Consider the following 144,179-nt stretch of genomic DNA (forward strand, 5'->3'; position numbering starts at 1 on the left):
CTACCTACGTTCCCTCCCATAATGGTACATTGGAGCATCACAAAAAGAAAACACAAAATTGTAATAAAAGAAGAAGAAGAAGAAGAAATTATTTTAACACCCACGAGGCTAAAGATAGCCTATGTGACAAATTGCTTCTCCATTTGATTCTTGTATTCAACCCTTTTCTTGTGAAGCCTCACAATAAGCGATCCTAGCTTCTCGACAAACCCCTCACTGAATAAACTATGCCAAGAGCTAGCTACCAGAATATCTGTATAACTTTCCCTATTGTCTTTGAAGGCCTCACATTCTAAAATGAAATGTTTTTTTGTTTCCACTTTTTGGGAAAAGCAAAAAATACATACTCTTTCTTCCCACACTTCTTTTGGCCTTTTCCAATGCCCTGTTTCACAATGTAGTTGATGAGAATTAGTTCTTAACCGAGCAATACAACTTTTGGCTCCCCACAAAATATTGGCCCTTATATATGCTTTTTGTTGATGATTATGAGCGGGATTAAATTCTTCAATATAATATTTTTTCTTTCTCCCTAGCTCCTTATCCCAAGTATGCTTGTGGAACTTATCCATATCAAAAACCTTTATCTCTTTTTATGTTTGTGGGATACATGTTCAAACAAATACCCCATTTACTAAACCATTTGTTATTTTGCCACATCTAAGTCTTCTTTCTTTTGCACAATATGTCATTAAAGACAACCCTAGGCCATCTGCCCTCTTCCATTTGCTCATTTTTTTTAAATACCTTATGACTCGAACCATAGCAGTTGCTTCAATAGGAACAAACCCTGTTTCACTTAGCAAGATTGCATATGGAACTGCACTTTTACTTTTGAATTTGTTTGGAATCAAACGTTTTTGAATTTTTTCAATTTGTTTCCACTGCATATTGGATGTATTACTAGTCCATAGTTCACAACTGTAGAGGATCACTGAAATCACTAGAAGCCCAAAAAGAGTTTGAGTGGTTTTCCAGTCCCATAACTCCGCCTCTCTACACCTATTTTGAAGAGCATAAAATGTTTTCCAACCTCCCAAAGTTCTTTTCTTTCTACGATTGTCCCAACTTAAATTTCTGTTAAAATCAATTATGAGATATTTGTAATCTGCAACTTCTTTCTAGTGTTGCTTTACTTGCTAATCTTCCACCAATACCACATCAAAATTTTTAATGCAATGAAAAATGACACTTTTGTCCGCCGTAATGATTATTTTATTGAATATTGTTCATTTAATCCATTACAAGCTTAATTAGGAAATAATAGAAAGATGTTATGGGTTTCATTCACTTTGATATGAAAATGATAATGACGTGCATCTAGATCCACTTGATATGGGGAAACCAATCAGACCACGGGAGACTTTGTGTAAGGACTTGTTGTCCTTAGGCACGTCCGCCCGAAGTGCGACCGCGTCAAACGATGAGCAACCAGTTGGAACGATGAACGAACGAAGGAAGTGCGACTGCAGTCATATGTTGTGCGAGCTCTTTTGGAGTGTGCGTTGTATTATGCGCACATATGGAAGGCGAGCGATGTATATACTCATGATGGCGTGTGTTAGCATATGTGGAGGCCGACCTATGGTTGATAAGGGGGCCGACTTGAAATGAAGGCGTGGAGAGGTCGGTTGGGCAAGCCACAACCTCTCCCTACAACGCATATAAGTGGGAAGAGCATGGAGCTCATTTGACATCAACTCACTCGCTCAAAACATCTTCGCTAAAGAGGTAGTGCGCAAGTCTAAGGGAAGGCGCAGATTCTAGTATGTGCCCATTCTTGGGCAGGTGTGCACGAAGGTGACTCGCTTTATCTCGGTTGTGGGTGAAGGTGCGGGCAGGAGCACCCGGTGGTTGGGTGAGGGCATGCACGGGTGTGTGGCGCCCGATTTGTGCGACGACTTGGCGCGGGTGTCTTGGCAACTTGGGTGAGCGCCCGCATGGCGTGCAAGTGTGCACGGTGACTTGGTGAAGTGTTGAGATTGTGGACGGAGGTGTGTCTCGGGCAGAGGCGCCCGTGTGTGGCGACTTGGAGGCGCGCCCAAGTTGGGCAAACAACACGATCGTGCGACAAGGTGAACGAAGCGTTGGTGAGTCGTGTGGCGACCGTGCAGAGGTGCTGACGAGCTAGGCAACCGAGCCTTGCCTTGGATTGTAAATTTGGCTGAGTATGAAACTTAGGGTTTCCAAATATACTTGTAAAGCTTTGTAAACTGTTGTATAATATATTATCAGGCAGACTCATTGTTCAGGGAGTTGCCCCTCCCTTTATACTGTGTAATTGTGTTCTTCATTTATAATTGTTGTTGATAATGAATGTGTATGGGTGTTCATTGGTATAAAGGCACATTAATAATACTTGGTTGAGAAACACAAACTAAGTAGGAATAAGTGGTTAGGCGTAGTCCACGAACATAAGTATTGGTGAAAAGAAAGTGTTTGGTGGTGCCGCACCTCGCTAAGAGCGGTTGAAAGACTACCGCCGGCTTGGGGGTGTGACAGTTGGTATCAGAGCTAGTCTGAAGACTTGGAGGAGTCTTGCAGGAAGCTGGGTGAAGCAGGTGTGTAAACACTTGACAGTTGGTGTTTGAGCAGGGTTGCTCGTGACAGGTACTTGCAGGTGAAGGAAGTTGATTTCACATACAAGGGGAACAAGAGCTGGTTCATGTTTGCAAGGACCCTGGAGAAGACTGAAAGGCAAGGATGGTGGATGAATCTATGGCAGGTGAATCTAGCCATGATGCAAGTGAAGTCTTTCGGTACAAAGTGTTGGAACAGATGGGTCGATGGAGTTCTAACTAGGTTTCGATGAACGTTGAGAACATGAGGATTCGGGAAAGCTGTTCGGAACTAAGGAGGGAACTTGAAGAACTCAAAAGCCAATGCGGAAGTACGACGGATGTTGAACTCAAGGAACTTGATGAGGAGATCCAACGAAGTGGTCTTGGTCTTCAAGAGCTCTTGGATGAAAGGGCCCGGTTAAGGAAGAAAAGAGCCATGGTGGAAGCCAAAATCAAGCAAGTTGAGGAAGAGATAAAGAAGAAGCTTCTTGGTAAGAAGATCGTTGTAATTGAGCCGGAAGAGCTCAACTATATTGACAGGCTGTGAACTCACTACCAAGACAATCCAGAGGATGTTCGGAAGCTTAGTTCTATGGAAGTAGTCAATGGACACTTGGTTGGTGCACTTGAACAGAATGTGATGGAGGACAAGCTTGAAGGGGATCAAGCTAGACCAGGGTCGAGTTGCTTAGAAGAGCCAAGCAAGGAGGTGAAGTACCTTAGGAGGAATGTCAAGTTGGAACACAAGCCAATTGACACTTTTGAGGCCGAGTTTTTGAAGAAGGTTGCTGATGTGAGACACAAGATAAAGCCGACAGAAGGTAGTGATGCCTTGAAGTTGAGTTTTGTGCAGGTGACTGTGAAAGGCAAGAAATTTGCAGCTTTGGTGGATACAGGAGCTACTCATAGGTTCTTAAGCAGGAAAGCAGCAAAGTCTTTTGGAAAGAAAGCAAAAATGGAGAGGGAATGGAGTGCTTTCAAGGCAGTCAAGTCTACCATGAAAGCTGTTATTGGTGTAATGGAAAACACTCAGGTGAGAGTGGGATCGTGGTTTAGAAAGTTGGACTTGAGGATCGTGGACATGGATGATCATTCTATGGTGCTAGGGCAAGATTTCATGAGACTTGCACAAGCCATACCAATGGTGGACCGGGACATTCTCTTGATCACAGCTGAAGGAAGAACCATGATGGTTCCGATGAATAGAAGGAGTTGCTTGGGGTATCGACCGAGGATGAATTCTATGATTTTGTATCCCAAAGATCCGAATGTGAAGCATGAGGATGTGGAACAAAGAGGACTAGGGAGTATGACCCAAACAACGAAGGAAGGGAAGCTGATTGACTTCGTTGCAAGAGTGAGGAAGAATGAAGTAAGTGAGAGGGCAATCTCACGAACCTTGAAGCACTTGACAGAGACATCTTCTACTGATGATCTTCACAATGGAGTTGCGAATGAAGGGAGTCCGAGTACTACTTTAGAGGCAGTGATTGATGAGGATTATGGAGGTAGAGATCCGGCTGGTATAGTGGACTTTTGCAGGTATGCTATGGGCATATATGACTTTCAGTTGACAAAGGACAAGCTAGGTGAGCTTGGGTGTACATGTGAAGAGATTGAGGCTGTGCACAGATACTTGAGGACACAACATCAATCTGATACATGGGTGGATGAGAGTCAGGGAGGAAACTTCCTGGCCCTCCTTTCTCTATAGACAACCTTGGAGAAGGGTTGGTGTAGGGACCTTGTTTGGGAGGGGCTACACCAACTTAACAAGGGGCCTTGGGAGGAGGCTTCTTTATGACAGATTGTAGACTTGGATGCAGATGGCCAGATGTTGGGATGGAGTCTACATGGGTTGGACATCATGGACAACTAGAGTCATGGACATCAGGTTGGAGACATGGAGCATGACAGTTATGTAGGGACATTATGCAGGAGCATGTGTAGAGGTGTCATTCATGGACATTCTATGGGGAATGCCGAAGCAAAGGATGTTGTGCAGATGCTGTTGTGACATGGAGACATATGAGCTGGTGGAGAGGTTGTACACTCTTGTGCAACAAGGCCATGGCTTGAACATGTTGCAGATGGGATGGAGATTCCATGGACCTGAGCATGGGAATTGGACAGATTCTTGATGAGTCCGAGATGTAGCAGAAGTCAGGGAAAGACTGATGGGGGCATAAGGATGTGCATTCTTATGATTTGGGCGTATGGTTGGACTGATCACCCGACTAGTTCGAGTCATGAGGGGTACCAATGTGCAGAGATGTGTTCGTATCAGGTGGAGTATCTTGACAGGCAGACTACAGGATGAGGACGAGACATGATGGAGACAGTGGTTCTACATATGTTGCAGGGATGTTTGCAGTATTTGGAGGAGTTAATATCATGGATAAGACTGTTCGGATATGGAAACCTTGATGTTGGTGGATGGCTACCAGGATGACATGTTGTCGAGGACGACAACGACTTCAGGTGGAGGAGGATGTAAGGACCTGCTGTCCTTAGGCACGTCCGCCCGAAGTGCGACCGCGTCAAACGATGAGCGACCGGTTGGAACGATGAACGAACGAAGGAAGTGCGACTGCGGTTATGTGTTGTGCGAGCTCTTTTGGAGTGTGCGTTGTATTATGCGCACATATGGAAGGCGAGCGATGTATATACACATGATGGCGTGTGTTAGCATATGTGGAGGCCGACCTACGGTTGATGAGGGGGCCGACTTGAAATGAAGGCGTGGAGAGGTCGGCTGGGCAAGCCACAACCTCTCCCTACAACGCATATAAGTGGGAAGAGCGTGGAGCTCATTTGACATCAACTCACTCGCTCAAAACATCTTCGCTAAAGAGGTAGTGCGCAGTTTTAGTGCGCAAGTCTAAGGGAAGGCGCAGATTCTAGTATGCGCCCATTCTTGGGCAGGTGTGCACGGAGGTGACTCGCTTTATCTCGGTTGTGGGTGAAGGTGCGGGCAGGAGCGCCCGGTGGTTGGGTGAGGGCGTGCACGGGTGTGTGGTGCCCGATTTGTGCGATGACTTGGCACGGGTGTCTTGGCGACTCGGGGAGCGCCCGCCCGGCGTGTAAGTGTGCATGGTGACTTGGTGAAGTGTTGAGATTGTGGACGGAGGTGTGTCTCGGGCAGAGGCGCCCGTGTGTGGCGACTTGGAGGCGCGCCCAAGTTGGGCAAATAACACGATCGTGCGACAAGGTGAACGAAGCGTTGGTGAATCGTGCGGCGACTGTGCAGAGGTGCCGACGAGCTAGGCAACCGAGCCTTGCCTTGGATTGTAAATTTGGCTAAGTATGAAACTTGGGGTTTCCAAATATACTTGTAAAGCTTTGTAAACTGTTGTATAATATATTATCGGGCAGACTCATTGTTCAGGGAGTTTCCCCTCCCTTTATACTGTGCAATTGTGTTCTTCATTTATAATCGCTGTTGATAATGCATGTGTATGGGTGTTCATTGGTATAAAGGCACATTAATAATACTTGGTTGAGAAACACAAATTAAGTAGGAGTAAGTGGTTAGGCGTAGTCCACAAACACAAGTATTGATGAAAAGAAAGTGTTCGGTGATGCCGCACCTCGCTAAGAGTGATTGAAAGACTACCGCCGGCTTCGGGGCGTGACACTGTGGGTGGAGAGGATGTGTATATGTACGCACATTTTCACGGCTTAAACATGAGCGTTACGTTACGCCACACGTTACGCCACGGAGGAAATCCTCTTTTAAGAAGAAAAAAAATCGGTGGATTTACAGCCAAATATTCTGCGTTTGGATGACTTAAAACTGAGCGTTGGGTTTGGTTTCTTAAATCCTCGTCCCAAATTTGTGCGCTCGTTTATTCTTTCTATCGGCCAGCGCAAACAAAGGAAACCATGTCGAACAGGTACATTTTTGATACCAATCTATTATATTTTTGATGCTTGGAATCATTCATAGCAGGCAGGCGCAACTTTGTATAATAGACATAGCACCCGGAAGTTTTACTTTTAGGATGCCCCTGTCAGTTTGGATTGCATGCTGTCCAACGTTCCTAATTTTCTAATCCTGTAAAACATACCGCATTTATGTACCTCATGGTGCAAACCCTTGTGATCCTATGTCAGGAATGCACTCTTGGACCATAATTGACTTCCTTTTCTAAAACATCACTGGCTGAATGTCCCCGGGAATTGCTGTACTTAAACTTAACCAGCGCATCAAAGGAGTTAATTTTCAGTAGAGATATGCAATAGTTCTGGATCGGATGGGGTTTTAATTCGTTTGGTGTTTTGGGATGTGGTTAGCGTTAGGGTTTTAGGATTGGTTAACAGCGGGGTTTGTTTAGGAGGATCAACCCAGGGTAAACCATCCTCAATTTTGGACTCCTTGCTGCAAATGAGCAGAATAATGTATTAGAGTTATATGTTCTAGATGAGGGACGTTTACGGATGACCTTTTCTACTGGATTCTGAATTTAGGAATTTATTCCAATCAGCTTTATTTGATAGGCTGTCATGCCTGTGCATGTTTCTTATCCTAATGTGTTATCCTTGACTTTATTTTTCTTATAACATCAATTCTTCATGACATTTTGCAAGTTGCAGCTGGTCAACTGATTAGATTTGCCTCTTTAATTAATAGAAAATTGGAATTGTGCCATTTAAGGAATCTTCTGGTACACTTATGGACCTCTATCCATCCCGAGTGTTGTCATATATTGTCACCCATTCTTGATTTCTCAAACGATGAGAGCTTCATCGAATCATCACTAATCTGTGTTGTCCAAAAGTTTGCACTCTCAGGAAATTTATAACTAATGGCTGCTATGTTCAAAACAGGGCAATCTGAATGCAGTCAACGATAACTGTCTTTGCCACCTATAGAAGTGGAATTTCTGAATTGTTTGAATCGTACTCTGAAATAACCAGTGAAACATTTCTGAAATGGCATCTACTTACGCAAAATGTATTTTTTCGCTAATCAAATATTTCCTTAACTATTAATATAAATATTGAATGTACTTTTGGCATGCTATACACAACAAGATGGCTGCAAACACAGTAAGACGGAAATTGTTTTGGTTGCAAACCAAAAACCTAGACTAATTTTGGCCCCTTGGACATAGAATAGTAGCATGAGAAGCAAACAGCATAGCATAACGACGAGCATAAACATGCATGAGAAGCACGCAACATAACACAGTGGTGAGCATAAACGCTTATGAGAAGCTCACAGTTTAACATAACAGCGAGCATGAGAAGCTCATAGCATAACATAGCAATGAGCATAAATGAACGGCCCATGACCCAGAAGAAAAATAAGGCCAATATTATCAAACAACAGTTGGGAGAAGCCCAACTTTAGGGAGCAGAGTCGCAGACCATCATGGTCCTTTGGAGTTGGTCCCCAACTTGGAAGCAGGTTCAGGATCAACCACTATTTATCCCCATCTGTTGTGTGAGGGGACATGTCCTTGGCACTACAGGGCTCAATCTTGTCCTGGAGACATATCCAGGTCCTGGAGATGCATCACATGTCTCAGATGCAGAAGGTGCGGAAGGTGCCTCCTATGGACATCCCCTTGAAACAATCTTGCTTTTTACAATCTAATGCTATGCCTAATAGTCTCATTTTTAAAGTCTAATCTTCGTCCTCCATCCACATATCAGATTTAAGGTTTGATTTGCATTTTCCATGTCCTGTGATCTATAACATAGATCTATCCAGAAAGTCATTTTAGGACTTTGACCTACATATTTATTCAATATAGCTGATATGGACGTTTCTTGTATATATTTTTGTCCGGTACCAGTACAAAGGTTGGGTTTATGTTTTCTATTGCACAACTTGCTGCAGAAATCCAATAGATGTCAGGTACCAAAATATAGATTGTACACCTAGCTTTCCTTAAAATTTCAATTTGTCTAGTGCCAATATATAGATTATACACCTACTATCTTTCCTCAACATTTGTACACCCATCACTGTGTACCCTTCCCCTGTGTTTTGACAGATCATATAAATTACAGTGTTGTTCAATGGTATAAAGTTTGGTTTTACAGATCACAGTGCTTTATATTTCTAGGTTTCTACTGTATTAGATAGATTTTTATTTCTGTCTCTGAAATGTTTTAGTTTCTTTATATATTTGATACATATACATACATATATATGTGCACCTCCTTGTATCCTAACCCATCCTGATTTAAAAGATGGCATCCCTGTACCTGCACCTTGCGTGCCCACGAATTCCAACTGCTGAGATTCCTAGCCATCATTGTGCGGCTCATGGTATTTTAATTTTTGACATCAGAAATGTTGAGCACACGCATGTGGAACTTGTCACTTTTCTCAGTGGGCAGAGGGGGGCAGCTATGTGGATGCTTCGTCCTCTGTTTGACTGCATGGCCGATGTGTTTTATGACTTGGCCTTCTCTCAGTTCTCCAACTGTTGAGGATTGGACTGACTGTACTAGAGAAGCACCGAGAGGTACCATGCTCATGATACATGGGGGTACCTCTCTAAAAATTGAGGAGTTGCCTCAAGTGGACCTGCTGCCACATCCACTTCTACCTTTTGCATACGAAAAAATCTGCATGTACGAAACTTATGAATCAGTGAGTTGTCACAATCATACAAAATGTAGCTTCTGGCAGAATGAACATTACTAAATAAAGTATCATACCCTTTCTTCCAAATAAAAGAGTATTTTTGTCTCTAGCAATTGCGAAGAAGCTTGGAGCTCAACAACCCAAGGGTGTTTATTCCCTAGTAGTGTTGCTTTCCAGGGGCATGGGAAAACACAAACCAAAGAAGGTATCAACCTAATCCCAAGTAGACATGTTAGAGTAAAAGGTTTCAATAATGTAATCAAGTCACATTGTATAAGCAACTAGCCATTAGGGTCAAGTTTAACAGGTGTCATTAGTAGGTTCTATTAATAGAAAGTAGTTTGGTTATCCAACTACCTATAAATTCTATAAAAGACAGTCAGTGTCAATGTATTCAATCAATTCATGATAATAAATGATATGTTTTATGTGAGTCCATATCCCTGGTTTTTGTGTGCTTAGAAAAATGACATGGTAATAGAGCAATACAGACCCTTGTGCTTGAAGCTTGTGGTTGTTTTTTTGAAAGTTGATGAGGTGATGATGGGGAACATGGGATGCTCAACCTTGATAAATCTTGAAGTTGAATTGTAACAAGTCACCTAGGAATAAGTCAAAGCCGCCATATGCATTTTAAAGCCTCCATATACATAAGGGAAGCCATGCTACCAGGGAAGAGGACTTTATAAGAAATTGTTTTCAAGAAAGAGAACACTGACTCCAGAGATAGATGTTAAACCTAACTCGAATTATAAAGTATCTGAATTGCCACAACAAAAGGAGTTGAGTCACCACAAGAAAAGGAACTGCTACAGCCTGTATCAATTCAAAGCTCCTTCAGAGTCGTGACCAGTTCATAACTTCATATCAACTCATCATTTAGATATAGCTGCCACCAATATCAATTTGCTATTCTTGAATTTGAATGTACCGTCATTTTAAGTGGTTGTCATCACTGTGCTCCTGTTGTGCAAGCACTACCAAGATTGTTCAAGCAGCTGTATTTTGCAAAGAAGAGTCATATTGTTGTATCAGAAGATTAGAAGCCATGGTCTTAGAAGAGGAATTGGTTCTGAGGAACATCTTGTATAGGATGTAGAGGAAGAGTGGAAAACAAAAGAAAGGTGTAGCAGAAGAATTTGACCAATTTCGAAGGTATTCATTTTAGTTTGTTTTCAAGGCTTTAAATTAAAATATTGCTAAGAAGTTTGCAAAAGACATATTTTCAAAGAAGGCAAATACTTCAAAATGACAGGAGACACATAGCAGAAGTATTTTCATAGCTGAATTAGCTAGGCGCTTTGGGGAGAGATATGTAATTTTTCCGAAGAAGTGGGGCAAAAATGTTATTAATTTTTCAGAATAATTATTATGTCAACAGCATATTGTCATAAGATATTTTGTTTCAGTAGTTTCAGTTTTTTTTTGAAATGGAAATCTCTCAAGACAATGAAAAATACTGAGAAACAATGTCACCAAGCAAAGAAGCTCAAGGATAATGGTGACAAAAACTGATTCTGAAATTATTATTCTGAGTGGTTGAATCTCTAAGACAAAAGGGATTCAGTGCAGATGTAGCTTGATATGGATTATACAATAATTTGAAGATATGGAATTCAAGAATTTGGGAACTATAGGATTCAAGAACTTAGGAATTCAGCAGGGTAGGAACTTGGGAATTATAACTTACAAAGGTCATGAGACAGCATGATGGAGTATGTGCCTGATTGTGAAATCGTGGACAGGTGAAGTTACTTTAGAAGAATTTTTCTTCTATGTTTTCTGTAATCAATCAATATTTTAGTAGTTAGTATTGTAGTATTGGTGCCTTAAGGGGGGGTGGGGGAGTATAAGGCTTCAATAATGTCATAAAGTCAGATTGTATAAGTGGCTAGTCATTAGGATTAATTTTAATTGGTGTTGCTACTAACAGAAGGTAGTTAGGATATCCAACCACTTATGAACTTGTAATGTTCCCTATTAATTAATTTCCCAAGGGAGGACGAAGTATCCTATCTAACCTCGTAGGCTATAGTCAATGATAAAAGGGGAAAACCCATTATCCAATGTTTTGGGGCAACATTGGGTAAATTGGGGTAATTGCGCAACACTGGTTGAGGATGCCAAAATTGGGGTTAAGTGGAGGGAAACTTGTAACCCTCACATTAAAATAAGAAGAGAGAGGAGAAACCATTTTCTCATAATTGATTAGTTGAATAATTCTGTATTGTGAGTTGAGGCTTTAAGGGTTTTAAGGCCCCCTTTTCCTTGATTGGTTTCAGTGGTGATGATCCCACTCTAGTCAATCTGTTGGGTGTGGAGCCTGATTATCTTCTGTATTCAAAGGTATCGCCGCATTGGACCCCAGTTCGAAATTTGCCGCCCTTAAAATATTCGCTGCAGTGGGGTCCAGGGGGGGCAGCTGCGACCTTTTGGGAGCCCCCCCCTGGCTGGGGGTTTCGGGGGTAGCGTCCCCAAAGCTAAGAATAGATGTAAAATTGCCTTGTAAAAGTATAGTACTTTCTAGTCAATCTAGGCCATTCATTAGGCGGATATCTGACGGTAGAAGTTATGTTTAATTTAGGGTTTTTTGCCCTAGAAGACAACCCCTCATTATATATGAGGGAATTGTGTTGCGTCTATGTATATCTGTATTCTGAGTAAGGAAAAGAGAGGAGATTGAGAGCGAAGAGGGAGTTACAACGGATATGCTGTAGGTCGTATCTCTTCAGTTTGCTGGATAATATAATAAAATAAGGACTGGTTGTTTCTTCGTGGATGTAGCCCAAACTGGGTGAACCACGTATATCTGTGTCTCTCTTGTTTTATGCGTTTTCTCTGTTTATATTTTTGCAATATTTTATGTGTTCCATTGCTCTAGAATATATAATTTTTTAACAACTGGTATCAGAGCTGAAGGTCTATTTGGCTGATAAACTCGCAGGAGAGAAGGGTCCCTGGTTCGAGTGGGAGCAATGGCGGAAGATGGTAGGTTTAGGGTCGAAAAATTCAACGGTCAAAACTACCAGCGATGGAAGATGCAGATGGAAGATTATCTGTATCAGAGAGCTCTGTATCTACCATTAAGCGGAAAGACAAAGAAGCCGACGAGTATGACAGACACAAAATGGAATATTCTCGACAGAAAGGCACTTGGAACAATACGGCTGTGCCTAGCGGCGTCGGTAGCATTTAATATTTCAAAGGAAACGACAACAGAGGGTTTAATGTCGACATTGGCCAAACTATATGAAAAACCCTTGGCCTCAAATAAGGTATTTCTTATGAAGCGTTTATTTAATATGAAGATGTCAGAGGGTGGATCTGTTGTTGATCATTTAAATGATTTTAATACAGTTACAAGTCAGTTAAGTTCTGTAGGGGTAACTTTTGATGATGAAGTTAGGGCTCTGTTATTTTTGTGCTCATTGCCAGAAAGTTGGAATGGTTTAATTATGGCCTAACTCTGTCTCTGGATCTAGTACTTTGAAGTTTGATGATATTGTCAGTGCAATCCTTAGCGAGGAAATGCGACGGAAAAGCGCTGGTGAGACATCAGGTAATGCTTTGACTGCAAAGACTAGGGGAAAAAATGGAAAGAGGAAAGAGCTCAGGATTTCACAGTAAGTCAAGAAAAGGCAGATCCAAGTCCAGATCGGGGATAGTGTGCTGGAAATGCGGGAAGAAAGGACACCTGAAGAAAGACTGTAAGTCTCGAAAGGGAAAAGAAGGAGACACGCAGCAAGAAACTAATTATGAAGCGAAGGTAACAAGTGATGTGTTGCAAGATGCTTTGATTCTTTCATTAGAAAATATTATTGATGCTTGGGTGGTAGATTCAGGGGCCTCATTCCATGCCACACCTGATAGGAAACATTTTCATGATTATGTTCAAGGAGATTTTGGACAAGTTCGATTGGGTGATGATAAACCCTGTAAAATCATTGGAATGGGTACAATTTTTATAAAACAGCAAAATGGAAATCAGTGGCTATTGAAGGAGGTAAGGCATGTTCCAGATCTGAAGAAAAATCTGATTTCAACAGGGCAGTTGGGAGGTGAAGGTTGCGTAATTACTTTCACAGATAAAACCTGGAAGGTCACTAAAGGATCCCTGGTAATAGCGAAAGGAGGAAAGGTTGGTACATTGTATTTATGCAATGGTATTTCTAATTTTGTTAATGCTTTAACCTCTACAGGAGAAGATACAACATTGTGGCATCATAGGCTCGGGCACATGAGTGAGAAGGGGATGCAGATTCTTCACTCAAGAAATTTGTTGCCAGGTTTGAAGCATGTTGATTTAAAATTCTGTGAGAATTGTGTTTATGGAAAATAAAAGAGAGTCAGATTCCTTAGAGTTGGGAAAGAAAAGAAGAGCAAAAAATTAGAGCTTGTGCATACAGATGTATGGGGACCTGCTCAGGTATCATCTCTTGGTGGCTCTCGTTATTATGTTACTTTTATTGATGATGCAACCAGAAAAACCTGGATTTATTGTATTCGAAATAAATCTGATGTATTTGATACTTTCAAGAAATGGAAAGCTTTGGTTGAAAATGAGACAGAGAAAAGGTTGAAGTGTCTCATATCAGATAATGGAGGTGAATATTGCGGCAAAGAGTTTGATAGGTACTGTTTAGAGAATGGAATTCGCAGAGAGAAGATAGTTCCAGGAACACCACAAGAAAATGGTGTGTCAAAAAGGATGAACATGACAATCATGGAGCGTGCAAGGTGCATAAGATTGCATGCAAGATTGCCTTTACAATTTTGGGCAGATGCTGTAGATACTGCTGTTTATCTAATAAACGGAGGGCCTTCAAGTTCCTTGGATGGTGGTATTCTAGAGGAGGCATGGACAGGTAAAAAGGTAAACTACTCATTTTTAAAGACTTTTGGTTGTAAAGCCTTTGTCCACATTAATGAAGAAAATAGAATAAAGCTTGAGGCAAAATCAAAGAAATGTACCTTTATTGGATATGGTGTTAATGATTTTGGTTATCGTTTATATGATTATGAAAATCAAAAAATCATTAGGAGCAGAGATGTAATATTCAATGAAAAGGTCTTGTATAAAAATTAGTTGCAGGAAAAGAAACAGGAAAAAGAAAACAAAGAATACACAGTGCTTGACGATGTCACAAGAAAAGTGACGGTGCCTGAAAATCATAATGATCAACAGCTAGAACAACAACCACAACAACAACAAGCACTTCAAACACCTGAAAGTGGTGTTAGAAGATCTACCAGGATAAGTAGACCCCCTGAACGATACTCTTCTTCATTATATTATGTATTGTTGACTGATTCTGGTGAACTAGAATGTTATGAAGAAGCAGTGCAGGTAGAAACCATGAAGAAGTGGGAGCAAGCCATGAAAGAAGAGATGGACTCCCTAGCACATAACCAGACTTGGGACTTAGTCAGGTTGCATGTAGGTAAAACAACATTGCAGAATAAATGGGTTTACAAGCTGAAGGAAGAAGATGGAGGTAGGAAAAGGTATAAAGCTAGACTTGTGGTGAAAGGGTTTGCACAGAAAAAGGGTATAGACTTTGATGAAATATTTTCTCTTGTTGTTAAAATGACTTCAATCAAAACTATTTTAAGTCTAGTAGCAGTTGAAGATTTGCATCTTGAGCAGTTAGATGTAAAGACAACCTTTCTCCATGGAGATTTGGAGGAAGAGATATATATGCAACAACCACAAGGATATGAGGTAGAAGGGAAGAAGAAACTAGTGTGCAGGCTGAAGAAGAGCTTGTATGGCTTAAAACAGGCTCCAAGGCAGTGGTATCTAAAATTTGACAGGTTTATGTCTGAACAAGGTTATACTAGATGTCACTTTGATCATTGTGTTTATCTCAAAAGGCAAAATGATGGCAGCTATATTATATTGTTATTGTATGTAGATGACATGCTTATTGCAGGTTCTAATATGCAGGAAATAAATGTGCTCAAAAGAAAATTGGCAAACTCATTTGCAATGAAGGATTTGGGTGCTGCAAACAAATCCTTGGTATGAGAGTAACTAGAGACAGGAAGAATCGCAAATTAACATTGTCTCAAAGTGAGTACATAGAAAAGGTGTTGAAAAGGTTTAATATGCAGAATGCAAAACTAGTTAGAATACTTTTTGCTAGCCATTTCAAACTTAGTAAGGAGATGTGCTCAAAGACCCAAGAAGACATGGATTATATGTCTAAAGTTCCATATGCGTCAGCAGTTGTAAGCTTAATGTTAAGTTATGGTATGTTCTATGCTTATAACAGTTTACTTCTTTTTCTTATTATATTCCACCGATTAGCAATCACATGTACATAAAGTAAAGTGCAGATAGAACATTAAACGATCGACAGAAAACAAGCCAAGACAAGAGACACAAGATGTGGCGGCTAGCCAGGGACAAACCCCACAATGTGTGGGGAAACCCTTTGATCAATCTTCTTTTATCTTCAATAATTCAGCAGAGAGAAATAGTACATTAAATCTGATTCATATCAGCAGTAGCAAACCCTAGATCAGTAGCATTAGCATTAGCGGCTTCATTATCAAACTAGGGCAGACCATATCTCACAAACCGACCGTCGGATTTACTTCATTCCACCACCAAAAGTTTCGGCTTCCAGAGGAGGTTCAAATGAACCTACAATGCAGTTCAGATGAGGAGATCTTCTAGGCCACGCAAGTCAATCTTTACTTCTGTAGTTGCAGCTTCAGTTTCAGCAGTTTCCGGCTTCAAACTAGGGCAGTCGATATCTTGCAAACCGTTCGTCGGATTGACTTCATTCCACCACCAAAAGTTGCGGCTTTCAAAGGAGGTTCAGATGAACCTACAACGCAGTTCAGATGAGGAGATCTTCTAGGCCACGCAAGTCAATCTTTACTTCTGCAGTTGCAGCTTCAGTTTCAGCAGTTTCCGGCTTCAAACTAGGGCAGTCGATATCTTGCAAACCGTTCGTCGGATTGACTTCATTCCACCACCAAAAGTTGCGGCTTTCAAAGGAGGTTCAGATGAACCTATAGTGCAGTTCCAAAGAGGAGATCTTCTAGGCCACGCAAGTCAATCTTTACTTCTGCAGTTGCAGCTTCAAATTCAACAGCTTCCGGCTTCACATGCGTGAGAGAGAGAGACCCATTTCAGCGCAGTAGAGAAGAGACTCATATCTGCGCAGTAGAGAGAGAGATGTGATGAAATGAGTGAGTCTAAATGAGGAAAAGTCCTCTTATATTTATACACAACGTTGGTGGGTGAATAGATGCGACTGTTGGGCTTCTGAGCCTACATGAGTTGTAGGTCGGCTTGATATTAATTCCATAATCAAAATAAATTCATATCTCCATGAATACTTATCGGAATTGGATGATCTTTATATCAATCCTACACCTCGACGAGAGGAATCTAATAAAAATATTATTAGCCATGAATAAGATGACCCACATGAAGTTTTGCCCTGGTTGCCAATTTTAACACTTAATGTATGCAATGGTCTGCACAAGGCCTGATATTGCACATGCAATGGGAGTTGTAAGCAGGTACATGAACAATCCAGGAAAAGAGCATTGGATGGCGGTGAAGTGGATTCTCAGGTATTTGAGAGGTACCACAAATCAAGCATTATGCTTTGGTGGTTCAAACATTGTTCTACAGGGATATGTTGATGCAGATATGGCGGGTGATAGAGATAATAGGAGGAGCACAACAGGGTACGTGTTTACTGTAGGTGGAACAACTGTCAGTTGGGTTTCAAAACTACAAAGTGTTGTAGCACTCTCAACAACAGAAGCAGAGTATGTTGCTGCTATAGAGGCTAGTAAAGAAATGATTTGGTTACAAAGGTTTCTTGATGAATTAGGTAAGAAGCAGGAGTTGGGCAGGTTATATAGTGACAACCAGAGTACCATACATCTTGCAAAGAACTCTGCATTTCATTCCAAGACTAAGCATATATAGCTTAAGTACCATTTCATACGGTTAGCATTGGAAGATGGACAGTTGAAGCTGGAAAAGATACACACTAGCTAGAATCTTGCAGATATGTTAACAAAATTTGTAACCAGGGAGAAACTGAGAATCTGCTCAGTTTCAATTGGTCTTCAAGTATGATGAAGAAGATGAGAAACAACCAGGTCCAAGTGGAGTCATTGTCTAGCAAATGAAGCAGCGGTGGAGTTGCTATAATCAGTCTCCAAGTGGGAGATTGTTGGCTGTGGAGCTTGATTATCTTCTGTATTCAACGGTATCGCCGCATTGGACCCCAGTTCGTTGCCCCCCGTAAAATATTCGTTGCAGGGGGGGTCCAGGGGGGGTGGTTCCGACCTTTTGGGAGCCTCCCCTTGGCTGGGGGTTTCGGGGGCAGTGCCCCCGAAGCTAAGAATAGATGTTAAATTGCCTTGTAAAAGTATAGTAATTTGTAGTCAATCTAGGCCGTTCATTAGGCGGAGATCTGAGGGTAGAAGTTATGTTTAATTTAGGGTTTTTTCCCCTAGAAGGCAACCCCTCACTATATATGAGGGAATTGTATTGCGTCTATGTATATCTGTATTCTGAGTGAGGAAAAGGGAGGAGATTGAGAGCGAAGAGGGAGTTACAACAGATCTTTTGTAGGTTGTATCTCTTCAGTTTGTTGGATAATATAATAAAATAAGAACTGGCTGTTTCTCCGTGGACATGGCCCAAACTGGGTGAACCACGTATATCTGTGTCTCTCTTGTTTTATGCGTTTTCTGTGTTTATATTTCTGCAATATTTTATGTGTTCCGTTGCTCTGTAATATATAATTTTCTAACACAATCTCTTCTCTTTTTCTCATTTGAGGTATCCTTGATCTGGTTTTGTCAAACAAAGGAGAAATTCTGTGTATGATCTAGCTTGTGGAGTCAAGTAGTAATATCTTTCTTCTGATCTGGAAACTCTGTGGCATTACTTGGGTAGTGAAGGTGTTGAAATTTGGGTTGCTCGGAAGGTATTTTCGAGTGGAGAAAACCCACAAAAAGGGAGCTTGTGGGAAAGATACCCAGGGTTTGGGGTTTTGATCTAAAGGAGTGGGCTTAGAACCAAGAAAATGAATTTAATTTCATTATGAGTCATGTAGGCTCAGGTTGGCCAGCAAGGCCAAGGGACACGACCCTTGGGGTTTCTCACTCCTTGGACAGGTATATATAGAAGCCAATGGAAAGTCTAAATCATAAGTGGAGAAGGACATTCATCTTGTGGAGTAGAGGAGGCTAAATAGACCTAGCCGCAAGACAACCCTAAAGGAGCCGCAACAAACTAAGGAGGGTCGAGTTTTCTTTATGTTTAGGTTAGCTAAAGGAGCCATTGCCAAAGGGAGAAGAAGGTCGAGTCTGGAGGGTATCAAAGTCTATGGAGAGGATGTTTGAAGATTTGGAACATGCTGCATGTCTATCGAGTAGGGTTGCAGGCCGCAGACAGGTCGTAGGGTTGCAAGCAGCCTTAACCCTTGGAGCAAGGCAGCAAAGCCAAACAGAGGAGGTCAAGGGTCCATTCAATGAGGGCCGAGGGTCTATTTTGTGTTTTATAGAGCAACCAAAGGCAAGGAGGCTGGCTGAATTTGTTTAAGGGTTGTTGTAGCAACACCTTGTGTAAAGGGAGTAAAAGCCGCATGCCTAGGAGCTGCTCAGAGGGCTTAAGGAGGCTAGTTAAGGCCAATTGTAGCTTAGATAAGTAAGAAACAGGCATAGCCGAGGTTTGCTAGGCCTAGAAAAGGAGGGCAGAGGGACTGTAAGGCAAGGCCGAGATCAGAAGAAGGTCTAAACAAAGGTTCGTTATGGTGGCTGAGGGATGAACAACAAGAAGAGCAGTCGAACAATGGTCTAAAGGAGCAGATCGTGTACTGTAGCAACAAAGGAAGAGGGCTACAACAAGGACACCAAGGGTATTGGAGTTAACATTTGGTTGCAAAACTTAGTTGGTCAACTGTAGTGTACCGTGGGCTAAAAGCAGCAAGCCCAGGTGAGTTTAGTATCCAGTTGGTTGTATTTTTGTAGGTAAAGGACAATTGGTTTTGTTGTATGTTGGGCAAATGAGGACCTAAAGGAATTGGCCTCAGCCCTAGTATCTGTTAAAAGATAAACTTGTTTGTAAAGGGCCATGATCCCTGGCGATGTTCCTCCATTGAAATACCCTGAGATTCAAACTCACGGTTCTCATCAACTAAACACTGGAACCCTTGTGTTCCCTGATCGTGTTGCTTGTCTGATCCATTTGAACCATCTCTCAACTCAAGAGCAGGTTGATTTAGATGATGAATATGATGAAGATTTTATCCCTCCTGAAAAAACCAAGGATTCTAATGTGTAGAGTGCATCAGATTTTTTTGAGCAAAAATTTCCTAGTGTAGAGAAGAATGATGAGTTTCTTGGGGAAGACATCTTATCATCCAAAAAGTGTTCTCCAAAGTCATCTTTTGATTCTATTCATGGGTAATGCTCACAAGTTCCTGACATGGATAGAACAAACGATCTCGATTTATCAGTGGAACATCCAATTGTTGCAACACATAAATATCATCCACCAAGAGAGAATATTGTTCCCAACAAAGAGAAGCAAAGCCCTTCTGATGCTGAGGATGGAAAGTTTGTCAAATTCTAGGCATTTGGATTGCTTATCGACTCATAGATTTCTTCTTGGAGTAAGAGGATGAACTCTGCGTATTTTGGGCATATACTTTCTGGCTCGGTGGCCATTTCTTCAATTTCCTTAGAAAAACAAGATCATTCATCAAATTCTTCAAAGATTGCTCAAGTTAACTCACTTGCAACATTTGGACAAACAAACAACAAAAAGGCAAGAGATAGAGAAATAAATGGAGAAATCACAACTAAAAGAGACAACAACATGGGAATTTCATCAAAGAGACATATAAGGTATCACAGAGATAACAAGCAGGAAAGGATACATCGTTACTCTCATTCACGACCTCGACATGTAAATCGAGTATCCTTTCCTTTAGTGCCGATGAATAACCATGATCATCATCATTCTTGAACTTGCTCCTCTAAGCTTGATCAAATTCAATACTCACAATCACCGTCAGGATCAAAAGATTGTGGGAGTTGACGCAGGGATTTAATGTCTACTAAAGGGAGGCCCTTCAATGATCTTGTAGTTGATGAGATGGGAAAAAATGGACTGAAGAAAAATTACAGTGAAATCTATGTTAAAAAACCCATAAAGAGCAAGATATCTATGGTTGGAGTTCCAGTGGTAAGAGCTCATTAGAAACAAACATTAGCAGTCCTAGTCAGTAGATTGGTGGCTTGTGCATTTCAACTCAACACAGTGGATCCTCTGCTTTAGAGCATAGTCAATTGTTCCAATGAGAAGGTCAGGATTATAGTCTTTTATATCCCAGAGACTCTTAAATGACTGAAACATTCTTCTTCTCGGAGTTAATAAATGCTGAGAGAGATTATGATTATGACACTACAAGATCCTTCGAGCAAAAACCTATCAAGTCAATCTCTGGACAATTCTCATGAGTAGCATTTCATTGTTCAAATTGTTTCCTCAACAGAAGATGATGATCAAAACTAAAAAGGGGGGACCTTGCCCTTGGGCAAAGCAACCGTAAGGATTTGAAGTTAGAGTGATTCGAAGTATCAATGACAATGCTAATCTTTCTGAAAATATTTATATTGGTCTCTATAAGGTTGAAGGTTCAGGGTTGGATAAAGGAAAGTTAGTATATGGTGCATTCAAGTATAAGTTAAAGAGATTAATGGGCCAACTTGTGCTAGCATTTGATATATTGAGATCTGCTGTCAAATGGAAGCCCCACCCATCTCTCAAGCAAGGTCTCATTAATCTGGATAATTCTTCAAATGGGGAGAGCTTACCTGCCTACGTTGTGAATAATGTTGGATAGAGACGAAGGTTAAAAGAAATTGATAAGAAAATATGCTAGATACAAAATAAAATTGAGGATTATGTGTTTATAGGAGGGAAAATAGTTGCTACGTAATACGAAAGAGGCATTTGGCCACATTAATAAAATTCAAGAATGTAGTAAATTTTCGGATCAAGGATTGGATTCCTGAAGAAGTAGTTCTTTCAAGTAGAAAGGAGTGTGTAGGCCATTAAGCAAGAATTTGGTACCTTGAACTTTGGTTTAAGGCAATTGCAGGATCAATGGAATGATGCATATTCTATTCGGCAAGAAGCATTAAAGGCTCCAAAATGGCAGGAGTACGAGCGGAACATTGAGTTCCATTAGACTAGAAGTAATATGTAGTCAGTTAGGCAGTATGCACTTTCAGATGTTAGGGAGGCCCATTTACGTGTTGCCTTACGACAAAAGTTGAAATCCCAGAAAGAGTTACTAGGATCAGGGGCAGATGATTGCTATCTATTCAATATATTAAATAGTGCCAATTGTAAATTTGAATATGGAGACATCAAGGATGAGCAAGAGGGGCCTATTGACAGGAAAGTTGAAACAACAAAAGCTTCATGGTTGGGTGGAAAGAAAAGGGCCACAACTTGAAGGAGAGATTCATCCAAGCATTGGATACTATTGGAATGAAAAAGGTGATGCTACCAAAGATAAGATAGTCTTTGACTGTCAGGGATTCTTTATATTGTCATTGCTGATTTTTAGGTAGTCATGGGAGGTATTCCCCAACTTCATATGTCGGCCCATGAAAAAATTTAAAAGGAGGGAAAATTCAATTTAAATTTGAATTTAAATTACTCAAGTTGGCCCCAAAAGTTCAAGAAAGCCCAAAAAAAGGACGTGCCACTTGGGCACCTGAAAATCACTGTAAATAGACACTTAAACTTCTCATTTGGTCACTCACTCATCACTCATACATTATCTCTCTTTTGGATGTCTGAGGAAGAGGCCAAATATTTATTAGGAGTTGAATTTTTGAGCAGCCAATTTTGGACCAACGTTGACTGAGTATTTCTAGGTAGAGTTTGACCAAGTTTCTGGGCAAAGTTTGATTAAGTTTCTGGGTACTTTGACCAAGTTTCTGGACAATTGAATTTTATGTGGATCTGCGCTCTGATACCATGCTGAAGTTTGACTGAGTTTTTGGGCAGTTCAAGGAGTGGCCGAGTCTAGTCAGAAGGGCAAGAAGAAGGATCTAAGCAAGATCAAGTGCTTCCATTGCTATGAGTTTAGACACTATGCCACTAGGTGTCCTAATTGGAAGGATCCAATAAGGATCATGTAGCTGCATCAACGTCGATAGATGCATTTTCTTCCCAGTTCAAGAAAGATTTCTCATTGATTTCTTTCATGGAAAGTTGAGTGGACAACAATGTATGGTATATGGATTCAGGAGCTTCCTTCCACATGACTGGGAACAAGAAGAATTTCAGCGACCTAATGGGGAAGGACATGTAGTTTCAGCTTGAGCTAGGAGATGATGGCATGTATGCAGTGAGTGGAGTTGGCAATGTTAGTTTTCAGAGGGAGTTAGTTTATTCTCTCCATCTCAAAGGTGTCCTCTGTGTTCCAGGATTAAAGCAAAATCTTGTTTTGGTAGCTACCCTTGAGGACAAGGGTTATGATGTCATCTTCAACATAGGTAAGGCTTACCTCCAACACTTAACTTCTGGATGTAAGAAGCATTTAGATGTGAGGGTGAAGAATCTCTACAAGTTGCAGGTAGAGATAGGCACAACCTTGAGTAGCAAGGCATAAGTTCTCAGAAGGGAAAAGTGATAGTTGAGTGAGAGCAGGACAAAGCTCTCAAGATGGAGCCTCAACCAGTGTCTCAGTTTGAGTCTAGGGTAGTTGGTAGTTGGGTCGACCAGTAGGATGATGAGGACCATAGCCTAGGGAAAGTGGAGGCAACCACTCAGTCAATGACTCCCAGTATAGGGAGAGTTCGAGCCAGGTGGGAAAAATATTTGTTTAAGGCAGATTAGAAGAGAGTTGGATTTTATAGTATCACCTTCAGCCAGAGTAAGCGGCCATAGAGGTACACAGGGTACATGGCACTTATGATTGAAGTGATGGATTCACAGAGCATGGTTGGAAAGAACAGGTCTTCAAATCAAATTCCGCAGAAGAAAGCAGGGAAGTCCTCTAGTTCAGAGGGAGCAGCTGTAGCAACGGAGAACATGGTAGTATTGGAGACAAATCTAGGTGGACGAGGTTCTTCCAGAAGCACCTTCCTTGCTAAGAGGGAGTGTTGAAAAGTGTAGCAAAGAAGGTCTTCTTCTTGACTTGTGCCTTAGTCAAGAAAGACCACAAATAGTCTTCCTCTAACATGCAAGAATTCCTAGGAAATAGGACGAGTCATGGAGTAGTTAACTCATGTGTAAGAGTTGGAGGCTTAGTTTTGTTTGTCTCCAAGTGCGAGTTTATGTTTGGAAAAAGACGAGTTAGTGAGCTTCAATTTCTAATTGAGGCAGGACGAGTTAGAAGAGTCAGTTTGACTCAGTTAACAAATCAATCACAAGTTTGAGTTCTAAAATTAACTTGCCAGATTTAGCTTGATTGAAAAGCTTATAAGGAGGACGAAGGCACCTTTGTAATTCATTCTTGTATGCATAGGTTGTGTGTGTGAGAGCATCTTGCAGTGAGAACGTACTCTTGGAGTATTCAATACGCAGAGCTTTGAGAGGGAGACTTCCTTGCAGACCAGCACTAGGATTTACGAGGAATTCCTAAATAATAGGAGCCACTATTGCACTAGGAAATAGGAGAATTCTAGCGCTAGGAAAGAGGGGTTGGATTGAGCAAGGAACTAGGTGCTAGGTTGAGAGGATTGCAGGGAGTTTCAAGCTTACTCCAAGCAGTGAGAACAAGTGTGTTCTTGAGTGAAACAATTTTTCCTTGTAAGAGATTCATATACTCAAACTCTTTCAACAAAATCTACAACAAGTAGAGGGTTTTCCTAGTTGGGTTCCATAGAAAAAATTATTGTCTCTTGTGTACTTGTGTCTTTATCTCTGTGTTTAATTCCGCTGCTTCTATTGTTGAGGAATTCTGTATCTTGGTGATAAGTCAACTATTTCAGTTTTCATAAATCATCTAAGTAGTTGTAGAATTCTAAGGAACTTCAACATGGCTTTGAGGAATCAACTTCGCGATATTTAGATGTCTAGATTAGATATTTTGGCTTCTTACTTCATGAGGATCTTTCATTTGAGAGATTAGCTCAAGGCCATTGGAGAAAATATTGATGAATTAGAACTTGTGACTATGACCCTTAATGGGTTTCCAGATTCATGGGATTCATTTGTATCAAGCATTTGTGGCAGATCAAAAATTCCAAAGTTTGATCAACTATGGGCTTCTTGTACCCAAGAGGAGTCTAGGCTAGTATCAAAGGGGAAGATTCAGAGACCTCAAGATGGTGAGTCCTAAGCATTTGCAACTCATACGAAGAATGGTAAAGGAAGAAGAAATTTTGGAAAATTTCATAAAAGAAATACAGGTAGAAGACCAACTCCCGTTCAGGATCAGAAGAAGAAGGATATGTCAAAGATTCAGTGTTTCAGTTGTCACAAGTTTGGTCACTATAAAAACAAGTTTCCTAAAGGGAAGAATGATAGGAAAATGAAGGGAAAGTAGCATGCTTTAATAGTAGACATTGATGATGATGAGCATCCAAATCAGAAGAGATCCAGGAACGAAAGTATAGATGATACAAATTACTTTTTCTTTTCTTCCCTTACAAGCACTATTGCAGATCATAGTGACATTTGGTTAGTGGACAGTGGTGCCTCCAGACATATGACAAGTAATTGTGATAGTCTCACAGAATTAGGAGAGAGGAAGTCAACACCGAAAGTGGAACTTGGTGACAATACCAAGTATGCATTCAAAGGTGTTGGGTCAACATTTTTCCAGTTGGAGTCAGGAAGAAATATTCATATAAATGATGTGTTGTATGTACCAAGTTTGAAAAAGAACCTGATCTCTACTTCATCCTTGGAAGACAAAGGGTATAGAGTTGCATTTGTTGATGGACAAGTCCTTGTATGGAATAAGGGCTCAAGCATGGAGTCTGCAAAGGTGATTGATGTTCGAGAGGGAGGCTTGTACATGTGAAAAATTCACTATTGAAATCCTATTGCAGCAATTGAAGTTATTTCTTCTAATTGCTAATTAAATTAGCAGTTTATTGCTATGGAAACAACGAAATAAACACACTGCAATCTTCACAAAAATATCGCGGAAAATAATAGCTCTGAAAACCGAGAAATATGCTAGCAAACACATAAAAATTGACAATTATTTTTGGACAAACGTCCCTGAAAAAGGCCATCTTGGGAATACCGGTGCAGCAGCTAAGGGTTTTTATTATTAAGCCGCGGTGAAATAATCTGAGTTAGATGTCAAAAACTAGCAATCCTGTAGAGAAAATATTGGCAAAAATTATCTGAGGGAAATTACCCTCACTCCGAGCAATCCTGTCACTTGACTGCCCCTAAAAATCAAGTCGTCCCCCTTGCCCTGCGCAACTTTTGCATGACCCCTGCGCAATCTGCTATATGCTCAGCTCGGAACAACTGCAAATCAAGTCGTCATGCCTGCTGTTAACTGGGAAACTGTCTCTCCGACCTCTGGAACTAAAAACCAGTTTCACATCAACAGAATTGAATCGCCTTTTGAGGCCTTTGCGCTGCCTCCTGGAGAAAATCTCAGCCTCTCTGTAAAGTACTCTCCGGATCTGGAAAATCTTCCTCCAGCTTCACTCTCTTTGCCCCTCTCTGTTTTTGCTCCCCTTCTCTTGCTCGAACTCTTCCGACAATTGTTGTTGCTCTTTGGAAAATCGCACTACCCAAGGAAATTGATCTCAAGTGTGTGTCCTCCATCTACCCATCAACTTCTTCTTATAATCTTCTGTTGGACCTCAAATGGCCAAGGTTAAAAATTTAATCAAGGGCTAATATTATTTCCCAATCGCTCCATGTGAGTTTCTAGATGATTCACACCTTTTTCAATTAATATTGATTAATTAACCACTTCTCCTAAGTTTAGACTTAGGAAATATTAAAAAATAGGATAATAATTTAATTGAGACACTTTTAGGTGGAATTTCCAAAAACGATTTTTGGGTTATGGAGAACTCTTGTGTTTTTGCCTCTCCACAAAGTTTCGAGACTAGAACACTTTCGATGCTACAAAAAATAACACTCCCTCTTAGCGAGGAAGGTGTTTTAGTGCTGCACTATAGCTACAACTCCTTGTCTCTGCATCACCCTTTGTACATTGCTGATGTCTGGCCACTGTGACTGACTGCCACTACCCACCAACCACTGTGCAACTTTGATGCTGCTGACATTGCTTTACTGCTGCCAACTCTGCATCTGCACTGCAACTCCCTCTCATATGTTGTTACTGCAACTACTGCAACTAAGAAGCATCCTAAATACTGAATCAACTGTATCTCATGCTGCATCTGTCTCCTGATTGCTACTAGGCACTGCACTATCGACTGAAGAATCTGCGTTGCTGCTGACTCTGCTATTGAGCCTCTTGCTTTGCTGTCAGCACTGCATTGCGCTCCTCAGTAACTAACTGCGACTAGTTTGCAACTGTCACTCGAGTAATCTGACTACATCACTGACACTGATCCATCCCGCTACTGAATACTATGGGGACCCTTGTAGCAAGGTAATGGTCCATGAGGATGACACCTCAAGGTTCTTACCCAAATCTGCGCAACTTTGGGACTATAGCTCCATATCGCCCCACCTCACTCCTAAAGGTATAGCTGCAAACATAGCGAAGTCTTCCTCTAGCCTGGAGGACAACTTGTCTATCTCTGTGGATGCTGTCGCTTGGTCTTGCTTCTCCTGCTTGTCCTTCTTCCTCCGAGGACACTGAGTACTGTAGTGGCCAAACTCACCACGCCTGAAGCATTTGACCTTAGATGCTAGGGCCACATTCTTCTTCTTCTTCTCCCCCTGTCCCTGACTGGGACCCTCTGATGATGGGGCCACATTCTCCTCTTCCTTCTCACCCTTCATGCCTTTGTTGCGACTTTCGCTGATGGTGCTCTTTAACAGAGCTTACTTCAACTTCTCCTACTGTAGGTTGGACCACATCTTGCCCCATCTAGGCAATGTGTCTCTGCCCAAGATACTTTGGACAAACACTTGCCAATCCTCTGAGACACTGTTAAGTGCCAAACATACAATCTCTGATGGTTGAGGTGCCTCCCCAATGTTTGCAAGCTGATATCGGACCTCCTGAATCCTAGTGAGGAAGGAATCATGCCTTCTCCCTTCATCATCCTGATGCTTCTCAGCTTCTCCTACAGGAATATCTTCTACTGCTCGGAAGTGTTTTGGTATAGCTGGACGAGAGTATCCCACGTTTCCTTGGTTGTTCCTTTGTCTGCCACATGTGAGACTATATGGTCCCGAATTCCATCTAGGATCAACCGCTTCACCTTCGCCATCCCCTTCATGTACTCTATCAATTGATTTGCATCCTGGGGTACTGCTACCACATTATTCACATAGGCTTTCAGGCCATGTTTGTGCAGTAGGAAGGACATCCTAGCCTTACAGATGACAAAGTTGGAGTCTTCCTCCAACCTATCCTGGTCTCTAAGCCCAACTGTGGCCATCTCTAAATATGTTCGAAAATCTCCTTCCTCTGCTTGGATATTGAATATGCTATTCACACTCCCTGTAGGAGTGAGAAAAACTGCTCACAACTTCTGCCAATTTGCAACTGGAAAATCGGATCTCTAAAACTCAAAACCCCTTGAGAGAAATTTCCCTCTGTGTGTGCTCTTTCTCTTCCACCCGACGTTGATTTCGTTGTTGAAAACCCTTCTGCGCCCAAACAAGGAATCTGCCCAGCAAAAATACTAGACTGTGTCTCCCTCTGCCTGTTGGAATCACTCAAACTAGCAAATTGAATTTTTCTTCCCACTTGCACTGAAAGATCAAACTTGCTCAAGCAACTCACACTGCCTAGCTTAGGCTCTGTGCAACCTCTAGAAATTTGTCTTGCCGCTCCCTCTGAACAATGAATTTTCTGCTTTCGTTTCTAAGATTTCCCACCTGATCAAAATCGCTCTGATACATCATACAATGTGAAAATTTCACTACCGAAATCTTATTGCAGCAACTGAAATTATTTCTTCTAACTGTTAATTAAATTAGCAGTTTATTGCTGTGGCAACAACAAAATAAACACACTGCAATCTTCACAAAAATACTGCGGAAAATAATAGCACTGGAAATTGAGAATTATGCTAGCACACACATACAAATTGACACAATTATTTTTGGACAAATGTTCTTGGAAAAACCCAACTTGGGAAAACTGGTGCAGCAGCTAAGGGATTTTATTATTAAGTAGCAGTGGAATTATTTGAGTACAATCTAGATGCTGAAAATTGGCAATCTTGCAGAGAAAATACTAACAAAAATTATCTGATGGAAATTACCCTCACTCCGAGCAATCCCGACACTTGACTGCCCCTAAAAAGCAAGACGTCTACCTTGCCCTGCGCAACTTCTGCATCACCCCTGTGTAGTCTGCTACACCCTCAATCCAGAACAACTGCAAATCAAGCTGTCTTGCCTGCTGCTGATTGGGAAACTCTCTCTGGCACTTTGGAAATGCTTTCCGACCTTTGGAATTGAAAACTAGCACCACCTCAGCAAAATCAAATTGCCTTTTGAGGCTTCTGTGCTATCTCTGCACAGCTTCCTGGAGAAAATCTCAGCATCTCTGCAAAGTACTCACCGGATTTGGAAAATCTTCCTTCGACTTCACTGTCCCTACCCCTCTTTGTTTCTGCTTCCCTTCTCTGGCTCAAACTCTTCTGGCAATTGCTACTTCTCTCTAGAAAATCAAATTGCCCAAGGCATTCGATCTCAAGTATGTGTTCTCCATCTACCCATCGACTTCTTATAATCTTCTATTGGACCTCCAACGACCAAGATTAAAACTTAATCAAGGGCTGAGATTATTTCCCAGTCGATCTGTGTGAGTTTATAAATGATTCACACCTTTCTCAAGTAATACTGATTAATTAACCACTTTTCATAAGTTTAGACTTAAGAAATATTTAAAAATAGACTAATAATCTAATTGAGACACTTCTAAGTGGAATTTCCAGAAACAATTTCTAGGTTATGGAGAACTCTTGTGTTTTAGCCTCTCCACAAAGTTTCGTGAGTAGAACACATCCAATGCTACAAAAACTAACAGTACAAACTCTTGGGACAATCAACTGAAGCACTGGTACATGATAACACCAATCTATGTTAGTTATGGCACTGAAGATTTGCTCACATACACTACAAGGCTTTGCCAACATTGAGGAAGATGGTTACAAGTCTTCCAGAGCTCTAGGTAGAGCATGAAGGAGTTTGCAAGGGTTGTGCACTTGGCAAGAATGTCAAGGGATATTTTTTGAGCAGTGACAATAGGTCCAAGGGGATCTTGGATCTAATACATTCAGATGTATACAGATCGATGACAGTATCATCCTTGGGTGGTTTCTTATACTACGTGACATTCATTGATGATTTCTCCTGGAAAACATGGATCTACTTCATGAAGACCAAGGATGAGGTCTTCAATAGGTTCCAAGAGTTCAAGGCTCAAGTAGAGAACTTGATAGGGAAGAAGATCAAGGTTCTGAGGTTAGATAATGGAGGAGAGTATACTTCCAACAACTTCATTGTCTTCTGCAAGGAAGCAAGGATTAAAAGGGAGTTGATAGTCGCTTACAACCCTTAGTAGAATGGGGTTGTTGAAAGGAAGAACAAGTCCATTGTGGAGGCTACTAAGGCAATGATTCATGATTAGGATTTACCCAAATTCTTATGGGGAGAGGCATCCAAATGACAGTTTATGTTCAGAACAAAAGTCCTCACTGGATTTTGGGGAATAAGACTCCTGAAGAGGCTTTCATAGGTGAGAAACTAGAGGTCGAGCATTTGAGGATCTTTGGTTGTCTAGTCTACATTCATGTACCCAAGGAAAAGAGGACGAAGTTGGAGCCTTCTGGGAAGAAGGGAACATTTGTTGGATACAATGAGACATCAAAGGCTTACAAGATCTATGTTCCAAGACAACGATAGGTTGAGATCAATCGGGATGTTACCTTTGATGAGGATGTAGCCTACTGGAGATCCAAAGGATCTCACATGGATATTGATGATGAGGAGCAGGAGGCTCCCAAGGATGTGGGTTCAGGTCCTTCTGTACCTGTGGAACATCCTTTAGATCATCAGGAAGAGCTAGAAGGGCCCATTGAGCTAGTGGACCCACTTAGGGTCATTGTTCCAGAATCCAAGAAGAGGTCGGCATGGATTCGAAGTATTTTGCAGGATGTAGAGGGGCATGCAACTCCCCATGGCACTTTCAGGGAAAGCAAACGTCCTAAGAACTACTCAGGATATGTAGCACTGATGAGTCACATCATTGATTCTGAGCCATCCAACTATGAGGAGGCAGTAGGTCAGCAAGTTTGGAAGGATGCCATGATGGAAGAATATCAATCCATCATGAAGAATGATGTGTGGGAAATTGTGCCGAGACTTGAGGGGAAGTCAATGGTGACTTCCAAGTGGATCTACAATATCAAGCATGCGGTAGATGGCAACATAAAGAAGTACAAAGCAAGATTCGTGGCAAGAGGGTTCTCTGAGAAAGAGGGAGACAATTATGAAGAGACATTTGCTCCAGTAGCCAGGTACACTTCCATTAGAACTATTATTTCTATTGCTTCTATTATGGGTTGGAGGTTACATTAGATGGTTGTAAAGACCACTTTCCTCAATGGAGTAATTGGCGAAGAAGTGTACATAAAACAACCTTAGGGCTTTAGGTATATGAGAGGGAGTCTCTTGTTTGCAGACTGAAGAAGGCTTTGTATGAACTCAAGCAAGCATCTTGAGCTTGGTATTCTCAGATTGATGGATATCTAATGAGTCTTGGCTTCATCGAGAGTGAAGTTGATCCAAATTTTTACTACAAGGTTGTTAAAGGTGAACCTGTGATCTTGTTGTTATATGTTGATGACTTGTTTTTGATAGGAGCAAAAAATCTCATTGATTAGTGTAAAAGGGAGTTGACCTCTGAGTTCGAGATGAAGGATCTAGGCTTGATGCATTACTACTTGGGATTAGAAGTGTGGCAGAAGCCGGGTGAGATCTTCCTTGGTCAAGGGAAGTATATTATTATGATCCTTCAGAGATTTGGGATGATGGACTGCAAGTCCATGGCTACTCCCATGGTGACCAATCTAAAGAAGTTGAGAGACTCTGACTCAAATTTGGTGGATCCCTCTATGTATCGACGGTTGATCATATGTTTGATGTATTTGGTTAATACTAGACCTAATATTTGTTTTGTATTGAGCACTCAGTGTCAGTTCATGGTGGAACCTAGGCATGTATATTGGATTGCAACAAAGCTTGTGTTGAGATATTTGTGTGGTACAGTGAATTATGGATTGAGATGTCTCAAATGGTGAATTACAATTGCAGGGATAAACAGATTTCGATTGGGCAAGAAGTGCCAGAGACAAGAAGAACACATCAGGATGTTGTTTCAATATGGGTTTTTCTATGATATCCTAGACAAGTAAGAAGTAGGCATCTGTCACACTTAGCACTGCAGAGGCTAAGTATATTGCAACTAGTTTGGCGAGTTGTGAAGCAGTATGGCTTTGGAAGCTGCTCGCAGGATTGTTTGATCAGGTGCTGGAGACGACCGTGATATATTGTGACAATCAAAGCTGTGTGAAGCTTTCGAAAAATCAAGTTTTCCATGACAGGTCGAAGCACATTGATATCAAGTACCACTGCATCTGAGACATGGTACAAAAGGGAGCAATGAGGATCCATACATTTCTAAAGATGAGTACGTTGCTGGAATTCTCACAAAGCCTTTGTCCTGGATTGAGTTTGTATACTTCAAGGACAAGCTTGGAGTGGTTGAGGATGCCTCCCTCGTTGAGAGGGAGTGTTGATGTTGTAGCATTGGGACAAATATTCTCCCTATGTCAAGGGTATTGACCGGGTGCCATGTAATGTGGCTAGGGAGAATGACACAGATAACATCAGGGCTTGGAGTTCTCCCTCGGTCAAAAGGTTTTGACCATATTGCCAAGGGTTACTTGACTAGTGGGTAGAGTGAGTGCCCCAAAGCATTGGACAAGTATTTTTACCATTTAAGTGCCATGTGATGACATGGGGGGAATTGTAAATTGGCCCAAGGTTTCACCATTTGTCAAGGAGATTTGACTTGGTTCCAATTTACTACTTGGTTAATTGGTGACTCAGGACTAGTTTTGCTTTACCCCGGTCAGGGGGTACTTGACCATATTGTGAAAGGGTATTTGGCTAGTGGGTGACTAGATCCTTTGCATGATGCTTTCCACATAGTTCTATAATAGAACATGAAGTGGATGGATACATTAACAAGGCTCATTCAATCTTTTCTTGGGATGGAGAAAGTTTTCAGCAAAGTATACATCTTAGGAAGTCAAGATGAATACCTCCTTAGCTAAGAGGGAGTGCTGATTTTTAGGTAGCTGTGGGAGGTATTCCCTAACTACATAAGTCAACCTATGAAAGAAATTTAAAAGGAGGGAAAATTAAATTTAAATTTGAGCCTAAGTTGCTTGAGTCGACCCTAAAAGTTCAGGGCGGCCCAACAAAAGGACGTGCCACTTGGGCACCCTAAAATCACTATAAATAGATACTTAAACTTCTCCTTTGGTCACTCACTCATCACTCATACATTCTCTCTCTTTCACACGTGGGAAGCAGTTTGAGGAAGATGCCAAAGATTTCTGAGGAGTCGAGTTTTGACCAACCTTGACCAATGTTGACCAAGCATTTCTAGGTAGAGTTCGACTGAGTTTCTAGGCAGAGTTTGATTGAGTTTTTGGGTAGTTGCAGTAGGCCAAATTTTGGCTTGTGTGACTTAGGTTGACCTAATTTCTGGGTAGTTGCAAAAGGCCAAATTTCGGCCTATTTGACCAGGTTTGACCATTGCTGATTCTTTGGTCTGGGTTGACCAAGTTTGACTTGAAAATATTAGATTGTACTTCGTTGAATTGAACAATTTCTCCTAGAAAAGATTGCTGGGTTTTCTCTCTAGTTTGGGTTTCCTAGGGAAAAATTTTGGTGTCTACTGTGCATGGCTTTTCTACTGTGATCTTTACTGTTTCTATCACATTTACAGTTGAATTTTTTAAAGTGTAATTGCTTAATGATAGTCTGGAATGTGCTAAAGTAATATCATATATCATTGGAAGTAATTATCAGTTGTAGAAAATTTGCTTGTCTAATTAGCACTAGAAAATCAACAGTTAAAAGTGTAGAAATAAAGTATGCTTGTATAGAGATCCAGAGGGAATGTATTGTAGGAAACTTAAATAAGGATGTATTGATAAGCACAGGGAAAGATATGGTCTTCATCTAATTCGATTATATGATTATGGAGGTTTTAACATCATCCCAAACTTTAGTGTTGGTCATTTGATTATTTCAAGGCATTCATGGGTAGTTTTTGATATTCGATGGTGGCAAAATTGGAGAAGAGCTAGGGACTGTTGTATCATTTGTTTCAAACGGAGGCAAGTGGTTTGAAAGTGACCAGAAGGAAGGATACGAGACAATTGAGAGGCCTTCATTCTTGAAAGAAAGGGGACAAATTTTGCAGCGCTAGTACTTGCAATTGCTTGAGGACAAGCAATGTCGAGAAGGGGGGACTGTAATGTTCCCTATTTATTAATTGCCCAAGGAAGGACGAAGTATCCTATCCAACCCTGTAAGCTATACTCAAAGATAAAAGGGGAAATCCCTTTATCCAATGTTTTGGGGCAACATTGGGTAAATTGGGGTAATTGGTAGCTCTATGCCTTACATTTCACTTTACATTTTATATTTTATATTACATTTTGCATTTTGCATTTTACATTACATTACATTATGTTAGCTATCAGGAGGATGCACAACATTAGGTGTGGCAGGATGCCATGGTGGAGTATAGCTGCATCATGACAAATGATGTAGGGGAGGTAGTGCTGAGACCTGTGGATAAATCAGTTGTGGGCTCTCAATGGATCTATAAGATCAAGTACATTGCAGATGACAACATAGAGAAGTACAAGGCTATGTTCGTGGCAAAGGGGTACGCGTAGAAGGAAGACATAGATTAGAGGAGACCTTCGCCCTAGTTGCTCGGTATACTTCCTTCCGGTCAGTTATATCTCTAGCAGTACTTATGTGATGGCAAATTCACCAGATGGACGTCAAGACAACATTCTTAAACGAGGTTATAGAAGAGGAGGTATACATCGAATAACTAGAGGGATTTGAAACACATGAGAGGGGTAAACTCGTGTTCACATTGAAGAGAGCACTATACGAGCTTGAACAGGTTCCCAGGGCGTGGTATGGTTGGATTGACAACTACTTGAAACAGATGGGATCTATTAAGAGTGATGCAGATTCAAACCTTTACTATCTGATGGTAGAGGGTGAGCCACTCATCCTAGTGTTGTATGTGGATGACCTCTTTCTAATAGGGTCATCAAGGTTCACAAAGGACTGACTGCAAAAGGAACTTGGCAATAGAGTTTTACATGAAGGATCTGGGACTAATGCATTATTTCCTTGGCCTAGAGGTATGGCAAAGGGATGGGGTTATCTTCCTTGGTCAAGGGAGATACACTACAAATATCTTGGAGAGGTTCAAGATGCAGGATTGTAGGTGTTAGGCCCCTATACTACTAGTGTAACCCCTTATTGTTATTAATATAACCCACTTATTATATTGATGTACCCATGTAGTGCCCATATTGTTACTATTGTGCCCCATAGAAGCCCACTATTGTTATTATTGTGGCTTTATATTATTATTGTTAGGTCGGCTGGATTATATTGTGACTCCTTAGACTCCTATATATAGAAAGGAGGTTTTGTCATTTGAATCATCCAAGAATTGTTCATTTATGTAATGTAAAGGAGGTTGCCCCCTCGAAGAGGCTGAATTCTAAGGCGTTGATCTATCTTTTCTATCTTTTCTTGAGCTGGTTTCATAACATTAGGTATCAGAGCTTTGGATTCTAGGGTTTCGTTGCTCCAAACAGGTCATCGTGGCATTTTCGCTATAACTTTTTTTCTGTGACGTTTCAGAAGTCGCAAAAAAAACCCATTTGAGAAGAAATATCACTGAACCTTGGGTCCGAATTTCAGAGCTTTTCGCGCGATATTTGCGGAGATATGATCTGAGGAAGTTGGTCTTTTTGCAGACTCTTGAATTACATTCAAAACAGGTGACCTGGGGAAAATCGTCATAACTTTCTCTTTGGGGATCAGATTGAAATTTCGTAAAAAGGTATAGAAAGAGGACGGACTTTAGTTTCTTGTATGCATTTTTCAGATCCAAAGGTCGAAACAGTGACTCGTGGCACGTCGTACAATTTCGCTCTACTGAACTAGTCTATAATCAAGTCACTGTGGGAGATTTCGCATAACTCTTCTTTGGAGAATCCAAATTGGGTTAGACTTGTGGCATTGGAAAGAGGACACAGAGGGCTACTGCATGCCACAATTTTAGAACTTAAAGATCTGAAAGTACAGAGTTACAGTGATTTCAAGATCGAGCTCCTAAAATCAAGAAAAAGCGAGATGAGGAAGTTTGATGGCAAGGATCCAGTAAATTGGATACTACAGATGGAGAAATATTTCGATCTACATGAGGTGCAACTATTACAAAAGGTATGTATTGCATCTTCATATTTAGAACCAGATCAATTTTTATGGTATGAGGGGCTTTGTTCTCGTAAAAAACTTGTTACGTGGTCAATTTTCACGGAGGAAATGATAGCACATTATGAGGATACAAAGAGCAACACCTTCTTTAGAGCAACACCACAACAATTGGAAAGAGTAAAAGTGCTTTGTGACATAGTGGAAAGAAAAATTATGGAAACCAGGAAACATACCCCTCACAACTATAAAGATGGAAGTGTTGTTTCTCCTAGCCTTCCACAACCTACAAGGGTTACACCACAACAATTGGAAGAAAAAAGAGAAAAAGGGCTTTGTTACAATTGTGATAGCAAATGCATTAAAGGTCATAAGTGTGCTGAGAAGAAATTATTTTACATAGAATATGAAGAGGAGGAAGAAAAGGATCAAGAAACATCAAAAGAAGAAGATATGCGCCAGGATCGCATCCCAGAGAAAGAAGAAATGAATCAGACGATATCTTGTAAAGCATTGGCAAGAATTACCACTTCTCAAACTCTCAAGATAGAAGGACATATCAAGAAGAAAAAGGTGCAAGAAGTGAAAGATCACATCGAGAAAGAAGAAATGAATTCAACCATATCTTGTAATTCATTGGTCGAAATTACCACTCCTCAAACTATCAAGATAGAAGGACATATCAAGAAGAAAAATGTTCAAGAAGTGAAAGATCACATTGAGCATCAAGAAATGAATCCGACCATATCTTGTAAAGGATTGGAAGAAATTACCACTCCTCGAACTCTAGAGATAGAAGGACATATCAAGAAGAAAAATGTTCTAGCAGCGAAAGATCACATCGAGCATCAACAACAAGTTCTCCAACTTTTAAAGGATAACGCCACTTCGGTGCAAAATCAAAGGAAACAACAGGTAGATCAACATTGTAGTGAAAAATGTTTTGATGTAGGTGATTGGGTATTTTTACTGCTACATCTCAAGCAAGCTATTTATGAGAAGGAAATGTTGGCAATACTACATGCACTTAAAAAATGGCGACCTTATCGAATGGGAAGACTCTTCAAAGATGAGGATGTGGAAGCATTGTTTTATGCTATTTCTATTATCCAACCGGATTGGATAAATGAAGCAAGGGATGAATGGAAGAAGGATGAAGAAGTATGGCCACTTATTCAAAAGTTGCAAAAGATCCCAATTCAAACAATATTGCCAGAAATTGAAGAGGAAGGAAAAATCATATTGGAACCTGGAGCAGTCACAGAAACAAGAACTGGAAAGCTACAAAATCGATCAATTTCAGAGTATCTCATCAAGTGGAAGAACTTACCCGCTGAAGATTCCACATGGGAGGACAAGAATTTTATACAGAAGCATCAAGAACTACTCAAGCGTTGAGGACAACGCTTTTTGAAGGAGAGGGGCATGTTAGGCCCCTATACTACTAGTGTAACCCCTTATTGTTATTAGTATAACCCACTTATTATATTGATGTACCCATGTAGTGCCCATATTGTTACTATTGTGCCTCATAGAAGCTCACTATTGTTATTATTGTGGCTTTATATTATTATTGTTAGGTCGGCTGGATTATATTGTGACTCCTTAGACTCCTATATATAGAAAGGAGGTTTTGTCATTTGAATCATCCAAGAATTGTTCATTTATGTAATGTAAAGGAGGTTGCCCCCTCGAAGAGGCTGAATTCTAAGGCGTTGATCTATCTTTTCTATCTTTTCTTGAGCTGGTTTCATAACAGTAGGCCTATGTCCACGCCTATGATTACTAACTGGAGGAAGATGCATCAAAGGACGAAGACGTGGACCCATCCTTGTATAGACAACTCATCGATTCCCTCATGTATCTGATCAACACTAGGCTAGACATCTGCTTTGTGGTCAACACTCCCAGTCAGTTTATGGTGGGACCTAAGAGAGTGCACTAGATAATAGCAAGGCATATATTGAGGTATTTGTGCAGTACAGTCGAGTATGGGTTGAGGTATACTCAAGGTGATGGTGTCAAGTTATGTGGTTATACAAATGCAGATTGGGCAAACAGTTCAATGGATTGGAAAAGCACATCACCATGCTGCTTTAGCGTTTCAAGGGTTATGTATTGGTGCAACATGAAGCAAAAGTTTGTGGCACTGAGCTCTGCAGAGGCATAGTACATTAGCTGGCATGGCCACATGCGAATTTATTTGGTTTCAGATGCTGCTGTGAGTTTATTTAGTAAGAGCATGAAGGTGACCAATATCTATTGTGATAATCAAAGTTGCTTTAGGGTGTTTGAGAATCCATTGTTTCATGATAGGTCAAAACATATAGACATACTATAACACTTCATCAAAGATTGTGTGCAGTGTGGAGCAGTCCAACTACATCATGTTCCCATAGAGCAAAAGGTTGCAAATATACTCACAAAGGCTCTAGGGAGAGCCAACTTTGTCTATTTCAGAGAACAGATGGGTATAGTGGAGAACACCTTCCTTGCTAAGAGGGAGTGTTAGTTTTTTTATGGATATGGTAGCATAAGATTGGTGTTCTAGTCTCTAAGGTGTTAGAGACGCCTAGAACATAAGGAATCCAAAACCCAGAAAAGGTTTCGAGAGAAAACACTTAGAAACCTCTCAATTAAATTAATTTATTAATAATTAAAAGGTTCCCAAGTCTAATTTAGGAAAATTGATTAATTAATGGGTATTAATTGAGGAAATCGATTTTGCTCTAGAGACTTCTAGAAAAGTGATTTGACGGAGTCTAAGATGATCTGAGCCATTGATCATGATTAGATCTTGGTCGTTGATGCTCCAGTGAGAGATTATAAGAGCAAGTCGAAGGGGCTTGGAGAAGACACATCGAATAACAAGCGAGCAAGGCAGTTTGAATTTCTCAATTCGCAATATTCAATGAGGGCAGATTTCAAGTCGGGGAAGAGCATTGGAGAGACGGAGAAGCAAAGATTTGGAGATCCGGAGGATATTTTCCTCAGTTTTCCAGTGTCCATGGGGCAGGAAAAGAGGAGGCTGAATTGTCTGTAGAAGAGGCTGATTTGTGCAGTGCGAGTTAGCAGAGACCCAGGTGCAAGTTGCCAAAAGAGGTTCGATTCAATTGCCAGAGGGTGGATTAGTGTTTGGAAGGCAGAACAAATTCATTCTAGAGGTAGAGAGAGGCTAAACGTCCTAGTTGGAGGCATATTCAGGACTGTGTGAAATTATTCTGAGAAACAATGCACATTTCTAAAGGAAGTGTGAGTTTTAGATAGGGATGTGAGTTTCCCAGAGAGAGGCTAGATCAGTTGCTTAGGAGACAAGGGTGTCTCTAACATATTTCTAGAGGTTTGCTAGTTGGGCAACCAGTTGTAATTATTCTCTCAAATTGCTGCATAATAATTAAAACCCTCATCTGCTGCACCGGTTTTCCCTTTTAAGTTTTTTCTGGGGACAATTGTCCAAAAATAACAGTGTCATTTTTATTTTGTGTGTGCATCTATTTCTCAATTCCTGTTTTATTTTTGCAACATTTTTCTATCGGTGAAGAATTGGAGTGTGAATTATTCACTATTTTATGTTAATAATTTAATAGAAGACAAATAAATTGCAAAGTTAGGAGAATAATATCCATTTAATGCAATTCAAATATTTTTTACAATAGACACAGAGATGGGGGGGGGGAGAGAGAAGAAGAAAGAGACTCCTAGAGACAAATACAAATATTATATAGTATCATATAATATTGAACATTATTAACCATAGTGGAAGAGTTAGTAAAGCTTTTACAAAAGGTAAAAGAAGATGGATTAAGAAAGCCATGAATATTTTGGTTTTTCATTGAAATAGATGCATTGATTTCAGTGTAGATGTTGATTCCTAATTCTATTTGATTCACTGCATTGGATGCATTGATTTCGTTGTAGTTGTTGGTTTCTAATCTTATATGATTGCTTGCACTAGATGCATTGATTTCGATGTAGATGTTGCTTTCTAATCCTATTTGATTGTTTGCACTAGATGCACTAATTTCAATGTAGACGTTGATTTCTAATCCTATTTGATTGCTTTCACTAGATGTGTTGTTTTCAGTGTAGATGTTGATTTCTGATTTGATGTAACTAGATGTATGATGTACATTAATTTCAAAGTAATTAGATTGATAGCGTGCATTGATTTTAATGTAAGCACAAAAGATTATTGATGATGTGCATTGATTTCTGTGTTATAGTAATTCAACCATAAATAAAATACTTGAATTTTCATCTTAAATAAAATGTTCACTTACTTGAAATGTTTGCTTCTTGAAACTGTAAACTATTTGTAATTGACTACATTCTTATTATTCCATTTTCCATCATTCAACATTGTTAGTTGCTTTGCATTCAAATTAAGCAATATAAAACAACTTCCATTGAAACATACTTGGGGTTAAACACTCCATAAGTCACAATGATTCACTGTGGAGAAATCTACTATTAATATTGGAGAGCAAAAGAGACAAGGTATTACATTTACTACAATAGCTTGAGTTAAAGATTTGAATGGTCTATGTTTTCGACGGTCCTTTTCATATGGTCAATATGAAAAGATGGAAAAACTAATAGGTGTGACAATAAGGACAATGAAAGAAAATGGTTTGAGATTGATCAAGGCTATTTGTAATTGACTACATTCTTATTATTCACATTTTCTATTATTCAACATTGTTACATTGTCACTTTGCATTCAAAATTTTTATTTCATCATTTTTCATCATTCAAGTTATTAACAGTCTCTATCATCTCAACAACCTGAGGTAATTGAGCAAATTTAAAATTAAAATGACCAGATTAATCTTAGACAAATTTAAGATGTTTAAGATGATTAAAATAATTAGATGTTCAACAAACTTTGTGACTGCGCACGACTGAAACCAGCTTAGACCTATGCTAACCCCAGGTTTATCAAGTGTCGAGAGGGATCAAATCTCTTGAATTGCAAACCTTTCCTCAAGTTTTGCACTAAAATTAGAGGTTTTCTCCTCGAGAGATTTGATTTCTCTCCACGCTTGGTAAATTTGGGGTTAAAATGGATCTAGTCTGGGACTTAACACCTTCCATGCCACATCACATGATCCAGACTTAAACAGGAACGCAACAAATTACAGAGATAACCATAAACACAGATATGCAGCAGAAATAATATTTCATTTCATTAATGTAAAACACTAAAATATGCTTACAAACAGTAATGGAAATAAACCAGGGAGGGCGATGGTAGCTTATCTCTGAGAAGAGATGTGGTGGCTACCTGCCTCTGAACTGTGTTACAATGAGGCTTGAAGGCCTATTTATTGTTGAGGAACAATGGAAAACCCTTAACATTCCAAAACCTAACCCTAGAAGATGAAACACCAAACTGTGGTCCCCGTTTGGGTAAATTGGTACATCAAGTTCCCGGGGTCATAACTTTGGCATACGATCTCCGTTTGACGCGTACAATAGCTCGTTAGAAAGATCTATCCGAGCACTACCACTTTGGGTAGGGCAACATAGGTCCATGGACCCATGTTGTCCCCAAATTTCCCAAAAAAACGTTGTTTAGGGCCTCAAAACGGCTCCGGAAGTTCAGGACCCGAAAGACTGCTAAAAATAGTAAGTTGTGCTACAATTAAGGAACTGAAAATGCTGAGAGAAACAATGGTGGGGGTGCAGGTGGACTTGGCAGGTGGCCACCAATATCCACCTGGATCATTCCTCCCCCCTTAGGAAGCAATGGTCCCCATTGCGTTGAGTTCCTCCATGAGATGAGGAAACTTTTGCTGAACTTGGTCCCTGGTGAGCCACTTGCCCTCGTGAAGGAGTTGGCCTGCTTTGACAACTCGATATAGTTGGATATTCTGTTGGCGAGTGTTCTTCATCTGTGTGTCCATGATCTGATTAGTTGCAGCTTGTTCCATGCAATCACAAGCCCCATATCTCACCCATAGTATTCAAAACCGGCCCAGCTAACCGGTTACCGGTCTAACCGGCCGGTTAGCATGCCCACCAGTTGGAATTGGTAAAAAAACTGGGGTTAGACACCCTCTGTGGCCAAAAAAGAGACCTAACCGGTCCTAACCGGCCGGTTTAGGACGGAACTGGCCGGTTTGTATCAAACCGGCCGGTTACTGGTCAAGCCCACCGTGAGCCCAGTCAGCGCTTTTTTCAATGTCTTTTAGGGGTTTTGGAGGGAAAGTAAGGGTCCTTTCCCTCCAAAAACACCCTCTCCAAGCCTTTAAGAGGCCCTTCTCCCTCTCATTTGTCTCACACATCTCATTTGGAGTGTTTGTGAATTTGCTTGGGAGCTTGGAGAGTGTTGAGTTTTTGCTGGAGTAGTGGAACAACAGAGTTTAAGCTAAGTAGTAGTCATCATGCCTCCAAAAGCCAGAGATACTGCATGGGCTCATTGTGATATGATTGATGGCAAAATGATATGCAAATATTGCCAAAAATCCATTGAAGGAGGGGGTATTAACAGGTTCAAGCAACACTTGGCTGGGATAGGAGGCCATGTAAAGCCATGTGGAGCACCAAATGAAATAATAGGGCATATTAGGGCAGAATACCTTCAGAAGTTTGAGACTCAAGTCACTGAACCAATAGAGAAGTTTGTGACTGCAAAGTTTGGGAGTCGAGACTCAACCAACTGAGTTTGACCATGATGACTCATGAGAAGTTTCAAGTGATAATGTTGATCACTATTATCATATATGTAGACTTGAGTCTTGTAGTAGGCCACTGGCCCCATAGTTTGTAGGCTTTGTTTTTGCACTCTAGAGGCCATTTAGAGCCTCATTGCTTATGTATTTTGTCGATGATATGTATTGCACTCGGTGCCATTTTGATATATTCACCTTTACATGGTATATAAATGAGAAATCTTTGCATATTTTGTCTCTATTGGCTTGGAATCATGGTTTTAAATCTTAAAAGTAGTTTTTCATTAAAAATTAATTATTTAATGTATTTTTATAAAACCGGTTCGTTTAGACCAAACCAGTCCCGGTTAGACCGGTTCCGGTCGGTAAACTGGTTCATTAGGTGGACTGGTCTGGTCACTAGTTCCGGTTTTAAAAACATTGATCTCACCTCCATTCTTCGGGTACAACTTGTCATCGATTCTTGGGGATCTGGCACTCAAATGTTCACATACCTTGAGTAGGGACCGAAAACTAAAAGAAAAGGAAAAGGCATATCATAGCCACAATAAAACAAAAAAAGAAAAACCAAAATGCAAAAGATGGCTGGGACTTAAGATGAACACGTGGACAAAAGTCTAACGTGAGCTCTACCTACCTCATATGCCCATCACCCAGTTCCTGAGCACATGATGCTCCATTTCGTAAAAATCAAACCCTTGCATGTCCCAACCTCGATGAGTGATAAACTGACTCATCTTCAAAGGGTAATAAAACTGCTACATACAAAGTAAGATCTAACCTTTGACCTATAAGCGATAATGCAAGGAATATTCAAGAAGTAAAAGATGCACAAGAGGGGTGGAAAAATCAATGTTAAGCTGGTAACTCATGCATCCACGAATGCTCCCTCCTCACATCTATACACTCAGTATATGGCCACCCCCATCAACTGGTCCCTTTGACCATAGCACTTGACCATGGAGTCTTCTCCCTTCCATTACCACATTATTGTTAACTAACACCTATCAATTGAAGGGTGGACAAGGGAATTGTTACTTCCCCTTAGGGGATGGAAGCACCTAATAGGGTTGACCATTAACCACTCCTACCAAGGGAGAAAACACCTTTGCAAGATCTTGGTCTTGATTTTAGAAGGGGATCTTTGTTTGAACTTTGAAGTATTACATTTTCCTTAACATTCAAGTTTTGTTCACTTGGATGCATTCTTGGTCTTAGCCTTGATGAATGGTTGCTTTCATTATAATCCATGTTGTTCTTGTAAGGTGGTTCAACAACCCAGGCTTTGGGCACCCACTCCAGAGTACCCAAGCCTTCCAGAGAAGTACATTGGCCTAAACAGGTGTAGCATCGAGAGATCATAGCCCCTTGACGTCACTAGTAGATGACGCATGTCCCAAAGTACCTCCAAGATGCAGGACATTAGTCAACTTTGACTAGGTTTTTGAGGATTCTTTAGGATGACACCACTGGACCTAGTATGCCCCCAGGTTGGTCTTGACACAACCTGATGGGAAGGAGCTCATTCAAAGCTCAGATGAGGATGATCTGACACTGAGAGACTAAGCAGTGCTTGTTGCACCAGAGGAACCCCTAATGTTGGAGAGAAGTAGGCCTCATTTAACAGATGGAGACCCATGAAAACCACTTGATGGCACCCTAGCTGGATCTTGGGACCCCATTGGAGATATTGAGATGGATTTGGGGCCAATCCTCAAATCTTGGATGGTCCAGGCATTTAGACATTCTTTGACACCTCACCACTCTTGGACTGCATTTGGAGCATTTATGATAGATGATGTTATCATTTTAGAGGCTACAACTGACATGTGTGGAAAAATTAGGCATAATTTGTTGTTAGCTAATGGGTTGGCTTGTAACCCAAGGTCAATTAGCATTCAAACTTGTCTTAGGGGTTTTGTAAACTAAAATTAGCTGCCCCAATTCTCATATAAATAGAGGATAGGCTCATCTCATTTGATCATCATCACCTAACTATTTTTGGCCATCTTAGAGAATTCAACCTATCTAAATTGTGACTTGTATCTTGTGGAGATGTAATCAATGATGGCTTTTTGCTAATGGAGCTATTCTTTGGATTTTTTGGAGCAATAAAAGACTTGTTCATGCATTTTATTTTGTAAGTGTACCTTACATTTGATAAATCTTTGTATGTTGTGATTGTTGTATGAAATGGTTGATTATCTAGGGTTTCTATGTGCAAATTATTGTTGAAATTATTCTATGGACTCTTGATGATAGTATTGCATACATTACCCACTTAAAAATGTGAATGACAATTCCATGGGCAAACCTTTCAATTAGCTCTCCCCATTGACTTTGCTCCCTCATAAAAGTGATAGCTAGGGTTTGAAACCTAGGATTTCATATTCCTTTGCCCTGTGTAGATTATGCCCTAGAAAACCCTAATTTGCCCCAGGCTTCAACTTGGGGCTTATTGAAGGATTCTTATTCCATAAATTGAAAATATACTTTTGTTGGAGGCCTTTTCTAGACCTTGTGATCCTAGGCAAGCCTATTTACCTTGCTAATTCTCGAGCTCTAGGTCATGCTTTGCCCTTATTAAGCCTTTTGGAGGATGCAAATTATCTGGTTGTGTTAGTTGAGCCCTATCCTCAAGCAGAGAAATTCTCCTTAAGCCTATCTTGTCACCTTATCCCTTGTCCTTGATAGATCCTTTAGGTGACCTAATATAGGGAATTCTCCCTGGTGGTGAAAGTCCACAAAAGAGCAGGAGGTGGTCGCTGTGGTGGCAATGGGCCACACCTCATATTGTTGTCCCTTGGTCTAGCTCTCATCTTGTGAGCTTCCCTCACAAGACCTGTTAGATTTTGAGGCAACAAGACCTAGCAAGGGTAAGGGAAAGAGTAACGAGTTAGTCTCACAGTTAGGAAAGAAAGTCTTAAGTAAGATCAAGTTCTTCATTTGTCATAAACACGATCATTATGCATCACATTGTCCATATAAGAAGGGTAGAGGGAAATAGCCACAGAAGTAGGGAGCAACCTCTGTAGAAACTTAGAGATGGGTTTGCTACTAAGTTTGACAAGGATTTCTTGATTACATCTTGTCTTTCTACTAATATGGTTCCTAGGAAATGTGTGGCATGTGGACAATGGGGCATCTTGTCATATGAAATCAACACAACAATTATTTTTTGTTTAATGAGGCAAGATTCAGGAGTATAGGTTGAGCTTGGTGATGATGCAAAGTAGTACCTTGATTGGTTTGCTACTAAGTTTGACAAGGATTTCTTGATTACATCTTGTCTCTCTACCAATATGATTCCTAGGAAATGCATGGTATGTGGACAATGGGGCATCTTGTCATATGACATCAATGCAACAAGTATTTTTTGTTTAACGAAGTAGGATTTGGGAGTGCAAGTTGAGCTTGGTGATGATTCAAAGTAGTACTTAGTAACAGGAGTTGGTACTATTTCCTTTTAGCTCAAGTTAGGTAACTCTTTAGATTTTGATGATGTCTTGTTTGTTATGGGTCTCATAAAGAATTTGCTTTCAGTTTTGGTTATGGAGGATAAGGCCTTCATAGTTGAGTTCATGAAGTAGCAAGTCCTCATTAGGCCAAAGGAATCCAAATCAGATAGAACACAAGCAATATGGGTTAGAGAAGGTAATCTTTAGAGGTTGTAGTTTGAACTTGTTTGAGCCCTAATTCATAATAGTGACAACTTATGCGAGTTGTGGCACAAGAGGTTAAGGCAACTGCATCACAAGGCATTGCCTATTCTGAGGGAGATAGTCATAGGTCTTTCAGAGCTTGGTATTGAGTAACATGGAGTGTGCAGAGGGTGCACGCTTGGCAAGCATGCTAAGGTTGCTTTCCCAAGTGGAAAGCATATATATATATATATATATATATATATATATATATATATATATATATATATATATAATGAGATTCTAGACCTAGTGCATTCAAATGTTTGTAGATTCATGTCAATAGCATCAATTTTAGGAGGCGTGTATCATGCTTCTTCATCGATGATTTCTGTCACAAATTTTGGATCTACTTCCTAAAGACCAAAGATGAGGTCTTTAGTAGGTTTCATGAGTTCAAACTTTTAGTTGAAATCAGACAAGGAAGGAGATCGAAGTCTTGAGATCGGACAACGAGGGTTGAATATAACTTCAACAAGTTTGAGTGTTTTTGCAAGGAGACATGAATCAAGGAGGAGCTAACTATTTTGTACAACCGACAATAGAATGAGGTTGTAGGGCAGAAAAATTGACCCATCATAGGGGCTGTTATGGCCATGATTCGAGGTCAGGACTTGTTGACATTTCTTTGGGTGGAGGCCTGCAACTCAACAATGTACATCTAGAACTACTGTTCTCACAATATCTTGGAGGACGAGATACTAGAGAAGTAATTCACTGGTGTAAAGCGATAAGTGAGTCATTTCTACATCTTTGGTTGTCCAATTTAAATCCATGTATTTATAGAAAAGAAGACCAAGTTGGAATCCTCTAGTAGGAAGGATTTATTTGTAGGTTGCAATGAGAATTCAAAGGCTTACAAGGTCTATATTCTAGAGCAGAGGAAGATAGTAGTGAGAAGATGTAAAGTTTGAGAAAGACTTTGCATCCTTAAATACCCATAAGCTTATTCTAGTGATAGAGGATGAACAATAGGAAGCTTTGAAGGTTGAGCTAGGGTCACCAATGACTAGAGTAGTACAACATCTTTTAGGTGAAGAGGAGGAGACAATGGCCCCTTCCATTTTTGTTAGGTGACCTTAGTGGTTCACTCAGACATGGAGGGATGCTTTGGAGTATGTTGAGGCTCCTAGGAGCACATTTAGGGAGAGTAGATCTTCGAAGATGTTTCTAGACTACATGGCATTGATGAACAACATCATAGATTCCGAGCCTTTTAACTTTTAGTAGGCAAGATACTATTAGGTATGGCAGGATGCCACGGTGGAAGAGTACTCGTCTGTCATGAGGAATGATGTTTGGGACTTAGTGCCAAGATTGAAGGGGAAGTTAGCAGTGAGTTCCAAATGGCTCTACAAGATTAAGTATCCAGTAGATGGTGGCATGCGAAGTTCAAAGAGAGGTTCGTGGTGTGAGGGTTCTTCTAGAGAGAGGGAGTAGACTATGAGGAGACATTTTCTCTAGTTGCAAGGCACACTTCCATTAACACAGTTATGTCATTAGTTTCATTTCTGGGATGGAGGACACATTAGATGGATGTGAAGATGACTTTTGTTAATGGTATAATTTAGTAAGAAGTGTACATAGAGTAGCCTCACGACTTTGAGATAAATAGGAAGGAGTCCCATATTTGTAGGCTTAAGAAATCCTTGTATGGACTTAAGCAGGGACTAAGAGCATGGCATTCAAGATAGATGGGCATCTGTATAGTATGGGCTTCACCAAAAGCGAAGTAGATTCTAACTACTATTATATATTTGTTGGGATTGATATATTCATTTTGGTGCTGTATGTAGATGACTTGTTTCTTATAGGTGCGTAGAAGCTCATTGTAGAGTACAAAGTAGACATGGTAATTGAGTTTGAGATGGACATTAGCATGGTGCATTACTTCTTGGGTTTGGAGGCTAGGTAGAAACTAGGGGGAGATTTTCCTAGGGTAGCGTAAGTATGCAGTGGAGAATCTCGAAGAGGTTTTAGAGGGAGGACTGCAAACCTATGGTCACACCCATGATCACTAATTTTAAAAAGGTGACATCTTCAAATTCAGAATTGGTGGATCCCACGCTGTATAGGTAGCTGATAGGTTCCTTGATGTATTTGGTTAACACTAGACCAATAATATGTTTTGTTATGAAAAAATTGATTTAGTTCATGGTGGAGTTGACACATGAGCATTAGATAGCAACAAAACATGTGCTCAAACACTTGAGGGGCACAACGGAGTATGATATGAGATATCTTGGAAATGGTGAAGCAAATGTACAAAAGTATTCAAACTTAGATTGTATAGGAAGAGCACCTTAGGGCGTTGCTTTAGTTTAGTATTGGTGATGATGTCCTAGTTCAACAAGAAGCAGATTTACATGGCACTTAGCTCAATAGAAGTAGAATACATGGCAACCAATACTTTTAGTTGTGAGGCCATTTGGCTTCGAAATTTGCTTGCAAGATTGTTTGATTAGGAGTTTGACTCCATAATCAATTACTCTGAGAATCAAACTCATATCAAATTCTTTGAGAATCTAGTGTTTCATGATAGGTCCAAGCACATATTAGATATTACTTCACGTGAGACAAGATTTAGACGGGAGTAGTGAAGCTCCAATATATTCTTAGAGATCTATAGGTAACTAATATTCTAACCAGGCCCTTGGAAAAAGGAAAATTTGAGGCATTTAGAGATAGACTTGGATTGGTTCCGAATTCCTTTCTCACTAAGACGGAGCGTTGAGAAATGTAGCTCAAGTAGGAACTTGCATAGGCTTTCATGTGAACGTGCAGAAAGTAGTTCGGGCAATTTCTTTAGTGACCACCTTTGAAAGGTGATCACTAAGTCCTATGTTGTAGTTTCACTTGAAAATAAATGAAAAAGTGGAAGTCTTATGTTTTGAAGACAACTAGTCTTAGGAAACTAAATGAAATGTTCTAGAAGTTCTAGAACATTAGTGACTTAGATTAGGACTTAATCTTAGCAATACATCTCATGATTGAGATAAGTGGTAGCTAGGATTGAGGAGGTTAGTTACTATGATTGAGGAGATAAGTTATCTTCTCAAAGCATAAATATGACAAGATAGGAGAGGTAGATTACTCACATGAGAAGAGAGCAAGAGAGCTAGGAGAGGGCAAAGTGCATTTAAGGAGAAGAAGAGGAACAAATTGCCAAAGGGACCAGTAAATACAACATGCAGTATAATTTGTATTGTTATTGTTGCAGTCCTTTCTTCATGTACAAGGTTTACACCCTCAGATCTAGCTATATATTTCCGTTTGAGGTGATTTCACTATACAAATGTTGGTTCAAAGCAAGTTGCAAAGGTCATTGTTGTTGTAAAATCTAGTAGGACTTGGAGAGGGACACCCTACAAGGCTAATACTACAGTAGGTGACAACAATGGGGTAGTGGCCCACTGTCACCACAACCAAAACCCCTGCTCTTCAGGAATTTTCACCAATGGTAGTCGTCTCGGTATGTGAGAAGGTCACCTAATGAATATTCTAAGGTTAGGGTACAAGGTGACACAATGAAGCTTTCTACAAGAAAGGCACAATTTAGGCTCAAGGCTCCAATAGGAGGCAATTTGCTTTCTTGATAGAGGCCTATTAGATAAAGCACAAGACATAGGGCTTGATTGGTAGGTTGAGTGTTGGTGTGGCCAAAGGTCAAGGAAAGCAGGAAGAGTTTCCAATAATGTATATTAGCGAGATCAAGGTACATGAAACCCCCCAAAATACCCCTAAGTTGAAGCAAGACTAGACTAGGGTTTACCTAAGGGAAAACAACTAGGGCAAAGAATTTATTGACAAGATTGAAGTGGATGCCCACCAAAAGGATAGATTTTGTGGAAAATGCAGTCGTCTTGATGTTTAGGCTCTCTAATCCCACTAATGTACCTTGCCTAGGGATTCACACGAAGCCCTAATTACCAAGTTTGGCCTTGTAGGGGCTGAATTTAGAGATGAGGAATTTATTGATAAAAGTAAGATTGATCACCAATAAAATAAGGCTAGTGCCTTGTCCCTTGGGAGTATGGAGTCTACGATGCAATAGCCAAATAGTTGCTAGGGAGGCTGAATTCTTGATGCCCTAGCAACAAAAATTCAAGCATTTACCTATGCAAAGGATAATGGAATTTTCATGGGAGAGCTAGTTAAAGTTCACCACTAGGACATTCATTCACATGTTATGTATGAGTAATGCATGCAATAGATCATCTAGATAGCATTCAATAAATTAGGGCACAATAGCAAGACCTAGATTCAACATTATTCCATACATTAGACATATAAGAAAATAGATATTCAACAATAAGTGTACTTACAAGATAACATGCAAAGAGAATCCATCCATTGATCCAAAGAATAGCTCCAAAGACAAATAAATTAACTCCAAATATCAAAGTGCATTCATAGATCCAAGTCCTCCACAAGAAAGAAGAAGCCTGAATTTACTAGAGGGCCGAAAATCCCAAGTTGTGATGATGATTTACAAGAATGAATGTCTCCTCTACTTATATGAGGAGTTCAACTTCTAATTTTAGCCTAATGCCCCTCAAAATCATAAAATAATGTGCTCACTGCTAATAACAAGCTAGGTCACAAGCTGACCTACTAGCCAATGATAAAACATAACTCTTGTCCACACGTGTGAGCCGTAAGAGAGAGAATGATGATGTCATGCATGCGTGAGCCCTTCTAGGGATAGCGTTGAGGCTTCTAGGTGCCAAGATGTGAGTGGAAGCCTTTTAAAATCACCTCGTAAGTGTTGGCCCTTAGGTCTTTGTCAATGCTCCTTTGTGGGACTCAATTTTCATCTTGGGGCACAAAAGTGGTCTCACAGGTCTCTATGTGGTCAAAATGTGTCTTTGCTCCAACTGTAGGGGATTTCAAGGTGGTGCTAGCCCTCCCATGTCTCAAGGTGTGAGACCATCCTCCTCTAGGCCCTGAATCAACTGCCCTCCCTTTAAGAGTGTTAAGCTGGATGGGGGCATGTTGGGTCTAGGTGCATCATCCCATAAAGTCATGAATGTAGGGAAAAGTGTTAGAATGTTGTGGGTGCTGGAGGTGCCCATGGATATATATGATGCTCTGCTACTGCTTGGAGTCTCGTGGCTCTCAACTCTCCACCTGCAGGTGTCAATATGCTCCTCTAGAAGACTTGATCCCTAGTTATGTTGCCCAAGCTGTGGCTGTGGAACCACCTGGCAATTACACACAATATCCAGTGCTAGCAACTACGTCATCATGTAATTTTAATCATTTTTGAATCTAAGTGAACCAAGCTTGAAAGTAATGGGCAATTTGACACTTCAAATATGGCCTCCCTTCCAAAATCAAGGCTTTGAACTCATAATGGCATTATCTCCCTACGTAAGAGTGGCTAATAAACCACCCTATTAGGTGTTTTCAACACCCAAGGGGACTTGATATATCCTTGGTCCACCCTTCAATTGATAGGTGTCATGTGAATAATGATATAACGAAGGGGAGAAGACTTCATGGCCAAGTGCTATGGTCTAAGGGACTAGCTATGATGGGCTCCTCATCTTGAGTGTATAGATGTGGGGAGGGGTGTATAGATGTGGGGAGTAAGCAATCATGGATACATGAGTTACCAAGCCAGCCTTTTGTTTTTCCACCCCTCTTGTGCATCTTTAACTTTTTCTTTGTATTACTGCTTGTAGCTCAAAGGGTTAAAGCTTGCTTTGTATGATGTACAAAAGTTATTACCCCCTTAATGGTGAGGCAACTCATTGCCCACCAAAGGTTGGGACATGCAAGGGTTCCTTCTCATAATATGAAGAGCAACATGTGCTCAAGAACTAGGTGATGGCCATAATGAGTGAGGTAAAGCTCATGCTAGGCTTTTGCCCATGAGCCCATGTACTAATGTGTATCTCCCGGCCATCTCTTGCATTTTGATCTTCTTTTGTATTTACTTCAGGCCATCATATGCTTTTTCTTGTTCTTTTAGCTACATCAACCTCCCAAGGCTAGGTTCCGGGCCTTACCTAGGAATGACCATGTATGGTGCCAATTCCTAGAGAACCAATGGTCAGTTGAACCCGAAGGAGGGAGGTGGAAAATACGGCTTGTAATGTAAGATGGAAAGTGGTAAGTATGGAAAAAGGAGAGAAACATAAGCACCTGATTGAAAAATGAATAATTTTATCAGAAGCCCACCTTCCAACATGTGCTCTTGCCAAATGGGTGAGGAAACATATGATTGATGCAGGTGGCAGGGATACTAGTGGTTGTCAGGGGCTGCTGGCTGGTTGGCTGGAAGAGGCGATGGAAGAAAAATTTCTCCTATGGGGTCACCCACTTTCGGTGGGTAATAGTCACCTTATAAGCATTGACAAAGAAATGAAAGGCTGATTATAAAGGATAAATCCCTGTGTATGTGTTTTATTTTGCCCGCTGTTCATCTTTTAGATGTTGTGTGATTGATGCAATGTTCAGAAGTTTAGTTTTCTGCTGTTAAATAAATTTTTCTTTGAGTTGTTTAATGAGAGAACATTATGACAACAGTAACCCAGATTGAAAAATGGATGTGCCATGCCTTCCTTTCATTCAACATAACTTGTCAAGAAAGCAATGGCTTGTGGCCAAATTACATTCAAGGCAGTATTCAACAAAACACCATTAACTCTAGCTTCCTGTAAACATAAATGTCAAGATATTTGAACAACAGTTCTAATGTTTTGAATTTGGATCATCTGTTTTTACAGGAAACTGTTAATCCCCAGAATCTGGGAATGAAGTCCATTTCTTCTTCATTCTCATTCTTCCCATCTTGGCTAAGATAACAGTATGGATTTGACGTATGTGGACTTTTCATAGCAACAAACTACCATTGGTCTAGGGTAAGAACCTTAGGCTTCTTCTGGGAATTTTCTGGCGTTTCAAGTTTCAATTACCTAATAGTTTAACAAAGGAGCAAGGGAGGATGCCCTACAAGCCACCCTCAATGAGATGGTGGAGGCTTGGGAAGGGTGCATTGCCACCCTCCTAGCAGCACATGCTGGTGGTTTATTCTAATGTTGCGTACATCTCGATAACATCCTAATTTTATCTCGAAATCACGATTTTTTGCCTTAGCTGATGTTTTCCAATTTTTACAGACATTTTGATGGTATCTTAATTTTGCCGATGTTTGCCGATTTTTACCGATATTTTACCGATTTTTATGATTTTTTGGTTTTTCGAACCCTTGCTGATTTGATCCCGATGTCGATGTTCGCAATATTGGTTTATTCATGCTCACCCCACCTGCTGTGGCCACTTTGGGGCCCTTGGGCCTGCACTTTCAAAGCAACAATTGGATTTGCTACTCTGGTTGTTCTTGTGAACTACCTGAATCCTACCACCTTCAGTGTTGTTAGTGGTTTGAGGACTTCTTTTGGTCTAGGACTACGAGACATAATCTGAGCGACATAAGCTTTTTCAGAAGAGGCAAACCAGGAAGAATCTTTCTGTTGGGCCTCTGGTATTAATGCTGTGTTATCCATGAGGTTCCCAGACATCCTTAACCTAGTCCTTAATAAAGGTCAGGCAGTACCCTATCAACGATATAATCAAACAGTGTTTTTCCCCATATGAAATGTAAACATTTTCATACTCAGTAACAGTAATGTCTACGGTGGAAGTCTGGGATATCCTCAGGGATATCAGAGTTACCTTCTGCCGAAACTAGGGGACGAACATTCAAGGTGCTTTGGGTGGCATGATCATGCTCGTCACGGTCAGGAACTGGGATTTTGTTGTCATCTCCAATAGTCAATGGATTGACAGATCTGAGCTCGGGCGCAGGGGATGCCATTTAACATTTAAGGCACTTGCAGGCCTTATAGAAAAAGCTGGTGGGCCAGTCAAGGTCAGTGCTGGTCACTGAATAGTGCGGGTCAAGCAGTAATGGTAACAGGGGCAGCAGTAAATGGTTCTCTGAGCTGTAATTTAGAACCAAGGCAGCTAGCTTATTTTCTAAATGGGAATGCTTTTCTAAGCAGCGATGATTATAAATGACTATAGACTATAAATGACTATAGACTGCTTGTAGATGGCCCTTATTAGGAATGCTTTTCAAGCAACAGTGCTGGTAAATGATTCTTATGATGTCTCAGAATGCTTCTTGTGACACAAGGCTAGGCAAATTTTAAATAAACTTTTGCTGTTTGACACTATTTTCTATTTTTGACAGGGTTCTATGTAAATACTTTATGCACGGAGCATGCTTGAAGGGCGAGGCTTGTGAATTCTCACATGACTGGAAGGATCAGGAAAACAATGTAAGTCCAGACATTTTTTGATGTACAGAAATGACATGTCTCAATTTTATTAATATGATTGGAAGGATCAGGTAAACAACTCATGTCCTGAGTCCTGACATTTTTTGATGTACACAAATGGCATGTATCAATTTTTTTAATATCTTTTTAAAAGCCTGGTTTCATTCACTTGGCCAGGATATGACCTTCCAATGTCAATGGTTGCAGGTGTGTACATTCTACCAGCGAGGAGTTTGCTCTTATGGAAGTCGGTGTAGATATGATCATGTGAAGGTGTCTCATCCTGAAAGAACATTTTCTTTGTCGCCGATATCTCACTTGGGCTCTAAAGTGGAACCTAAATCAGCTTCTGTACATAATGGAGTGACAGTGGGCAATGACACCTCAATAGCATGGCATACAGGAGAGCTTTCAGGCTTGAGTAAGCCCTTTTTTCCTCCTCTGGGACAGGCCTGGACTGCTGGCTCTCAGGATGTCTCCTCAACTTCAAGGATGGAATTGCAAACAAAGTCTTTGATCCGTGATGCTGCTGATTTGCCAATTTGCGCATTTGCTGCTGCTGGTAAATGTCCTCGTGGTGACACATGCCCTCAGCTTCATGGAGATCTATGTGCTACTTGTGGTAAGCACTGTTTACATCCATACAGGCCAGCAGAAAGGGAGGAGCATATCAAGCAATGTCAGCGTAATCAGAAACGCTTGGAAGCTTTGCGGAACAGCCAAGAGATTGAGTGCAGTGTATGTTTAGACCGTGTACTATCAAAACCAACTGCTGCTGAACGGAAGTTTGGTTTAATGTCAGAGTGTGATCATCCTTTCTGTATTTCGTGCATCCGCAACTGGCGAGGAAATAATCCAGTCCCTGGCATGGATGTGAACTCTGTATTGCGAGCTTGTCCTATCTGTCGAAAGCTCTCTCATTTTGTTATCCCAAGTGTGATCTGGTATTCAAATCAAGAGGAGAAACAGGAGATCATTGATAACTACAAAAAGAAACTCAGGTTGTCTTCTGTTTCTTTTGATAGTAGGAATTTATGAATGCTAAAAGCAGTGTTGGTCCGATTGAAGTTTAAAATCAAATAGCTTCATGCGTGCTCCTTTCTCTTTTGGGACACTATTGGAAACACTCTTCAATTATCAAACTGCATTTAATTTAGTTATTTTGTTTTCTTCCTTGAAGATTATATTGCAAGCATTTTTTTCCATGTTTTTATCATTTGTTCACTGCAATTTCTATCCATTTCCTTAAGAAGCCATGGAATGTCTCCTTTTCTGAACAAGATTCTTTTCAGCATGTGCATGTAGTTTGTTTGATAACCTCCTGTAATTTCTTGATTTGTTTATCATTTTCTGATTCTAATTTCCTTTTTACAGTTCCATTGACTGCAAATACTTTGACTTTGGAAAAGGCACTTGTCCTTTTGGCACTAGCTGCTTTTACAAGGTATGCATATTCTTATTTATCTAAAAGGATATAGGAAACTTCCACTGGTACAGGCTAACTTTAACGTTCAGTCAGTCTGTGGTGGGAATACTAGGAATTGGAAAAGCCATTTCTATTATTTCAAAACATAGAAGTAATCATTTTTTGCAAAATACTTGCTTCAAGTTGTGTGTGCTTAGTTAGCTGTACAGCCTAGATTTTACTTTTCTTCTTAATATGTTAATCAAATGTGCGTCAGTGTATCATTGGACTTTTAGAATTTTCCAGATCTGTTTTTTCCATGTAATATGAATCCTGGGAAAAACAACTGGGAAGTTGTACTTCACCTCATTCCGAGGATGGTATCCAGGTTAAACCGGGTTCTTCAGGGCTCAAGGCAGATACAATGATATACTCATTAAGATCTCAGCATGTCACTTTGGGGGAATTGGTCCTGGGTGGGGAGGATAACACTCTGCTGAACTGCCTGGGCTAGACATAATTGACATTACCTAGATTTGTTATCAATATACTGATCACTTTCGTCATCAATTTGTATAAGAGTTTTATTGGTCTTCATTTGTGTATGATTTGTGGCATTTCAGCATGCATACAAGGATGGCAGAAGAGAAGAAGTGAAGCTCCGGCATCTTGGTGCTGCAGATGGAAGTACAGTGATTGCAAAAAATGTTAGGTTTGTATCACCAGTTGGGCTTTAATGATCAACCCAGCTCTTGCAACTTTTTTTGCTCATAATGTTGTGAACTTCAGAATTAGATCTATAATTGGCCTTTGACACTTACAATACCCATTTTGTATATGATATTAGGCTGTCTGATTTTCTGGGAAGATTAGGCTTGTGAAGATCTGGTCGACCATGAAATGTTTTGGCAGAATTTTCTGTTATCAGCTTGATTGGCAGCGTAATTTCTCTTCTACACCTCATAATAGTACCCTTTGATTATAGTAGAAAGTTTGTGCATTTTGCAGTACAGGTTCAAATTTCTTTCTTCATTCTCTTAAGCAAAGCTATTGGCATAGAGAAGGTAGCATTCAGGTTTTGATGTCAAGAGATGTATATTCTCTGCAAACCAATGGATAGCATGGCCTAATTGTGAACTTGTGTTGTGACAAATGACTGTCACCACTTGTTCATAATGACAGGAAGTATTGTAAAATGGAAGAGAAATATGCTGTCTTTTCCATTTGATTGGCCATAAATGCAGATAATGTTAATTTTCCACTGTTTTATGCTATGTCAATTACTTTAGCCCAATTCAATTCTTCAATAAACAATCTTTTCCAATAACAATTAATTCTTCCAATAATCAACAGTAATTGAAGATAGAACAGTAAATGCAATGACAATAAGAGACAATCAAGAGCATCAACAAGAGACACCAATTTGGTCAAAGACCAGGGAAAAACCCCACAAGGGGGAAAACCCTTTGAAAATTCTTCTTCTATTAGATTGTCTTCAAATGTTCAGCAGAGAGTACAATGAGTCAAATCCATAAACAAGAGTCAAAGTCAAGGCTTTGACTTATCCAACAAATCAACCAACCAAGATCCAATATGCCAATGATGAAAAAGTCAAATCTGGTCAACTGTCATAAAGTCTGCAATTCTGAAAAGTCAACAGAAGTCAACATGACCTAACCAGTTCCAAGTCAGTGGTCAAATCTGTCCTTCAAGAGCTCGGTCAACACCCCACATACGCTGCCTAAAATGCTGGTCAAAGTCAGCCCAAAACAGTGAAAGAAAGGTCCTGTCAAACTCGGTCAAATGAGAGAGAAACCCTGTGGTCAAAATCTGCAATTTATCCCGTGGTCAATTCAAGTCAAACAGCCCAGAACTTCTCGGTTTTTGTGCCAACAAACTCGGCCTGTCAAAACAGAAAAATCCTCCAAGAGATCGAAGTCAAAGCATGCTCCAAACAGGTGGTCAACGCTGGTCAACATCCCAAACAAAGATAGATTTTGGTAGACAGAAAATCAGCCTTCCTCCTTTGCATGTGTGAAGAGATCCTTGCAATTGTACAAACCAATGAGAAGAGGAGAGAGAAGATGTGTGATGATGAGTGTGTCCAAATGAGGTGACCCTTAGCTTGTATTTATATGCATTGGAGGAGGGGTAGTTTAGCTTCTAGGCTGACTTGAACAAATGTGACATTGTGGGCTTGACTTCAAAAATACACTTTCCCTTATCCAAATTTAGTGCTTCAAAGGTCAATTTTGGTCCTCTCGGAAAGAGGAATCTAGTCCAATGATTGGAATTTGTCACTGAGCTGCCAAATTAACACTCCCTCTCATCTAGGGAGAAATTCCAACTGCATCATGTGATCATCGCAAGTATCTTGTCATCAAATCATGTCTCATCTCTGCTTGACTCTATCTACTGAATCATTCTCGAATCTAAAGAAGAAGAATCATAGGGGAGCTTTAGCTACCACCCTCTATATTGAGCAATAGGCGAGATACAACTTATCGAGCAAGGATCACAACCATCCCATTATGCAATCAATGGGCGAGATACCACTTGCTATAAGAGGTAAGGATCACATCCATCCTATTACCTACCGATCTTCCCAACAATGACCAAGAGTCATGTGGTAGAAGTTAGAACCCCTGTATCATAATCTGTGCTTGGGTGGGATACCAGCGTTCCAGACGGGGAGGGACAATCCCAACAATCCTGGCTTGTGGGTATGATGCTAACTGGGGTATACTCTGCCAGAGTCCAGACCAAGATAATAGGAGATACCTGACTTGTCATAACAGACAAGGATCACGCACGCCTTGTGGGTGACAATAGGGGAGATACCCAACCTGCAAGAGTAGGGATCACACACACCTGTTGTCCAAAGATATCTCAACCCCAGGAGCCCTCAATGCTCCATTTCCACCTTGGGAGCTCAACCAAGGGGAAGAGCTATGCTCAGTGTTCTTGATTAGCGAAGCCCCTTATCCAGAGAGGTCACATCCATCAATCCAAGCTGCTCTTTGAAGACCAAGAACTTCCCTTTTGGAAAAACCTTGGTGAGAATATCTGCTATCTGTTCATCTGTCAATATGTGATGGAGTCTAATGGCTCCTCTTTGCACGATGTCTCAAGTGTAATGATACTTGTTCTTTATATGCTTGGACTCATCATGAAATACAAGATTCTCTGCCAATCGAATCCCACTCTTGTTGTCACAATATATCACAGTAGTGTCTAGGACCTTCTCAAACAACTCTCCAAAGAGCTTCCTCAACTAAATTGCCTCATAGCTAGCCATGCTAGTGTTGATTTGGGGTAACATCGAATGTGCTCTAGCCACGAAAATTGGTGGAGGGGCTAAAGCACATGAGATCTCCAAGACCCAGAAATGGTTTGGGCAGATTCTAACCGGCTTGGGAGATATTAAAATAATTAATATTTTTAATGGAGTTCCTAAGTCTAAACTTAGGAAAAATAAAATATTAATGGGTATTTATATGAAATTGGGTTAGAAGGGTCCAAAAAGTTATGGATCAAGCCAAATCTAATCTTAGCCGTTGATTAGAGATTTAATCTTGGCCGTTGATGGACCAACGAGAAAAGTATAAGAGGAGGCCCGAGGGTCAGTTGGAGAACACACCGAGAGAGATCAAGAACTCGATTTTCTAGGGCAGGGTTTGCTGAGGAAATTGAGTGAGTGATCAGAGTTGCCGCTGAGGGGCAGTGAATACATAGCAGAGAGGCAGAGTTAGTACTAGGAGGATCAGCACAGAGCTGGGAGAGGGACGCAGAGCCAGCTAGAGGCCACGCAGAGGCAGCCAAGAGCTGCGCAGAGCCAGAGAGGGCCAACATGTGAGACATAGAGGGTCCAGGGGTTGATGCAGAGGCTCCAGACGCTGACGTAGAGCCTAGAGAGGCTGACGCTGGGCCAGAGAGGTTGTCGCAGTGCCTAGAGGTAGCGCTGGGAGCATTTCGTGGGATAGACTGAGAGCTAGAGAGCCGGATAGGGTGATGTAGAGCAGCAGAAGCTGCATTGTTGTTGTGGGATCGTTCATCCGGTGTTTTAGCTGGAATATCTGTCTCCGACTGAGAGGTACTACTGCCGAGGGCATTCTCTGTTGGGTGAGCCATTTTTGGCACCTAGGTTGTATTCTGAAACTGCATAATAATAAAACCCTCTGAATAGTTGCACCGGTTTTCCCGCATTGGGTTTTTCCGGGGACATTAGTCCAAAAACAACGGTGTCACTTGTGTGCTTATTTACTTTCAGTTGATGATCTGTATGTGTTGATACTGTACTTGTATTTATTTTCAGTATTTACATGGTAAATAACTTGTTAAGTAATTGAACAAGTAGGAAGAAATAAATCAGATAGTACAGGAAGAATTTCTAACGGGTTAAACTTAGAAATTCCAATAGCTAGCTGCAATGTATTCTGCCTCGGTGTTACTCAAAGCTGCAAACTTCTATTCCCTGGTCATCCAAGATATCATGGCGGATCCAAGGCTAAAACAACATCCTGAAGTGCTCTTCCTATCAACAACGTTTCCTGCCCAGTCAACATTGGTATATCCATAAAGTCTCATGTCAGAGTCTCATGTCTCTGACAGTGTATCTCAAACCAAGGGTAATCGTCCCATGCAAATAACTCATAATATGTATGGCAGCAACCCAATGTGCATGAAGAGGCTTGGTCATGAATTGAATCAAAGTGTTCACTGCAAAGCATATGTTCGGATGGGTGTTCGCTAAGAACATCAGAGCCCCAATCAACTGTCTATACTCGGATGGATTCGCTAAATCGGGTCCTGCAGCTTCTCCAGATAGCTTTTTGAAATTCATTTCCATCAATGTGGCTAGGGATTTGCATTCCATTATTCTAAATCTCTCCAACAACTTCACGACATATTTTCCCCTGTGAAAGGAAAATCTTACTTGGCCGTTGCCACACCTCAAGGCCTAGGAAGTATTGCATGAGTCCAAGGTCTTTCATTTCGAATTCAGAGGCCAACTCCCTCTTGCACTCAATCATCAGGGGCTCACTACTTATCAAAACTAAAATCAAGGGCATACCTTGGACCACCTTGAAGTAGAGGTTGGGATCGACTCTACTTCTTGTGAATCCAAGCTTCACCAGGTAACTATTTATACGGGCGTACCATGCTCTCAGGGCTTGCTTCAAGCCATATAATGCCTTCTTCAACTTGCAAGCATGGGTCTTTCAAACTTTCACTTCAAATCCCTGTGGCTGCTCAACGTAATCTTCTTCCCGTGACATGCCATGAAGGAATGTCATCTTCACATCCATCTAATGAAGGGTCCATCCTTGATTTGCAACAAGGGAAACTATTGAACGAATGGTAAATATATTAGGCCACAAGAGCAAAAATGTCATCATAATCTTCTCCCTCTTTTTGGGAGAATCATCTTGCCACAAATCTTGCCTTATATTTTTCAATACTTCCGTCAACTCCATGCTTGATCTTGAATATCCATTTTGAAGTCACGAAAGATTTTCCTTCCGGTCTTGGCATAACATCCCACACATCGTTCTTTAGAATTGATTCATATTCTTCGACCATAACATCCTTATAGACTCGTTCTTTCATGACCTCTTCAAAGGTGCGAGGCTTAGCTTGAATCATATTTCTCATCGCCACAACATATCCCTGATACTTGCATAACTTGTTGCTTTCTCTAAAGGTTTCATGAGCAACAACATGTCTTTGAAGATCTTGTAATGTGTCATGAAGCCAAAGTGGTCTCTTCCTGGTAGGGGGATCACATGGAGGAGGATCCAAGTGGTCCATGGTCTCCATGAGATCATCAACAATGCCTCTCTCGAATTCCGGTATGGAAGGACCTTTTAGAATATCCATATCATCACTTTCCTTCTCAAGAGGAGGAGGCAGAGGAAGGTCCCTTGCTTTTCCAAGGGCAGCATCTTCATCGAATGTTACATCCCTGCTAATTTCAACCTTCCTTTGACCAGGAATATATATTCTAAATGCTTTGGAATCTTCATAATACCCAACAAACGTACCTTTTCTTCTGGTGGTGTTAAATTTGGACAACTAGGTCCAAACTCCATGTTCTGATGCTCAGATTAAGAGGCTAATATTTTTGTTGGATTCCTCTTTCTGAGAGGTGTAAAATCCATATAAAAATAGTCTTAATCCGATGAGCAGAACTTATATTTTGAATTTATTATTCTTAATAAATTATATGTGCAAGGTCAGCCAGTTTTGTAATGTAGGCTCACATGCCCAACAGATGTGTCACACACCCTCATTGATGGATATATATACAGGAAAAGTTGGAGAGAATTTGAGGAGAACACAACTCACATCTTCCTCTCTCATCCTAAAAGTACGAGCTATCTGGAGAACGAATTTCAGCCACACGTGGGAAGGACGAAGAGGATTTCTCTGCTAGGGTTTCTGCTGCTAGGGTTTCGCAAAAGTTCTACTGGTTGGAGGGTTGTTGTGACACATGCTGGGCTGGCTGACCAAAGGAGACTTTGCTGGTTGAAGCATCCTGTTGACCGCCGAAACGAACACATACATTTTTCTTCTTTCTGATTTGTCTTCTGTAAGATCTGCTTATATGTTCTATCTGCATTTTGCTTATCTACTTGTATGATTGCTGTGAGAAAAGTGAAATTGCTCTTAGCATAGAACATCTACAAAACTTTACATGGTATCAGAGCTGAGGTGAAGACAAACTCTATCTATAGCAATCATCATCGAAGGATGGACTTCACTCTCTGATCTCGGATAAAAGGCAAGGAAACTTACGAATAAGGCTGGAGAATACGCACTATCTTATGCGCATGAAGCCAAGGTAATTTCGTAAAGATTCGGACTTGGTTTTATAGTTGCAGTGGAGGGTCGAAGATCTGATGAAGGTTAAAGACGCGGGCAGTTGTTGGAGCATATAAACAAGCAGGTTTATTTGGAGTAAACAGCGCAGAGGTTATATCCAAACAACTAACTGACGCGATCGTTGGGAAGCTGTTCATAAGCGCAGGCTTACGGTATAAGCGCAGGTTATCCGTGACCTAGACTTGTGAACAAGAAGAGAATAATACGACGGGGGAGCGAGAATAGTCTGACTGTTGCGGGCAAGGACTGTTCTATAGCCTCGGATACGGACAACAGCTTGATTATACCATTGCGCAAAGCATGTCATATATATCTAGCGGACTGGTCGGATAGAACGATCAAAGTATTTATTGGTGGTCTGGTTATAAACTGTTGGTAGATAACATTCAGACTGCCGGACGTGTAACGCACAGGTTTATAGAAGGCGTATAAACCACTTGGAGGTCTACACGTATGCGGGATTGTCAGAATAGTTATCTTGGGCTAGCGGTGGGATAAAAGACTGTCTCCAGGTTGAAACCGTGGATCAACACGTGGATAAGGATCTACAGATAGTTACAGGATCGTTGGCAGACGATCGCGTGGCTGCAATATATATATATACGGGTTTATATATATATGTTGATATATTTCTGCTGAGACGACGCGTGGACGGGTAATCATATGCGCAGGTATATGTATACGCATATACGCTGGTGCATTGGATAAACCAGGTGGAAGTTGACACAGCAGAGGGCTGACACGTGGCGGAGAGTCACGGAAGTTGCGTGCAGGCCTTCCGACGATCAACACGTGGGCAGAAGACCATAGCACTATTGCGCAGGATTGTATAAGCGCTGGAGCACTTAGTCAATAGCGCGGAAGAAAGACTGTCACGTGGCAGATACATGGCGTAGCATGGGTTGCGCAGGCATATCTGGTTATTGACATGTGGACATTGAGCTATCGATTGACATATCGATACGGGTGGATGGTTGCAGGACTGTCACGTGGACGTGGACAGAGTATATCATTACGCTGTTTGTAAGGAGCGCTGGGGTGTTTTAATAAACAACGTAATAATATACGCATACAGTCGGTTATTGAGTTCGTGGAATGATTGGTTCACGGGAGGGAGATACACGACAGCGCAGGGATTGCGCACTCTTGTCGTGGAGTTTTCCTGTGAACCGAAACATGGTTTGTACAGTCACTATATATATATGTGATGGAAAGATCTTCGGATCCCTCACTGCTTTTGCATAGTCTCACTGTCTCGGTTTAAGAAAGATCACAATGATCCTACAGTCACAATCACAGCACGGCATACTCGCAGTCACAGTTATGATGATTCCAGATAGACGCAATACATATAATGACTAAGGTCTCAGGTATATTCGCGTGATATAAAGATCTCACAAAGTGACTCACCTAGTCTCGACATATAAATGCAGTAAGCATATGTGGAGTTTTTATAATGATACTCTGTCTTGTTATATATAGTATGGTCGATGGTAATCATGATCTTGGTCAGATTCTTGATGAAAATCTCTGTATAAATCTCTGAAATTTTGAGGCAGAAAATGTTATGCGAAGAAGCAGTGCTGATTTGGATGAATGTGCAGCAGTTTAGTAGTGATAACATCGATGATACAGGCAGTGATGATATCAGTGATGCAATAACAGGGACCTCAGTGTAGTAGCAATAATGATGATGGTCTCAGCAGTGTCTGAGAAAGGGATTGATGATCTTGGTCTTGGAGTGGCAGAATAAGTCTGTATCATGATCTCGGTCTAGTATTGATTATGAGAAGATCTTGAGATCTCAGTGTTATAGCTATGGTTTCGGTAAAAGCACAGAGATTATCTCAGTAAAAGTACAGTAAAGTTCTCAGTGAGAATGTTACAGTAAAACAAGCAGTCATGATCTTATTCTGTTATGAAGACAAGGTCCTGAGCATGATCCTGGCTATGATGAAGGTAAGGTCCTGATCCCTATCTAGGTATAGCTATCATAAAGACCTCATTGTTATAAAGGTTTGGTACTCAAACAAGACAATTTAGTATAGCTAAGACTCAATGCTATGGGAAGGTTATGAAGAAGAATTCATATCATCTGAAGGATAGAGGAATCTTAAGGAAAGAGGGAGTAATAAATCTCCAGTATGAATGAGATGGTATCCCTTTCGATAGGATCCTATCAGAAGTCCTTGCAGATATGATCATGGTAAGAAGATGCATCATAGCATCATGAAAACAAGAGCTCGTATTGGAATCATGAAGAACATAGCTCTTGGGAATCTCATTGGATATTAAAGGAAAGGAAGAAGTTATCCAAGACAAAGGGGAACATTCCGAGAAAGCAAAAAGCCGTGTAGATACCAAGGGTATCTAGCTGCCATGAGTACTATTATACAATCTGAACCTGGATCTTTTGAGGAAGCCATCAAGCATCAAGTCTGGAAGGATGCTATGCATGAAGAATATGAGGCTATTATGAAGAATGATGTCTGGGATGTGGTCCCGAGACCGAAGGACAAATCTGTGGTCACCGCTAAATGGCTCTGCAAGATTAAACATGGATCTGATGGGAGTGCTGAAAAGTTTAAGGCAAGATTTGTTGCCCGTGGCTTCTCTCAAAAGGAAGGAATTGACTATGACGATATATTTGCACCTGTGGCTTGATATACCACCATCCGATCCATCATAGCCCTTGCTGCTACGCAAGGATGGAGTCTTCATCAGATGGATGTCAAGACCGTTTTTCTGCATGGTGCAATAAAGGAAGAGGTGTATGTAGAACAACCTCTGGGATTTGAAGTTCAAGATCGAGACACTTATGTCTGCAGGTTGAAGAAAGCCCTCTATGGGTTAAAGCAAGCACCCAGAGCTTGGTATGAGAGGATGGATAGTTACTTGATGAAGCTGGGCTTCACTCGAAGCAATGCTGATCCAAACCTTTACTTTAAGGTTGTGGAAGGAAAGCCTCTCATTCTAGTGCTGTATGTGGACGACCTCTTCCTGACAGGTGATGACCCTCTCATTCATCAATGTAAGAGGGAGCTTGCTGCTGAGTTCGAGATGAAAGACCTAGGACTGATGCACTATTTCCTAGGCCTGGAGGTCTGGTAGAGACCTGGAGAGATTTTCCTTTCTCAAGGAAAGTATATTGTGAAGCTTCTGGAAAAATTTGGGATGGTGGACTGTAAGTCCGTGTCGACACCAATGGAACTCAACTTTAAGAAGTTGAGTGGCAGCGCTGCAGGGCCTATCTTGGCCAATCCTACTGAGTATCGTCAACTCATAGGAGCTTTGATGTTCTTAGTGAACACCCGTCCGAACATATGTTTTGCAGTGAATACTTTGAGTCAACAGATGGTTGAGCCTCATCATTTTCACTGGGTTGGTGCCAAGAATCTTTTGAGATATCTTCGGGGCACGATAAACCATGGGCTGAGATACACTGCCGGGAGTGTGATACTCCGGGGATATACTGATGCCGATTGGGCTGGCAGTGTGGTGGATCGTAAGAGCACATCTGGATGCTGTTTCAATCTTGGTTCTGCTTCGATCTCATGGATGAGCAGGAAGCAGAAGTTGGTGGCTTTGAGCACCGCGGAGGCCGAATACATTGCTGCTAGTATGGCCTGTTGTGAAGCAGTTTGGTTGAGGAAGCTCTTTAGTGAGCTGTTCCAACATGTGCTAGATACCACTGTAATACTCTGTGATAATCAGAGTGGGATTCGTATGACTGAGAATCCTGTGTTCCACGTCCGATCCAAGCATATTGATATCAGGTACCACTTTATCCGGGATATGGTACAGCAAGGCGCCATAAGGCTCGATCATATAGGAACTGATGAGCAGGTCGCGGATATTCTCACTAAGCCCTTGGGGAAGGTCAAGTTCCTAACCTTCCGTGAGAGTCTTGGTGTCGTGGAAAGACCTTATGATGTGGGTCCTGTTGGACAATGAGCTCTGGGAGCTCTGGGGGGCTTTGGGGATAGCTTCTCGGAGCTATAAGCACTCAAAATGCTTCTGCCCCACCCTTGTGATTATTGAGCTGGTTCGCCACTCATTTAATCTGTGCCCTGTATGCATCCTACCCATTGAGTTCAGGGCTCATGGGAAGTACCTCTCATTTGGCCAATGAGGTGTGGAAAAGCTAGAGACTATTAGCAAAGACTGATGGACGCATCAGAGATTGCCGTACTCTCTATCTAGGATGACATGGTCCAACCACTTGATCTGGGATCAAGATTTGTGAGGTCTGGGACCTCTGGACTGATTATGTCAGTCGGGGAATGATGTGTTTGTGACTGACCCACTTCTGTATTGAAATAAAGAAGCCAGCAAAGCAAGTTTCGGCGGGATGACTCACGATGTTAATTGCACTAATAGATGGAGTTCTCCCTAGTTGAGAGGGAGTGTTAAATTTGGACAACTAGGTCCAAACTCCATGTTCTGATGCTCAGATTAAGAGGCTAATATTTTTGTTGGATTCCTCTTTCTGAGAGGTGTAAAATCCATATAAAAATAGTCTTAATCCGATGAGCAGAACTTATATTTTGAATTTATTATTCTTAATAAATTATATGTGCAAGGTCAGCCAGTTTTGTAATGTAGGCTCACATGCCCAACAGATGTGTCACACACCCTCATTGATGGATATATATACAGGAAAAGTTGGAGAGAATTTGAGGAGAACACAACTCACATCTTCCTCTCTCATCCTAAAAGTACGAGCTATCTGGAGAACGAATTTCAGCCACACGTGGGAAGGACGAAGAGGATTTCTCTGCTAGGGTTTCTGCTGCTAGGGTTTCGCAGAAGTTCTACTGGTTGGAGGGTTGTTGTGACACATGCTGCTGGCTGACCAAAGGAGACTTTGCTGGTTGAAGCATCCTGTTGACCGCCGAAACGAACACATACATTTTTCTTCTTTCTGATTTGTCTTCTGTAAGATCTGCTTATATGTTCTATCTGCATTTTGCTTATCTACTTGTATGATTGCTGTAAGAAAAGTGAAATTGCTCTTAGCATAGAACATCTACAAAACTTTACAGGTGGCTTCCAGCTTGTTCCTATTGTCCTTTGGCACATGGAAATATACAGGGCAACCAAATATTTGGAGATGAACAATGTCGAGCTTGTCACCTGTGAATACTTCTTTGGGAGTCTTGTTGTCCAATGCTTGATGAGGAACCTTGTTTTGAACATATACTGCTGTATTCGCTGCTTCACCCCAAAGGAACTTCACTAGCTTTTGATCATGGAGCATTGCTCAGGGAACTTCCACAATAGACTTGTTCTTTCTCTTAGCTACTCCATTTGTTTGGGATTATAGGGCACAATAGTCTCCTTCTTTATACCTTCCTTCTTGCAAAAGTCTATGAACTCATTTGAAATGTACTCTCCACCGTTGTCAGACCTAAAGACCTTAATTTTCTTTCATGTTTGATTTTCGATCAAAGCTTTGAAGTCCTTGAACATATCAAAGGCCTCATCCTTATGCTTCAAGTAATATATCCATGTCTTCCTTGAGAAATCATCGATGAAAGTTATGTAGTAGAGATGGCCACCAAGAGAATATACAGGCATTGGTCCACATAAGTCAGAATGAATGAGTTGGAGGATGTCATTAGTCTTATTCTTGCTAGAGGGAATGGTCCCCTTGTTTTCTTCCCACTGGCACATCCTGGACATACTCCATCGTGTTAAACTTGAACATCAGGGATCCTAGAGACCATTTCTTCAATTTCGGAAGAGCTTCATAATGTAGACATGCCAATCTTCGATGCTACAACTCACTTTGATGATTAATGTCGTAGACCATTGCTAAAAGAGGTCTTCCAGTGACTATAGAGTCCTTCAAATCTAGATCCCAATATGAAAGCATCTCTCATAGGGGATCTCATAGGCCAAGTAAGTACTTTTCCTTTGATAAAGGCAACCCTCATTCCTTTGTCCTCCAAGGTAGATATAAATACTAAATTCTTCTTTAACTTTGACACACACATCACATCATGATATAAAACAAGTTCCCAAAAGTCCAAATGAAATTGAATAGAGCCAAAACCCTTAACAGGATGAGTGGAGTTATCTCCAAGAACAATCTTCAAATTGACTCCCTCTGTATCAAATTAGAAAGAACCTCTTTATAACCAGAGAAATGATGAGAGGCCCCACTATCAACCAACCAACTATCCCAAGTATCCGGGGGAGAGGAACTAGAAAGTGCAGAAATAAGGATATATTTAGATTGACTAGTAGCAACATTACTTTCATACCTAGAATTTCTTGACTTCTTTTGAGGACGGTGGTCTTCTTCACAATCATTCGGAGCATCTCTTCTTCTTCTTCCATCTCTTCCATTACGATCATTCCTTTGATCATCTCTCCCTCTTTGATTATTGAACCTGCTATTGTTGCTTCTAGTGTTGTATCTTGGAGCATTGTTCTTCTCAGGGAAATCTTGAGCATAGTGACCTTTCTTGTGACAATTGTAGCATTCAATGTGCAATGATTCCTTTTCTCTTCCATTCCTTCTATTAGAATTTCAGGGAGCAGGATTCCTTGAACTTGATGAACCTCCTTTTCCTTTCTTTTTCTTGTTATGAGTAACGAAAGCAGTGGGCTCTCCTTCTTCATGCTTTTGAATCCTTCCCCTTGAAATCATCCTGGATTCTTCTTGAGTGCATTTTCTAACTAACTCATCAAATGATGGGAAACTATTGTTATTGCTTATGGTGGTAATGAAGGTTTCCCAAATAGGAGGGAGACCTCTAAGGGTTACCAACACCAACTCCTTGTCAGGTACAGTTTCCCCAACTCTCTGCAATTGATCTCTAAGACGAGATATCCTCATGATATAGGATTGCACAGATTCTCCTTTATTCATTTTCATATCTTTGAGTTGATCTTTCAAGGAGATGATTTCACTCAAATTGTTGACCTCATACATGCCAACTAGCTTATCATATATATCCTTAGACTTCTTCAAATTTCCAACATAGGCAAGTAAGTGATCTTGTAAACCATCAACAATAATTTTCTTTGCTTTTAACTCACCTTTCTTGTACTTGTTCTTGGCAGTAGCGGGAGCATTTTCTGGGGGATCAAGAACATTTCCTTCTATGTAATCCAAGACATCATTGTCATTCGATATGATTTCCAACCTAATCTTTCAAGCAGCAAAATTTGATGAGTCTCCCAGCTTCTCAACTTCCTTGAAGTATGAGGTAGTCATCTTGACTTGTTCAGATAGATTCCTTCAACTTTTCCAAAGATGATTGCTCTAGCTCTTGTCTCCTTTGGGTTTGTCCTTCACCTTAGCTCTAATACCATGTTAATTTTCCACTATTCTATGTTATGTCAATTAATTTAGCCCAATTCAATTTTCAATAAGCAATCTTTTCCAGTAACAATTAATTATTCCAATAATCAACAGTAATTGAAGATAAAACAATAAATGCAATGGCAATAAGAGATAATCAAGAGCATCAACAAGAGACACCAATTTGGTCAAAGACCAGGGAGAAACCCCACAAGCGGGAAAACCCTTTGAAAATTCTTCTTCTATTAGATTGTCTTCAAGGCTTTGACTTATCCAACAAATCAACCAACCAAGATCCAATATGCCAATGATGAAAAAGTCAAATCTGGTCAACTGTCATAAAATCTTCAATTCTAAAAAGTCGATGGCAGTCAATGTGCCCTAACCAGTCCCAAGTCAATAATCAAATATTTTTCCCTTAAGAGCTTGATCAACAACCCACTAACTCGACCTCAAATGCTGGTCAAAGTCAACGCAAAATAGTCAAAGAAAGGTCCTGTCAAACTCGGCCAAATGAGAGAGAAACCATGTGGTCAAAGTATGCAATTTATCTTACGGTCAACGGTCAACTCAAGGGAAGCAACCCAAAACTTCTCGGTTTTTGTGCCAACAAACTTGGCTTGCCAAAACAGAAAAATCCTCCAAGAGATCGAAGTCAAAGCATGCTCCAAACAGGTGGTCAATGTTGGTCAACGTCCCAAACAAAGATAGATTTCAGTCAACTGAAATTCAACCTTCCTCCTTTGCATGTTAGAAGAGATCCCTACAATTGTACGAATCAATGAGAAGAGGAGAGAGAAGATATGTGTGATGATGAGTGTTGCCAAATGAGGTGACCCTTAGCTTGTATTTATATGCATTGGAGGGGTAGTTTAGTGTAACCACCTCTCCCCACATTTACCCGCTCTTACAAGCCCTACGGGTAAATGTGATACAGAGTGCTAATATGACATGACCCGACCTCCAAGTTCCAGTTATGGAAGTGGGGCTGACAAACCGACAACTTTATTGACACCCCTTAGAGACCACAAACCACTCAAAAGGCTGCAAACCACCCTAGGTGGTCAATCCCTGAGTTGGACCCCTTTTTCACTGACCTAGACCCATAACCGCACCCTTGACACTGCATTCATGTGGTTATGAGGCTATAACCATACTCACAGGGTTGCCTCCATGCGGTTATGACCCAAAAGCTCTAGTTTTGTGCTTGCAGTTCCGAGATCTGAGCCACCTTTTTAGGCTAGTCTCTAGACCACTGCCTAGAACTGCCTTTAGTCTCCAGAAGCATAAATAAGATGCTAACAATGCTAATCATTCAGAACTTGAACAAGAACTTGACTTAACCATGATAGAGATTTCGTCAAACATATGACAAACATAGAAACTACAAGTCATGATTGCATATTTGATCTTATGAATTTGAACTTCATCTGAGAATCACCAAGAAGGTTTAATGCCCTCTCATAGTAGTTGCAATAACATTTGTTATCCCATGCATTAATCAACCATTCATTAGCATATCAATTCATGAACAAGAGCCATAGCTAGAACATACTATAGAACCATGCTTATAACCATAATATTAACCATGATAGAACATTCAACAGATCAACATAATAACAAGTACAAGTGCTCATAGATTACAATGGGAAAATAACTCTTATTAACATATGCAAAAGCCAACCAAGTCAGGGACTTCCACGTACCACCCAACCTTAGATTGCGTTGAACCAAATCTTTCTTTTGTTGGCAAACCAATGCTTATAGGAATTAGGGTTTGATTCCTCTTTCTTGATAATTACTTGTGAATTATGTTGGCTTCTTTTACTTTATTAGTGTGTCTTTCATCAAACAATCACCAAATTATGTGTATCTGAAGATCACAAGAATAAGAGATACGAGAGGTAGGCACTCAGCGAGGGCAAAACCCTTACATTGGGAAAACCCAGTCAAACTCTTCCACTAGTAGATTCAAATCAAGATGAGACACTCCAAAACTTCTTAGACCTAGACAAAGACCTCCTCCAACCACCAAGTCAACCCTTCCCTTCAATAGATGATCCTTGTCAAAGTCTCCAAGTGACAGCTCCCCAACAACAACTTCAGTCCATAATTTCAGTCCCCCAGCAGCAGAACTTCACCCCCCAGCAACAGAATTTCAGACTTGTAGTAGACATAGAATTTCGGACCTATAGTAGACACAAAATTTTGGCCCTAGCAATTGCCCAGAAACTTCGCACGTGTGAGAGATAGATAGCCCAAAAACTCGAATTAGGTCTTCCCAACAAATTTCGTCCTTCTCCAGCTACTTCACTCTCTTTTTTGCCTCTCTTCCTTGAAGATCAAACTTGTTGAGTGAATGCTCCAAATAGGTCGAATTTTCTTTCTATATATAGCCTTTCTGTTGGGTCGAATTTCCCTAATGTAGGTCGACTTCATGGGGACAGGGCCGACTTGGTGTGGAGGTGACAAATAATCTTTTTGACTCAAAAATAATTATTTTTACATGATACAAAAGCCCAAGGAGGGTCTAATAAAAATGACAATGACTCTAATGACTCAAGACAAAGCCTAGAAGCCTTCGGGGGAGGCTTTGACCTAGAAAACATTGACCCAAGCATGAAACCCATGCTTTAATAAGTCGTTTTCTTTAATAATATATATTTTTTTGACAAGTACAATTATGAAGATCGACACTAGTTACATTCTTCAACATCTTTCAGCCAATCACCCCTGTGCCATATTCCAAGCATGAATGTGGGATCTCATGGATAAACCAAGTCATAAACAACCAAGGGAATCCAAAGGCTAAACCACCTCCACCCTCAAACTGTTGTGATCTCACTTAAACCGGTCCTGAGATTACAAAACCAAACCAAGCTTGGATGCCTCAGAATTTCTTCACCATACCTTGATGAATTTCCTTGTCTCCACCCACTTGTCAAGGGTTTCCCAGAGAAAACCATCTCCACCCCCAACCCTTGGGAATTTTCCTGAGACCACCTCACCCAGTTCCAAAACCTTCCGGCAATCCAAAACTCAATCAGAAATGAATCCCATCACACCATGGCTATCTAGGAAATGGTAAGGCAAAGGTGAAGCCACTGTTAAACCAAAAAAAACCCATGCCAGTGACAACAAATGAACCAAATAAAAAAATGCATGTACCATGCATTCACACCTCAACTAGGAAATCACATATGCAACTTGTTACTTGCAAATCTTCTTGCTGAAGCTGCTGATCCAACCATCTCTTTGCTTTCCTTTACTTGCTTGCTTGTTTCCTCCTCTTGGAGCTCTCTCTCTCTTTCTCACTTGACCCAAGTTAAAACTGGCAAAAGCTAAACTAGCAAAATATGTGCGCTGTTTCTCTGATGCCTTTTTATCGTTGATGTCTCTGTTTTCTTCATTTTTCCTCTAATTTCCTTAGCATGCAAATCTGTGCATCTTCACCTTCCTTTTCTTCTATTTTCCTTATTTTAATAAATAAATGTCAATTATTGCCTCTTTGCCTTTGCCAATTTCCATAACCATAAATAAACCAAAAGTGATGCCCAATATAGTGTTTTGTCCAACATTTAACTTGGAATACGTGCCCCATGACTTTGGTCTTATTTTGCATTTATTATCCTTTATTACATGAAACTTTAACATGGGGCTATAACATTTAGTTTCTAGGCCGACTTGAACAAATGTGACATTATGGGCTTGACTTCAAAAATACACTTTCCCTTGTCCAAATTTAGTGCTTGGAAGGTCAGTTTTGGTCCTCCCGGAAAGAGGAATCTAGTCCAATGATTGAAATTTGTTACTGAGATGCCAAATTAACAGATAATGTGTTCTTGAATGTGTGTTGGCACTGATTTTTGTTTTGCATCCATTTCAAGTTAGTTCATGTCACTAGCCACTTCACATACATTATTAGCCAATGGCAGATGAGTCTGTATTTCTCTTTCATAACATGCTAATGTAATATTTCTTTCTAACAGAAACAATTGCATTTGTATTAAATAAAAGAGGGGGCTGTGGTTGTACCCTGAGACTAGACACCTCAAAGTTTTTGCTCCCAATGCCCTATTAATATGTGGGGGGACTTTAATTACAAGGCCACCCTTAGCAATGGGAGAGGTAACCGTGCTCCAATAAATTAGATGAATTTTTTTTGGTGCCTGACTTGCCTCATTGGCACAAAGACTTACTCATCAATGCCCCAATTTGTTGCATGGATCCCATAGGCACTAACATAACATACTAATGGAATAACGACAAGAATGAGATGATTGCCTTTATTAGAGGTTTGAACAACTCTCCTAGTGGGGTTTAACCATTGTTACCCCCATTGACACATTTTCTTCTTGATTTTCTGATGTATATGTTGCAAATCAATTGGTTTAGGATTGCTGAAAAAGATAGGGATCCCAAGATAGATACACGAAGATTGGTTTAAGGCGCACAATAACTTGTTGGCTATCAAGGTCATAAGAGTAGGTAAAATGTTCTACCCATTAATACAACTCGTGTTCATTTACACATCCCCCCAAAACGTTGATGAATATTTTTTTTTCCTTGGAAAAAAACCGTAATTTCGTTGCAACTTAGAGAGGAGCAAAATTACTTTTTGCAAATGCTAGAAGCATTAAGTATGTGCAAGACTGTAGTCTTGTAAGAGAAAATTAACAACCTCTTGGTTATTTGTTCTAAAACAAAAGTAACAATAAAAATAAAAATAAATAGAAAAGAGAAATTAAGTGTTATAATAGTCACTTAACTCCTCTTTCTTTCCTTTCCTTCTATGGACGGGTCAATAGGTACAAATGCCAACTTAGTCATAGACACCACAGGGGGTTGTTCTTGATTAGAATCTAAACTTTCCAAAACATGGACTCTTTTCAAACCAATGTTGCGAACATCACGATCGGGATTAAATCAACGAGGGTTCGAAATCGGAAAAAATCGTAAAAATCGGCAAAAAATTGACAAATACAAAAATATTCATTTTTTTCGAAATTTTTAATATCTAAAGCATCCACAACATAAAATAAATGCATTGACACATAAATATGAAAAGAGAACTAATATATAAGATGTGTAATATCATGTCTAGTGCTACATCACACATAACAATGAATCATGTCCTGAATACTGAGTCCTGAGTCCCAACTCAGCTTCGAAATATCAACAGAAAATATAATAATGTATCTCATATCACGAGTCATAATGTCATATACAATGAAATGAACCAAATAACTAATACTATCGATTTCCTTTGCCCCTCTTGCGAGAAAATGTAACAACTCTCCCTCTAGATGAAGAAGGTGGTGGGGATGGCAGTGGACTCTGTTGTGCTCTAGAAGCTGAAGAACTAGGAGCTATTGGAGGTAGACCACGTCCTCTACTGGTGATAGGGGTAGGTGGTGTCACTTCCTCCTTCTCCTCCTCGCCCCCCACCCCACCCCCTCTACTACCTCTTGCTCTAAGTTCTAACCAATTAGGGGTCGACTCCATGATAGGCCTCTTAGCCTCAACCCTCTATGCAATAGTGGTGTCAATCCCATCCAATGAGATGGCCTCCACATCAGGTGTCCTCTCAAGTTGCCTCACCCACAATCAAAGATTGTAGTAGATGTAGACCATGTCATTAAGTCGCTGGGACTCCAACCTGTACAAGGGTCATATATTATTAAATTATAAATAATAAATTAATAATTATAAAAAAATGATTATTTATTGAATTCAAAAAATTAATTGGAAATTTGGAATATTTTAACCTGATGCACTTTTTGGTGTGTATTTGTTCAAATACACTCCAGTTGTGCTCGCATCCCAAGGAGCTACATGTTTGGCTGAGCACTTGAATGACAAGCCTTTGGAGATTGGGTACTCTACCACCATATCTTCTCCACCATGCATTTATAGCAAATAAGATAAACATAAGAGAAAAAATGAAATTTGAAAGTTTAAGCAAAGTATGAACTTGAAGAGATAATGAAAATTTGAAACAAATTGAAGCTTACCTGGTATTTTCTTCCTATCCACAATAGCCCTGCCAAAGCTAAATGTACCACCTACCATCTATTGAAATTTGTAACTAGGTTCGGTCTTCATAAATGTATTTGAAATGTACTTATCAAAAGAATGAAGAAAATAATTTTATTATTATTATTATTATTATGACTTATTAAAGCATGGATTTCATGCTTGGGTCATCATGTTTTAGGTCAAAGTCTCCATTGATGACTTCTATAATTTAATTTTGAGTCGTTAGAGTCATTGTACATTAGAATAAACCCTTCTTGGGCTTTTGAATCATGTAAAAAGAATTATTTTTGAGTAAAAAATGAATTTAGTCTCCTCCACACCAAGTGAGCCTCAAGAAGATCAAGTCGGCCTCCAGAAGGGTAATTCAACTTCCCTGGAAGGCTATATATACAAGGTAGTTCGAATTCATTTGGAGCATCTCATTCTCTCTCATAGTTCGATCTTTGAAGCTAGAAGCTAGGAAGTGCGAAATTGGTAAAGGGCTAGAAGAAGAGTTGGAAAGAAGTGTGAGTTTCTGGAGGAAGATAGAAGACCTCAAAATCGAAATTTTGGGACAACTCTCACTTACTTTTGAGGTGTATCAAGGGAGATCGAAGTTTTTCTAGTCTGGTCGAAGTTGTTGCTGCTATTGCTACTGGGTCAAAGCTGCTACTGGGTCGAAGCTATTATTGATGCTGCTAGGTCGAAGTTGCTTTTGAAGGGTTATCATTTGCAAGAAGGATTGAGGGCTGACTTGTTGTGGAGGAAGTCTCTGTCTGGGTCTAGAGCCTTGGATTATATTGAGAAACTATTGAAGGAAGAATTGTTGACTGAGTTTTCCCCTAAATAGTGGTTTTTCCTTGACTGTCCGCCTACATCTGTTATCCTTGTGTTATTGTTTTGATAATTGCTTGATGAACTAAAAGATAAAAGAAGAGCATAAAGATAAAAAAATCACAAGTAATTATCTATATAAGAAAATCTTTCTGTCTTTTTGATTTTCTAACAACATCCTGTATATCTCCACTTCTTTGGGGATTTTTGCACGTTCTGCTAGAGATGGCACTATCCTCTGAACATAAGTGAAGAATCCATCCATGACTTCAACATCAAATAAGAAACCACAGGAGTAAGAAAATGCGGGGTTCAAGTAGATCCCTGCAGCATGAATGGGACGATGGAGTGTATTGTTCCATCGTTCATCAATCACTTCCCATAGGAATTGTTGTTTCTCAAACCCCTCAACCGGCTTATCATCATAGTAGCTCCGAATGGATTCTTTGGCCCTATCCATTGCCTCATACAAGTAGCCCATTGCGGGCTTGTCTCCATCAACTAATCGAAGAACCTTTACCAAAGGTTCAGTAATGCTACACACCTCCTGCACTCCTGCCTAAAAGCTTTCCTGGTATGAAACTAACCTGCATATGGCCTCTCCCTCTGGTTTGTGGCTATATGACAAAGCACGCCACTCCTCTGAAATAAACATTCTCTTCACATCCCACATAGAATTCAGGAGGGATTGAAGAGATATGAAACTGATGGAAAACCGTGTAATGACAGGGTGCACCAACTCCTTGTTGTTGGTGAATGTTCTCATCAAATGAAGCACAGATGCATGATTATATATAAATCTTTTTAATGCTTTTTGACGATTCAACAATATCCTTGACAATTTTTTTTCCTATGTCCTCCAACACCAAATCAATGCAGTGTGCAACACAAGGTGTCCAAAATAAGTTAGGATGCCTCTCCATAAGCATCTTGCCAATAACAACATAATTTGCAGTATTGTCCGTTATGTCTTGGACAACATGTTGTGGACCCACCCCCTGAATGTACACGTCCAACAAATCACATAATAACTGTGCATCTTTGATATGTGCAGATGCATCAACAGATTTCATAAACATTGCCCTTTTGGGACAATTAACCAAGAAGTTACTAAGGCTTCTACCCTTTTGATCGGTCCAACCATTTGACATCATAATGCATCTTGTGTGTGCCCATGATCCCCTAAACTCCTCTAATCTCTTTGTGCAGTCAACCTTTTCATTTTGAAGAATGCACCCTCTAAAGTCATCATATGAAGGAACATTGTACCCTGGGCCAACAATAGCAATAACATCAACCACGGGTTGGAAAATAGATTGTTCTTAGCAACGCTGAAATGAATATCACTCCAAAGAAGAAACTTGGCCAACAACTTGTCAGCGTCTTTTTTCCCCCTTTTTTAATAATTGATGAGATAGATGGTTGTGCACCGGGTGTGGTTCTAGGAACAAAAAATGATGAGGTAGCTATGGGGTTGGATGTAGATGCTGATGGTGAAATAGAACCAGTACCACTCTCACGGTCAGCTCTTAATCTTGACACTCTACTCCCTGCTATTTGACTCTTCAGAGTTGCCTTGGACAATTTGGTTGTCTCTATTTCTTCCAATGATTTGAGGGCTCTTTGGATGATTTCTGGATTTGTATTTGAGCAAGGCCCTATTTCATGTCCAAGAACTTGTGCAAAGTGATACTTCAATCTGTATACCTCCCTTGTCATATGATGCCCACATAATTTGCAAGTCAAATTTGATTTGTCAAACCCTCCATCAGGTTCACCAAATTCCCATAGAGGGTCCAATTTCCTTGGCATGTTTGTAACTTTGTTGAATCTTGAGTTTTAATGTAAGATTGAAGTTTGACCCTAGGGCACAAGAAGACTTGCAAGTTAAACAAATGAAATTAAAATTTAAATACAACATTTTGAATTTTTGAAAAAAAAAATCCTCAATTCAATGCAACAATAATGGCAAAAATGCACATTCAAATCCAAGCAAAAATGATGGAAAAAAACTAGGGCACAAGAAGAAATCAAACAAATAAAACTAACAATCAAGATTTTGCATTTTTGACAAAAAACCCTCTCCACTAAATGCAACAAAAATGACAAAAAAAACACTCAAATCTAAACAAAAATCATGGAAAATAAATGGGTGATAGAAACCCAAGGAAAAACAAGAAAAAAACAAAAAAAAGGCCAAATTTGATGCCCATACCTAAAAACCACGCTTTGCTGAAGAAACTTGGTCCAAACTTGATTTTATTTTTGCTGGGGATGCTAAATTCCTTCACTTTTCTCTTCTCTTGTCCTTGGAGATGTGTTCTCCTCCTCCTTAGCTCTCACTCTTGTCCTCTGTCTACAAAATGAACAAAAAAACATAAAATTGCCTTTAAAAACTCGATGTTTTCGCCCCCCACGATTTTTATTGCTTGACTCGCGACTTTTACCAAAAAATCGCGATTTTTCCCCGATTATTTCAAGGTGAAAAAATTGCTGACGTTATCAGACGATAAAATCGAGACGATGAAAAAAGCGCAATTTTTTGAAAACATTGTGATAAAATCGCGATGTTCGCAACACTACTTCAAACCCACCAACCCATCCTCTATGCGTGCCACTGTTCTAGGTTCATCAAATCCAAGGATTGTTTCTATATCTATAATATTCTTCGTGGGTTGTGTAGATTCATCAGGATTCGGAGTTCTTATGTCATCGTGTTTGGGAGGGTCCTCCTTGATTTCCTCTGATTCATCCTCCAAAAAAAGGGGATCAAAATGTTACCAGCGTTTTGTTTTATGGACCTGCCCCTTTTTCTTTTTTGGGGGATTTTTAGCACGTGGACAAGAATCGTGTAAGTGTCCTGTTTGGAAACATGTATGACATCTGAATGTTGTGTTTTCATAATCCAAGGTTTGGATCCTTTGATAGGATCTATGTTTCAGCGATATACAGGCGGGTAGACCTTTACTTAGGTCTATTGTTAATTTTAGATAGCAATGGTATGTTCTATGCTTAGAGCAATTTTACTTCAATTTCTTTATTAGCCCAATATCAATATCCAGTTTAGCAATCACATCATCATGATAGTAAAATGAAGATAGAACATAAACAATGACAGTAGAAGACAAGCCAAGACAAGATGACACAAGATATGGCACCAGCCAGGGACAAACCCCAATGTGGGGAAACCCTTGATCAATTCTTCTTATAACTCTTCAAAAGTTTTACAGAGAGAGAGTACAATATACAATATTCACTTGCCCAATCATAGTGAAATCTAATCAGTCAAACAGCAGAAACAAAAAGCCCTTACCAGAAAGTCACCATTGGTCAACAGGGCAGATTTTGATCTCCAAAACAACTCGGTCAAACTCGGTCAACTCGGCCTCCAACAGCAAGTCAAATCAGCCCAAAAAAGTCCGAAAATATCCAGTGAAACTTGGTCAACAGAAGTCAACGCAGTGGCAAGCCCTAGCACAGTCAACGCTAGTCAAACAAAGGTCAAATAGCATTGGATTTCGTGCCTAGAACTGTGGCTTGCCCATACAGAAATACCCCACACAAAACCGTAGTCAAAGATGGTCAATGTTGGTCAACACTGGTCAAAACAACTTCCTGCAACTTTCGGTCAATGCAGGGACAACAAAAGAACAGTCCCTTCTTCGCACGTGTGGAGAGAGAGAAGCCTCAGAAGATCTGTACCCAAACAATGAAGGAGAGAGAAGAATGAATGTGTGAGATGCCAAAATGAGGAGGAGGCTCCTTGTATTTATATGCAACACGTTGAGGGCTTGAGGGTGCTAATTTGATGGCTAGTCGACCTTGACAATTTGTCCATAATCAAAATAAATTCATAACTCCATTTGTACATGTCAGAATGGGATGATCTTTAGATCAATCCTACACCTCTCGGAGAGAGGAATCCAATAAAAATATCAGCTGCCTCATATGAGCTATCCAAGGTGAAGTTTGGCCCTAGTTGTCTAATTTAACACTCCCTCTCAAGTAGGGAGAACTTCACCTGTGAAATTGTTTGACAATCTGTACCATCATAGTCTCTGCTTTGTTGAACTATGAAGAAAGAGGAGATTATCGAGAATGTATCATACCATTCTCCACTGACCCGAAGTCAGTCTCCAATAATAGAGTGTGTCATACCACTCTTGATTGACCCGAAGTTAGTTTCCATTGATCCCAGATCAATATCAACATCCTAGCATAGGGAGTATGGTAGTACACAATGTGTCCATCGGTAGTACTATGGTCCCTATCCTCATTTCCCTACTCATTAGCTAGATGAGAGGTACTTCCCATGAGTCCCGGACTGCATGGGTAGGATGTGCCGACAGGAGAAGGTGAACCACTCATCTTGCTCATATGCCATAAGAGAAGGTGAACCACTCATCCTATGCATATCTCAACATGGGGTATCACAGGGGAAGGTGAACCACTCACCCTGTACATCGTGCACCATTAGGGGAAGGTGAACCACTCACCCTATGGTTGCTCATTGCTCCAAGAAGTACCCCAAGCCCCCCGGAGCTCCCAGAGCTCAACATCCATCTCACGAGGGTCTCTCCATGACTCCAAGTCGTTCACGGAAGGTTAAGAATTTGACCTTCCCCAGGGGCTTCGTAAGAATATCGACGACTTGATCATCAATCCCAATGTGTTGGAGCCTTATTGCTCCCCGTTGTACCATATCTTGGATAAAGTGGTACCTGATATCAATATGCTTGGAGCAGTCATGAAACACGAGATTCTCAGAAAGACGAATCCCACTCTGGTTGTCGCAAAAGATCACGGTGGTATCCAGCACATGTCCAAACAGCTCACTAAAGAGCTTCCTCAACCAAACAACTTCACAGGAGGCCATACTAGCAGCAATGTATTCAGCCTCAGTGGTGCTCAAGGCAATCGACTTCTGCTTCCTGCTCATCCATGATATCAAAGCAGAATCTAGAGAGAAGCAACATCCAAATGTGCTTTTACAATCCACCACATTGCCAGCCCAATCTACATAAAAGTAACCATGGAGCCTCACATTGCCGACTGTGTATCTCAGTCCATAAGTGATTGTGCCCCGAAGATATCTCAAGAGATTATTGGCAGCAATCCAATGTATGTGATGAGGGTCGACCATAAACTGACTCAATGTATTCACTGCAAAACATATGTCCGGATGGGAGTTCACCAAGAACATCAGGGCCCTCACGAGTTGACAATACTCAGAAGGATTTCCCAAATTGGGCCCAACAGCACTTCCGCATAACTTCTTAAAGTTATGTTCCATCAGAGTAGTCACGGAATTGCAGTTCACCATCCCAAATCTTTAAAGTATCTTCACAATATATTTTCCTTGAGAAAGGAAAATCTCACCTCGCTTTTGCTAGACCTTCAACCCTAGGAAGTAATGCATCAATCCTAGGTCCTTCATCTTGAATTCGGAAGCCAACTCCCTCTTACATTGATGAATAAGAGGGTCTGCACCTGTCAGAAAGAGATCGTCCACATAAAGTACCAAGATGAGAGGTCTATCATTCTCAACCTTAAAGTAAAGGTTTAGATCAACTTCACTTCTTGAAAATCCTAGCTTCATTAGATAGCTATCGATCCTCTCATACTAAGCCTGGGGTGCTTGTTTCAACCCATAGAGGGCTTTCTTCAACCTACATACATGTGTCTGACGATCTTGAACTTCGAACCCCTCAGGTTGTTCTACATAGACTTCCTCCTTAAGTGAACCATGCAAGAAGGCAGTCTTGACATCCATTTGGTGTAGATTCCATCCTTGCGAGGCAGCAAGGGCTATAATCGAATGGATGGTGGTGTAGCGGGCAACCGGTGCAAATATCTCATCATAATCTACACTTTCCTTTTGAGAGAAACCTGGAGCAACGAATCTGGCCTTGAACTTTTCAGCACTTCTATCAGCTCCATGCTTGATCTTGTAGAGCCATTTCGAGGTGGCAATAGATTTGTGCTTGGGTTTAGGGACTGCATTCCAGACATCATTCTTCATAATCGACTCATACTCTTTGTTCATTACATCCTTCCAAACTTGGTGCTTTGCAACTTCTTCGAATGTGCAAGGCTCAGATTGAATAATGGTGCTCATTGTAGTTAAGTACTCTTGGTACCTATTTGACTTCTTGCTTTCATGAAATGTTCGCCTAGGTGCAACATGTCTCTTGACATCTTCGAGAGTCTCCCTAAGCCATGAGGGTCTCCTTTTTGAGGAGGAGGGCTCATGAGGGGGTGGATCAATGGGATCCATTGGTCCTTCAGCATTAGGCATCGGCTCATCCTGCAGTTCTCCCTGCTTTCCTGAATCTGCTTCTTTGTCCTTCCTTGGAAGAGGAAGGTTACTAATCTTCCCAAGGGCAACATCCTCATCGAAGGTGACATCATGACTTATCTCCACTTCTCTTTGATCAGACACATAGATTCTATATGCCTTAGAAGTTTAACTGTAGCCCACTGTCGAAGAAAAGGGTAACTAGGTTCAATATTTGTCAATGTAATTTTGATCTTTGTACTTGTCAAGAAAAAGAATTATTATTTTTATAAATTATATGAATGAGTTTCTTGCTCATTCTATAGGTCTAGGAAAGTCAAAGAGTCAAAATTATATTGAAGAGCTCTTCTTGAGCATTTATGTAATGAACATGAGTCAACCTAGTGTCAAGAAGCCCTCCAAGACAAACACCATCCTTCAAAGAAGAAGCCTGCAAACAAAGCAATGAAAAGACATCATGTCGGCCTGCAAATATATATTAAATAACTAAAGGATGACATGTCGGTTCACTTGGATAAGTCGGCTCAAACTGGAGACATAACCACTATATATACCTGGTTGGGGTATTCGCAAAAGCCATAGAAAAATTTCAGACATCTCTGCAACTTCAGATGAGTACAGAGGTACAAAATTTTGGATGGGTACAGTAGGGTGCAGTAACTCGGATTCACTGTAATTTTCGATGGGTACAGTGAATACAAGATCTCAGATACTTCTGAAATCTCGGTGGTGATTACAGTATGTAATTACAGTGTAACCTTCTTGGTGGCGACAGTCTCAGCATAGTTGTAACAATAAAGATCTTAGTGCAGGGAAGAAAAACACAGTCACGTTCTTGGCTTAATTATTATGATGAGGATCTCAGTGATACTCTCTCAGCATACTTCTAGATGCTGACATAAGTCTCGGTATATTTGTGATAAGGGTATCTACTGTCTCGGCATACTTCTAAATATAATCATGATCTTGGTGGAAGACCATATAGATGCAACGCTTTTATATGTACACGTCTCAGTATAAGATCTCGTTGTTTTGATCTCTATGCGGCAATGTTGCAACATTAGTGATCTCAGTGATGACCTTGATAGTGCAGCAGTAATGAAGAATTCAGTGAAGCAGTAGTGTTGATGATGACCTCAACAACAAGAAGAGGATTGGTGACTTGGTCTTGGAGTGGCCTAGTAGGTCAAGGGTTATGGTCTTGGTGTTCGTCAATTGAATCTCCATAAGAAGAATTTCGTGCGGGTTTTCCTCTCCAAGAGGGAGAGGTTTTGGCCTTGGCAGAATGCCAACATCTTGTGTTCTTGGCTCTTTGTTTTTTGTAGTAGTTTGATGAAGTAAACACACACTAATAATAAGAAGAATATCAAGCTAAGATAAATTGTAAAAGCACTTCACAAATTGTTATCAACTCTAGAAGAATCTTATTAATGCTAACTTCTCTAGATTCTTTAACACCCTCAATTGTTCCTTTATTTCCAAAAGCATCCAATTTGCTTCTCTTTTTTTTTCGACACATGAAAATATACGGGACTACAAAAAATTCTAAAGTGAGAAACATCAGGTTTCTTACCGATGAAAACTTCTTTGGGAGTTTTGGAGTCCAACGCTTGATGAGGGCATCTATTTTGAACATACACGGTGGTGCTTGCAGCTTCGGCCTGTAAGAACATCGGAAGGATTTGATCATGAAGCATGGCACGAGTGGCTTCTACGATAGAACGGTTCTTCCTTTCAGCAACACATTTTTCTCAGGAGTATATGCGGTAGTAGTCTACCTCTTAATGCCAACTTCTCTACAATAATGATTGAACTCATTTGATTCATATTCGGTTCCATTATCAGTCCTTAATATTTTGATTTTCTTCCTGGTTTGATTTTCAACCAAAGCTTTGAAAGAACGGAACCATGAGAATACTTCGTCTTTCTTCTTCAAGAAATATATGCAAGTCTTGCAAGAGAAATCATCCATAAAGATAACATAATATAAATATCCAACTGTCACCATCTTCCTCACATCAGGTAGAGCCTTATAATGTAGATGAGCAAATCTCCGGTGCCATAATTCGGATTGAAGTGATGTGTCGCAAGGCATAGCTCCCAGTGGGCTTCCTCCAACTTGATATAGGCTATTTGTTGAAGTTTCTAAGTCTAACAGTTAGAAACCCTTCATGTACTTCACTGATTTATTTCTACCTACTTGTTCTGTTAATTAACAAGTTATTTACAATGTAAATACTAAAATAAATACAAGTACATGCTCAACACATTACAGATCATCAATTGAAGGAAACAAAAACAAGCACACAAGTGACACCGTTGTTTTTGGACCAATGTTCCCGAAAAAACCCAATGCGGGTAAATCGGTGCAACTATCTAAGGGTTTTATTATTATGCAGTTTCTGAATATAATCTGGGTGCCAAAACCAGCTCACCCAACAGAGAATAATCTCGGCAGTAGTACCTCTCTATTCGGAAGAAGACATTTCGGCTGAAACCCCGGATAAACACTCTGGCAGCTTCACAGCTCTAATCTGCCCCACAAAACCCCAGCGTCAGCCTCTAGGGACAGCGTTAGCCCTTTCTGGCCCAGCTTTTGCCCAACGTCGGCCTCTGGCTTGGCCTGTGTCAACCTCTGGAGGCACTGCGTCAGCCCTGTTGCCCTCTGCATCACCCACGCTGGTCTTCTGAGGTACTTCCTGGCTGCCTCTGCGTGAGCCCTGGCTGGCCCTGCATGAACCCCTCGCTGGTTCTGCGTCCCTCACTCTCAGCTACTGCGCTGATCCTCTTGGTGCTATCTTTGCCTCTCCGCTTTGGTATTCACTACCCCTCAGCTGCAACTCTGATCACTCTCTTGACTTCCTCAGCAAACCCAGCCCCAGGAAGTCGAAATCTTGATCAATTCGGTGTGTTCTCCAAGTGACCCTCAAGCCTCCTCTTATCCTTTTATCGTTGACAAATCAACGACCGAGATTAAGTCCCTAATCAACGGCTAAGATTAGATCTGGCTTGATCTGTGACTTTTGGACCATTCTAACACAGTTTTATATTAATTCACATTAATATTTTATTTTAATATCTCCCAAACTGTTTAGAATCTGCCCAAACCCTTTCTGGGTATTGGAGATCTCATGTGCCTTAGCCTCTCCACCAATTTTCGTGGCTAGAGGACATCCGATGCTACCCCAGATCAACACTATCAACCCTGAAGCCAAGTGTAAATGCATCTTTGAAATTTTTATTTCACACACGTACCTTTCCATCGATGAATGCCACCTTGAATCCTTTGTCCTCCATCGCCGAGATAGATACCGGGTTTTTCTTTAAATCAGGTACATATAATACTTCTTGTAGATGAATGGTATTACCTTGCTTCAATTGAATAGTAACATTCCCAACTCCCTTCATGGGATAGGTGGCACTGTCTCCAAGAATAATTTCCAAATTTGTATCCTTTTCAATCAGATTTGAAAGGGCTTCCTTATCCCTAGTAAAGTGCCTTGAGGCACCACTATCAATCAACCAATTTCCCAAAGTGTCTAGAGGAGATGTAGTGGAGAGGGCAGATATAAGATAATTTTTTTTTTTGGCTTGTTATCAACAACATTAGATTCATCATACCTGGTGTTCCTTGATCTCTTGGGAGGGTGACCATTTCCTTGATGCGGAGCGGGAGCATGCCTTTTTCCTCTGTTGTTGAATCTGCCATTCCTTTAATTGTTGTTGCCTTGAAATTGTTGTTGTTGTGGTTGTCATCATCATGAGGTGTATCTCTTCTATTAGGACAATCCCTAGCATAGTGGCCAAGCTTGTTGCAAATGAAGCATCTTCACTTCCTTCCATTTTTGAAACTCGACCTTCCTTGATATTGCTTGTATGAACTTGCATTGTTCTTATTTTTAGCATGAGCAGAGAATGCAGTAGAATCATTCCTATTTGAAGGCATATCTAGTTCCATCATCCTTGTTTCTTTTAAGTTCTTGAGAACATCTAGTCAGCAATTCTTCAAAACCTGGAATCCTGTCGTTGTTAAGAATAGTAGTGTTGAACACATGCCATTCACGAGGGAGTCCTCCAAGGGCAATGAGAGTAAGCTCCCTATCAACAATAGCTTCTCTGATTGAAAGAAGATCATTTTTGATCTTAGTAATCCTCATGAAGTAGGATTGAATATCTTCATTTCTTCCCTTCTTTATATCCTTCAGCTTGTTCTTGAGGAAAAGAATTTGGTTTGCATTGCTAGATTTGAACATGCCAACCAACCTGTCATATATCTCTTTTGATGTGTTCAAATCGGAGATGTAAGCAATGCTTATGAATAGAATCCTTGATGATCTTCTTGGCTTTGACTTCACCCTTCTTGTACTTTGTCTTAGCAGCAATCAATGCATTTGAAAGAGGTTCTAAAATCTTTCCTTGCACATAATCCATAACATCTTGCTCTGCTAAAGTCAAATCAAGAGACATCTTCCATGCCTGATAATCAGACTTATCATGAAGCTTGTCATCAAACTTGAAGTAGGATGTGGAGGCCATTGAATCTTGCCCTTGATCAGTGATTGCTCCTCTTAGTGATTTCTCTTCTCACTCTTGCTTGGGCTTTGTCTTCACCTCAGCTTTGATACCATGTTAATTTTAGATAACAATGGTATGTTCTATGCTTAGAGCAATTTTACTTCAATTTCTTTACTAGCCCAATATCAATATCCAATTTAGCAATCACATCATCATCATACTAAAATGTAGATAGAACATAAACAATAACAGTAGAAGACAAGCTAAGACAAGAGGACACAAGATATGGCACCAGCCAAGGACAAACCCCAATGTGGGGAAACCCTTGATCAATTCTTCTTATAATTCTTCAAAAGTTCAGCAGAGAGAGAGTACAATATACAATATTCACTTGCCCAATCACAGTGAAATATGATCAGTCAAACAACAGAAACAAAAAGCCCTAACCAGAAAGTCAACACTATTCAACATGGCATATTTTGACCTCCAAAACAACTCGGTCAAACTCGGTCAACTCGGCCTCCAACAGCAAGTCAAATCAGCCCAAAAACAATCCGAAAATATCCAGTCAAACCTGGTCAACGAAAGTCAATGTAGTGGCAAGCCCTAGCACAATCAACAATGGTCAAACAGAGGTCAAATAGCATTGGATTTCGTGCCCAGAACTGTGGCCTGCCCATACAGAAATACACTACACAAAACTGTAGTCAAAGATGGTCAATGCTGGTCAACACTGGTCAAAACCAATGTTTTAAAACTCCGACTCCGACTCCGACTCCGACTCGGTATCGACTCGGCCGGCTCGATTTCAATGACTCGGTCGTTGTAAAAAATACATTAAATATTTATTTTTTATAAAAACACATAATTTTAAAGATTTTCATTCATGTTTCCAAACACACAGCATTAGAATATAGATAGAAGACAACATATTATCAAAGTAGGCTCATGAATATATCCATTATATCAAAATGGCACCCAGTGCATTGTCCAATACATACACGATGATGATATAGAGATCAAAACAAAAACAAATTGAAATAACCAAGGAGGCTATAAATGGCCTCTACAACAAAACTCTGTGACCAGTATTACTGGCTACTGCTAGAGTTGCCAACATCATCTGGCTCAGTGCTACTTGGGAGCGGGAGCGAAAGTGGGGAGCAAGAGCGAAAACGGGAGCTAGAGCGACATTTTCAGAAGCTCCTGGTTTGGGAGCGAATCGTGGAGAAGTTCGACAACCAATGTCACTAACATCAAGGTACAAAGAGGGATTGGTGCTCTTGGTTAAATACGAGTTCCATACCCTAATACAGGACAAAATTCAATGGAAACATTGCAATCCTCCAATCCTGAAATCCTGAAAATCTGATAAGTCTGCTGAATTTTGAATGAAATCTAAAATTCTACTTTCTCCATATGAAATCCAATGAGGCCGGAACCACTCTCAAACATCTTGAGTCATTTCATGGCAATGTTAAAAATTTAAGTAAAAGGATGAAAATGAAGATTAAGGAGAATGTCACTTTTACTTTAAGAATTTAACATTACCATGAAATTTGAGTAGCATATCAATACTAGGAGAGGTGAATGGACCCCAAATAGCACTTAACCAATTTAGAAAACACCTTGGAGTCCCCAACAATCAGCTAAATGTTAAAAAGTTAAAAAAAATTTAGAAAAATCGCTGTTTTTTGTGGGGACTGGCTAGATTTAATGACTCGGCCGAGTAGATGTGGAAACGGCCGGGTTGACCGAGTCATGCATGACTGACTCGACCTCCCGAACTGGTTTTTCTGCCGAGTCATAAAATTCTTCAATGACTCGGATCAACTCGGCCGTTTCGGATTCGATTCGGCCGAATTTTAAAACTATGGTCAAAACAACTTCCTGCAACTTTCAGTCAACGCAGAGATAACAAAAGAATAGTCCCTTCTTCGCACATGTGGAGAGAGAGAAGCCTCAGAAGATCCGTACCCAAACAATGAAGGAGAGAGAAGAATGAATGTGTGAGATGACAAAATGAGGAGGAGGCTCCGTGTATTTATATGCAACGTTGAGGGCTTGAGGGTGCTAATTTGATGGCTGGCTGACCTTGACAATTTGTCCATAATCAAAATAAATTCACAACTCCATTTGTACATGTCAGAATGGGATGATCTTTAGATCAATCATGCATATCTCGGAGAGAGGAATCCAATAAAAATATTAGCTACCACATATGAGTTGTCCAAGGTGAAGTTTGGCCCTAGTTTCCAAATTTAACATCTATTTCTACATAGGTACGAGCAAAGGTAAATAAACCTTTCTTCGTTCTTTCAACATCCATTTTTTTTGAAAGTGTCCAAGGTATTTCCATTGTCCTGTAGTACTGTATGATGCCAAAAAGGAAGATGAATATTTGGCAACCTTACCTAGAATGGTGTCTTTGTTACTACCATTGTTGAAGAATCAAACTTTGGACACCAAGGAGTGATGAAGAGCCTTGTTCTTCCCCAAAACCAAGGCCCTTCCTTTAGGTCTAGATTGTAAAAACCCACTAATGCAGTGCTTCAAATCTTGGCCATGTTACCGCTCAAACTAGCAGGGGTCCTAGACGGGCACTTGCTAGGTTAAGAGCAACAATAGAGCTATAACCCACTATCACCATAACTAAAGCTCCCTATGCTTTACGGACTTTCATCGATGGGAGGAGACCCGGTAGATATAGAAAATCACCTATGATGGATAGATCAATGTAATGGATATGAGGTGATTCCAATAACCCATTCCCAAGAGAAACTCAAATTAGGGCTTGCTTGCTTTTTAAGCAAGGTGTAGGGTTCTCTAGGAGGGGTTGATGAGGATTTGAGGTTTAGGTTTAATGAATATGACTTGCAAAGGAGCTTCCTAATCCCTAAAATCCTTATGGAACTTGGTTTCCCAAGTGGTTTTTGAAGAATCAATTTTGATAATGAATGGGACCACACGGGATCAAGTGGGCCCCCGGATAGGTCAAGGTAATGGGATTTGGCAACCAACGATGTACTTGGCCCAACTAGGGAAGAGAAAGGGATCAAAGAAAGAATTTCTAATGAAGGCAATATGATGATCCTAATGAGGCTATTAGTCCAAGGAAACCAAGGGCAAGATTCGATCATGAGGCTAGGGCTTGGGATATCTCACAATCTCACTGTTTGAATTCCCTCCATTTTGGAGGAGACCTAGGAGACACTCCAGCACAGGAGCCAAGAGATTGAATTTTTAGAGTGAGTGGTTTGCTAGAAAAGTGATGCCCTAGGAGACCTAATAGGACTAGGGCTAGAAAAGGGAAGAAAGTGAAAGAAAAGTTAGGTTTTAAGTGATCACCTTATGGTGGACCAGTGCCTAGTCCTTTGGGGAGATTGGAGTCAAGAACGATTATGAATTCGGATTTGATTTTCTGGGTCAAGGAGGCCATAAAGACAACTTTGCTTAGCATTAGGGCAAAAGAAAAGCAACTTCAAAGACTTTACACTTCGTTTTGCAAATTAGATGGCTTATCAAGATAAATTTCAACCCTAGGAATATTCATTCATTATGCATGGCTCATACATGAAACAACACTATCCAGAAAGAAAATTTCCACAACTTCGTAATAATAGATGCAATAATTAAGCCATGGTATAACGAAATTCCTAGCAACAATGTATATGACAGAATAAAGAAAGAATAACATTAAATTGCCCTTACATGTATAAGAATATATCCAACCAACCAAAATTTTGCCAATCAAGAAGTTCCAAGACATGAGAAAATGATCCAAACATCAAAATTCATTTCATGCTCCAAAATTTCGTCCTCCAAAAAGGATAACGAAGTTCTCTAGAGAGATCTAAGTCCAAACCAAGTGATGATGCTAAAATGAAATCACATCACTTGTATTTATACATGTCCAAATGAATTCAATTTGCCTAATGAGGCCTAATTGAGCCACTAAAATAAAATAATGTACAAGATAACTAACTTTTGGTGACAAGCCCACCAAACTAGCTCAAAATCAAAAGAATAAGCCTCTTAAGAGGTCGAATGGTCAATAATGCATGTCGTTGGGCCTTGGTGGAAGCCTAATGAAGTCCATAGGTGCCATAATGTGAAACAAGACTCCCAAAAGCAGTGGACAAGGGGGTGGCCCCTTGTTCTCCAAGTAGTAAAATTGTTGTGCTCCCAAGTGGGTGTGGTGGCACACAAGTGTCCTCATGGGTTTCCAAACAAATCAAAGATGCCAGTAGACGATCTGCAAGGGCTCTAATGATAGTATAAATTATGCCACATCCTCATAGAAGTCTTGAGTCATTTGCCAAGTGCATGATGTAACTGTGGGGCAGGCTAGACATGGTGAACCAGGTGCATCTTCTTCGTCCAATAGATGAACCATAAGCGATCTTTGAATGACTCTGGGGATCCATGGAATGGTATTTGTTGTTGTGGAGGTCCATGGCTCTCTACACACACCCTACATGTGCCAATGTAGCCCTTTGGAGGGTTAGGACCCCGTATAGGGAGACCAAACCCAAAATGGAGACCATCTGCAATCCTGCATAAGATCCAATGCGTCCCCGTACCTTCCAGCATATCAAGTCATTAAAGCAATCAAGAAAAATAATTTACAAACCATGGAAAACAAGTGGGCACTTCATAATGGCATGTCCTTCCATAATGAGCTTTGGCATGTGCTAATGTCTCCAAGCTCCAAGGAGGGGTTAACCAATCATCCTATTAGGTGGTTTATGCTTCCAACAGGGGTGATATGTCCATGGTACATCCTTCAAATGGTGGTGGCATGTGATATAATGATGGAACATAGTAGGGGATGGAGGGGAACAACCTGGGTCACATGCCATGGTACAAGGGTAGCCAATAAAGAGGGAAGCCCACATTTGGGTAGATGATGTGTAGGAGGGAGCAATTTTGGTACACAAGTTACCCCAGCCTTGATTCTTCGACCCTTCTTTGTATGTCTTTTTATGATTTTCTTTGGTTAACTGCTCAGAATTCAAAGGAATGAGAGCATGATGTGCAAAGTATAGCAGTGGATACCCCTTTTCAAGGTGGGGCAGTTCATCGCCCACCAGGGGTTCGGACAATCATGGGTTCCTGAATGATAAAGGAGACTAATCTAGGGCCTCTAGGATCCAAGGTGATGGCCATGGAATGGGTAGAGCTCATATAATGGCTTTTGCCCACATGCTAAATGTGTTTGACCCAACCATCTTTTGCATTTTGTGGTACAATTTCCTGTTGAATGTGGCCAATTATGTTTTTTTTTTTGCCGCATCAACCTTTGAGACATCGTTCCAAGCCCGACCCAAGATGTGGGTAAGGGGAGGGGGTGGCTGACCCTATGTGGACCCAAGAAAGGAATGTGGACCTAGGTGGGAGAAGTGATGAAAAGGGTTATAATGAGTGGAAGGGGGGTGATAATATGTGAATTGGGGAGTGGGACCAAGCATCCAAAGTCAGGGTTTCCCATGTAATACCATTCCAGAGACCCAAAAGCCAATAAAAAAGATCCCACGAGACTAGGGTTCAAAGTTAACATCCCAAAAGAGACCTAGGTGACAAGAGCACAAACCTTGTCCACTCTTTCCGCTGAATCCCCCCATTATTCCATGCCCAAGAGTTTCCATGATAAGTAAACTAAGATACTCAATTACTAAATGATAAGGCATACCTTTAGGCTTGGGAGGCCCACCTTCAAACATGCAATCATGACAGGTTTTATATACCTAGGGGGGATAATATGGGGTACCAAGGGTGGTACCCAAGGTAATAATGTAATAATGGGATGGGCCATAGTAATAAATAAGGTGGTTAACCCATGTCATGTAAGGGACCACAAGTAGTTAATAATAATGTAATGGGCCCATGGTATTAGTTGATGGTATGAGGAAACCATGGTAATGATGCATGGTATTGTATGTATGAGGCCTATATAGAGGCTAGAGACTCCACATGGAGAAATATGAAGAGAAGTATTCTTGTATGAACAGGCATATGGCTTGTGGAGTGTTCTCCTTCCTTAAGGAGTGAATGTATGGTGTTGACCTACCTTAAGGGTTTGATCAATAAAGTGAAGCATTTCTATATATTTCTATCTTGTTATTCTTGGGTATATTTATATTTTGGTATCAGATTTACAACAATTGGTATCAGAGCTACAACAATTGGTATCAGAGCACTTTCTTGGGCAAACCGTGGAGAATTTTTTTTCATTTTTTGCAGGGATTTTTGGGTGGCGAAATTGCAGATCAGATCTGTACGTTTTGGTGCTAGATCTGCAGAATCTAATTACATATCTGTATTCCTTGTGAAAAAATACCCAAATTCAAAAAAAAAATCAGTTGAATCGGAGTCCGGATGAAGGAGATATTGCTGATTTAAAAATCAGTGGGGTTGCAGACAATTTTCAGGACAGCGAGTTTGCGGCGCAGATCTAGAAGTCTTGGTGCCAGATCGGCAAGATCTAATTGTAGATCTGGAATCTTTGTGAAAAAACACATGATTTCAAAAAAAAAATCAGTCGAATCGGAGTCCGGATGAGGGAGATATCGCTGAATTAAAATCAGCTCTTTTTGCAGAAATTTTGGGTGACGGCGGGAGAGTAGCAGTGCAGATCTGAAATTTCAAGTGCCTGGATCAAGATTTCTACCACATGGGCAGATGCAGAGTGGTTGTTCCATTTCTAAAAACAGGTTATAATAGAGATTCTGAGCAATATTGACGGATCTGTGACCATTTCAATTTTTCACCAATATTTTTGTGATGGCGGGCCTAGATCGGAGTTCGAGGAACTTGTATAAATTTGACGGTTCTCACACGTCAACATGGCTAGCACAAATGGAGCAGTATTTCAGATTGAATCATATCCTAGATGATTGGACTAAGCTTAGTGTGGTGACCATGTACTTGGACAATGAACGATCGCTATGGGCGGAATGGTATCAGTGTTGCAATGGACCTTTTCAGAATTGGGATGCCTTCAAAAAAGCTCTTATAGAGCGCTTTGACCGTAAATCAAATCTTGTGGATAAGCACACATAGACCGACACACAGCCTAGCAAAGCTTTTATTTTTACAGGAAAGAAGGAAATTAAGGAACCAAAAGGGTTATTTTTGGCTGGTATCTCTGTATTGCAAGTTCATGGATTGATTCAGAAGGAGAAAATCATTGTGTCTATCAATCCGAGTTGCAAACAAAATCTTATAAATGTCAACTTGGCAAAGAAATTGCAAGTCCCAGCAAAACAAATTGAACATACAAAGGTTGATGATAAGGATGTTCAAATCTATAAGGATTTGAAGCTTTCTATGGATAAGTATGTGTTTCATGGTAATTTTTATGCTTCAGATATGGATAACATGGATGTTGTTTTGGGATATCCTTGGATGGAATCCGTGGGTACTATCAATATTAATGTGCAGAAGAAATTCCTGAAGCTATGGTATAAAAAGAAGAAAATTACATTACAAGATATTTCCATCCATAAACAGGTAGAGCACATGGAGGTTGACGCAGAAGATGTTCAAGGGACTGACATATCAGATGATGAGCAGTTGATGGTCGACAATCAAACACAAACAAAGGCTGAAGCAGAACAGGTTACAGGTGCTGACACATCTGACGAGGGTTCAGTGGTTGAAGTCATATTAGAAAAGAAGCCACGACAACAAGCACCACAGCAGGGGGAATTAAAGAAAAAGACACCGTGGGTTAAAACTTCAACATATCATCACCCACATCACCCCGCAAGAAAACAACCAACAAGATGGCAACCAACTAGCCACAAGGACAACAACCCCCATATGATGGATAGCAAGGAGCCTAGATCCACCTACTACACATCAACACAGAAGAGCTGCCATGGTCAACTTCCATCTCAAGCGAGCGAGGCACCAGCGAGATCGAGGGTTCACCTTTCTCTTGGATGGCTAGATGCACGTGCATGGTATCAGTGGACTACTCTTTTGAGTAGATCTTATTATTTGTGTTCTTCCCATGTTTGGGACGAAACATGCTTAGGGGGGTGGAATGTTATATACCTAGGGGGGATAATATGGGGTACCAAGGGTGGTACCCAAGGTAATAATGTAATAATGGGATGGGCCATAGTAATAAATAAGGTGGTTAACCCATGTCATGTAAGGGACCACAAGTAGTTAATAATAATGTAATGGGCCCATGGTATTAGTTGATGGTATGAGGAAACCATGGTAATGATGCATGGTATTGTATGTATGAGGCCTATATAGAGGCTAGAGACTCCACATGGAGAAATATGAAGAGAAGTATTCTTGTATGAACAGGCATATGGCTTGTGGAGTGTTCTCCTTCCTTAAGGAGTGAATGTATGGTGTTGCCCTACCTTAAGGGTTTGATCAATAAAGTGAAGCATTTCTATATATTTCTATCTTGTTATTCTTGGGTATATTTATATTTTGGTATCAGATTTACAACAATTGGTATCAGAGCTACAACAACAGGTGGGTGAGGGACCACATGGCTGGCTCAAGTGGCGGAGAAATGGCACAATGAACTAGTTGGTGGTTGCAAGGGGTTGTTCGCTGCCGGCTGGGGACCATCATGGAGAAATTTTTTCTCCTAGGGATATCACCCACAAAGTGGTGGGTAACAGGCCAGAAACAGTTAAATATGCAAATGACAACCCTTCACTGGAGAACAAAGAAGAGATGATTTACCTCTTTATTATTGACATTTAGTGCTAGTATTTTGATCCATTTTTTCAACAATATATGGCCTTGGAAGGGATGAAGGCTGATCCGTTGAAATGGGTCCCTTACCTTGTGCCACATCCTTGTATGACGCTGATAAAACTAGATTTCTGGATTCCATTGCACCCCCATGCAACCTCAGTAGCATGCCTGTGGTGGAGTTCCTAGAAATACTATATTCATGCAAATGTAATAGATCATGCATGTGTTTCCCTTCACAAATTAAGCACTACATGGCTACAAGAATCCCCAAGTGGTTCTCCAAAATTCTCTTTAAGGACACTTCTTTATCAAATGTAGTGATCCAAATCCAGATCAAGTTCCCACTGAGTGTCTTAACAAAAACTTGAAACCCTTTCACAGGGTTCAGGTATTCTAAATTTCCACCGATCCCAATGGAGAAGAAAGAGCGTGTCTTTCTTTCAGATTTGTGCTCTAGTTTGAGGGGAATGGTGCAAGTTGAGGAGGAAAAGATCATGGCAGTAGGCTGAAACATGTAGATCAACAAAGCAAAACTTGCCGGCAGTGCCCGTCTCAGCAAATGCACCAAGGGATCATTCGCACAACTTCATATCAAATTGGATTTGTACATAAACACGACAATGAGCCCGCTTCTCATGACATGCATGAGTAAAACGTCCAAACCGCCCCACTGAGAAAGCAAATGAAAGCCTATCTCCCCAAATCTGCAGTGAAAGCTTCTCAGCATCAGTAGATCCTTGGCAAAGAGCCTCCGCGTGCACAACATTTGGATCCGCAAACCTACCAAAGATCGTAAATTTCGACAAAGGTTCCGTTGGGGAGGTCGTGAGGGAGAGCGAAGGCATGGCATTTATCGATTTTCGGCCTGAGAACATTTTCTTGGTCATCAATGAGATAATAACTATAATTGCAGCGGAAATAATGCAGAACGGTCAGGGCTGCATGCCAAACAAGAGCGTTTATGGTTTGAAGACGAGGCACCATTCACAATCTTTGTTTCATTTTCCACGCTCCCAGTGCGGGATCCAACCCGTAGACCATCAAATTTTGGTCCCGTTGCATGGAGTATGGAAGCTTGAACCTCAAAATTCTCTTGCGGATGTGGGTAGACAAAGAGGGTTCAAATGCTTTGCTTGCCATCAAAGATCCCGAACACTCCATACAAAATCCCTGCTGCTCAAACTTGCATCGGTGAATGTATATAGAAGAGCTTTGAATTTCTCTTTAATCACAACAAGAGCCCCATTGAGTAGTAAGATATCATTGACAAATTGTGAGTGGTTCAATTTCTTGGATCCTTGCACAATTGAGATTCCTAATAGAGCCCTTATCTATCTTTCGAATTCCAATTTTCTACTTAAGGAGTTTTGATATAATGATGTACAAAAGAGGAGTAAGGGGCATCCCTATCTTATACTTGTTTTAGTCTGGAAGGAGTATGGTTTTCCATTTACTGGGGGAGTGATTCAAGTCTCAAGGCACTCCAAGACAAGCCTTTATCCAAGAAATAAAACTCTTAGAAATTCCAATTTTTTAAATGCAAAAATAAAGGAAAGACATACTCAATCAAAAGCATCAGCCATATCCATTTTGTTGACCATTCCTTTCTCCTTCCTACATTGATTGGGGTGAATAGCCTCTTGAACCATGATGACATTGTCAATAATTTGCCTTCTTTGAATAAAACCACCCTAGTTTTTAGAGATGATTTTAGGAAAGGATCATCATAGGGTGGTTAGCAATAATTTAGAAAGGACTTTATAGGATGAGTTACATAAAGAGATGGTGTGTAACTTGGAAAGGAGGATGGTTTAGATTCTTGAGAGTAAGTGCGAGAAAAGAAGATTTGGTGCTTTTTTTTACCATTGCAACAGTTTGCATAAGTCTCTTTTGATATTATCCTAACATGCCCTCTAAAAGGAAATCGAGAATCCATCATGTCCTAATACTTTGTTAGGCGCTAGGCCCCAATTCATTGATGTAACTCCATGTCCTCTATTTCTTTGTCTAGCTCTGCATTCTCCAAGTTGGAGACAAGGTTGGGGATTTCCTATGTCATTACATAAATATTGGCCAAGGGTACATCTTTCTTCTGTGTATAGTCATTTGAAATGCTAATAAGCTTCATTTTTTATTTCTTCAAAGTATGTAGATTTCTCTACACTAGATTTTTGGATCTCCTTAACACTCTTTCTTGTTTGTTGAGCTTTGGATTGTTTGTGGAAAAAGGAAGCATTTTTACCTTTCACCTTTAGACAAAGGCTCTAAGACAATGTTGCAGGCACTTTCCCCCCCACGGATCTGGAGGCAGATTCGTGTCTCGGGTAGATCCCCCACCAATCCTATGGAACCCTAGTTCTGCCAAAATTTCGTGGTTCCTGGGCTTTTGGAATGATGATGGTTCCGAACTGCAGTTCTGTAGGCCCGAACCGCGGTTCCGCCACTGTTCAAAAAATTGTTCACACAGTTCAGCGAGGCTTTTTTTTTGGAATTTTCGCACTATTATGTGAGGAACTATGCTTCCCAAATACTCCCAAGGTGCCCCTTGATTCTCCCTAGACGCTTCCTAAATGCTCCCTAATGGCAATGTTAAATTCTTAAAGTAAAAGTGAAATTCTCCTTTATCTTTGATTTTCATCCTTTTACTTAAATTTTAACATTACCATGAATTGACTCAAGATGTGCGAGTGGTTCCAACTTCATTAGACCTCATATGGAGAAAATAAAATTTCATATCCCATTTAAAATTCAACAAACTTAACAATTTTCAGGTTTTCAAGATCAATGGGATTGTGGCATTTCATTAAATTATATCATGTATGATGGTATGTGCTTGGCATTTAATCAAGAGCACCAAGCCCTATATGTACCCCAGTGTTGGTGGTGTTGATTGTTGAACTCCTTTGTCATGGCCTTAGCAAAAATGTACCCTTCACTCAAGTCAAAATCATTGATCAGGCATGCTAAGATTTCTCTACCCTTTTATAAGGCTCAAATTAGGCCTTTTGATCAAAATTTGGCAATGTTGACTAATATCCCTAGAGAATTGAAGTAGAGGCAAAGGCTAGACAAGAGGAGAGGAATCTAGATTCGAGATGGTTGATGCATCTAGATGGTCGATGTTGGAATAATTAATCATTGATGTACAATGGATGCCATATCTATCTTGATTTATGTACAAATATGCATGTTTTCATATCTTCTACAACTAATTTGGTATTTTGGATGTTTATTTTGGAATATATATATATCAAAGCTTCTAATGTGTTTTGGAAAATGAGACTTCCAACGCTTCGCTTCCAAAAACGTCTCTGCTTCATTCCTACTTCGTGCAACATTGCTCTGAGATTTGATCCTTCAACACTCCTCTTCTCTCTTTGCAAGATTTATTTTTTAATATACATTTTTCTCTTCCATTTGCAACAACTAGGTTACCTCTATTTGTTTCATATTTTGTTGAAGACTTGCTAGCTAGCATTGCAACTCTTTCCTTACTCACTATTGGTTCCTTGTAATTTATTTTTGCCCAATCCTTGAGGGTGGTTGTGGTAACTTTAATTTTAGACTCCCAAATATCTTGGAGAACCTTTGAATTATTGAGCCTATATTTTTGCAATTAAATTCATGACTTTGCCTTCATATGGGTTTGAATTTGAAGGGGAGAGGGATGAAGTCTCTTTTTAGAAGGATTGATAAGGAGATTGGGGGATGATCCAAAGCCATGGAGTGAATGAGGCGAGAGGAAATATCTAGATCTTCTTCAAGAAAGCACTCCTGAAAGAGGAATCTATCTAGCCTTGCAAAGATATGACTTGGTTCGACTTGTTTATTTGATCAAGGATACTTATCTCTTCTTAGTTTTACATCCATAAGGTCCCAATCAACTATTGTATCTTCATCTTTTCCTTAAACATATTACGTATTTGCATTTCTCTTTGGTGCTAGCACCATGTTAAAGTCACCTGCCATGATACAAAAGTAACGCAACTTTCTCTTTCATTTCCTCAATAGATCTTCAACTTTTTTCTTTTCTTTATACTATATAGTGTACGAGGGTATAGACATTGTATCTCTTGAAATGCTTACTAGGTTTATGACAAATTAGATCTATGTATATCCAATGTTGCGAACAAATAATTTGATTTTCCTCTAGTATCTCATTATTCCAAAGGCTACAAATTCCTCATGATGCTCCTCTAGAGCTTATTGTTGCTGTGCTTTCTTTCCAATGCCTCTTACCTACTTCTGTCATTTCTGAGTGTAATAGCTTAGCCTCTTGGATTAGGGGGGTGTTCAATTCTCATAGGATCTCTGATTGCTTCTAACATGGTCTTGCGTTGCCTAGTCGTTTACAATTCTAAGAGACTACTATCATTATTTGATTGGAGGATTTTTTTGACACTGCTTGATTTAGTTTGCTTTTGAATTCTTGAAATTTTAGTGAGGAGATGCCTATTTCTTTCACTAAGCATACTTTTAATGGAGGAATGAAGACCTAGATTCTTGTCTTTAGTAGTTGCTACTTCTTGCTTTTCTTCTAGAGGTCTTCATCCTTGCTTTCTTGGCAGGTTATCATCTTTTGATTCTTCTTCCTCCAATTATTGGGATTTTTTCGTCATGATTACACCAAAATAAAATAGGAAGTTTATGTGAACACTCGAGTCCCTTTTAGGGGTTTAGGAGATTGGGAAGAGAGAGCTTCTAATTGTGAGTGTAAAAAGGATGGGTTATGCATGAAGGATTTAAGACTAGTTTTGGGATAGACACCTACTTTTGAATGGGGTTTTTGAAGGGAACACCAAAAGGGAATGATTTGAGTCTCTCCAACTATATTAACATTGACTTGGAAGAAGTGGGTTGATTCTAAACCTAAGAAGAAGGCTATTGCCTAAGGGATAGAAGAGGGAATGTGAGAAAGGAAGTCATATCTATTATCCACAAAGATAACTTTGCTTGGTTGAGTTGCTGAGGATGAATGCGCCATTGGGCCTAATTTCGTTGACGATCCCATTTAACAATTTTTTGATGCTCCTCGTTTTTTGTTTTTGTTTGTTTGTTTGGTTACAAGAGGAATTCACAACTAGGCGAGTCTCCTACTCACATGTTAGAGTGTCGATTCCCACCGCTTCCACTTTAACCTCTAGTTGAGGGTTGGGCAAGTGGGACACCCATAGGCTTTTGAATTGGTGACCATGGGATAAAGTGTAGGTTCATGCTCATTGGGCTCATCTTGAGGAAGGTGAGTAGACAAAGGTGGGTTTTCATCCAATTGTCATCATTTGAAGAGGAAACCATAATAGGAACAAAAGGAGGCACAAACATCAAAGATGGCTCATACGCTGAAGAGGGCACAACCACTGAATTAAGCTTGTAGGGCAAGAGATTTTCATCAAATTAACATCTTTTCTAATGATTATTTCATTATAGTGAGGTTGAAGAATTTATAACCTTTGACATCTTCAAAATATCCAACAAAAATACTTCTCACTTTTAGGCTGTAAAGCTTTCCTTTTTTTATCAGGAATGTGAGCCTATGCTACACTACCAAAGATACATAAGTGGCTTACATTTGGCTTAATGTTAGTCCATGCTTCTTCTGGTGTTATATTTTTTAAAGCTTTCGTGGGAGTATGATTTATTATGTAATTTTCACATTTGATTGCTTCCACCCAATAATGAAGACTTAATCCCTTAGATTGAATCACACAATTAGCCATTTCCTTTATTTACACTTTTTTCTTTCAACAACACCATTTTGTTGTGGTGTATATGCAACAATATGTTGCATTTTAATGTCCTATGTAGTGCAATAAGTTGTGAATTTGTTGTTGACATATTCATCTCCATTATCTAGTTTTTACTCTTTGTAGTTGATGTCCAGATTGTTTTTATACAAGGGCCTTGTAGGCCAAGAACAAGTAAAAAACTCACTCTTAAGTTTTAAGAAGTAAACCTAAGTGCCTCTGGAGAAGTCATCAATGAAAGTTAAGAAGTACTTGAACCCATAGAAAGAAGGAGAAGAAAATGGATGACACAAATGACTATGAACCATTGTTACCAGACTCGGAATCGGCAATAAATCGGTGAGGCAAAAGAGCGAAGAGTTTTAATCGGATCGGGAAAAAATCGGCAAAAAATCGTTGAATTCATTAAATAAAAATATACACATATATTGAATAAAAAAAACCATTTTTCATTAATATTGGGTAAAGGCATGTCCAAACAATGCATAATATCAATAGATGTCCAAAATATCATGAATAAATAAGTATCTCATATATGTTATGAGTCCAAACATGATCCAAAGCACTGAGTCTTGAGTCCTTAGAAAGTTAGAAGCATATGCTTCTAAAAGTTTACAAAAAACTGCATACTAATCAGAAAAAAATCAGCAACTAAGAGTCTAAGTCTCTAAGACTCTTAAGAGTGAGAACTAGAAGCGATTCCTTCCACTCCTTCGCTTGCTTGACTCTCAAAGTTCTCCAAGTCATGAAGGCTTAAAAGAGGAGGCTCATCTAATTGAACCCAGTCTGCCGCATTTGTAGCTTGCAAATCTATCTCTTCAAGGTCGATTGGTGAATGATCCATACCTGTCATTATCATGAGACATTGAAATGTGAATTAAAGTTTCACTTTGAAGTTTGAAGTACGAACTAGATTATGAAACCTTCAAATTCAAGCTCTCGAATCTCACCTTGTATTTGTTTGTTGCGAAGTCGTAGATTGTAATGGACAAATACAAGGTCATTCAAGCGTTTTTGTGTCAATCGGTTGAGCTTCTTAGAATGTATTTTCTCAAACATGCTCTAGTTGCGTTCACAACCTGAAGCACTGCATGCTTGGTTTAAGATTCGAATGGCAAATCTCTTCAAATCTGGCGTATCACTACCAAAGTTTTGCCACCAAAGACCTAGCAAGTGGTAAGGGTTTGTGAGTAGAAGTACTAAATTAGTAAATAGTAAAAACTTGAAAAGAAAAGAAAATTTAATAAAACATTTAACATACAAAATAAAGTTTAAACAAATTTAATGAATTGATGAAGCCTTCAAGTTGGGTACCTGGCAACATCTTAGACCTTTGTCTTATAGCACTGGTATAGGCAAACAATTTAGATGGTGCCCTATAATCTTGTAGTTGGGAAAAAACACGACTTTGTTGTTCTGGATTAGGGAAGCACCTTTCCACGCATGTCATAAGTCCTCTGCCAACCTCCCCATCCTCATTAAATTTGATCTTATCATAAAAATATTGTGGGTTTAAGAAGTACCCAACAGCGTGTAAGGGGGAATGCAACTGCCTATCCCAACGTGCATCTATAATGTCCCAAAGAGGCATATACTTTGTCTCATCATCCCCATATCTTCTTTTGATGGCCTCCTTTGCGAGATCCATCGCCTCATAAATGTAACCCATAGCGGGTTTGTCACCATCAACCATCCTGAAAGTTCAAGCATTCAAATTTAAAGAAATATGAAACATTGTAAATAAAAAGAAGCTTGAAATGAAATTTAAAAAATGAAAAAGTTAAAAGACTTGAAGTACCTGAGAACCTTAACAAGGGACTCCGTCACAGCAATAATCTCTTCGACATCTTTCCAGAAACCATCATTAAACACAGGTGCAGCAATTTCGATGCCTTCAAGGGTCTTGGAATGTTTAGATCCCATCCACTCAGGTCCCAAGAACATCCTCTTCAGATTTATCTTTTGCTCAACCATAGATTGCAAAGATATGAAATTTGTTTCAAATCTAGTCACTGCAGGTCGAACAATTTCTTTACCTTCAGTGTGTATTCTCATAGCGTTTAGGACAATAGTGTGGTTGTATAGGTATTTGGTTATGGATTTTGCCTTCTCCACAACCTCATGTATCCAATGAAGCTTACTAATGCCCTCAAGCATTAAATCTATGCAATGGGTAGCACAAGAGGTCCAAAAAATAATGGGGTGCCTAATCTCAAAAAGTCTACCAGCAGCCATATAATTAGCTGCATTATCGGTGACAATTTGTACAACATGTTCTCCCACTTCTTGAATGACTTCCTCCATCATTTCACAGATAAGTTGGGCAATCTTAACCTTGTCTGAAGCATCCACTGATTTGAGAAACATTGTGCCTGCGGGACAAGATACAAGGAAATTTATTAAAGTTCTATTCCTCTGATCTGTCCATCCATCGCTCATGATGGTGCACCCTGTTTCTACCCATGATGAACGAAACTCAGCTAGCACAAGCATGACATCTTCAACACTCTCTAACAACATATCTGTCCTAAGGCTCTCTGATGTAGGGGCTTTGAACCTTGGACCTTCTATAGCAATTGCATCAATCATAGCTTGCCAATAAGGACTTCTGGCATAGTGGAAAGGTATGTCAGAATAGTACCAAAAGTTAGCAATGGCCTTCCTTGCCTGACTATGGATATTTTTTTTCCAACCAATGGCATCCAAGGTAGGTTGGGAACCGGGTTTTGTGCGGGGAGAAAAAAAGGTGTTTATGTTTCCACCTCCAGTGTTGAAGGAAGGAGTCGAAGGACTCGTATGGCTTTGAGTTTGACTTGGCCTTGGAGGCATGTGTGGAAAACTTGGGAACGACATTGAGGATTCAACAGAGTGAGGTGACATGGGGCTAGTGGTAGAAAATCTATCAACTCTAGGAGTTCCTATTTCAGTATTTTGCTTTGCTTTCTTGGCATTATGTTGATCTATCATATCAAGGGCCAAGGCTGCTTGGTATTTGACATTATCGTCAACCTTGCTGCAAAGACCTATATCATGGCCAGGTATTTGTGCAAGGTGGAACTTGAATCTATAAATGCCTCCACTACATTCCTTTTTGCAAAATTTACAAAGGAGCTTGGGGTTTCCGGGAATCTTGTCACAATAAGCCCAAGCAAAGTCCTTCTCTCTCGGCATTGTTGTTGCTTTGAACTTGTGTTTAATTTGTGGCTTCTGTTAAGATTTGGAGTCGTTTAATTTGTGGCCCCTGTGAAAGACAACAAAAAATCAAATTTAAAAATGATCGAAAAATTTAAAATATGCTAGAAATTTAAAAAATTAAATGAAGACAGATGTCAGTAAACAATAACACCAGAAAACATGCAGAACCCTGGTTTTATTCAATGGAGTACAACATAGCTCTAAAAATTGGCACAAAAGCACACCAAGAAAGTGCCATCATCTGTCATCTATGCATATGAAGATTGCTGCAAGATCACTTAGATCTCTGCCATGTATCAAATATATGTGTCAAATCACTGTCAAGTCTATATGTTAAGTTTATATGTTAATATGTCAAGTCACTGTCAATGGAATCTATAGGTTAGGTCAATCACCATCCACAAGCATCAGCTCTATCTTGTATCAAAGGGCTCACAATGTATCACAGTCAACTTGAAGATTGAATATGTCACTATTTTATGAATGCCTCTGAAGATATATCATGTTGTGCCATCGAAGCTTTCTACAACAAATGATAGTTTCTTTGTTTCTTGAGAAGGGTTAAACAAAGGCCATAGAACATTTAGTTTAGTCAATGATCAGAGTTTTTTTTTCCCATGGAAAAAGTCGTAATTTCTATTAGTCAAGAGAAATTACATTCTGTAGATGCTGTGCATATGCATACTGAGACTGTGTGTCTCTCAATAACCTCGCCAGAGGCTGTCCAGAGTTTCAAAATAAAGTACTGAACAAGGAATAAGATGTACGATCATAACAAAAAAACCACCATCCTCTCTCCGAACTGTTGATCCACGCAGGGAGTTTCGGAGAGGTATCTGTCATAAGAGTCTGTCTGTGTAATATTTAAAAAACATATATACTGTGTTTCTGTGCTTGTGCAGCTGAGAGTGCTGCCCCCCGTAAGGAGGCACAAAAAAATAGAGAAAGGTGACTATAACAGTCCACCTTATCTATGCTGTCCATAAAAAAACAGTTCTATCTAAATAGCATATGTATGTAAAAACAAAAAACATCACTTTGTGCATATTGGGACCCCTTTCAGTTCTGAGTGTCCCTCTGTGCCGGTTGGTCATCAAAGGGTCTATGGTAGTGCTGAAAGTAGGTTCCATCTAGGTCTTCTTGAATTAGCCAGTCCGCTTCTTGCCTCTGCGCTGCTTGTTTGGATAGGTAGTCCGCCCAAGAGTTGCGCTCCCTGTAGATATGCCGACATTCAAATTTTTCAAAAGCATCTGTTAGTCTGAGTGCCTCATCCAGTATGTGTCTCAAAGAGAAAACAATGCATGATGATTTCCTGGTGAGCCAATTGCATACAATCTGTGAATCTCCAAACAATTGTAGTTTTGTACAACCTTTTTCATGTGCAAATGAAATTAGGTGTTTAGCAGTGGTGAGCTCAGCGTAGTTGTTTGTGCCCCTACCCAGGTAAATTTGCAGCGAGAATGAGTGGTGTTCTCTCAGATAGAGAATGGCTCCCCCCCCACAACCAGCCTCTTGGGCTGAGCCATCAAAATAGGCCCAGGGAAAGGATTTGTCGATGATCTCCGGGGTGATGGTCCTATGGGGAGCAGGTGGAGGATCCTCAGGAATGAGGGCAAAATCAGCAAGAAGGTGCGCAATAAGGGCAGGCCAATGGGGAGATTTTTGGTCAAAAATGGCTCTGTTCCTGGCTGTCCAGATGGACCAACACATCAGGAGGGGGATGTTCTTTTCTTTGCCTGAATGGTGTGCTTGCCAATTTTCCCAGGCGTCGCTGATAGAATGGCCTTGCCATAGATGGATAGAGGGGGATTTTGTACCAAGTATAGACCACTGTTCTTTGACAACCGGGCATGTGAGGAAGAGGTGCTCAGTATCTTCATCATTGCTTTTGCATAAGTGGCACCAGAAAGGTCCATGGAAGGATCGCTTTTTTAAGTTTGCTCCTGTTGGTAATTTGTTGAAAAGAATTGCCCACATGAGAAGGCGAGTTCTGGGGGCAGCTTTTAGGTGCCAGATTGTTTTCCACCATTGCAGCAAATTGTCTGGTTTGTTCGGCTGCATGAGCTGTAGATATCCCTCCTTTGGGGTGTATGATCCGCTTTTTGCTAGAGCCCAGACAATTTCGTCCTCTTCCTCCGATAATCTGACCTGTGCTTGTGAGAGCGCCTCCGCATATATCTCCCATTCTCGTATCCACTGATCTGGAATGCGAAGGTCTCGTACTGTCCTCCATGCCTGATGAAGAAAATTAGAGTTTCCCTGGTCTGCAATATGAGCAATCTGCGTGACTCCTTGATCCCTAAGGTGTGCTAGGAGTTGTGCTGAGAGTAAGTGCACATTTCCACAACCAATCCAGGGGTCTATACCAACTCGAACAGAGTTTCCATTCCTGATTCTCCAGGTGAGGCCCTCTCAAATAAGGGGAAGAGAGTTTATAACCGCTTTCCATATGATTGAATGCCTTCCTCCTCCTCTTTGTTCCCTACATATCCAACTGTATATACTTTCTGGGCCTATGTATTTTTCCTTAACTACCTTCGACCAGAGACTGTCTGATGTAAGGAGTTGCCATCCCAACTTGGCTGCCAGAGCATTTGCGAATAGATCCAGTCTCTTTATCCCCCAGCCTCCCCATTTTTTTGGTCTGGCTATGGTTTCCCATTTTACCCAAGCAAATAGGTTTCCTTGTCTGTTCCCCTGCCATAAGAATCTGCAGCAGATTTTTTGAAGCCTGGCTAAGATTCCTCTAGGAATCCAAGCTAGAGACATCCAGTACACCGGCGTTGCTTCCAAGACTGCTTTTATGAGTGAGCCTTCCTGCCCTTGTGAGATATCTATTATACCAGACATTTATCCTTTTTTCCACTTTGGAGATTAGCCAAATCCAATCTGCTATTTTGTATCCTCCATGTTTCACCCTGAATCCAAGATATTTTAGCCCTTCCTCTATGGGGTGAATATGGAAAGGGAAGCGGTTTTTAATGTAGATGACCTCCTGAGGAGTGCAGCCAAGTTCTGTTATGGTAGATTTTTGAATATTTATAACCATCCCTGTTGCTTTCTGGAATAGATCAAAAGCATATTTTAGCGCCGAAGAGTCAGCCATACTACCATTTAAAAAGATCAGAACATCATCCACAAAAAGTAGATGTGTGAGGAAGCAGTTATCCGATATTTTTATCCCTTTTAATCTTCCTCTTCTATGCTCAGATGCTATCAGTCTGCTCAATCCTTCCATAATGAGAAGGAAAAGGAGGGGGGAGAGGGGGCATCCTTGCCGAAGGCCTCTTTCAGCAGTGAAGAAAGGGGAGGGGGAGCCATTGAGGAGGACACTAAACGGGACATCAGAGATGCAACTCATTATTCTCTTAATGAACAGGAAGGGGAAGCCCAGATGGGTGAGGAGCATTCTGATGTATAAAAGATTTACCCTATCGAAAGCTTTGGATAGGTCCACTTTGAGGATCATACCCTTCAGATTTTTGCTCTGCATAGAATGAAGAAGCTCCTGAGCAGTACCAATTGCTTCATGAATCTGTCGACGGTGAAGGAAGGCGAATTGTTCAGAGGATATGTTAGCCGAGAGGATGGGTTTGATCCTGTTTGCAAGAATTTTGGCCAATATCTTATATAGGCAATTGCAGAGCGAAATAGGTCTAAAATCATCAAAGGATACAGGCTTGTCTGATTTAGGTATAAGGGCTATGAAAGTGGCTTTGATACTTGAGGGGATTGATCCATTTTGACTGCAATGATTTATCACATTGAGAATATCCTGCCCCAACAGCTCAAAGAAAGCTGAGTAGAATTCGATGGTCCAGCCGTCCGGTCCCGGACTTTTGTCCTTCTGAAATCCTTTAATGGTAGCTTCCAGTTCCTCCAAAGTAATATCTTTTGTGAGATCTTCTGCATCCTCCTCATCCACAAATCTAGGAAATAGTTCAGCCACCCTCATTATTTCAAGTAGGCTTGCTTGTTCTGGGGCTTTGTATATAGTTCTGAAGTGAGAAGTGGCGAGATGTGCTAGATCTCCAGGCCTGCTCACCGTATATCCATGCTCATCCTGAAGTTCCCAGATGGTGTTGATTGCCTTCCGACCATTTGCAAACCGATGGTAGAATTTTGTATTCTCGTCCCCCTCCTTTAGCCAGATGGCTCTGCTTCTGAGTCGCCAGGAATCCTCTCTATCCCTGAGAATTTGGGTCCTCCTTTTAATGAGATCATCATACAGTGACTTCTGCTCTGGGGATATGAATGTACCATCAGAGTGGGATTCGAGGGCTTCTATTGCTTGTTCCGCAAGGGAGATGGTCTGGTCATCCTGTTGTCTCTTCAGCTTAGCCCAATCTCTCGAAACTACTTTGAGCTCTGAGAGGTTCCTTACAAAACCAGCGGCTGGGTCTTCATCCTCCCGGATCGGATGTGCCTTCCAGAAGTCCGTTATCAATTTGATGTAGGTGGGATCCCGCAGCCAGGTAGCATTGAACTTGAACGGGGCTCTATGTGACTGATGTCTTGCACTCATTTCCAAATATATAGGTCTATGGTCCGAGATCCCTCCACTTCCCACCCATTGCCTTGCTCTAGGGTGTGAATTACTTAGACCTTCTTTGATGATGAAACGGTCCAGCCTCCTGGCTAAACTTTGGTCCCCTGTTCTGTTGTTCTTCCATGTGAATTGGATTTTTGCTGAGGGGAGGTCAATCCAACGGTAATCTTCAAGCAGTTGTCCGAAGAAATCAGAGAGTGGATCAATTTGCGCCTGGTGACCCCAAGATTCGGAGAAACCCATGGAGAAATTTAAGTCTCCCCCCAAGATAATGTTCTCATCTAGAAGGAGCTCGGAACCGAGAAGCTTTTGCCAGAAAAGTTCCCTGTTTAGGCAGGGGCCATAAACATTTATAATTTTAAGATATTCCTCCATGTCCTTTGAATATATATCGGCCCCCAAAAAACCCACACCTCCCCAGATGTTCTTGATATTAATAGAATTGTTCTTAAAGCCTATAGCTATACCTCCTGATCTTCCTGACACATCGATGGCTGTGAAGGACCATCCCGGCATCCATGAACCAAGAAGGGAGGTGGCAGAGTCTGCTTTACATAATGTCTCTTGAAGGAAAATAATGTCCACAGTGTTTGAGAGAAAAAGACGCTTCAGAGCCGATTTTTTATCGGGGCTGGCCAACCCCCTACAGTTGAAGGACAAAATTTTCATGGAGGGGGATGATGGCGGGTGTCCTTTGCTCTAAGGGCCCTGTGAAGAGTTTGTTGCTTGCCGCGGAGGATCTCATCCTCCATATGTTTACGAGCTATGGTCATACCAGAAGGTCGACCCCGCCCCTGTTTAGGCGAGAGGATAAGGGCTTCCACCGACAGCCCTATGGAGTCCGGGAGGATTAGTTTGGAGGTCGAGCGGGTGGAGTACCGAGGAGAGGAGTTAACAGAAGGGGAGGGCGAGGGGAAGGAGGGGTGGGGGACAGAAGGGAGAGGGGAGGGTGTGAGGATGCCAGGAGGCTTCGGAATGGGGCAGGATACGTATAACGAAGGGTTATGGGAGAGGTTTGAATCCATGACGAGGTCAAGGGCAGAAGGGGATGAGGGGGGAGGGATACAGATGGGAGGCACACCCAAAGAGGATATACATATGGATGCAAAATGAGAAACAGAGGCAGACGAAATAGAGGACGTACCCGAGGAGAAAACCGCTCCCTTCGCAGCTCTGGATCTCGTCAGAGGAGGAGAAGGAGGCCGGGCCGAGTTGGAGCCCTGCTTCTTGCGGCGGGGAGCTGGGGGGGCCTCCACCGTGTCTGAAGTGATTATGTGGTCTGTTCTGCGCACCATATCCACAGGGGGGATAGTCTGTCCTGCTGCAGTGTTCTGGTCCTGGTTTGTTGCCGCCTGTTGTCCCTTCTGGATGAGTGGGCAGTCTTTAAAAAGGTGACCCACCTGGTGGCATCTTCTGCATCTGTAGGGGAGGCCTTCATAATCAAGCTTCTGAGTTCTTGAAGAAGACTTCCAATGTATTTTGATGTTTTCCGGCACCCCCCCTCTTGTATCCATATGCACTAAGATTCTCGCAAAAGCCAGCGAGCCTGTCGCTAGGTAGGATTTATCTGATTCCATGAAAGTGCCGAGTGCGTTTCCAATCCTCTTAAAGATGTCTTCTGACCAGTACTGCAACGGCAATCCTGGGAGCTTGACCCAGACTGGGCCTATCCCTATGATCTCCGTCTCCGGGTCGAATAATGGCGTCCATCGCTTGAGGAGGACCGGGGCCTTTTCAAAATGCCAAAACGATGAAAGGACCCAACTCGTGTGATCCGCCCGTGCAAATTTGAGAGCGAACCAACCACGCACAAAGGTCTGGACCGTAGGTATCTCCACAAGGTATTGTCCCCAAATCTCTGTCGCCCATTCCTTTAATTTTGCAGCCGTTGCATGTCTGCCCTTGATCCGACCCACCAGGACGCAGTCCGCCAGATCCATGGCTTCCCCCCAGCGAATATCTTCTTCCAGCCTCAGTATGGCATCCTCCGCAGATTTTAGACAGCGTTGCTTTTTGGCAGGCCGGGAGGTCATACGGCCCTGGCTTGCAGTAGCCTGAGAGCCCACAGGGGGAGGAACGGGAGGGGGAGGAAGAGGGCACGACCCAGAGGGAGGGATGGCTTCGGGAAGGGGAGGGACCGTGTGATAGCTGCCAGAGGGGGCAGAGGGAGCCGATGGAGGGTTTGAAAGCGAGGAGGGAGGGATGGCGACAGGAGGGATAGGGGAAGTCGCCTGAATAACGGGAGGAGGGACAAGGGAGGGAGGATCCGAAGGCAGGGGGGGAGTTCCGTTCGGGGAGGGTTGTAAGCAGTCGGCCAAGAAACCCAAAGTGGCCGGAGATGGGATCGCAAAAGAGTTCCAGGTAGAGGGCTCACCGGGAAGGAAATCGGAGGGGAGAGATGGGTCAATGGGGGGGGAGACGTTTTCCAAGCCAGCTGACAGGCTCCCATTGAATAGACCCTCCGAAGAAGAAAACGTGGTCTGCCAGATGGAGCTATCCGCCAGCGGAGACTCCGAGAAATCCACCTCCTCAGTGTCCATGTCGGCAGCTGCGCTAGGCCTCCCGCAAAAAAATGTAACCGTCCAAACAGAGCCCTCCTCGATACCAGATAACCGTATAGGGTTTCACCGGTAGCAGTCAGAGAAAAAACAGAAAGATCCCAAACAGGTAATAGTGACAGGTTGATCTCCCCGCCAATCGAATAAACGTCGCCTTCGAGGTGCTGTCGGCCGATCCTGAGAGAGGGCGCCGTTCCGATGCAGATGTGAAACAGGTAAACCAGAAATGGTAAGGTGCCGAGGTAAAAAGGATAAAAACCTAGGGTAGGGTAAAAACGAGAGGGAGAGGGTTACGGCCTTAAGAGAAATCAGAGGCCGCAGCCAGCACGGAAAACCGAGGGCGGCCCAGGGTGGAAAAGTACGGGATTAGGTGGGGTTTACAGGGCCGTGGGACGGCCTGTAAACCCCTGTCAACGGGGTTCCATGACTATGGTTGCAGAGCGGTAGCCGAGAGCCAATACCAAAATAATCATCGTTTTTAGTTTTTCAATGTTTTCGTCAATGATCAGAGTTACCAAAGAAAGCTCTGATTAAGGCTGAGACTAATCATAAATATTGTAGAATTTGATTCAGAGAACTATCTTAAAAACTGATGCTCTACTAGATGTTTGATGATCTAATGATGCCTGGAATATACACTGATGCTTTAAGGTAAGTGTGCTTGTTGCTCAAGTCAGGGTAAGATAAGGCTTCAAACAGCCATTATTTCCTTTTGAAAATTGATACACAGAAAGTTTGTTTCAGTTCTATCTCTGTTTTGTTTTGTCTCAGCTCCAAGAATTGCGTTCAAACTTCAAACCTTGATTTCTGTTGTTCCACTGACACAAAAGAAACTGCCTTCGTCCTGGATCACAATATCACTATTAACAATATGACAAATTTCTGTGGTCGCCATTCATCGCCCAACCTAGACCAATGTCAGTGGTCGTTCATTGACCAATATGAATATAGACCATTCATCACTCAAAAGATGGAAGAGGTTAAGACTCTGGCCTATGCTACTAGCCTTAATAAGTTAATATTCACCAAACTCAGATCTCGGTGGGACCTCCACTGGCTCTTCAACTGGAATCTGCTCTCTCGTTGCTCTCATTGTTGCTTTTTGGAGTACGTGGTGCTGACTCTAAGCTACTGTATGTGCTGCTAAAATCACAATGTCACTGCGTTAAGGCTGTTATATACATGTGAGTCGTGACAATGCTATATTTATACATGTGACAGTGCAGGCATTATTGTTGTATGCCATCGCAGTTATATGTATGGATGGAGTCGATGGACTAGCCGACTAGGCACTCGAGTATGACATCACAGTTATATATATGGCATTGCCGCATTAGCATCTCTGTTCTTCTCTGCTGTATCGCATCACAGTATCACGATTCACATCTATATCTCAGACATCATTATATATAAAGTTAAAAGGAATACCGAATACGTCACCGTTCACGCAGGTTACCTCAAGGCTGAAGGCTCACGCAGGTATATGAATATCTCAGCAATCTGGCTCTGCGGCATCGAATGCAGCTCTGCGGCTCTGCGGCGGTGTCGACTGAGGACTCTGCGGCGGTGTCGACTGAGGACTCTGCGGACTCGGGACTATGAAACATTGAAACAGCTCACATAACCGATAAAGTTATAAACGCGCCACAATCCGAAACCCAAAACCCGATAAACCTAAACGCAAAACTGGCGGGACTCGCCAAAAAAACGCAGAATCGGAATAATCGCCATACTCACGAGTCAAACTCGCGTTGACCACGAGTCAAACTCGGTCAACGCGATTTGACTCACAAAGATTCAGTTTGGATCGTTTCATGGCTGAGCAGAGTTGGAATCGCGATTAATCGGGAAAATCGCCGATTCCTGTTTCACTGCTATGAACAAGACGCAAAGTGGTTGATGTGTGCCAAGAGGCATGTTTTTCAAACCTATCCTAATGATGTTTGCTGAGAAAACAACTAGCACAAACACCATCTCTGCAAGAAATGAAAGGAAGACTAGTCACCATATTTTGATTATGTAGTTGCTGCAATGAACAATATTTCAAATGACTAAATCACTTATGTGAAAGTTTGCTCAAGTTATCATTGTGAGCAATAAAAAATGAGGGAAAGGTGATGACCCAAAGTTGTCAAACTTGCACAACCTTGTAATATCATCAACTATTCCAATGGTAGGGACATGCTTGGGATTTTTTGAATCCTTAATTACGATTTGGTGAGGTGAAAGATTTATTGTTTTACCTTCACTTGAATGAGTGATTAGGTAAACTGGTAGAAGGTTTCAGGAAAGATAGAGAATACATAATACATCATTGAAATGACCATTATCTACTTGAATTATTCTAGAACCTACAACGAACGGTACGAGATCTATCATCACCAACAAATATTTGTTTGGTGCTATAATCATTAAGAACAGAAAAAATGGCTTTATCTTTATTAGCTATACGATAAATATTTTCCATAATCAATAAGCCACTCATAACAAGAAGTAGAAGTTGTACTAAAGGAGAAACCGGAAGCAGAAAGTGCATTCCATGAGAAGAAGCCATACAATAAGATTCTCCAGAATCAATAAACCGCTCATTAGAAGAAGAAGAAGAAGTTGCATTGAAAGAGAAACAAATAGTAGAAAGTGCATTTTCCATGAGAAGAAGTGTTAGAAAAAAAATCAAGATTTATGTTGTGGTTCTTTATTGTTGCTTCCAAAGCCTGTATCTTTTTCAAACATTTTTTCTTTAGATGACCACCTTTCCCACAATAAGCAATGTATATCAATCTTCTTACTCTTTGATTTTGGCTCTTTGCCACCATTGGGAGTAGAAGTTGTTTGAGATGGTTTGAGACCTTTCTTTTGCTTCTTGTGTTAGAAAATGGGAAAGGCAAAAAGATTTTCTTATGTTGATAATTACTTGTGATATTAGTATGTTCTTATTAATTTCTTTATGTTCTTCTTTTATCTTCTCATCAAGCAATCATCAAAGCAAAAACATGAAGTTCAGGGACACCAAGAGTAGGCACTTAGCGAGCGCTAAAACCCCTTTATAGGGGAAAACCCAATTAGAAATCTTCCTACAGCAAATTCAAATTGAGACAGACCAAGACTTTATACCTAAGACCTTCCTCCTCTAGCAAGTCAGCTTTCTAATAAGATATAACAACCTTCAATAGTCTCTTCTTGTCCAATAGCTATAGCCCAACATCAACCTAGCAATTTCGGCCCCCGTTTCACCAGAATTTCAGCCCAGCTTCAGATTTTCGACCTACCAGCTTTTGCAGAATTTCGCCCCCCTTGCAACACTCCAAAACTTTGCATGTGTGGGATAGGATAGAGAAATTTCAGTTTCTTTTGCAAGATAATGGCCACATTCTTCTTTGCTAGATTTTTCTTTCTTGTCCCTTGAATTTCACACCCTTTCCTTGTCCAAAAGTTGCTGATCGAACTTGATGAGTTGATGCTCCAAATGAGGTTGAGTTGCTGCCTTTATATAGGGGATTCTACCCCTCAGTTAGGCCCACTTGTCCAGTTGGAGGCCGACTTGGTGGAGGAGGCCTAATTGACCTATTTTACATCAAAATAAATTTCTTTTTTTACAAATAAATCCCAAGAAGAGTTTGTTACAATATGACATGGACAATGACACTTGACATAAATCCTAGAAGCCTACAATGGAGGCTTTGACCGAAAAACGTTGACCCAAGCATGAAACCCATGCTTTAAAGCAGTCCCCAGAGCTTTTCCAGTGGCATAAAATGTAGATACAACATAACCAAGTTGGGAAAGAATAATATATATGCAATGCTTATCATTTAGATCGACTTGACAATCTTTAAGTAAAGGTCTAACTATTTTGAACTTAGATAAATAATCTTCAATGGAAGAGGAATCATTAGGATTTAAAATCACGGTTTGATTTTCAAGCTAATGAGATCTAATCACATTAGGTTGACCAAATATCTTTTCTACTTTCCTTGACTTCCTTTGGGTCTTCGATTCTTTGAATGTGAAACTGTAAATTAAGGGGAAATGGAGATTTCAACTGCTCCACATGCTTCCTTTCCTATTATCCTATTTGACTCTCTTATCAACATCAGTGGGGGCTTTTTCTTTTTCCAAGGTAATCCAATGCAATCCATTACTTCTTAGTACATCCTTTATGTGGGATTTCCATGAGAAGTAGTTGGTATTAGTAAGCAAAAGGTCACTTGGAGTGGCCATATTAAAATATATCGGTAATATGATTTCAAACGCTGAAACTGGCTATCTAGATAGAAAGCTCTAAAAAATATAAACTATTTATCAAAAATGCATTGAAAATAGACTTTGGATGTGAAAATTATGCTATTTTTAAAAAAAAAAGAGGCATTAATGATAATAAAGAGGCATGTGACAGGTAGAAGTTGGCCCATGTGGTGATAGATGTCGAAAAATAAAGAAATTATTTTCCCTCACTAGCTTTGCCTATAAGCTCACTTTTACAAATAAGTTACTTTATGAAGTGACCTAGTTTTATAAAACAAGTGATAATCACTTTTACAATGAAGTTACTTTATAAATAAGAGTTGCATGCAAGAAATAAATAAACAAATATTAATGATTCATTTTTATGATACAAATAAAATACACTTTACAATGAAGTTGTGAAATAACTAATGTTTGTATGATTTTTTTCAAAAAGTAACTTATGTTTGTATGATCTTTTGAACTCAAGACCTCTTACTAAATAAAGTAACTTTAACCAAGTGAGGTAGTGCAAAACACACAACAATAGTAGTGAAGGAGGATGGAGGTGGTGTTGTTGTGGGTGTTGGAGCTCTACCTCGAAGTTTGTGCTTGCCAAAAAAATACTCATCCAAAAATAAACAACATTGTTAAAAATATTCCAAAACTCACAACAATGGGGTTAGATCTCGGTTATTTCACCTAGAAAATGCAAGTTTTCTTTGTGTTTCTGATTTACCAAGATCGCACAGAGCGCATGACAAAGAGCACACATAGTCAATAAAACACTTTTCACTATGTTTTTGATTTTTTGAGATAGCACAGAGCACAGGGAAAAGAACATACACAATCTAGAAAGAGTAACAAACCAGGAATATAAACATAAAACCAAAAAATGAACTTTGTTAAAAAAAGTTTTAAAAAAGGTGTATTCAGATTGTATACCTCCGGATTTGATGAAAAAGCCATATCTTGGGACACGTTAATTGAAATCATGTTAATTGAAAGCAACGCTTTCGACACAATGGAAGTCTATTTATATTAGAAATTTATGGATATAGCAAATCTCAGAAATGCGATAGACAAGCTCAAGATTTTGATCAACACCGAAAGCAACACTTCAAACAGGTTTTGATACCACGTTCGAGAAAGCAAGGTATTCCATATAGGGCAAACACCTTCAATAACCACTCATACAACCAGATCAAATATCGTAATAACAATATTTTTACGTGGTTAAAACCATCTAAGAGGGAAATAATGCACGACCCCAACCAATGTGGCCACTTGAGGCAATTTTATTCATGCAAAAGATTTTTTTTTTTACCCAAGTGTTTTCACACTCCATAAACAACTATGACTCTCCATGCTCTTTAAAGAGTGATCATGGACCAATCGGGTGTTCAGCGATCGATCAATGAACATTAGTATCAAGGAGAGTATGAGTTGTCGTATCACTCTATGTCTAGAACATATCTTGACCATCTGATTAAAATGCAACTAATGCATACTAAAAAAATACACTAAATAACATGATTTTACCTAGTAGACACATTAGACCAAAGTTGAACTTAACTAATTTTTAAGTGTCTAAATATCCTAACAATTTCTATCCTCCTTGAGCTCAAAAAGGAGGGTGTAAAATCCGCAGCCACAAAAGTAGTACATTCATGGATTTCATATTCGGTGACAAACCAGTGAACTGCCATATCAATTCTCTTTCCACTGATGCAAGAGGTTTGTGTCGAGGAGCTGTAGTAGGCAAGATTACTTCTAGGATCAATTCTAGTTTCTTGACAAATTTTCAAAGATGTGGCTTAGAGGCTGGTTTTCCCAAGGAGCTGATCAATGCATGGAAGGGTGAGGCGTTGTAAGAGGGAGGGGAAGAGCAGTCTCTCAGAGCCAGTTTTGAGAGGGCCATTGGAAGGGACCAAAGCATGAGGGACATCTAGGGTTGAGTAGACTGAGGCAAACAACAGAGTGCAAGAACTTACAACATGCCAATTTAATATTATGTAGCTCATGCCTCTCTTTTTGGTATTCCTGTGTTAGTTGTGTTTCACAGCTTCTCTCATTGAGGTCCATTGTAAAACTTGGATACAATAAGATATTAACATATTTGTATGATTTTTGTGGTCATTCAGTTACATTGTGATATTGGTTTTTTTGATGGAATACATATTCCCAGGAAACCCACGGGGGACTTCCCCACTCTGAGGATGGTACATTGTGTAAATCGGTAATTGTCAGAAGTTTCATGCTTTGCAACATAGTTTCAAGGCTGTTCAACGTGTCACTTGTGGGAATTGAACCTGGATTGGAGGATAATGATCATTCCTTCCAACTTTGTAAGCTAGACCCATTTAAAAAATTTGTGATATGTATACATAGTATAAAAATAAATTTTGTTTAAGCATTTTTTTTTTGATTTGCCTGCATTTCATTTGTTAATTTGCTTTATACTTTTAGTTTAAATGTTTTCGAAATGGTTTACCCAGTGATCATCTTTGAAGAAAGCATGCCACTCATGAGATTTGCATTGGAATTGTAAATCAGAAATAGAGTTAATTTTAGTTTTTAATTGCGTGTGTTTAAGTGATATATGAGATGGAGCGACTTTGGTCTCTGAACATTGCAGTAAAAATTTGTACAATTGCAAGCTCACATATCAGCCTCGTTTATTCGACATGAATGACGAGTAGGACTTTGAAATTCAAACTCTTTGGACTTGTGGAAAATCTTGTGCTGTTGCAGTCACAATAATGAGTAATTGATTTCACAAGTATGTACTTGACGCTAATATACTTGATGCATGTGTGACGGTTTGTGAAATACTACTCAGGTTTCTAAAGAGAACAATAGGGAATTACTTGACAGGTGGCTTGCTAAGATGGAATGTACCAGCTTTTTTAATTTGGGCAGATTTTGACCGTGTTCAGTTTTTGATTACTGCATAATAAGCAAGAGTAAGTTCTTTAGACAGAATGCATACTTGAACTCGGTAAAAGAGCCACAGAGGCGCATAATGAATTTTACGTTCTTTTTTATTTTTCATCATGTAGGTTTCTATTGTGGCTCCTGACATTGTGTCCGATTGGTCTGGCATGATATTAGGATATTTTGCAACACCTAATATTTGTAGTTAGGAGCACTGCTAAAGGTGTTGGAATAAAAGATAACATTTTTAAAGTACACTATTTAGACTGTCGTGAGAATGGTTGTCTGTGCTCCCTTTATTACCGATACCTATGGTCTGGTTTTATTGTTTTAAGCAGCGCATTTGTGGTTTTGGCCCAGCAGATCACTTGATAATTGAAGCTGGCTTTGTGAAATTTCATATCATTATGTTGTGATTGGGTGGAGTAGAAATTGCTTATGTGATTTAGTCTGTGGGATCCTTCTACTTATACTCAGTCCTGATGTACTTATATCTGTAATGTAATTGTCCTAAGATGTACTGAGTTGATAAACAATTTGTATCCTTATATCTGTAACGTAATTCGTCCTAAGATGTACTGAGTTGATAAACAATTTGTATCCTTAAAAAATGGTCTTCGTGAGACTTGAAAATTATATCAAGGAAAATATGAAGGGTTAATTAGTCACATATAAACATGCATGATGTATAGTGGTAATTTATAGATTAACCATACAAAATTCAGGAAACTCTTCACTGATGTACATGCATGCACATCAATTAAAAATTTAACCTCCACGTGGACTTCCACATTTAATCATCCTCTCCGAATAGGATGAGTGTTGATCCTTAAATTTTTGTATTGTTTTGCAATGTATATGTATAAACACGATGAGTGTGTATGTGGATTGTTAATTTGCTAGAGATATGTTAATATCCTCTGAATTTGAAGAAAATCTTCACGATGAGTGTGTGTGTGGATTGTTAATTTGCTAGAGATATGTTAATATCCTCTGAATTTGAGGACACGCATGCACATGAATTAAAGAAATTAGCCTCTTCCGCATGGACTACCACACTTTTAATCATCCAATCTGAATACGGAAAGAAAATTATTGTGTTGATTCTTTACGTTGTTATACAATACATATGTATAGATGTAATGACGGTCTATACTCATGAATTAATAATATTGCTAGAGATATATCATAAAACATAGTTTTTCAATAAAATATATAAATGAGACCTTTTCCCCCCATAGAATCTATATGTATGACTCTGTTATGTTCAAGTTTTCTAATTATCCTAATCTAGAGTTTGTTACGTTAAAGTTTTCTAATTATCCCAATCTAGAGTTTGTTAGGTTCAAGTTTTCTGATCACCCCAATCTGTGGCATGAGAGCTATATAAATACAGTTTCTAATGGTTAATATTATGTCTTTTTTAACATAATTGTGTGGAGAAAATCAGTGATGTGACATCTATATGCTTGTCTATCTTTACAATTCCTAATGACTAATATTATGTCCTTTTTAACATAATTGTGTGGAGAAAATCAATGATGTGACATCTATATGCTTGTGTATCTCTACAATTTCTAGATCCTAGGTAAACACACTTGTGCTTTATGGCACTTTCACATGCAACCCAGACTAGTTATTTTCCACTGTAGTGAGTAACAACGAAGTTTGCATGTTTTCCACTGCTGTCACAGCAACAAAACCTAGTATCTTACATTCACTTAGACAACTTGAGTGATTAGTATGTTTTTTTCACCCTGACACAATCATCTACACAATTTGAGCGACCATTGTGCCTTTTCATTCCAACAAAATAATTCTTTAGACAACTTGACTTGACACTTTGTTTTCGTTCCAACAAAATAATCAAAAGGACAAAGCTTGCACTTGCTCAATCTGCGGTATATGAAGACCTCTAGAGCATAACTTAACTTGATGATAAGAGACTCTAAGAGACACTTTAGCCTAGTGTTGGTTTAGTCTACCACACTAGGATATTATATTGTTTTTTTCTTATATATTTCATTATGCTTTGATGCTAAGACAAATATTTTTTAATCATATCACCCAGATTATCAAGAACAACACAATCAATGTTAATCATTTAAATCTGAAGGATCACAACCTCACAGAAAGGATAACGTACAACCCCAAAATAAAATAATTCCACATAACCCCTAAAAGATCACTATATCAAATATTTATATTTATATATTTGTGCCATATAGTTATGTAAAATGAGTGATGATGATTTATACATGCCAATTTTTACTCGTTAGTATATATATATAATTTTTTAGTACCCATGTGTTAATGACACATTTTTATTGACACAACATCTATATATTAAGTTAGCTATACACCTTAGTAAGATGTTTCATCATAATAACATAAGCTAGAATCAAGTAGGATTCCTTTAAGTTTGTGTTCAATTGATTTTATACCATTTCTTCAACCATGGCCTTCTTTTAGAATTTGTTGTTAACATATGCAACTACGGACAAATTCCACTTTGGAAAGCTCATTTGATGGCAAAAATGATTGCATTGAATTCCTCTTTTCGAGAAGACCGAAATCGACCTAAAGACCACTCAAATCGGATAAGGGAAAGTGTACTTACGAAGAAAAACCCACATGTGCATATTTGATAAGGTCGACTCTAAAGCAAATTGGACACCCTTGGAAGGCTATAAATACAAGTGATATCAATCTCATTTGGATATCATCATGAAACATTCTTCTATTCTCGTTTTTTTATTTTTGGCTCGCATAGGTCTGAGGCATGTCTGCGGAGGAATGAGTTCGTTTGAAGTTGAAATTGCAGGGTCCTAAGCTCGCATCTCTATTTTAGGGTTTTGGGCTTTAGTGGTAGACATGACACAGAAAGAACTTGTCCATAGTTGCACGCTAACCGACTCATCCGTGTGACTGAAGCTTTTCAGTTGCACACTCAACGCCTCCTCCATGCGACCGACATCTAGGGTTTCTGAGTCTTAGTTGTAGAATGCAGCCACTGGCTTATAGCCTCTAGGGAGTGATTGGAACCTTTCTAGTTGCACGCATGACTCTTCCGTGCGACCGAGACCTAAATGATGAAATTTCATTTATCCGAAGATTTCACTCAGTGACTACGGTGTTTGACAGTTGACCGCAGACAAAGGCAGTTCATTACAGGCTTCAGAATCATAATTTTGAGTATAAGCATTGTTGGGTTCATTTCATGGATACTGTGTAGTTGTTTTTGTTGGATAGTTGTATGGATGAAGATATGGATCATTGTGCTCTCTTTCACTAAATCATTTGATGACAATCTAATAAAAAGAATTTGAAAGAGTTTTACCCATAGTGGGTTTTGCTCTGGTCTCCGACCGATCCTGGTGTCTCTATGTGTGAATGCTTTTCTTCTATTGTTCCTTTATGTTTCATTGCATTGATAACGATGACATTGTTTTTTCTATATAATTGCATATGCTACTAAATAGTGATGTAAATATGAATAATATTATGATGTTATGGGGTGAACTTAATGTGGTAATGAAGAAATGCAATTATCAAAGCAAATAACAATATAGACCTAAAAAAAATTAACATGATATCAGAGGTGGGCTGAAGAAAAGTCATGAAGATCACCTCTACGATGACACCATTGATGGAAACCAAGAGAGGATGGAGGAGACCTAAAAGAATTTTAGGGTTTGAAAGAAACCCTAGGCAATTTGTGTATTAGGGTTTGACGAATATTAGAAGGGTTTGAAAGAAACTCTGGTTTATGGTAAATATTTGAGATATGAAATCTAGAAACCCTAGTAGGGTCAATGTGAAGATGCTCAAGCACTTCTGTAAGAATTGATGAAGTCGTAGATGGGATAGTCTTTATTAGTCTTGGTTGTTGATAAAGTTGGTTGAAATAGTGAAGGCAATATTGTCATATGGACAATAAATAGTGATGACTCTTGAAGGTTGGTTTAAGGGGGAGATGATCACGTCTCGTTGAAGATAACTACTTTCCGACTTATGATGCTCTTTTATATCTTTACTTTTGACATATGGATCTAATTATTGTGCTTCCTACATGTATATTTGAGTATTTGGATGCTTCTAACCTCTTGATGAGCTGTGATAAGTGGATCCCTCTTGAGGATCATGGCTAGTGCAGAAAGAGAAGAACTATTGTTGGAAAAAGTAAAGAGGCACCTAATGAAAAGGTAACAAAGTGCTACAAGCTGCCTATGCAATATAAGAAGATGCATATGTATTTGAATACTACAAGGTATGCATGGTATATTGTTTCAACGTTATGTTTCAACTACAATATTGATGGCAATGTAAGCCCTAAGGTTTGATGAGATTGTCCCCTTCACAAATGGTTCATGAATATGAAAGTGATTTGGTTTCATGGTTCTTATAATGAAATGGCACACTTGGTAGTAAACAAGTATTTTACATTTTAGACATGATGAACTTCTTGATTCTATGAAGCTACTTAATATTGATCTTTGATATAGTGGTATACTTGATGTTTGGCTAACATCTATCATTTTGAATATCTTGATCCCATAAAGAAGGCTAGCACCTTGATTCTAGTAGATGGTAACTTGACATTATTGAAATTGTTTGTGATAAGCATGGTAGCCATGATGATAGAAGTGTAATAATGAGATTGATATTCAGGATCTTTTGTTGACCATGGTTATGTTTTGACGTGTTTAGTAATTATGACATATGGAAACATTGAATGCTTTGACTTGATGGATTGAGTTATGTAACAAAGAAGTAATGTTGTGATCATGATTCTTGAAGTTTACTCCTATTAACTATTTGACACTAACCCTTGATGAAAAGATGCTAACATATATGGCCATGATAAATATGTGATATAGTCTAAATTTATTTGCTGATGCATGCCAATATTATAGACATGTTGATGACTTGAATGAAGATCATTGAAGTGGCTTCTAATTCAGAGGGAGATTCTTTCAATAAGATTCCTTATTTCTGTTATCATCTGCGTTATATGTATTCTTTACTATTGAAATATGATTTATGGGCATGAATAGACAAATATATGATATTGTTGGTTTGCAACAAAATTTTGATCTGAGGAGATAATTTTCCCTTACTCTAAGCCTCAGCCACACAAAAGTAATCTCAAGGGTGCGGCTATAGTCTCCCAACCGTACAGAGGAAGGCCTATGAGTGCGATTATGCTTGTAGGTCACAAAAATGAAGTTTTGTGCATAAAATCAAATGTTCACCTGAAGGATGTCATTCCTACAAACATGGAGAAGACAACATAAAGTTCTATGAGCAAGGAAGTGTGAATGTTTTACCATAATGTGAATATGTTGACTAAACTTGTGTTTGCAGGTGACCGAGATATGCATATTGAAATTTATCCATTGAGGCTAGAGTATGATAGTATTTGATAATAGTTACAAAAGTTTGACATTATACTTGATAATGATATAGAACTTTGACTTGATATGCTTTGGGCTATAGATCTCACTGTGATAGCAAATGTAGGATTTGACTTGATGACTAATTTGACGATTGATGATTTGCCTTGATGACAATGGCATATGGGAATAGTGACTTTCAGTGATTTATATTGGTATTTTGTGTTAGTAGTGACACATTAGTTGAAGTATAAACTATTGTGATTCAGTATGAAGCAATTTCACAATAAATGGATGGAACCTGCATGACTTATTTTTGGTAAATCATTGTATGAAGAAAGTTCCCAGATCTTGATATGTCTGCATTGACAGTTATCTGATGAAGCCAAGATGATGTGTTGATCCAAACCTCTACTTCAAAGTGGTCCAAGGTACGACTTTGATTTTAATTTATACACTGATGGTCTTCTCTTGACAGGTAATGAGCCTCTGATGATCAAAGTAAGAGGGAGTTGGCTTTTGAAGCTTGAAATAATGGATCATGACATGATGAATCGATTTCTGAAACTGGGAAAATAAAATCTATTTTGCGAAGATATTAAAGAATTGTTGGAAAGTGGAAATGCAAATCCTTGGACACTCTGATTGAATTTCAAAAAGTCATGAAAAAGGTATTGTTGAACTTGACTCGGCCACTGAAAATTGATTGAAGCATTGATGTTCCGTTTGAATTCCCGTTCGCATATGTTGAGCATAAAACCTGAGTGAATTCATGATTGAGCTGCTGAGCACCCTTCGAGATATTTGCATGGGATGAACAATTTTGAGATATGTGACTGCTTGGATGTACTGATGATTGGTGTTGTAGCTTTTTCTATGTCCCGTCACACAATAAATTTCAAAAGATATAGAAGCCTCCTAGAGACATCCTATGGGTTGATAGGAGACTAGTGCCTAGAGCATCTGAGAGGAGTGCTTTTGAAGATTGTCTAAGGGCTTTCTGCTGCACTCCATATGTCATGTAGTTTGAAAAGAGATAATTCGGGGGCTTGATTCAATAGTCCTTCATCAAGGTAAACTCAAGCCAACACATAGATCTAAATACTCAGGGGGTAAATCTACCTAATCTCAAAGAGAAATGTCTTGGTTTTGTTGGCCAACACACAACAACATGCGACTTAATATTGGTATTATAGTAAAAACGAAGATGAGGAAAGAAAGGAGGAAATTCAATGCAGAGGGCTGGATACAACACATAATCCTAAGCAACAAGTTCCAGCAGAATTATGGAAGAATGAGGAGGTGAAAACGCAGAAATAGTGGAGCACAATTAAGGTCTCATGCTCTATGCCTCAGGGACACATTTATCACCAAACAACAATTAGTAAATCTATGCACATTACAGGCATTGTAGGCTATTAAATAATGCAAGTAAATCTGTAGTTAACACAAGTACTGTTACTACTTAGCAACAAATATAAAACCATGAATGAGAGTGATACTAACAACTTCACTACACTATTTCAGACGAGGAAAGACATACATGAAGTAATAAACAAAGGGGGAACATACTACGCGCTGCTCTGATTGGAATCAACAAAACAATTTCATTAACCTTCAAGATGGAGTCCAAATCACTAGTCCATTACATTTAACAATTGTATCGCTCAAGTCCCTCATGAACAAGCAAATTGAACCAAATTGGAACCACAAAATTCTGGTCTCTTGGGTGTAGAATTTCAGAACCTTTCTTAAGTGTTCCTTCCCTCTATAAGGAGAGGGGAAGCTTTGAATCAACAATTTACTAAATATCTTAGTCAAGCTCCAGTTGTCTGATCGACTAGCTGTCTCGGCGTGCGATGGCTTTGCTACCCAAATCATTACAAAGGATTCAATTTCTTTCTTGAAAATGCAAAAAATTATAGAATAATAGGAATAAGAAACACAAGATGATGGTTAAGGAGAGTATCTCCCTGTCGTTCCCGTGATCACCTCTGGTTAGGCCATGTCTTTTCCATGATGTGCCTTTTTGTTGCTCTGCCGGTTCACCTGTCACTTTCGCCTTAACTGCTTGACTTCCCCACTATATGGAGTTGGGAGCGATCGCCTGTCGGTTTCTTGTCACGGTGTAGAAACAGAGATCAACCTTGCGATCCTTCATTGTCTGACCGTGTGGAGTGACTTGCATACTGCTTCCTGAGTCCCATACCTCCATTGAACTCGTTGAAGACATGCACACGAAGCAGTGGAATTCATTTCTGCTACCAATGCTGCCCTTAGTTTCTTGTTATAGAGTCTTCCACAAGATTATCCTTTTTCAATTATCAACTCCTCTATGCCTTCATTCAATACTACAACTGCCGACCCATCCATCTTTTAACACTTTTGCGTTACGTTATTGGAGTCCAACATGCTCTGTAATATAGCCATAGTGCAATATCAGAGCTTTGACTCATCGAGACTTTCATTCTTAAAGGACCTTACGGAAACAATGAGTTCCAATGCCCTTGGCCCCTTTTGTTTAGTCCCTTTCTATTTTCCGTCATGGGATTGGGTGTGGTGACCGAAGGCTTATGCTTAAGGCATTAGGTCATTTTGTTCCTTCCTGGGAGCCATTCTTCCTTTGTTAAGTGCTTAGCGCTCGAGGTTCTTTAAGTTCCTCTTTGACCGTGTGTTAGCCCTAATATCAAAGCCCTCTTATTGCCACTTTTTCAATTGTCAAGTGTTACAAAGTGGCGACATCCTCAACCTCTGATTTCTAATCTCCGACATGACATCATCACTTCCACGTGGAACCTCATGAGTGGTGACACGTGTCACCCATATTCCCCCTTAGGCCCCCTCAAAATGCAAAAACTGCGTGCGACATGTCCTTCCATACAACCACGTCAGATGCCATTGTAGCTTTATCGGAACCAATCATATGCCGCCCACCTTTGGTTTTGCGATGAAATCATTTGTTAATCCTTTTTGGTGCTCCTCGACTGTTTTTAATGCTATCAAAACTTTTCCCATATCACAACTTTTTAAAGGTTCACACATTCACAAGTTCCGATCCTTTGATCACTGATGTTCTGATCTTCTTGCTCTGATGTATTGGACCTTTGACATGCAAGACTTCATATATGCGATCGCCGATATGGTGATGCACTGGTATGCCCGAACTCTGATATTGGATCGCCGATATCTCTAATGTTGCGATCGCTGATATTCCGGATGTTGTTGGACCTTCGATATTGCGATCTCTGATATTCTGATATGCATTCACAAGGCTTCAATCCTTAAAACTTCAGAAGACCATAACTTTTTATCCAAGAGTCCATTTTTGGATTTCCACATATTGTTGGAAAGCTTGTTCAAAGAACTTTTCAATGGAGAGGGTCCGATTTGGGCTTTGAGTCATTTTGAGGCTTGGAAGGTGACTGCAAACTTCTCTGCTCATTTACTCTTTGGACAACTGAAAACACATTTTGCAGTGAGTGAAAACATTTGGGATGGTTATTATCGAGCACATTCAGATGCTACCTTAGTATGAGATCTTCCATGACATTTTGGATTAGAAGTTTGTAGCTTTAAGTACGATTGAGGTTGAATACAATGTGGCTAACATGGCCAATTGTGAGGCAAGATAAAAAGGGTCCTTAGAAATTTGTTTGAACAAGTTCTTAATATGATAGGGATACATTGCGATAATAAAGAGTGGATTCGATTGGCAGAGAATCCCATATATAATTGGGACTGAGATACCTTCATATATTGAGATAGGGTTGCTGTACGAGACAAGCTCAGGCTTGTGGTTGGCACCTCCTTGAGAGGGAGGATGACTATGGTATCCTTTTTGTGATATATATATTTTTGTTCTAATATGATATTTGATTTGATGTCATGTATGAACATGAGACAAATACTATTGAGACACGATGATTACCAGATATGAGCATGATGATATGTTGCTGATCTATAGAGAGCATCATAGATCGAGAACACTGAGACAACTCTTCCCCCCTGTTTAAGCTCCAAGGGTGAGGAATTGAGATAGAGGGCTCATGGGGTTGAGGGATCTATAAACAATAGGGTCGTAGATGTTGCTCCCCTATTTGTTATTCGTAGGGTTGGAGATGTTTCTCCCCTATCTTGGTCTTTGCAGAGTATACCCTAGTTAGCATCATACTCACAAGCTTGTCTTGTTGGGATTACTGTTCCCCATCTGGCCAACGGGTTGAGAGTGTACTTCGGGTTGTACAACCCAATTTGATTATGATGCAGATGTTTTACCACATGAATCTTGAGGGTCATTGTTGGGAAGATCGGTAGGAAATAAAATGGGTTGATTAGTAGATCCCCTATATCACCTATTGCTCGATATGGGGTCATAGATGTTTAGCTCTCACATGAAATTCCAAGTTGAGATTTTCTCCCCAATATGGTTCCAGCTTGAGATGTGCCCCTTGATGATATGCTCTCCGATGTTTTAGATTGAGCTAAGCTCTCTGATGTTGATGCATGTTGTAGATCTGACTCATCGCTGATGTTCCCGAGTGGTAGCATTGGGATTCCCATTGACAAAGATTTTGGGTGGTAGCAATGACTCCCCGATGAATAAAGGGTGGTAGCTTAGGCTCCCCTTTGATGAAAATTTCTTCTTCTTTTAGATTCGATAATATTCAGCATATGAGTAGGGACAATAAAGAGAAAAGCAAGAATAAGCAATAGGTGAATCGAGATGAACAATGATGATATGAGATGATGAAATACTTGAGATTGGATATGATTTGATGACAAGATACACATGACATGATGCAGGTGGAATTATCCCTAGTTGAGAGGGAGTGTTAAAATATGCAACTGCGGTCAAATTCCACTTTGGAAAGCTCATTTGATGGAGATAATTATTGCATTGAATTCCTCTTTTCGAGAGGACCAAAATTGACCTAAATATCACTCAAATCAGATAAGGGAAAATGTAGTTATGAAGAAAATCCCACATGTGCATATTTGATAAGGTCGACTCTAAAGAAAATTGGACACCCTTAGAAGACTATAAATACAAGTGACCTCAACCTCATTTGGATATCATCATGAAACATTCTTCTATTCTCTTTCTTGGTTTTTGGCTTGCACAAGTCTGAGGCACGTCCGCAGAGGAATGGGTTTGCTCGAAGACGAAATTGTAGGGTTCGAAGCTCGCATCTCTATTTTAGGGTTTGGGCCTCAGTCGTAGGCATGACACATGAAGAAATTGACGATAGTTGCATGCTAACCGGCTTATCCGTGCGACTAAATCCTTTTAGTCGCACACTCAACACCGCCTCCATGCGACCAACATCTAGGGTTTCTGAGTCTCAGTTGCAGATTGTAGTCGCTGACTTATAGGCTCCAGGGAGTGACTAGAACCTTCCCAGCTGCACATGATTCCTCCTTCATGCGACCGAGACCTAAATGATGAAATTTTAGTTGTCTGAAGATTTCGCTTAGTGACTCCAGTGTTCAACATTTGACCGTAGACAGGGACAATTCATCACAAGGTTCATAATCAAAATTTTGAGTATAAGCATTGTTGGGTTCATTACATGGATATTGTGTAGTTGTTTTTGCTGGATAGTTGTATGGATGAAGATATGGATTATTGTACTCCCTTTTGCTGAATCATTCGATGAAAATCTAATAAAAAAAAGAATTTGAAAGGGTTTTCCCCATAGTTGGTTTTTCCTTGGTCTTCGACCAATCCTAGTGTCTCTATGTGTGAATGTTTTTCTTCTATTGTTCCTTTATGTTTCGTTGCATTGATGATGATGATATTTTTCTTTCTATATAGTTGCATATGCTGCTGAATAATGATGTAAATATGAAAAATATTATGATGTTAAGGGTGAACTTAATGTGTTAATGAAGAAATGCAATTATCAAAGACAATATAGCTCTATGAAAAATTAACATTTGCTATTATTATTATTATTTTTTTTCATAATTCTACAAGGAAAAACGACCAACATTGAGAGAAAATCTTGTGGCAAACAAAAACGACTCTCCTAATTTTTATGGAGATAACACTCCTCTCTTGATAGATGCAATATTATAATTTTGTCCTCAAACAAATCTAATAGGTGAATGTTGAAGAGAAAGACCGAACAAATATTCCAACTAAACTCTCATATAATAGATCTACTTGTAAAACACATCATCTCATTCGTAGAAAGAAAAGGAAAATCTACAAGATTTACATATGAATACTAAAATGACTCTTCTCATGGAAATGGTATTAACAATCACATTCACATCATAAAAAGTAAAGGTTTTGAGAAGATTGGCTTTCAACATTGCAGTAAGTAAAGTACACTATCATTGAGCAAGATGAAAAGAAACATACCATATTTATAGAGAACTTAACATGATATTTCTAGTTAAATTCATAGGTGTTAGGGCCTTGGGCTATGTGCGCCCAATAGCACATTGTTATGAATATAATTATGTGAAAGTAATAAATATAGATAATAAATAATAAACATAGTAATATGTAAATAAGTAATAATTATTTAAAGAAAGAGGCATGTCTAAGGAGACATGACCGTTCATAAAGGGACACCTACTTGGTATATAAGCAAGCCCCTAACTCTCAATTGTGTTACCATTCATATTCATGCATTTTAATATATATTCTTGTATCTCAATGAAGATCTACATATTCCAAGTCTTTTGGAGTATTTAACTTGAAGCACGAACTTTGTTTGTTACATTGGTATTAGAGTGGTTCGATCCTCTGGCTGCTCCACCGCTGCTCATAGCTAGTTTGATCTGACTCTTGGCCATCAAATTTTCTGCTACAAAATTGTCGCACGGAAGAAGGATCTGACCATCCTAAATTAATATTTTGTGAAATATTTTTATTACCAATTCCACCGCTGCTCATATCAACTTGTATCGAAAAGGACGACTGTCCTGAAATGAGAAGCCATTTGTAGCAGAAAAAGAGATCAAGCAGAAGACATTCATAGAAGAAAAAGAGATCAAGCCCTTTCATAAACAAGCTTTAAGGACAAATCTTTTTGAATAGGAAGGCAATTTTATGAATATAATTATATAAAAATAATAAATATGGATAATAAATAATAGACATAATAATATATAAATAAGTAATACTTAGTTAAACAAAGAGGCATGTCTAAGGAGACATGACCATTCATAAAGGGGCACCTGTTTGGTATATAAGAAATCCCCTCACTCTAAATTGTATTATCATTCATATTCATACATCTTAATACATATTCTTGTATCTCAATGGAGATCTACATATTCCAAGTCTTCTTGAGTATTTAACCTGAAGGACAAATTTTTTTCTTTCCACACACCCAATTTGGCTTAAGTTGACTTGGCAAGGTTTGTGACGGGACCATTGAGATGTGCAATGAGTGCCTTGCATTGGACAAGGGTGCCTATGCAATGAAACGTGTGATGGACGAGTTAGACAATTTTGCGATGAGGTCGCACGATGGGGCGATGGACCATGTGCAACGGGAAAGACGCACGTGTGGGTGCGAAGTAACAAGATGGAATGATGCCGTTCGATGAACGAGTTGTGATGAGCGTTATCACATGATGGAAGGGATCGTGGGCATCGCAGGCAAAGGCACACACTTAAGGCACACCCACATGAAGGTGGGGCACTGGGCGACATGCCCATGCAATGAGCGTTGAATGCGTTATGTGTGCATAGAGTTAGTCACGAACGAGCGTGGATGGGGGAAAATGTATGTTGAATGGATATTGGATGAGTTGCCTCGATGGAGGAGTCACACCCCTTGGCAAGGGAGGACTTATATATATATGAAGTGAAGGCATTAGGTTGAGGGAAGAATGAAGATGAAGCAAGATGATTCGAAAGACGAACATAACCACAATTAAGGAGAATCAAATAGACTACAGAGCAGAAGACGAGCTAAGGCTTGCTTAGATGAGTAGAAGTGTTTCTGGTTTTTTGTGGGATAAGTTGGGATTCACAAGAGATGCATTTTGAGTGTGTGCTAAGGTGAAAACTCTACAAGAGTTGCACACAGAACCAAGAACGAGTTGGGGAGGTTATGCGAGACTTTCGGTCTACACAGACTTGGGCGCAAATCTTTTTTGTTTGGGTTTCTGGTCGAGGTGCGAGACTTAGAGCTACGCATGAATTGGTTGTAAATATGTTCTGGTTAAGCTATGTTTGGCGTGGTTCATTAGAGAAATTTTGAGGTAAAAAATGTGCCTCAAAACAAAAATCTACAACAAAAACCAACTTTATAAGAACCAATAAGATTAAAGATGATGATGTCAACCATGGGGGATGATTTACCATTTTTGAAGTAAAAAGGTAAAATAATTAAAAAATAGAAAAAATAAAAAAACTATTTTTTTTTTCAACTCGTATTTTCAACTTATCTCCCTACGGTTTTACTCATTATTTTGAGTGGAGCATTCGTTGAATGCAAAATTTAATTCCTCATCCAAGGAGTACCCATGTTGAATACTTTCGATGGACCTTACTACATGAAAAATGAGAAATACATGAAAAACATTATTGCAATCACATTTTTTCATGTATTTCTTATTTTTCATGTAGCAAGGTCCATCGAAGGTATGCAACATGGGTACTCCTTGGATGAAGAATTAAATTCCACATCCAACAATTTCTCTTGCTCGAAATTTGACTAAAACCGTAGGGAGGTAAATGGGAAATATGAGTTGAAAATGTAATTTTTTTCCTTTTTTCCCATTTTAGACCTCAAAATTTCTCTAATGATTGTAACATCGCTGAAGTTTCGTTAAGGCATTGAGGGAGTCAATGCCAAGGTTCGACCCAATTGTGGATTGATGTGAATATTGTGTTTTCTAGAGAAGTATTGTGGGGAGACTTTGAATTGGAGGTCCCCCTTCCATGTTATAAACTATTGCACTTATACATGCATATGTTGTACTATTAATGCTGCACTGTTGAAGTTATCATTGTTGATGTTTTATATTGTTTAAGTGAAGTAAATGTAAATGAAGTAAAGCGAACAAAGTAAAGATTGGAAAATAACAAAGCGTTGGAATGTTTCTATCATGTTGAGATTGTTTGTAAATAGATTATGCAATTTGATAGTGATCTCGTTAATGACACATAGGCTAGAGGCATAGTCCACATGTTAGTAACCTTAAGTTAGACTTGTTGCTAAGAGAGTTGTTTAAGTGAAGTAAATGTAAATGAAGTAAAGTGAACAAGGTAAAGATTGGAAAATAAACTAAGTGTTGGAATTTTTGAAGGGCTATTGTGTTGAGATTGTATGTAAATTTATTCTACAAGTTGATAGTGATCGTTAACGACACATAGGCTAGAGGCATAATCCAAGTGTTAGTAACCTTAAGTTAGCCTTGTTGTTAAGGGAGAAAACATGCTAGTGGTTCATGTTTTGGTGTGTCAACGAACTTTGACTTGTGTGACTATTGTGGGAGCATGAAATTTGGTATCAGAGCACCAAGTTGAAGCTTGGGGAGTCATTTGGTTGAAGTGAAGAAAGTGGCACGATGGCCACTTGTGAGAGCTGCGATCAAGGTTGAGTTGAGGAATCAAAGTTCTTGTGGAAGGGACTTGGCTAGATGTTGGATAACGAGATGGCAGGTTATTGGGAAGATGATTTTTTGGAGTTAAGATGCAACAAAGCCGTGAAAGTATTATGCAGGTCATTGAGGATTTGAGTTTCATGAGAGAGGAAATGCCGGAATTGCGAAAGGAATTTGATGCTCTCCGAGAGAAGGTTGAAAAGGAACTTCTTGACCATGGGGTTGAGGAGGTTTAAACTGTTTGCCGTGAAGAGGAAGTTAGTGTTGTGAAGCAATGATTGAAGAAGGAAGAATGTGTTAGAACGAATTTTGGTTGGACTAGGTTCGAGCACTTCACACATCTGAAAGGAAGAGGTAAGTTATTTCGCGAAATGACTTATCTCAGATGTGGATGAGGTCTGAGAGTTGTGCGATGGTTTTCCTTCAAAAGGTTGAGGTGAGTTCTCATTCATCTATGTGATGAATGGCTTCGATTGATGAAAGAATTTTTTGTGACGTGTTCAGCCTTGTGATAGATGGTGCGAATGCCCGAGCCAAGGGCGGTGGGTGAGAAACTTATGAGATGGGTGAGTCATGGTTTCCCAAATGAAGGATTGGCCAGATGTTCATCATAGCTTGTGGACAAAGACCTTTCAGGTGGAAGCACTTGAAGTAGAAGGACATGTTGGAAGAAGAAACAAGTTGATATAGAGCTGAGAAGGCTTCTTCATTAAGGTTTCATTGGAGCCAAGAGGTGATCTTGGTATAACTATTGTGGGAAGAGACTTCGATGAAGGGAGGGACTAGCTGAGAAGCAAATATTATGAAGTTGTTTGGTGATCTTCATTAAGACTTCACTGAAGTCAAGGTGAGTTCTTTAGGGAATGTTGATGATATGCAAGTTTTGATGATGTGAGCTAGCTGAGATGAAGAGTTGAGGGTGCAATGATCGAACTTGTGAATGGCCAACCGAAGTGGGTCAGCTAAAATAAACGATTGAATTTGTGTGCAATTAGCCAAAGTTGAGGGTGCCCACCCGAATGAAGATAGACACTATGCGAGGATGTCATGTAGGGACATCGAGCAGAAGTGTTGCATGAAGGCATTGTGTAGGATGGTCGTGCAAGGTCATTGTGTGAGGGTGTCGATTGAGGGTGTTTGTGTGATGAGCTCGAGGTTAACCATATCAACGATACAATGAAGTGACTTGAAGAAGCCATGATGTTGATGGTTTGAAGGAACTTGAGATGACAATGATTTGAAGAGACATGGAAAATAGTTGCAACCAGTGAAGACTTCATATCAATGGTGGTCTTGGAGCATTTCAGATTGTTAAGGAGCTGAGGTCAGGGATTGTGTGGACTTGGATTTGAGATGATATGGGGCATGTACATTTGGGCATAGTATGGGATGTGTTCGTGAGGAGAAACTTGACAAATGAAGATAGGAATGAGACAGTTTGGAGTTGGATGATGGTTGCGGTGATGAAGGAAGCCTTTGTGGAGACACTTGAGGCATGGGTTGAGTCTGATGAGACTTAACCATTGCAATTTGATATGGGTTGAGTGATCATTCCATGAAGGAACTTCTTGGAGAAAGAGGACTTGAGCATTTATGGAGGTTGTTGGTCCAAGGACCAAAGGAAAAATATAAACGATATCTTCAAGTGAGTGGAGACTTACCTCCTTCATAGAGATGAGCGCAACGTATCTGAGAGGAGGTGGAGTTTTCTTCATGGACCTAGACATGGGATGATGATTGGACTTCAATTAGAGGACTTATGCATGATGATGAGTATATGTTCGAGTTGTGTATGCATATGTTCAAAAATTGGAAATGTGTGGTGGATTTCTTGATGATGATTGATGGACGAGATTAGATTGCCACAGAAACAACCAATGGTGATGTGAGGAGGTTCATCTTCATGAGTTGGATGTGACAGTTGGACTTATCACCCAATCAATTTGAGTCATGGGGGGCTAGCAATGCACTGAGATTTATCGGATTTGAGTTGGAGTATGGAAATATGGTTCACAAATATGTGGTGGTTGGCATGATGTGAGTTGCGATTGATGCATTGCAGCAAGGTTGGAGGGAGTGACCTTTTGTGAGACGGAGTAGTGTGAATGATCGCGATACGTTGTGACGATGATCGTGAGTTGAGAGATCCTTTATCGTAGAGCATTGCTTTCTGAGAGAACGAGGAGTCATGTAGGTTGATGGGCCTTGACAAAGGTTCGATTGATGGATTTAACTTGAACGATGAGGTAAGAGAAATTCCCTAGATGACTGGGGCATAGGTCTTCCATGATGATGTTGGTGAGACAATTTCCACTTTGTGATACTTGATACTTGGCGAAGAAGTTTTCTGAGTGGTATGTTTTCGAGGACGACAATCGTTTTAGAGTGGAGGAGGATGTAAGCCCCTTTGCATGAGTGTGTCCAAGTTGGCTTAATTTGACTTAGCAAGTTGTGTGACAGGACCACCGAGACGTACGATGTGCGCCTTGCATTAGACAAGGGTGCATGTGCGATGAGACGTGCGGTGGATGAGTTGGACAAGTTTGTGATGAGGTCGAATGATGGGACGATGGACCATGTGTGATGGGTAAGACGCTCATGAATGGGCATGAAGCAAGCAAGATGGAACAGTGTCATGCAACAAATGAGTTGTGATGAGCATTATTATGCGGCAAAAGGGATAAAGGATGTTGCAGGTGAAGGTGTGCGCCCAAGGTGCACTTGCATGAAGGTAGGGTGTTGGGAAACTTGCCCATGCGATGGGAGTCCATCATGTGTCGTGCACATGAAGTAAGTCCCGAACATGCATGGATGGGACAAAACATAGGTTGGCTTGATGGAGGAGTCACGCTCCTTGGCAAGGGTAGACTCATATATATATGAAGCAAAGGCATTCGATTGAGGGAAAAATGAAAGCTCAATCAAGATGAGTTGAAAGACAAGAACATAACCATAGCTAAGGAGAAGCGAGTAGACTACAGAGAAGAAGACGAGTTGAGGTTTGCCTAGACGAGCTGAGATGGGAAGAAGTGTTTCTATTTTTCTGTGGGACAAGTTGAGCTTCACAAGAGTTGGTTTCTGAGTGCTGTCCAAGGTGAAAAATCTGCGCAAGTTGTGCATGGACCTGGGCATGAATTGTGGAGGTTGTGCGAGACTTTGGGTCTGGATGGACCTAGGCGCAAGTCTGGTTTGGTTGGGTTCTAGTCGAGGTGCGAGCCTTAGAGTTGCACACGACTTGGTTGTAAATCTGTTTTGGCAAGCCACACCTAGCCTGGTTATTGTAACATCACCGAAGTTTTGTTAAGGCATATTGAGGCGGTGAACGCCAAGGTTCAACCCAATTGCGGATTGATGTAAATTTGGTGTTTTCTAAAGAAGTATTGTGGGAAAATTTGAATGAGAGTTCTCCCTCCCATGTTATAAACTGTTGCACTTGTACATGTTTATGTTGTATTATTAATGCTGCAATGTTGAAGTTACTATTGTTGATGTTTGATATTGTTTAATCAAAGTAAATGTAAATGAAGTAAAGTGAACAAAGTAAATATTGGAAAATAAACACCGTGTTGGAATGTTTTAAGGGATATTGTGTTGAGATTGTCTGTAAGTTGATTTGGAAAGTTGATAGTGATATTATTAATGACACATAGACTAGAGGTGTAGTCCAGGCGTTAGTAAACTTAATTTAGCCTTTCTCTTAAGGGAGAAAGCACACTGGTGCCGCACGTATTAGTGAGTCGTCAAGCTTTGACTCGTGCGACTACTGTGGGGGCGTGACTATAAGGATGGAATGATTTACACACTTGCAATGTTAATGTTAAAAATCAAAGTCAAAAGATCACACTAACTATGAACACTTGAAATTTATTTGTGGAACCTCGAATACAAATATTTAAAAAGAGTTCATAATGTTTAGAAAATTAAAATGTATTTGTTCAAAATGCACTGGATTGGGCTCTCATGGACCATGTAAATGAAAATACTTGGAAGAGAGAAGAGAAAAACACTAAAAAATCAGCTTGCCATTCAAGATGACTTTGAAATGAAATGTTGGATGATTTATAACTAAGAAGAATATATGAAAAGACAAATCCAAAGGTTACTTTACCTACTATGGTGGAAGGGTTCTCTTTCTCTAAATATTTGCACGTCTTTTTTTATAATCTTTTCTTCTCCCTATTGAAATTTCTTATGGTTAGGTATTTTTCTCCGTTGTGCTTATTGAATTAAGTCCCTTTAAGAAATATAAACTTTGTGTTAATTCCTCAAATAAGGAACCACTTTAAACATTCAAAATTTTCTTTAATTCAACCATTTTTTTAAATTAATTTGTTGCCAATTCATAAATAGGCATCATTGTAGTTTGATTTTTTGAGCATGATAGATGTCATTTCAACCATGGAAACCATATCCATGTTGCTCTTCACGTCTCTATCTTTCTAATGAATTTTCATTTTTCCAATTTGGACATCGAGAACTTAAGTTAGTGCCTCCAAAGGTTAGTGACTCAATTGTCATTGCTAACGGCTTCATGTGAGTCAGCCTTTGATTATAAAATTGCTTTATTTATCCATGCATTGTAGGAAGGAATTTGTAACAATTTATAAGGAAATTGGCTTGCCATATTATTTTTGTGTAAGTAGAAACAACATTAGATTATTGTGTAGCTTGTGTGTAGTGTAAAATTGTAGTCACCACCTCAATGCCTAGTCATTATGCCAAGTCACTACAAATTATTTATATCCAACAAATACCTTCCAAGTGTCAACTACACGTATTTCCACATGCCATTGGGAGATGTGCCAAATAATAAATGAGGAAAACATTAGGATGTGAAAATGCATGAAAATAATCTAAGTTCGGATAATAATGAAAATTAGTAAAAGTAAGATTAAAAAGTTAAAAGTAAGAAAAAAAAGTGTAGAGAAATAAGAAAATGAATAAGTGTAAAGTAGTGCTATAAGGTAAAGTGATGGTGTGAAGTGAGGTGCATATGATGAGGAAAATGTGGAGAGATGAGGAGGATAATGTAGAGGTAAAAGCAAGATTAAAAAGTAAAAAAATCATAGTGTGGAGAAATAAGACAAATGGTGAAAGTAAAAGTAGTGATGTAAGGTAAAGTGATGGAGTGAAGTGAGGTTAGTAATCACTTAGTCAAAATTTTGAAAAATGGATAATGAAAATATTAATGATAAATAGAAAATGTGTTAAAATTTAAGAAAAAAGATAAAATTGATAATTGAGGAAGATATAATGAAGAGGACATGGCTAAGTTAACTCCAAAAGTTCTTGGTCCATATTGGAAATATCTTAGTTATATGACCCTCATTTTTTATTTCCTAAAGTGCTTGATGAAGTTGACACATAGGGATATTCAATCAGCGAAATATTACTACAAATTTCCCTCTTTTTTAGTAACATTTTAAAAGGAGAAACCATCCCCATTGACCTTGTGTGAGGGAACACTACAAAATTAAAATTGGTTTTGAATTATTAAGTACTTGGTGGGCCTTCATGATTAAGAAATGAAGGTCATTTGGAACTTTCAAGATTTCAAAATTTGGTTTCCATATAGAAGGATATAGGTTCAAGTATGGATTGAAATCACTCTAGTTGATGTGTGACACGAAAATATGTCAACATTTGGCTCCATTTGTAGGACGATGATCCCTTGTGTGTTTTCGAGAACACCAAATTAGACTAATTATCATTTCCATTGGGCTATGGAGTCATTGAAAACCATTATGTCGATTAAAAAAATGCTTATTAGGAAAACTTCACTGAAATAACAAAAATATTTACATGTGGAAACAAAATCCACCTACCCAATTCTACTTGGAAAGAACTATTTTCAAGTAAAATTCCAACAAAACCATGTACATGACCAACTCATCTTCTTGCTCTCAACCACATTTGAGAGTATTGGTTTATTGAAAATGTTTTGAGGACATTCCTCCATCACGCGATAACAAAATTTCCATTGTAAAGGTGTAAAAATAAATTGTTGTTGTTGTTTTTTTAATGGCAACCATGGTTCGCAATCACTAAGTGGCTGCTACGTCCATGAGAAATGATCCACACAGATCCATCAAAGGCAATGGCCTAATATATCGAGCATAACCCCAAGGTCATCGAGGAGATTTGACCTCGTGACCTCCCGATAGGCAAGGTACTTAGCAACGAAGGCTCAACCAATTCAGCTATCCCTTGGGGCTAAGTCCATAGAGAATTGTATGGCAAGCTCTTGTTGTTTACCAACAATCTCATTCGATTTGAAAGTAACATGTACCATCCATCCATCTTGTTGCAAATACATTTCTTCTTTTAATTCGAGGACGACCTCTTCTCCATTTGACTTAACTCTTGATGAAAAATCAAAAGATTAAAAATTTGATGTAAAATGATAAGTCATTCTTATTTCATGCTGACATCCCTTTTATGGATTTATACGAAATAGCTATGGCTATTGAGAATCCACTGTAACATCCCCATTTTCACGTGCATCTAGTGATGGTTCATCAAATCCATTCTTAAACTCATGGTCACCATTACCCTTAAAGTGAACAAATGAGACATTATAATTTTACTCTCATGGAGCATGTGGAGAACGATGTTTTTCTTGATTTGAGACATTAAGGTTCTCACTTTTAGCTTCAAAAACATGATCTGAACTAAAGAAATTTCCACATTTTTCATCAAACTTCTCTTCTATATCTTTTCCTCCATGTTCCTTGAATCATATTGGAAAATGTAAGAAGTCAACATTGTTGGCATTATGATGCATGTGTTGTACTTGATGGCAACCCACTCGTAGAAGAAACAACTCACTCATATATAACTAGATGAATCTACAGAAGAGATATCAGATGTGACAGAATACATGGGATGCAGGACAACTCAAAGGAATCAGATGACAATTCTCAATATGACAAGTTAGCTTTGCCATCAAGTCCAAAGGGTGAGATTGTTGGCATTATGACGCAGGTTGGCGCTATGGCACTAGTGTGGCACAGGTGTTGTCCTTGATGGCAACTCACTCTAGTGACAGATCTCAGTTCAGGCTCTTAGAATGAAGAAAAAGATATATACGCAGGTTCACCTAGACGAATACGCATATACACGCGGGTTAGACGTTCCAAAGGCGCGTATTCGTATACACGCACTTTCACGCAAGGAAAAGCGCGTACATGTTGGAGAACTTACTTTTGGTCCGTGGTATTTAGTCCTTGGTAAATGAACCTATGGTTTTGGGCCATGGTATCTCGTCAGAAGTGTTGATCCTAGGTATTGGGTCCCTAGTATTGGTTCTCAATGGTTTTGGACCATGGTATTGAGTAAGGCCTAAGACTATAAAAGGAGAAGAAGATCATTAGGCAAAGGGGATTGAGAAAGTCTTGAATATCTAATGAAATATGAGATCCAATATGCAGGATATGGGTTATGATGCTTTGCTTGATTTAAGCTAAGGAGGGATCTCACCGGTTGATGGAGAACAAGATCTAAGGATAGATCGGGATCAAATGGTTTGAAATGAAATATCTCTATATGGTTGATTATGCTTATTCTAGATCTGTATTCTGACGCATGTAATGTTTTGAACTGGGTATAACTTAAGTTTGAAATAGCTGCAAGTCATGATTGAATACTTATAGATCTGTATGCGGGTTGGCTTTGGTGAAAGCGTGTATGTACGTGGGTTTGGTTCATCGTAGTAGCGTATACATTATGAAGTATGATTTTTGAAGTTGCAGTTGGGTTTGATTGTTATTGCAGAGTTCTGTTGTCTACTCTGTGTTCTGGTGACTGTGTTGTTGACAGGGTTTCAGTGTTTCAGTGATTCAGAGATTGATGATGCTAGTATTGATTGATTTTTGTGCTTCAATGATATTGATGGGTCCAATATGAAAATTGGATGAAACGTGGCCTTCAGATTATAGTGTTGTGCTTCAGGAGTATCCAGTCTGAAAATTGATGAAATATGGTCCCTGGAGGATGAAAGGTGATTGTAGGCCGGTGCCTACGTACTAGTACATCAGCTAGTACAAGAGCAAAGGGGGTGGTAGCTCCCTTCCAGTAGCAGCTGGAGAACGAGTGAAGATTGGAGCATTCAGTAGGCAGGCACCTACACACTAGTAAATGGATCGGCTAGTACAAGAGCTAAGGGGGGTTGTAGCTCCCATTTAGGAGAGTCTGGAAAACGAGAGAGGGTTGTAGCCCTCTGCAGGTAGAAGCCTGCGTATTGGTATAAGACTGCACCAGTACAGAACTATTGTAAAATGAAGTTTCTTATTAAAAGAAGATAGAGACGACTTGCAGCAGGTGGTTTTCACCCACATTGGGTTTCCAACTTATATCATGGTGTTCATGTGTGCTTCTTGTGTGTAATGATCTGTTCTGTTTTACTGCACCTGCTTACTGTACATATGGTTAATGAAGTTCTGATGCACTAACTAAAGATCAACATTTAATGGATTAACTAAATCATAAGTATTATGGATATACGCTAGTTGCATTGCACACAGTTGCGTATATACACGGTTTCCCTTAATTGAAGTAGCGTAAATGTATCTAAGTATGGAAATGAAAAAGTTTTATTGATTTGATAATACTGATTCACCCCCCCTCTCAGTATTATTTCCAACAATTGGTATCAGAGCAGGTCCTTTGGTAGAAGCTTGATCACTTGAAGGAGATCCGTGGAACAATGAGAAAGAAGCTTAAGAAGAAAGCACCTAAGAAGAAGAAGACATCTCAAATAGACTATGATAGTGGGAGCATCGATTAGGGATTATGTGGAAGAAACACTTCAGATTCAGAATCACTTCAGAATGAAGATGAACAAGATCTATCAGGTATGAATTTGTTATCCTATGGTGATATTGTTATCTATCCATTTGGAGATGATGAAAGTGATAGTGAAACAACTGAATGTGCTCTTATGGGTGAGCAAGAAAGATATCAAATAGAGGCAGAATTTAAAAGGCTCATAGAAAAGATTAGAGATCAACAAGATCTATTGAACAAAGGGGAATGTGCCTTCAAAGAAGCAGCTACCAAACTAAAAGCTCAACTGGAGGACAGTAACAAGGTAAGGAAGCTATTCAAGGAAAAATATCAAAAGTTGCAGGATGAAGTGACATCATTAAGAAATGAAGTAAATGAAAGAAGCACAAAAATCAAGAAACTCAGAGATAGATCCAGTTACTATGAAAGGCTTGAAGCTACGATCCTCTCGCTAAAGGAAGATATTGAAGAATCAAAGAAGCAGAATAAATAACTACTCCAAGCCCATGAAAAACAAGAAAATGAAGTTCTTGATGTAAGACATCAGTTGGAAGAAGGAAGAAAAGCTGAAGAAAACATGAAGAAGCAATATCATGAAAAGGAAGAGCATCTCCAGGTTGAGGTAAATATTATAAAAGAAAAGTTAGAAGAAAAGGATAAGCTCTTACGACTTCAAGATAGTACTAA

The 144,179-nt window shown here is 40.0% G+C and overlaps 1 protein-coding gene across 3 annotated transcripts; it reads left to right on the plus strand.

The window, feature by feature from the left end:
* Positions 1-6,266: 6,266 nt before the first annotated feature.
* On the plus strand, positions 6,267-120,287 carry LOC149169199 (zinc finger (CCCH-type/C3HC4-type RING finger) family protein). Of its 3 annotated transcripts, none has more exons than XM_089428604.1 (8): positions 6,267-6,457; positions 54,442-54,529; positions 54,737-55,530; positions 55,904-55,973; positions 56,558-56,646; positions 56,782-56,875; positions 119,645-119,768; positions 120,103-120,287. In XM_089428604.1, the coding sequence occupies exons 1-6, from the start codon at positions 6,447-6,449 to the stop codon at positions 56,813-56,815; spliced, it is 1,086 nt and encodes a 361-aa protein (XP_089284730.1). In that variant the 5' UTR covers positions 6,267-6,446; the 3' UTR covers positions 56,816-56,875; positions 119,645-119,768; positions 120,103-120,287. The 3 variants fall into 3 exon arrangements, with proteins under 3 accessions (XP_089284730.1, XP_089284729.1, XP_089284728.1); XM_089428603.1 differs by lacking the exon at positions 120,103-120,287 and adding an exon at positions 119,865-119,999; XM_089428602.1 differs by lacking the exon at positions 120,103-120,287 and having other exon boundaries at positions 119,645-119,999.
* The last annotated feature ends 23,892 nt before the right edge of the window (positions 120,288-144,179 follow it).

This window comes from Pinus tabuliformis, chromosome 4_2, assembly GCF_031772625.1.
Source record: "Pinus tabuliformis cultivar Carrire ecotype Pingquan chromosome 4_2, CPIR1, whole genome shotgun sequence".
NCBI lineage: Eukaryota > Viridiplantae > Streptophyta > Pinopsida > Pinales > Pinaceae > Pinus > Pinus tabuliformis.

Coding starts and splice junctions, on each gene's coding strand:
- LOC149169199 (XM_089428604.1), top strand. Junction 55,974..56,557: donor GCACTAGCTGCTTTTACAAG/GTATGCATATTC, acceptor GTGGCATTTCAG/CATGCATACAAGGATGGCAG. Junction 56,647..56,781: donor GTGATTGCAAAAAATGTTAG/GTTTGTATCACC, acceptor ATATGATATTAG/GCTGTCTGATTTTCTGGGAA.